This window comes from Urocampus carinirostris, chromosome 14 (assembly GCF_059441175.1).
Source record: "Urocampus carinirostris isolate Australia breed hairy pipefish chromosome 14, RoL_Ucar_1.0, whole genome shotgun sequence".
In the NCBI taxonomy this organism is placed as follows: Eukaryota; Metazoa; Chordata; class Actinopteri; order Syngnathiformes; family Syngnathidae; genus Urocampus; species Urocampus carinirostris.
This window is the reverse complement of record NC_142362.1, coordinates 18,452,716-18,581,358: the sequence shown is the minus strand read 5'-3', so window position 1 is coordinate 18,581,358 and position 128,643 is coordinate 18,452,716. Positions and strand designations below refer to the sequence as shown.

General features: G+C 42.1%; 7 protein-coding genes, 1 non-coding gene and 1 pseudogene across 9 annotated transcripts in view; 5 read left to right on the top strand and 4 right to left on the bottom strand.

Moving 5' to 3' along the window:
- Positions 1–6,995: 6,995 nt before the first annotated feature.
- itga4 (integrin alpha 4) lies at positions 6,996–27,892 on the top strand. Of its 2 annotated transcripts, XM_088352603.1 has the most exons (29): positions 6,996–7,092; positions 8,188–8,431; positions 8,501–8,610; positions 8,683–8,792; positions 9,587–9,719; positions 9,796–9,863; positions 12,023–12,152; positions 12,230–12,315; positions 12,384–12,446; positions 13,894–14,034; positions 14,094–14,202; positions 14,301–14,395; positions 14,587–14,677; positions 15,221–15,266; positions 15,341–15,462; positions 16,969–17,123; positions 17,806–17,973; positions 20,113–20,189; positions 20,262–20,406; positions 20,470–20,571; positions 22,015–22,091; positions 22,182–22,271; positions 22,339–22,426; positions 24,441–24,548; positions 24,790–24,915; positions 26,683–26,808; positions 26,875–26,973; positions 27,216–27,335; positions 27,410–27,892. In XM_088352603.1, the coding sequence occupies exons 2-29, from the start codon at positions 8,262–8,264 to the stop codon at positions 27,521–27,523; spliced, it is 3,069 nt and encodes a 1,022-aa protein (XP_088208729.1). In that variant the 5' UTR covers positions 6,996–7,092; positions 8,188–8,261; the 3' UTR covers positions 27,524–27,892. The 2 variants fall into 2 exon arrangements, with proteins under 2 accessions (XP_088208729.1, XP_088208728.1); XM_088352602.1 differs by lacking the exons at positions 17,806–17,973; positions 27,410–27,892 and having other exon boundaries at positions 26,875–27,254.
- Positions 27,893–28,799: 907 nt separating this feature from the next.
- Positions 28,800–52,366, bottom strand: cerkl (CERK like autophagy regulator). The gene is made up of 14 exons (XM_088352604.1): positions 52,142–52,366; positions 50,546–50,655; positions 43,665–43,898; positions 40,626–40,757; positions 39,100–39,163; positions 37,629–37,759; positions 37,484–37,558; positions 34,026–34,203; positions 33,919–33,963; positions 33,805–33,836; positions 31,672–31,807; positions 31,506–31,602; positions 29,294–29,517; positions 28,800–29,227 (listed from the first exon to the last, which is right to left on the bottom strand). The coding sequence occupies exons 1-14, from the start codon at positions 52,270–52,272 to the stop codon at positions 29,149–29,151; spliced, it is 1,668 nt and encodes a 555-aa protein (XP_088208730.1). The 5' UTR covers positions 52,273–52,366; the 3' UTR covers positions 28,800–29,148.
- A 1,651-nt stretch (positions 52,367–54,017) lies between these two features.
- On the bottom strand, positions 54,018–62,625 carry neurod1 (neuronal differentiation 1). Its single transcript, XM_088352881.1, has 4 exons — positions 62,559–62,625; positions 60,130–60,442; positions 57,453–57,682; positions 54,018–56,851 (listed from the first exon to the last, which is right to left on the bottom strand). Exons 2-4 carry the CDS (start codon positions 60,348–60,350, stop codon positions 56,397–56,399), a joined length of 906 nt encoding a protein of 301 aa, XP_088209007.1. The 5' UTR covers positions 60,351–60,442; positions 62,559–62,625; the 3' UTR covers positions 54,018–56,396.
- A 4,667-nt stretch (positions 62,626–67,292) lies between these two features.
- Positions 67,293–67,412, top strand: LOC148352858 (U2 spliceosomal RNA; annotated as a pseudogene).
- Positions 67,413–76,180: 8,768 nt separating this feature from the next.
- itprid2 (ITPR interacting domain containing 2) lies at positions 76,181–95,839 on the top strand. The gene is given in 20 exon segments (XM_088353507.1): positions 76,181–76,223; positions 76,313–76,513; positions 77,221–77,263; positions 79,269–79,318; positions 79,386–79,439; positions 80,795–80,834; positions 80,904–80,999; positions 81,074–81,221; positions 81,287–81,347; positions 84,522–84,635; positions 84,702–84,975; positions 86,023–86,476; positions 86,719–86,770; positions 86,906–87,000; positions 88,338–89,699; positions 89,823–89,876; positions 90,537–90,661; positions 90,736–90,964; positions 93,320–93,592; positions 94,506–95,839. Coding segments are annotated over 20 exon segments (3,849 nt in total). The 3' UTR covers positions 94,587–95,839.
- A 2,084-nt stretch (positions 95,840–97,923) lies between these two features.
- On the top strand, positions 97,924–103,001 carry hpxa (hemopexin a). Its single transcript, XM_088352631.1, has 9 exons — positions 97,924–98,076; positions 98,302–98,318; positions 99,434–99,669; positions 99,748–99,901; positions 100,345–100,557; positions 100,632–100,727; positions 102,251–102,381; positions 102,455–102,602; positions 102,676–103,001. The coding sequence occupies exons 1-9, from the start codon at positions 98,018–98,020 to the stop codon at positions 102,906–102,908; spliced, it is 1,287 nt and encodes a 428-aa protein (XP_088208757.1). The 5' UTR covers positions 97,924–98,017; the 3' UTR covers positions 102,909–103,001.
- A 6,728-nt stretch (positions 103,002–109,729) lies between these two features.
- trnag-gcc (transfer RNA glycine (anticodon GCC)) lies at positions 109,730–109,800 on the top strand. The gene has a single exon. It is a non-coding gene; the product is annotated as a tRNA-Gly (tRNA).
- Positions 109,801–117,099: 7,299 nt separating this feature from the next.
- On the bottom strand, positions 117,100–118,441 carry olig1 (oligodendrocyte transcription factor 1). Its single transcript, XM_088352971.1, has one exon. It carries the CDS (start codon positions 118,379–118,381, stop codon positions 117,743–117,745), a length of 639 nt encoding a protein of 212 aa, XP_088209097.1. The 5' UTR covers positions 118,382–118,441; the 3' UTR covers positions 117,100–117,742.
- A 7,962-nt stretch (positions 118,442–126,403) lies between these two features.
- olig2 (oligodendrocyte lineage transcription factor 2) overlaps positions 126,404–128,643 on the bottom strand; it is a 3,993-nt gene continuing 1,753 nt past the window's right edge. The window contains exon 2 of the mRNA XM_088352796.1: positions 126,404–127,553. Within this exon, the coding sequence (XP_088208922.1) occupies positions 126,762–127,532 (771 nt within the window). The 5' untranslated portion in view covers positions 127,533–127,553 and the 3' untranslated portion in view covers positions 126,404–126,761. The remainder of the gene's footprint in view (positions 127,554–128,643) is intronic.

Below are 128,643 nucleotides of genomic sequence, written 5' to 3'. Positions count from 1 at the left end.
GCGAGCTACGAGGTCGCCACGCTGATTACCAAGCACTTTAAACCTTTCACGGAGGGTGAATTTCTTAAGGACTGTTTAAAGAATGAATAGTCGACCCTCGCACATTTTCGGCTTACCAAATCTGGCCCACTTTCTGAAAAGTTTGGACACCCATGTTTTAAAGTCTTAAAAGTTGTAAAAGTTTGCCACTTCTGCTTTCAAACAAAAACATTTTGTTTGTTTTCTTAATATCCTGCTGACGGATTCGGTTTCACGCGTAATACCTATAGCTTTTTAATGTCAAAAGATTGGCATGTATACCAACAGACCATCACCTTGATGAGGGGAAGTGGAATTTCAAAATAAAAGCAAACGGCACAAACCTAAACAAGGACACACACAGCAAAATATAAATAGCCGTTTTGCATTTTAATGAATATTCCCTGCAGACTGTGTGGAGGTAACTTTCAAAATAAACTTCAGAAACTTTTAAAGTGAAACTATCTTGTGTCTTGAAGTCATGAAGTTACATTTGCCGAACAGTTCCACAAACTGTGTGGAATTTACTTTCAAAATAAACTCCAGGAGTATTTCTGTCATGATTCAGCTGTGATTCAGCTGTGATTCAGCTGTGCCCGCTCCTTTTGGCGCCAACTGCCACGGGTTCTGTATTTCTACCCAGTCCCGTCTGTCCCCTTTTGTCAGTCCGTCTGTGAACCTCAGTAAACTCTAGGCAAGCTTCTTTTGACTCTGACTCCCACCTGTCCCGTTTTTTTGCTCTTGTCTGTCCCCGGCTTCGACCAGTTTTTTGATCCTGACCTCGTCTGCTCTCCTATTCTGGCTTACGACTCGGTTACGACCCCGGCACGTTTTTTTGCTCTCCTGTCCCAGCTACAGCCCCGCGTTTTCCGTCCCCGACACCGCTATCGCTCGCTACGAAAGATCCACTTCCGCGTTCGGAGCACAATCCGAGTATCAGAGCGACTTGCTTCCCGCGTCCAGTGAACACCGGATCGTAGGCGCAACCCTTTCTCCTTCTTCCAATAAAACTTGTGAGAAACGAAACGCAAGTGGGTCCTGTCTTCGTTCTGGTCCTGACAATTTCAAAACATGACTAAGATCAATGTATTATTTCAGTCCAGATTTGGACACGGGAATGGCATTCGTGCCGAACCTTTCGACATAAAAAAGCACTAGATGTTATTGCGTGTTCTATTTTTATGCGTGAAACACAATCTGTCCCCAGAATCTTAAATAAAAAACAAACATGTGCTTGTTTAAAAAGCGGAAGTGGAAAACTTTTGCCAAAAATGAAAATAAAACGGGCTTGTTGTAGTACTTTTTTCACATACAAAGACTTACTCTTCCTTTAAAATAAAGCAGTCATAGACTCAAATACTAGCCTTGAGCATACCTGACAACACTACAGCTTTATACGCTTTTTCTAATGGTGCCAGCTGCTGCTCGTTGCCTGATTGGCTTCCCTCCTATTTAAACTCTGTGCTCTTCTGGTCAGTCCGTCAACGAACCTCTGCACTTGCAAGACCTGTATTTTGACTCTATCCGGTATCCTGCTTGTGTATAGGATCCGGTCTTGATCCCGCCTGTCTCGTCCTGTCCGGTATCTTGCTCCAGTATTGATCCCGTCTTCTCGTCCTGTCCGGTATCTTGCTCCAGTTTCCGGTATCGATCCCGTCTGTCTTGTCCTGTACGGTATCTTGATCCAGTCTCCAGTATCCTGTATCGATCCCGTCTGTCTCGTCCTGTCCGGTATCTTGCTCCAGTCTCCAGTATCTGGTATTGATCTGCCCGTCTCATCCTGTCCGGTATCTTGCCCCAGTCTCCAGTATCGATCCCACCTGTCCTGTATCTTGCTCCAGTATCCGGTATCAATCCCGTCTGTCTCGTCCTGTGAGGCATTGATCCCGTCTGTCCTGCCCTGTCCGGTATCTTGCTCCAGTATCGATCCCGTCTGTCCCGCCCTGTCCAGTATTTGCCCGTGTATCCTGTATCTGGTATCGATACCGTCTGTCCTGTCTGGTTTCGTTATTTTCTGCCCAGTGACGGCGGCGTTTGTGTTCCCGCACATGACTGCCACTTTCCTGTAAAATAAAGCTTGTGTGAAAACGTTACGTGTCTAGGTCCACCGTCTGTTCGGGTTCTGACAGTAGTTTGAGGTGTCTTTAATAAATTTAAAATAAGTATTTTCTCTATCATCTAAGTGTTAACAATGCTCAACTGCGTTCAAAGAGCCTTTATGTATTATTTCCGCCGCTACAATCTGCTTTTTTCTTCAGCGAGTTAGACCGGACAAAAGGAGGCACAGATTGGGGGAGGGGGCAAAGAGTAGTGTGACGTGCGTGCTGGCGATTTTCATTTATTCGAAGATGAAAATGGTGAAAGTAAGAAAAGGACTGTTTCAAATACAGTCCAAATGCCAACCCCAAAAAGATTTTAAGAATTATAGGTAGCTTGACGGAGGCTGCAATGATGATTTCAACCAGAAGATGGCATTAGTAAGTATAATATTTTGAGGTTACGCACACCACCTTCAAACAACACTAACAAAGTGCTTGACTAGAGACTAGTATCTAAGGCCCAATCCCATTTCTCTCACTCGGCCCTGAGGACCCTCCAGTGAGGTCCCTCGAAGAGGAGTGCCCTCCGCGAGTGAAGTGCAAAGCGGAGATGGTTTGGACAAGACTTGCAAGGTTCCACCCCTGTCCAGGAGATGGCGGTAATATTAATTGGCTGTAGACCTCAGTGACGTATTGGTCTACGTCACATGTAAACAACTCGAGTCTCAACCTGTGGTGTGTCAGTTGGAGAGTTCGTGCAACGTTAAAAATGCCCGCTACAGCTGTGTTATTACCGATTGCCTGAAAGCTCATCATCTTTTCCGTGTCTCCAATCAACGGAGGAGAAATGTGCTATACTGAAGACAGCTTCGGCGCTATGTAGTGCTGATTCATCTTTACAAGGTACGTACACTCATTAAAAAAAATGACCCGTTCGGTCAAATACAGTAGAAGTTAACATACAATGCACGTTCACATAATACCTTATGTTTGTGTACATAAATGTACATAAATGGCAATCTACTTATTAGTATCTTAATGCCATTTTATGACATATAGTAGGGGTCTTTAGTGTGTGACATGATGAAAAGTAAACAAACACAAGAACAGTCCACCTGACCCTTAAGCTGACATAATATCGTCACCAAACTTCCCTGTACGACCCAAAAACCTTAGTTCATAAGGAATTTAATTCAAAAGAGTTGTCATTGGATATAAAAAAGGTCATTTCAACATTTTTTCATGATGCTTACATCACAGTTAAAGCGGTCTTTTTCTTTTCTATGCCCACATTTATGTCTAAATTGTTTGTTATCTATTGTGTTCCAGAGTGGCTGTCCCATAAGCGTGGACAGGTTGGACAGGAATGTTCCCATCCTGTGCTTATGTGGAGTCAGAACTCATTCAGGACTTAAGGTTGAGCAAGAAGGTTATGTGGGCCCTGCAGAAGCTGCTAAAGAGGGAACAGGGCCGTGGCTGGAGGTCCTGATCTACGTGTACTGGCTGGCCCACGCTCTGTCCTACCGTGTGGTGTCACGGGTCTTCAGGGTTCCCAGGTCCACCGTACAAAGAATTGTCCACAGTTAATATGGAATAAATTGCCCAAAAGCCATATTTTAGGCTCTTTAAGTCAGACCCACATTTGCATTATGTGCTTTTCTGCATTACTATTCAATAAACATCTTCATTTTGAGTAACACCTTGGTGGTTTATTTCATAATGATGTGAGATACTGTGTGTGAACTATGTGACTGTTGGACAGAAAACAACTACAAATCACTCCAGCTTAAATAATAGTTTACTTTCAGAAAAACAAACTCACATTGGGCCAAAATACATAATAGTAAATAAATAATGTGTCACAAATTTTAACAAAAATATACCAATACTTCCATGAAGCTGCAAAACACAAACTGGAACTTCATTGAGTTCTTAATAAAAAAAAAATATTTTCCTTTTATAAAACAAAGGGAAACATTGCAGAGATGTCACTGTTCTGGAAATTTGTCCACGAGCTTCCCAAAAAGGACAGGAACCGCTCAGTTTTGGCCACAGTTTCTTCGAGCCTTTTCCTCACTCCGGCAGACTCCACTTTCAAAAAGTCAAGGAGTGTATCGTGCTTCCTTTTTTTTCTGGGTGATTTGGGGTTTGGCGCCGGATTAGAAGGTACCAACGACGTGCCCGGTGGTGTGGATGGCGTGGTAGCTGTGATGGTGACCAGCTCTTCCACGGGACGTTCTACAATGGCCTTTAGGTTGGGTGGAAAAAACAAGAATTACTTAATGCTGATGTATTGTACAAAAACAACTGTGTATAGGATGCTCAACAAGTTGATGTGATACAGGAAATTATAGGATGTGTTCTGGATAATTATTTGATAGTGAATAGATACACAAAATTGACATGTTATTCTTATGGCTGTATGAGCCTTCTATTGGCCAGCATCACATATGCTTTAGAATTGTCTCCACATTTGGACAACATTTTGAGAAGGTAATTAGTTTACTTAATATGTGTTTACAGAGAAGGCAGTGGACTATGTGATAGTAGTTTGTTTCATTTGTATTTCCACGTGAAATTCGGAGACATTACTCATAATGCATGATGAAAACTAATGCATTCTGATCTCACATGAAAGAATCATATTGTAAATAAAACACGACACCCGAAATTGTGTGCAGTAAACAAGCGCTTATGTCCAGAACGGTATTCTGACTATGCTCCTTTAGCGACTGGGCATGTACAGTATATGTAAAAGCACGACTCGTTTAAGATAAAAACAGGGATGGGCTGAACCGTGATTTTCTGCACAGTTATCCTACTTTACAGTTTGTAGCGTGAAGATTTTTTTTTTTTGCCAGCTCCCTTGGTAGATTAGTGCACTTCGTAAAGTAGCGATTTTGCTAAGTCTCTGGCTGTTTTATTTTGGAGAAAGACTAAGTCTATGCACATGACTAAACACTCCAATGATTAGACTTTTATTATGGTAAAAGTTTGCCACTTCTGCTTTTAAGCAAGAATTTTTTTTTCTTTTTCTTATTATTCTGGAGACAGATTGTGTTTCACGCATACAATAAAGTGCGCGATAAAATACACCACGTTTTAATGTCAAACGTTTGGCATTTATGCCAACAGACTATGACCTTGATGAGGTAGTTAGAGGTGAAGTGGAGTTTCAGAATAAAAGCTATAGCACATAAACAAAATGATGACCCAGAGAAGACAATCCCTAAAATGATGTTTTATATAAGTTTAAAGCCAGAGTGTGTAATAGTTGGACCCTAAATGGCACTGTGTTGTCAGATGTGAGCGAGGGCCAGTGCCACAGAGCGTAGCAGCAAGTTAATAGACAAACATGGCGGCGACTTCAGTAGGGATTCCACTATGTAAAAAAATACAAATTTATCAACCTGTTTTTTTTTTTATGAGTTTCAAAATAAAAGCAAACGGTACAGAACTAAACGAGGGGAAGTGAACAGGAACATGTTACCACATAGTCGTTAGCATCTACTCATTAGCATGTAGTCGTTTGCATGTACTGTAGTCCTTTGAGTTTACCCGTTAGCGTCTTCTCATTTAGCGACTGCCTTAGCGTCTACTCGTTGGCACGTAGTCATTACCATCTACTCTTAGCATTTACTTGTTAGCATGTAGTCGCTGGCATCTAATCGCTAACAAAATCTTGTCAGTATAAACCCATTAGCGACTGCCTTAGGTTGTACTCTCTAGTGTCTACTCTTTGGCACATAGTCGTTAGCATCTACTCTTACCATCAACTTGTTAGCATGTAGTCGCTGGCGTCTACTCACTAGCAAAAACTCGTTAGCGAATGCCTTAGCGTCTACTCACTAGCGTCTACTCTTCGTAATGTAGTCGTTAGCAAGCAGTTGTCAGCATCTACTCATTAGCATCTACTCGTTAGCATGTAGTCATCGGCGTCTACTCACTAGCAAAAACTCGTTAGCATAAACTCATTGGTGACTGCCTTAGGTTCTACTCCTTAGCGTCTACTCTTTGGCATGTAGTCGTTAGCATTAGTTTTTAGCATTTACTCATTAGCATGTAGCCATTGGCCTCTAGTCACTAGCGAAAACTCGTTAGCATGAACTCATTAGCGTCTACTCTTTGGCATGTAATGGTTAACAAATAGTTGTTAGCATATCCTCGTTAGCATCTATTCGTTAGCATGTAGCCATTGGCCTCTACTCACTAGCAGAAACTTGTTAGCATGAATCATTAGCGAGTGCCTTAGCGTCTCCTCGCTAGCGTCTACTCTTTGACATGTAATCGTTAACAAGTAGTTGATAGCATATACTTGTTAGCATCTACTCGTTAGCATTTAGCCATTGGCCTCTACTCACTAGCAAAAATTCTTTAGCATGAACTTATTAGCGAGTGCCTTAGCGTCCACTCGCTAACGTCAATTCTTTGGCATGTAGTCGTTAACAAGTAGTTGTTAGCATATACTGTTAGCATCTACTCGTTAGCATGTAGCCATTGGCCTCTACTCGCTAGCAAAAACTCGTTAGCATGAACTCATTAGCGAGTGCCTCAGCGTCTACTCGCTAGCGTTTACTCTTTGGCATGTAGTCGTCAGCAAGTAGTTGTTAGCATCTATGAATGAAAAGTGAAATGAAAATGAAAAGTGCAAATATCTTGTGTCTTGATGACATAAAGGCTACATTCGCTGAACTTTATGCAAGTCGCTTTCAAAATAAACTCCAGAAACATTTCAAAAGATGATTTAAATCGATTTCTTTTGACTGTCCGGAATAGAATCTGAAACATTCCAATGCCGTCGGCTGCCATCAAGTAATCAGATTACATGGTAACTGTCGCTCCCCTCCTCGTGACGGGGGCGGGGAGAGGAAACGCCGTTATGCTCGTGCACGCGCACTGGAAGGGCGGGAGCCTCCCTCGGGCATGCGCTCGCGCTCTCGTGCACGCGCTTAGCGGAGGTTCGTTCGAGTCCGGCAAAAAGCAGGAGAACTTTTTGGGGGAGCACAACAATAAATTGAAAAGGGACTAAGGAGAGGTAAGCCACGCGCATGCGCACACGCACGAGGGATATTAGGGACAATTTCACCGATGATTTTTTTTTTTTATTATTATTACTTTTTGAAGCGGTGACCTCCGCCAATGAAAAGAATGATCGCTACACGTGGGGGCAGGTGCGTGACGTCAGCAAAAGAAAGGAAAATGTCGTTTTTCAAGCTATTAAATGAGATTATTTTTCTTCACATGATTCTTTTCATTCAATGAGTCGTAAAAGTTTTTTTTTCTTGAAATCTTGTGACATCTTCTGACTGGCCGGCAGCCATGTGAGCAATAAAGTAACATTTGTTAAAGGGACAGTGTGTGCTATTTAGCGCCCGCGCGGCGTGAAATTGGTTAAAAACGAAACAATATTGATTTTAATAAGAAGAATTTGCTTTCGTTTTTATGAAATCGTAATAAGATTAGCCTCCCCCTAGACTGAGTTGATGTCATTGGCAGCCATTTTGCCGCTATTGGGTACCCCCAAAAAAAGCTGAAAACCTGTCTTTTTTTCCCATTACTTTTTACCTTTTTTTCTGTTTTTACACTTTATTTTGTATTTCTTTTTTAGTTCCTTTTTATATTTTGTTCTTCCTTCTTCTTTCTTTCTTATTTTCCAATTTTCATTTTTTTTTCTTCCCTTTTTCTTGCTTTTATCTCCTGTCCTCATTTTTCATTACTTTTTTATTCTCTTTACCATCACTTTCTGTTTGGGTTTTTCTGTTTTTCTTCTCTTTTTTTTATTCATTTTTGTCGTCTTTTTTTTTCTTTTTCTTTTTTTCATTTTCTTTGTTCGCTTTCATTTGTAAGAGGCTCGCCAAAAAGGTGAGAAAAAACTGTTGCAAATTGGTCCTTTTGAGTCTCCGTAGTTTGTATACTTCCTTTTGGTCTTTAGCACTCATTTTTTTGTTGCACTGCATGATACGGCAGCATCTAGTGGTCCAATATTAAACACTGTTCCTTTAAGCACAATGTAACTTTTACGTTTTGACTTTTCTTGCCATCGTGACAAAATTTTGGTCAACTTACAGGCGGGTTTTCCGACTAACTGAACTTGACTCGGTTCTTTTGGGCCGTCTTCTTTTATTCGTAGGCAGAACCTGCAGCCACTGTGGCAGAAAATCCGCCCCCAAGATTGAGGAGCGCCATCCACTCCGCCTGTGAGAGATGAGCGTGATCCCGGTGGGGCTTCTGGTCCTGGTCCTGGTTCTGGTCTGGGTCCAAAGGCCGGCCTGTGGCTACACGCTGGACGTGGAGCAAGCAATGCGATTGGCTGGAGCACCGGCGTCCATGTTTGGATACTCCGTGCTGCTACACCAGCACGGCAAGGACAAATGGTGGGGGCTCGGTCTTAAAAGGGGCACGGTCTCAGGTTTTCGGGGTCTCACCTGGGACTTGGGTTTCAGGTTGGTGGTTGGCGCCCCGGTAGACAACGCATCATCTTCGTGGTCGGGCGCCGTTTACCGATGCGCCGTCAACACGGAGCTTCAGGAATGCAAGCCGATGCCCGTCCCAGGTGATCTGGGGTTTTCCTCGTAGTCCTTGTTTTTGGTCCAAGCAGGATTCTAGTTTGAGTTTTTGCCGGCAGACGTGGAGCATTGCGGCAAGACGTGCCAGGGAGAGAGCGCCCACCAGTGGTTGGGGGTCAGCCTGTCGCGGCAAGCGGGCACATCTGGTACTACAGGAGGACACGTCCTGGTTGGTAAAATCAGCTTATTCTGAACCAAACTGCTGCTTGAGGACCATTGGAGGCCTGGCTTATTTTCGGAGATCCTTGCTGCTTTTTCTTGGGGACCCAACCGTCAGGTCCTAACAACCCATTTTGAGGGCTTCAGCTCCCTGTTTTCAGCAGTCAAGTTGCTTATTTTCAAGGGCCCGTCTGCCTGTTTTTAGCAGCCTGGCAGTCTGAATTCAGGGGACTGGACACCTGTTTACAAAGACCCGGACGCCCGGTTTAGGTGTACCGGCTGCCCATTTTTGGAGGCTCAGCCTCGCATTTTCAGCAACTTGGCCCTGGCCGCCGGTTTTGAGGGGTCTGGTTGCCTGCTTTCAGGGGCCTGGCCACCTGTTTTCAGAGGCCCAGTTGCCCATTTTCGAAGACAGAGCCACCCGTTTTTGAATGCCATGTCGCCCGTTTTCAGCAACCCTTGTTTTCAGAGGCCTGGCCCCCTGTTTTTAGAGCCCTGGCCATCTGTTCCCGGCGGCCCAGGCTACTGTTTTCAAGTGCTTGGTCACCTGCCCATGAAAGCCCGGCCATCTTTTTACAAAGACCGGGGAACACGTTTTTTGAGGCCCAGCATCTATTTTCCAAAAACCCAATGAACTGTTTTCAGGGGCCTGGCCTCCTGTTTTCAGGGACCCAAATGTCTGTTTTCAGGGACCTGGCCACCTGGTTTTAAGGGCTTTGCCGCCCGTTTTTTAGGGACCCAGCTGCTTGTTGACAGGGGACCGGCCATTGGTTTTCAGCTTCCCGCCCTTTTTTTTGCACGCAGGCGTGTGCCCACCGCTGGAAAAACGTTTTCTACTCCAAGGCGGACGGACACAACAACAAACTTCCGCATGGTGTTTGCTATCGCTATGACCACGGCCTGGGACACGCACAAGCCATCATTCCCTGCTACCGGGGTACGCACACCAGACCGCAACTTCCAGGCCAATCAGACCTTCAAAATAAAAGCACATATATTTATATGTGTTGCAGACCACCAGAGAAAGTTTGGCGAGGAGTACGGATCCTGCCAGGCCGGAATGTCCAACCAGCTCGCACAGGTGACGCCACTTCAGATAGCTTCCGCCGGCCAGCTTGCAGCATGTCATATGTCCCAAAACAGAGCATACAAAAAAAACTTGTTTGGGGTGGGCGAGGCGGACCCGAATGTAGACATCATTTTGGCGCACTAAGTTTCATGGGCAGTGGGAATAACCAAAAACAAAAACTCAGTCCGAAACAGTCACGGCTGACAATCCAAAGCAAGGTCGGTTGATGGCAAGATCCAAGGTGAGGGAAATAGTCCAGCTGTACACAATCAATCCATACCCCTCTAGTGGGAGGTGGCTAAACTCAAAAACACATTCACATTGTGCAAACATTTATTCTCCTTCGCTCTTCCCAACATTAAACCAACACCGCAACAAGAGGTGAGTTGCTGTGCCATGCAACACTTCATCAGCAGAGAGGCCTGAGAGCATGGATAGATAGATAGACAGATAGATATTTTATTCATCCCCATAGGGAAATTCAGACTTCCAGCAGTCTCATTTGTTGTTTATTAACAGATTAACAGGATGCCCTCGGGGTGCTTTGTTGTAGTTTAGCCACAGCGGAGTCGATGACGTCACACGCGAGTCCAAAAGTTCGACGTCCCTGCGGCAGATGGAAATCTTTGTTGTCAGGGTTACACCACCTCGTCTTCACGTAGATAGCGAGTCCACCTCCTCTCCGCTTCCCGCAGGCTTTCGTGTCTCTGTCTAACAGCGCTGAAGCCGGGTAGCTCCGGATAGCTACGGTAGCTCCGGGTAGCTGCACGTTAGCATCCAGAATTCTAGACGTAAGCCACGTTTCCGTGAAACACAGCAAACTGCACTCCCTGTGTGCTTTGATGTTTTCCACCAGAACAGCCAGTTCATCGGTCTTATTTGGTAGAAAGTTCACATTTACCATGATTACGGGCGGTACCGAAGACTTATAACGCCGCTAGCCGCTAAGCTAGCTCCGGCTCTCCATCCACGATTTCTTCAGGGCAATGAGGTGATTCCTCGAATAAAGGCATTTTTGTGCGTTAAAACCCATAACGATAGGATAGAAAGTAATCCAAAGTGTAGTTGTCAAACGGGACAAAAAACACCGAAGATAGAAGCAGACACTTAAAACAATAAATCACAAAAAGTGCGAAATGACACAGAGCTGCCGGAAAGGCTGCCGCTTGCGGCGGCGCCGCTTTGATCTTATACTGGTTTACCCCCTCTGCATCATATGCGTCGATATCAGTCATTCCTAATTATCCTTCACCACTCACGTCTATCCCTTACACACACCCTTGCATCTATTAAATTAACCAACCTCACATCCTGAGCACGTTTCATACTCTCTTCGTCAAACAGCCTTTATCTATTTTCTCCATCTGTTCAAACCGTCTCAGAACATTATCATCAACCCTCTCAGCAAGCTCTCTCACCACACCAGTTCTTCTCTTTACTTTCTCATTCCTTAACCGATCCAGACGTGTCACTCGACACATAGTACGCAAACATCTTATTTCAAAGACATTTAATCTATTACGCTCATTTACTCTGAAAACTATGTCTCTGATCCTTACATCACTGCATGGAAAAACAGTCCGACAACCTGTGGTGTCGTGACCAGGCACGATAAGGATCTGGATAAAATGGTACAATTATGGAGAGTATTGAGGTGGGTGCCCTCCAGCCACCCCAAACAGGGTGGCACCCTATGGAGGATAATGGTCTGACAAAAAAAAATCAAAGAAAATTTCAGGAAAAAGGAACAGAAGCGTTTGGATCGGCGGACAAATACTAAAAGTCCCTAATGCAAATGTTTTGCGTTCCCAGGACCCATTGGTGTGGGGGACCATAGGGAGGTTGTCCTGAAAGTCCAAATGTCCTGGTTTTGCGTCCCTAGAAGGTGATAACCTGGACAGGTGTCTTTAATCCTGGGAAAAAAACACTAAACCAATTCAGGATATAAAAACGCTTCTAAAAATTGACAACTAAAAAACCCTCAAAGTCCGAAGGTTTTGCGTCCCCTGAACCTACTGATGATGGGGACCTGGTGACATCGTACTGGATGGGTGTTTTAGATCCTGACAAAACACTTAAAAAGCAGTTCAGGATCCAATATCAGAAACGTTTCAATCGGTAGAAAAAGCCAATATCCTGAAAGTCCAAATGTCTGTGTTTTGCGCCCCCAGGACCTGATTGTGATGGGAGCCCCAGGGACATCATACTGGACGGGTTCGGTTCTGGTCTTCAACACATCGAGTGGCGTCATGTCGGTCTACCTGGACGACGATGGCTTGGTTGGCTTCGGGAGCTACCTGGGTCAGAACTAGATCAGAACCAGTTCCTGGCCCGAAACCAAATTGACTAAAGACAGTCTTGTCGGTTTTTACCTTCAGGCTACTCGGTAGATACGGGACACTTCCTGAACGCCGCTAGCTTGGAGGTGGTTGGAGGTGCGCCGCAATATAACCAAAAGGGAAAAGTAAGTGCGTGATCGGCCGTTCCAAAACATGAAAACCACAAAGACTGACGTTTTGTGTGTGCTCCCAGGTATTTCTCTTCTCCGTGGACGGCAACATGCTACATGTGCTAGCCCACGTCTCCGGAACGCAGGTGAGCGAGCACTCTCCTTTTTGTTTAAAACCAACCTTAAAACCCACTAGCACTCATGCTAATTAGTAAAAGGCTTGAGAATGACTACAACGGCTAACGTTATGCACTCCTTGTATGTGTGTGGTGTGTATGGTACATATATGGTATATCTATACATATATATCTGAGCCATATTCCCCTAGTGGGAGGTGGCTAGAGTCCTTACTTTTTCTGGGAGATTGATACCTTCGCTCAACCCAACTGATGTGTTAGTAGTCATTAGGTGACCAAAACCCCCTATTTCAATGCCTAATGCCGAGCGCTAAGCAGGGAGGCAATGAGTACCAATGTTGTAAGTCTTGGTATGACTCGGCCGAGGCTTGAACCAGCAACCCGCCCAGTCTCGGAGCGGGCGCCCTACCCCCAAGGCCACCGAGCTGGTCAAGGTACACAATTTAGCAGCAGTTTAACTCCTCTCAAAATTCTGATTGTCCAAGCTCCACTTTCATCCAAAACAGAGTAAAACTGAAACATACAATGACAATAACGTGAGTCTGACACTCGCCACTAACGATCAGCAAAAACAATTAGCGATTTCAGTGCAATACATCAAAAATATCGATTGACAAAAGAATATGACACGGACGATAAGTCGAGTCAAGATTAGTGTCAAAGGTCCACTTTCATCCAAAAAAGAGTAATAAGACAATGGGGCAAGGCACAACAACAGAAGCAAATGTGTAAATAAAAACAGTTAAATAGACTCACCAATGACATCACTTGTCTAAGTGACTCTTTCAAATGCGAATATTTTTTGTATATGTACTTTTGTGGATTTTAGACGTATCTTTGTTATTTCCATGGATGTATCCTTTTTATAATGTATGTCTTGGTATTTCTGGAGCTTTTCTTTAGATATATTTTTATAGTATTCTATAGATGTATTTCTGAAGTGTGACATCAATTGCTGTCTGAGAGAGTCAAACTAGGTAACCTTTTCCTGGGGGGCAGAACAGCTAATGCTAATACGGCACGATGCTAACCAGGCTACCGAGTTTTGTGCGTTGTTGGACTCGCATTTTGGCGCTTGCATGCTAGCGCTCGACCTGAACCGGGACAGCAGCTAATGCTTGTAAAAATGCTAACAAGCGTACTAAATTTTGTGCATAGTTGGGCTTGTACTTAGCGCTAGCATGAGAGCGTTAGACCTGAACGGCAACAGCAGCTAATGGTAATACGAATGCTAAAGAACGTCCTAAATTTACTGCGTAGTTGGGCTTGTGCTTTGCAGCTAGCATACAAAAGTATGACCTGATTAGTGACGACAGCTAATGCTCATACGACTGCTGAAGAGCATACTAAATTTTGAGTGTAGTTGGACTCGTACTTTAGCGCTTGCGTGCGACATTAGCTAATGCAAATTTGTCATGAATGCTAACAAGTGAAGCGATACTTGTGGTTTATGTAGTTGGGCTCGTACTTTGGCTCGAGCGTACGAGCGCTGGACCTGAACGGGGACGGCCTATCGGATTTGTTGGTGGGCGCTCCCATGACGACGGGTACCAATCGGGAGGAAGGACGCGTTCATGTCTTCCTCAACCGGGGACAGGTGAGACGTTTCTCGACAACCATTTTGTTTCGCATCGCATCACGCTAAAGCTAATGTAGGCCAAGCTAGTGGAGGCTAGCTTCCAGCTGAGCGGGGGCCGGGCCTACGCCGGACGATTCGGAGAGACCATGGCCGACTTGGGAGATCTGGACGACGACGGTTTCCCGGGTGAGGGACTAGTTTGTTCTGCTAACGCGGTGACGGGGCTAATGAGCAAAGCGGTTTGTCGCGCTAACGAGCCATTTTGTCTGTGGTGTTCGGCGTAGAAGTGGCGGTTGGTGCTCCGCACGAGGATGAACTACGAGGTGCCGTCTACATATACAATTGTCGCAAGGACGGAATTTCACCGACACCGTCGCAAGTAAGCTAACCACGTTTTGTCAAGTATTTTGTTGTTTTGTTTTTTTTATCATATATTTATTTCTTTTTAGAAATTTGGTCATGTATTTTGTCATGTTTTTTTTCGTATACTAAACTAAATTTTGCCGCCTTCGCAGGTGTGCTATCTGTGTGTTTTTGAACGCTAACCGCTAACAATGACTGCATTGGCAGAGGATCAGCGGGGCGGAGCTGGGGCAGGACCTGCGTTTTTTCGGCCAATCGCTGAGCTCGGGTGTGGATGTTGACGACAACGGTTACCATGGTAAGGTTGCCATCTTCTCTCGCTGCCATCTTGTATCATCACCATTTTGTCCCGCTCACATTTGTCTCGCCGTTTTGTTGTCTCACTGTCATCTTGTGATGCAGCCAACGTGTCTTATCGCCATTTTGTCTCGCTACCATTTTGTCTCATCGCCATCTTGTCTCGTCGCCATCTCGTTTCATCGCCATTTTCTCTTTTAACCATCTTGTCCCATTACCATCTCGTGTGACCACCATCTTCTGTTACTCCCGTCTTTTCTCGCCGCCATCTTGTGTTGTAGACAAGTTTTCTGGCCGCCATCTTGTCTCGTAACCACCTTATCTCGCAGCCATCCTGTGTGGCTATCTTGTCTCGTTGACATCTTGTGTTGCTGCCATCTTTTATTACCAAAAACCTGTCTCTCTGCCATTTTGTTTCGTCGCCATCTTGTCTTGTCGCCATCTTGTGTTGCTGCCAACTTATCTCACCGCCATCTTCTCTCGTTGCCATTTGGTCATGCTGACATCTTGTTTCATCGCCATCTTACGCCATCTTGTTTTTCAGACGTGGCAGTGGGGGCGTTCCTCTCAGACGCCGCCCTCATTCTCAGGTGAGCAATAAACGAGACGCTAGCTGAGGCTCAAAATGGATATTTCTGATTTTTTATGTCTTATGTGGCCACAGGTCTCGTCCCGTCCTGCGGGTGGCAGCGTCCCTCATTCTACCTGACAACATCCAACCGGCGGCCTCCATCAACGTTAGCGTCTGCTTCAGGGTCTCGTCCAGACGCTACAAAGGAGCAGTCGGTGGGTTTGCTTAGCATTAACCACGCTCACCTCAAAAATAAACAACACCATGACATTAGCATCCGCTAGCTTTGTTAAGAAGTCTAAGTGGGCCCTGGGAAAATGCTAGTTGAAGGGCTAACTTAAGAATCTATCATCAGGACACCAAGACTAGATGCTAACAAGTTATTCTAACCTGCCATGTTAGAAGCAAAGCTATCAAGCCATCAATGAAAAGACACAGAGGCTGAGTTTAAAATCCAAGGTCATATTTGGCCTTCTTATCTTTGGACCACCAGCTGGATTATGGAACTTGCGGCTTGTAAAGGCTAATAAATGCGCTAGTGGCTAATAACAGTTCTGCAGTCAGTGATGATCTGTGCAAGCATCTGCTAACATGGAAAGCTAACGCCACTAATTCAGCCATGACACTTCCTGGATGCTTGCGTTATTGCTGATCCACCATGTTAGAATAGACTAGAATAGTCTGGAGATCAAAGTTGTAAAACATAGTATGTAATGAGATTAGACATGGCACTCCAAAATAAAAATGCTATGAAGGGTTTTAAGAGAAAAAAGAGAAAAAAACTATTAGAATAAAAAATATTTACAACGAAGTGCTAAGAAAAACTTGCCTCATTTGTAATTATAATGCAATAAAAAAGAATAGTGCACTGTAACAATAGTGCTAAAAATTAATAGCGGAAATTTAAAAAAAATAGATATATATATAATTCACAAGGTATACATTTTCATATATAGTTTTGTACAATAATATTTATTTTTTCAGTTTCACTTAGCAATAACAAAAAGAGAAAAAATCCAAAATAAGTCACAAGACATGTTTTAACAGTTTGTGTGTTTGTTTTTGGGTTGCCATGGCCCCGGGGAAGAAATCATTAAGTCGGGCTAGTCGGGCTTCTCTCTCTCTTTTTGTTATTTTTTCCCCCATCATGGCGGATCTACACAGCATGCACTTACTTTTACTCAAGTAATTATTTAGATAAAGAAAATGCTTCCCAAACTAACAGAAATTTTCATCCTCAGTGTTGAGAGGCGCGGATTCCTCCTTCCACCTCCCTCACGTCAAACGTCATGTCTGCTTCTTACCAATAGCTTACAAGTTTTACAAACTTTCTTTCTGCTTTTTGGCCAAATCTTTCACCATTTGCAGCTTGTAAACCGCATAAAATGATTTTCTTTTCGATGCAGTTTTGTTCAGTTTTACTTTCACTTCATTCGCTGCACGTCACTATAGTGTGCATTAGAACCCTAAGTAAGTGGAGTCCCTGATGGGGCCTAGCCCGCCACAACCCCGGTGTTGGTAGACCAGGAGAAGTTGTTGGAGATGTGCTCTTGCAGGAGTTTGAAGGAGTGGAAACTCTACCAAACTAGCATTGAGAAGGGTTGGCAAGTGACGCCTAGCAATGTCTTGCTGCCAGAAATGTGGACAGTGACTCCAAGCTAGCATAACCGGGAACAGTGCCATCACGGTTAGCCATGCTAAGCTAACACTTTTTTCATCAGATCTCGAGTACCACCTGACCTCGGACCTCCTCCACCAGCCGTCCTTGCAGCACCGATTCTTCTTCCACGGCAACGGCACAGCCAATGGCACCAGGGCCAGCCTCCGCCTGCGACATAGCCAATGGCGGTGCAGATCCCACGTGGCGTACCAGAGGGTGAGCTCATACGCTATGCTAAGCTAGCAGGGCTACACTATGCTATGCCACGGTACGTTACGCTGAGCTACGCAATGCTACACTAAGATGCGCTACGCTAAGACAGATGCCCTATGCTAAGATATGCTATACTAGGCTATACTATGAGACATTGATTTAGTCTAAAATAAGCTATGCTAAACTTAGCTCTGCTGAACTAGGCTAAGATATGCTATACTAAGCCACACTATGCTGAGCTATGATAGGCTACACTAAATTAATCTAAACTATATGCGATGCCAAGCTAGGTTAATATATGCTCCGCTAAACTATGATAAGCTATACTTTGATAAACTACATTAAAATAAGCTGTGCTACACTAAATTAAGCCACACTACGCTATACAATGTTATGCTATGCTATGATACGCTACACTAAACTAAGCTACACTAAGCTTGCTAAACTAGGCTAAGATATGCTATGCTAAGCTATGCTAAGCTATGCTAAGCTATGCTAAGCTATGCTATGCTAAACTATGCTATGATACACTACACTAAGCCAAACTGTGCTATACTAAGCTTGGCTAAATTACGCTATGTCATGCTAGATACACTATACGCTATACTAACCTATGCTATGCTATGCTAAGCTACATTATGTTAAGCTATCTTAGCCTTGTGACCGAGACACGTTGTGTTCACAGAGAGACGTTCGTGACATTTTCACGCCGGTGCGTTTTGAGGTTTCCTACTGGCTTCGCCAGGGCCACGCCCCCAAAGGCCACGCCCCCAAACGCAACAAAAGAGGCTTTGCTGCGCTCAAGCCCGTCTTGCAGGGGTCGGCGGGGAGTCGCCACATCCTCGGCAACCAGGTGGGGGCAGCGTTTACAAAATGTTAAAGGATAACGTGCATGAAAGTGGGCGGGACACAGGCCCCACACTAAATATCTGCATTTCATTGATATGTTTGCCATCACTTTCGAGGGGCATCATTCAACCAATCAGATGAAGTTCAGATTTCAAACCAAAAGGCAGGGGTGGGCAAGCGTTTTGATTGGTTAGCCACCTAAGAGTAAAGATTTGGCAGGGAGGCAGGGCCAAAAGAAAAACACGCCTCATTATTTCTTTCTGGATCCAATGAAAAAACAGACCCAATTTTTCTCATATTTATGGATAGATACACATACAGACATCTGCATATAGTACTGTATTTGATTATGTTTTCGAATGGACCATTTCTTCAAATTGGTTCTAAAACACAATTAAGGCAAATCCTTTAAGGAAAAGAAAAGAGAGAAACAGAAAGCAAAAAGGAAATAAACGAAAAAGAAAAAAAAAGGAATGAAAAATGGTCAAAGAGAAAATAAGAAGAAATGAAGAAAACATAAGAAAAATGGTAAAAACAGAAAAAAGAACGAAAAAAGGAACAGAAAATGCAAGAAAACCAAAGAGAAAAGAGGGAGAAAAAAATCAAGAAAAAAGAAAGAAAATGGGGAAAAAGAAGTGAAGATAATGACAAGGGTAAAGAAAAAACAGGAAACAGGAAAAGAGGGGGAAAAGATGAAAAAAAGAAAGAAAAAGGGAAAACAAACAGGGAAATAAAGAAAAAACATAATATAGAGGGAAAAAGGAAGAAAAAGCAAGAAAATTGAAGATAAATGAAAGCAAAGCTTAAGAAAAAAAACAAAAACGTAAGGGAGAAGAGTGCAAATATTAAAAAAAGAAAAGAAAAAAGGATAAGAAAAGACGGAATTAAAAGATAAGACAACAGGAAAGTAGGGAAAAAACAAGAAAAAAGAAAAAGAAATATGGTAAAAGAGAGTAAAAATAAGACAAAGCGAGAAAAAAAAACTGAAGAAAGAGGCTGAGAAAAAAATCAACAAGGGGAAAATGTAGGAGAAACGGAAAATAAGTAAAAAAGCAAAAAGCAAGAATAAAATAGAGTCAAAGAAGGGAAAAAAGAAAATACTGTATGTAAAAACAAAAACAAGGGAAAAAAAGATAAAAGAGCTGTAGTTAAAAAGATAAAAAACTGTAGAATACTACTATTGAAATAGTGCAAAATACAACCACAGAAATACGACAAAACGACTCCAAAAATAAAACTACATGAATACTACAAAAAACTAGAAAACTACTAAAATGAAACTACAGTGACACTACGATAATACTACAAAGTATTGACAGCAGAAATACTACCAAAGAAATACAACAACAGTAATCTACAAAATTCAAATGAAGTGTTTAAAACAGGGACCTAATACATCAATTTGCTTTGACTAGTAGCTTCATAACCAATTTGGCGAAACTAAATGATTTAAAAACAAATGTAAATAACTATAACTCGTAAATATCTACATTTTGCACCAAATGTATAATTGCACAAACCCTTACGATACCAACTGTATTACGATACCAAACTGTATGTAACATCCTACATGCTGACATTTCTTGTGTAAATATTGTGTAAATTATAACTATAACCTTATCTTCTCTGTTCCTTTATCTTCTTGGCTTTTTTTACCTCACTGTGAATGTGTGAAACTGGAGTGTCATGCCCAATTTCGTTGTCACAATATGTTAACCCATTTTGTATACCGGTCAACCTGTACATTTTTGCCGTACAAAATACGTGTTTTTTGCATTTTAAGACTAGTACGACGTACAAGAAAATCTGTACGGGAAAACGCAAATTTGTCATTGATGGTTACCATCCGGTATACACCGACTATCACGAAACGGCAAATCAATCAAGTCTAACGAGTTCGCCGCGGTAGCCTCTATTTCTGTATCGTTTTTTTTCCGTTGCAAACGAAGCGAGCGGTTTGATGCTACTGTGAGCATGCGTCTGGCGCCTTGGGATTTCCCATCATGCATCATTCAAAAAAAATAATATATGGTGTAAGATTATTTTGTATTTTGTACGGGAAAATACGACAGTTTGTACGGGCATGCAGCCCTGGAGAACGACAGGTATGCATTAATAGTTATTTGTACTTGTTTGTTTCTAGACGCGGTTTTCCCGCCACTGCCGACTTGCTAACTGCTCCACCGACCTTCGCCTGGATGCCCGCTTGGTCCTGCCCGGGTCGGTAAAAGCCCGCTTCCCATTGGACGACTGGCGAGATTCAATTATCATAAAAATTGTCCCCGCTTGCAGGGGCGGAACCTATCTGGCACTGGGAGCGGGCACTAGCTTGATGCTAAACGTTAGCCTGGCGGTGGTCGGAGATGCCGCCTTCATGCCCACCCTGGCCTTGCGATTCCCAAAACATTTGCACTACGTCAACGTCATCCACAGCAAGGTCGGTTTCTCATGGGTTGATTGGTTGATTCGTGACGGTGACGTACGTGCGGTCGGTTTTTAGGACGAGACGGCGGTGCAGTGCCATCTGGTGGACGACGGCGGCAGTGCAACGTTTCAAGTCAACTGCGGATTTTCAGAACTGGTTCTGCAAACCGGATCACTGGTAATCTAACGGCCTGCATAAATAGGACACCATAACAGTGACCCTTTTTTGTAAATATTTAGAGAAAAAAAAGATACAAATGTAGTCAAAATCTGCAAAGTAGAAACCCTTAATTATTTTATCCATCTAATGTAAATCAAAATGTAATTTAAACCTAAATCAATTCAAAATCTAATCAGAATCTAATCTAAATAAAATGTAATTCAAATCTAAATCTAATGTAAATCTAATGTAAATCTAATATAAATCTAATCTAAATCCAATCTAAATAAAAATGTAATTCAAATCTAAATCTAATTTCATTCTAACCAAAATCTGAACAAAATCTAATCTAAATAAAATTTTAATTCAAATCTAAATCTAATTGTAATCTAATCGACATGTAATTGAAATCTAATCCAAATCTAATCTAAATCCAATCCAGATCTAATCTAAATCTAATCTAAATCTAATTCCAAATCTAATCTTAATCTAAATCTAATCTAAATCTAATCTAAATCTAATCTAAATCAAAATGTAATTTAAATCTAAATCAAATCAATAAAAAATGTAACCTTAATCAAAATGTAATGCAAATCTAAATCTAATCTTAATCTAATCGTAAACCAATCGAAATCAAAATATAATTTAAATCAAAATCTAAAAATCAAATCAAAATCAAAATGTAATGGAAACGTAATTTAAATCTAAATGTAATCTAAATCAAAATGCAATTCAAATCTGATCTAAATCTAATCTAAATCAAATCAAAATCTAAAAATCTAATGTAAATCAAATTGTAATCAAAACATAATTTATATCTAAATCTAATTTAAATCAAAAACAAAATCTAATCTAAATCAAAATGTAATTCAAATCTAAATCTAATTTAATCTCAACCTAATCTCAATCTAAATCAAAATCTAATCTATCCATCTAAATCCATCTAATTTATCTAGATCAATCTAATTCTAAACTTGTAATCTAATCCATCTCTAAACTTCTATTTTATCCATCTAATTCTAAACATCAAATCCATCTATCTAAAGTTATTAATCCCGATTTGTGTGTGTGTGAGTTCATATGTGACGTATTGACACCGAAACGGCTGAATCGATTTTCGTGAAAATGTACACAGTTGTACTTTACGGCTCTGGGAATGTCTTTACTACGTTTTTGTGTCGAGACCCCCCCCAAAATTGAGGTCCAGCATTGCCAGGCATTCTACTTGGGAGGTGTGGTTTGCTGGAACATATGTGTTACAATCGGCCATTGCACCAATCCAGGGCGGAGCAACTGTTTAGCCAATCAGAGTGCAGAACACAATGTAATGAAAACACAAAAAGTTTGGGATTACTGTAAACGGCCCCGGCATCTCAAAGGCCTCAGTGTCTCACTGCCATTTTGTTCTCTATTTAGTCTGCAAAATACTTGCCAATTTGTCGGCCATTTTGTGGGTCTCAGGTGAACGTGAGCTTCGTGTTGGACGCGAACCGCAACGCCACGCCCGGCGACACGCTCATCGTGGCCGAGGCTAGCAGGTGAGCATAAGCTTTGTGCCGATGCCCCGCCCCCTCCGAAATGCTCCGCCCCCTGAGATGACACGCCTCCCATTTGCCCCGCCCCCTCAGCCACAACCTGGAACATTCGGAGTATCTCCACGACAACACGGCGGCCGTGTCCCTGCCGCTCAAGTACAGCGTCCACATGGACGTCCACGGGTGAGCCGAGGCTGATTCATCCGTTCATCAAATACAAATTGTTCACACGTTCATCTCACCCGACTAGTTTTGTGAGCCCGACGTCGTTCGAGTTTGGAGACGAGGACGCCACGCCCGTCCAGTGCTACCGACACACCTTCAACTACACCTACAAGGTCTTGTGGCACCTCCTGGAAATTCACTCATTCATCCTCCCTTATATTCATGTCAAAAGAGCATGCATCTACTCATGAATGCAGGAAATGACTTCACAATTTCATGTGTCCCCAAAACATTGACGTCTCACACGGTCATTGATTGCCAAAGTGGCCACCATTTTTTCTGTTCATTCATTCATCCAGGAACTCAACATCAGTAGTCAGCCATTCATCAAGCCTTTTATACCTTTCGCTTGACAGTCATCTGGACATACAACCACTTTTTCATGTATACACCTATTGGTCATTTTCTTCACGCTGTTAGATTTTAAAGTTAAAATGTACCGTTTACCAAATTGTTCGAATGACCAAACACAACCTACATTCTCGGACTGGCTGGCAACCAGTTCAGGGTGTCCCCTGCCCACTGCCCAGAGATGGCTGGGATGGGCTCCAGCATCCCCGCGACCCTAATGAGGATAAGCGGTGCAGATAATGGATGGATGGATGGAACCTACATTCTCCTAACAATGCGCGCTCGTTTCTTGATGGACAAGAATAGCAGACATTTTCACACGGGGGCAGATTTAATTTCTTAAACAATTTAGCTAAGTCTACTCCATCAAATATATGGCCAAATTAGCCGAATTAGTGTGGCTCGACTCTCCGTCAAGCCTCCTCTCTCGATCTTCTGCTTCCTTCCTCTCCCCACGCTTTCTCCGCAAGCTGGTGTGCCGGCTCCTCCCATGGGCATGCCAGGAAAACCCCCACGTGGGGTCCACCCCCTCGCCTCGATGTCTGAAAAACTCATAACAGCAGAGCACTTATCAAAACAATGCCTGACGTCCTTCGTCAGAGTCCTGTTATCAAAATTCCCCAGCCAAAACATTCCAAATTTGGAACAGCGTGACCTGAAGCTCACTCAGTGAAAATCTTCATTGCACTCGATAAATGTAACTTGTATTTAATCGTATAAAATCCTTTATAGTAAAATGTAAAATATCCTTCAATGCTCAGCTTTCTAGCATCTTTCTATCGCACAATCATTCACTCATTCATCCTTCCTTATATTAATGTCAAAAGAGGACCCATTCAGCCGTTCATCACAACTATCGAACCTTGAACTTCATTGATGGTCATCAGGACGTCCAACCTCTTGGCTGCACATTCACTCATTTGTCATGTTATTGCCACCAGTCTTTTAAGCCACGGAATCGAATTTCATTCACTCATTCATCCTCCCTTATATTTGTGTCAGAAGAGTACTTATCCATTCATCATTAGCTGTTAATCATTCATCATGACTTTCAAACCTTTTACTAATGGACCATAACATGGACGTCCAACCACTTTGCTGTGAATTCACCTGTTCCTCAACTTCTTGACACTCTATAGCAGGGGTGTCAAACAGGCGGCCCGTGGGCCGGATCAGGCCCGCTAAGGGATTGATCCGGCCCGCGAGACAACGCTGAGGGAAGCGCAAGAGAAAAACGAGCTGCAGGTTGAAATATGCCCGCTTGATGTTGTCAAAGCCAGGTGCCTCTCACAAACGTTGTACTTGTATTTCTTTCTCTCTCGCTCTTCCTCGCTATCGCTCTCTTTCACTCTCTCTGTCTCTCTTTTTCTCTTACTTTGCTCCTCTTTGTCTCTCTCTGTCTTTTTACCTTCTTTTGCTCTCTTCTTTTTTTCTCTCTCTCTCTTGCTTTTCCCTTCTCTCCTCTTTTCTCTCACTTTTGATTTCTTTCTTTATCTTTCTTTCCCCCTCTCTCACAATATCTTTTGTTCCTCACATTCTCTCTCTCTCCCTCTCTCTCTCTTTGCTCCACCCTTCTCTTTTTTTCTCCCTCTCTTTCTCTTATTTCTTTCCCTCCCTTCTTCTTTCTCTCCAATCTACTAGTCCGGCCCCCAAGACAATGTTCGTTTTATCGTGCAGCCCTCGAGTTGAAATGAGTTTGACACCCCTGCTCTAGTCTTTCCTCACATTCCACATATTCCCTCACTCATTCATTCATTGACCTCCATGTTTTTGCAGGTTTCAAATTCTGGTCCCAGCAGGTCGACAGACACGTGGGTGGAGATCACGCTGCCCAAACTGTTAGCACCGTACCCACACCGCTTGCTGCAAGTGCTCGGCTGGCAGGTAGCTAACGCTAACGGGCTCGGTAGTTAGTATGCTGCTAGCTGGCATATGCCAGCTGGTGAAGGTGCCATGTTGTGTTTTCAGGCCTCACAAGTAGCTAGCGCTAAAGCTAACAACAGCTTGGTGGCTAGCGAATGGCTGCTGGCTGGTATATGATAGCTGGTGGCGAGCAACCTTTTGTGTTTTCAAGCCTCACAAGTAGCTAGCGTTAACGCTAAGGACGTTTTTTTTGTGTTTTCAGTCTTCACAAGGTTCTTGCGAGCTCAGCGACGCCACCGCTATCGTAGAGGACGACTGCCAGGTTCCGCGAGCGTCTGCCATCAAACAAATCATCTTCTTCTTCTCTGCCACTTCCTCGCGCCACATGGTATCGTACGGAAACTATTATTTTGATAAGATACTTTGAAGCTTTCAGAACTGAACCAAAATAACTTGTAACAAGCAGAATTCAAGCTTCAATTGAGCCCCATGATGGTTGCCCTTTCCTATATGTTTAGCGTAGTTTCAAATTAAAAGACTAAATAGCCACCAATTACTTTTAGAAGAAATGTCAAAATAAGACCATAGCTTTAATTCACCTGGCAATTAGAAAATCAGGTCACTACACTAAAAACAAAAATCCCCCTTCCCATACCAACAACATGAGAAGCTAATTTTAATAGCCAACTCAGAAAGCTAGCGCTGCTAAGTCACACCTGTCATTTCCTGTATTTCAAAAAAAAAATGTCTGAAGCTAGCGTTGAAGTAATCCTGAGAAATAAAACACTGAAAGGTAACTTGAGAATTTTATATCAGGACGCTAACCCCAGATGCTAATGGTAACCAGCCATGCTGATTCTCTAAGAAAAGCTACTAAACTAGCTTTGAATAGCAACACAGGGCTAAGTTTGGACTTCAAGGTCACATGCAATGATGTGGGCAGGCCTTTAGCCGGATTGTGGTATTTGTGGGTAATAAACATGCTTGCAGCTATTATCATTCGGCGACCATCCTAGTGAGCATCTGCTAACGCTGCTGAATCACGTGTAACACTTCATGCCTTTCAGAAGTGAATGTTTGAATCTAACTTTGAAGCTAACCTTGTAAAATAACACTAAAAAGTCAATCGAAGAGCTAACGACACAGGACGCTAACGCCAGCAAATCATGCTAACGTAATCACGTGCCATGTTAGAAGAAAAGCTACAAAGCTAGCATTAAAATGCAACAGAGAGGTTAAATATGGAATTCAAGGTCAGATTTGGCCGTCTTGACTTTGTGCTGTAAGCTGGATCATGAACTTTGTGGCTAATAAACACACCAGCAACTAATATGTTGATAAGTCAAGTTTGTCAGAATGAAATGTCTGAAGTTTGCTTTAAAGCTACTGTTAGGAATTAAAATATAAAAAAATCTACTGTTTACCAAATTGTTCGAATTAGTTATCTGACTCCATTAACCAAACACCACCTAACAATGCGCACTCGTTTCTTCTTGGGAAAAGATGGACAAGAATTGCCGACATTTTCACACGGGTGCAGATTTAATTTCGTGAACAAATTAACTAAGTGAACTCCATCGAATTAGCCGAATTAGTGTCGGTCGAGTCTTTGTTGAGCCTTCTCTCTCGTTCTCCCTCTATCTTCCCTTTCTCTGCCCACGCCTTTCTCCCAAGCTGGCGTGTCAGCTCCTCCCATGGGCAGGCCAGAGAAAAGCCCCCACCATCTCGGAGAAGAGCGTCGCGATGTCTGTTCTTGTGCGTCTGGCCCTCTGCGCCAGAGTCCTGTTATCAACAGAACTAAATAAAACATTCGCATTCGGAACGGCGTGACCTGAAGCTCACTCAGTGAAAATCTTCATTGCACTCGATAAATGTAATTTGTATTTGATCGTACAAAATCCCTTCTAGTCAAATGTATAAAATCCTTCACTACCCTAAGAAAATATCACTCTTTGGAAGGGTTAGCATATCAGGGCATTGATACAGGATGCTAATGCTAACAATCATACTGACCTGCCATGTTAGAAGCAAAGCTAATATCGAATTGCAACCAACAAACTAAGTTTGGACTTTAAGATTAGACCTGGAGTAGCTGTATTGTGGAATTTGTGGCTAGAAACACGCTAGCGGCTAATGTTGTTTTGTGTTCCGGCAGTTCTGCGGGCTCGGCGACCATCTTTGTGAGCGTCTGCTGTGCCGGCTGGGCACGGTGGAGGCGGGCACTGAGGCTAGCGTGCAACTGCAAGCACAACTCAACCCTGACGTCCTGCTGCAGGCGCCCGTAAGTGCTACTAGCATTAGTATTGACGCCAAAGTTAGCAACGGCGCTTACCAGGGTCTGTTTCAGGGTCGCCATGGTACAGTCAAGCTGGAGAGCCTTGCCCTGTTGACTTCTCCTAAGAATGACCGACACACCGTTGTGGCGCGGGAGCGGCCGCTTGCTCAGGTAAGTGCCGCCGGGGGGGTACTAGGTTGTCACCAGCGTCACCTGGTTGTCACCACCGGTACCTGGGTGTCACTGGCACCACCTGGGTGGATTTGGTGACACCTGGGCGTGAACGACGGCAACTGGGCTTCACAGGTGGCACTTGGGCATCACAGGTGGCACCTGCAACTCACCAGTGGCACCTGGGCATCACAAGCACCATCTAGGTGTCACCTGGGCATAACCTTGTCCCTTGGGTGCAGGTGTGGGTGGAGGCCCGCTTCAGCCAGAGAGCGCCAACGGCTGTCAAGGTCCTGATCGTGGTCCTGAGTCTCCTCCTAGGTCTCCTGATCCTGGCGGCAATCGTGGGCTGCTTGTGGAAGGTAAAAACCGAACCACAGACGGTCTTTTGGGCTTGGCTCCGCCCACTGAAGGTTCTTGCACATTTTGGGTGCAGGCGGGATTCTTCAAGCGGGACTTGCGCAAGGAGGGGGAGGACCAGGACCGGGACTTCAAGCGCCAGAGCTGGGACTATGTTCCTAAAGGCAGTGTCAGGGAGAGCATGTCCTGACCCGGGGCCAAGGGGACGGAATCCTCCAGAATTTCCAAGACGAGGAAGAACACCTGAGGACCAGGATGAGCACGAGCTGTCCTGTTTGGCCAGAGAGCCGGCGCCACTTCTTGCCAAAGCGTCCCACTTCCTGCCGCATTTCTTGCTTCCTCATTGGTTGCCTTTAAAGTTTTGTCCCATGTTTGCCATCACATAAATTTGGACTTCTGGGAAAGATAACCACGTGACTCTTGCCAATTTTGGGGCTTTATTTTTCCACATTTGCAGCTGACAATCGTGAGCTCCTTCTCCATGGCGAGATTCGGTAACGCAAAACCTTTTCAAAATAAAATGATACCAACAAGGGCAAAGCCTCTTGTTTTAAGGAGACACCTTCTTTCTCTTTGTTATTTTGCTGGGTTTTTTGGGTTAGCTGCTTTTTTATTTCTGTTTCTTTACTTCATTTTCTATGTCTTTCCTTTGTTCTTTTTCCCTTTTATTTTCTCTTTTTTATTCACAAAAAGATGGACAAAAAAATAAAGGGGAAAAAATGGTGAATTTTGGTCACTTTTACTTCCGATAAGTTGTATTCTGCCGTGTTTAGAAGCACTTGTTTTCAGTTTCACAATTAAATCCAGCACATGAGTTCTTAAATATTACATACTTTCCCTTCAATATGTGGAATGAAACGTTTTTCGACATTTGTTCGCGGCACACGACTAATATTATTGACTATTATTTATTTATTTATTAATTCTGTTTTCTCTTTATTTATTTTTCACTCCCCTTAGCTTTTTACTTCAATTTCCCCGCTTTTTGTCTTACTATATTTGTTTCTCCATTTTCCTTTTATCATATTCTTTTTTTCTCCTTTGGTTTCTTTCTTTCCTAGTTTTTTCTTCTTCTCTTCATGTATCCTTTTTGACCCCAGATCTTTTCTAATGTATTATAATTTTATTAGGGCAGCACAGCGGTGCAGAGGTTAGCGTGTGTACGGCACAGTTCTAAGGTCTTAAGAACCTCCTGTGTGGGTTTAAATCCAGCTACCGGCCTTACTGTGCAGAAACTGCCCACTGCCCGATGATTGCTGGGATGGGCTCCAGCACCTCCGCGACCCTACTGAGGATAAGCGGTGCAGCTAATGAGATGAGATAATTTTCTTATTTTTTCAATATCTCAGGAGGTAGAGTGCTCGTCTCAGGACTGAGAAGATGCAGGTTCGAGTCCCAGCTCCTATGAATGAATTGTTGAAGTGTCCTTGGGCAAGACACTTAACCCCGAATGCCTGCACTAAGCGCCTTGCATGGCTGACGCCGCTGTGTGTGTGTTTGGGCACTGACCACCCCTGGGAAACTCCGAAATGTCCGCATGCTGCTTTATCTGCAAGCAACACTAGAGGGAGTCATTTTATTGGACGAAAACGCCACGAAGTGAAGAATTGACGTTAGAAAACGGCTCAGTGGATTTGGCGGGTACGTCACTTCCGGTCACACGTGAAACTTTTTGTCGGCGTCAAACTGCAATATATTGTTCGTATTTCCAATAAAAAGAATTTAAATTTCAAAGTATAAAAATAAGAGCTCAAGATGGCGTATGGGAAGCGGTCGGGGTGTTTGCTCAGGGGGCAGGCAGACGTCGGCGTCTGTTCAAAGGCACCCACAAGACACCGCCTCTTCCACCTCATCCACTTCCTCCCCGTACAAGGCAATAAGCTGCCCGTGGACCCTGAAAGCATCACGGACACGCGCGTCACATGCACTTTCTCGTACACGCGCATGTGCCTCTGCATACCTGATCAGGACTTGTCCCGGGAAGTTGATCAACTCGCCGTCCACGTTCCAGGGAAAGTCGGCCTGGGTGGGCGCGGCCTCTGCCTCCAAGGAGGCTGCAGGCGCGTCCTGGGCACGGATAATGGGCGTGGCTTCCTCGCTCTCGTCCTCTGAGGAGGTGGGAGGGGCGCGGGGGCGGAGTTTCACCGCCTTCACCTGGTGCGTCTCCACGAATGACAAGTCAGACTGCACGCACAAATAAAATAGTGATTGAACAGGAGTCTTTAAGCCCCGCCCCAGATGAAAAACATCTTTCCGTTATTCTTTAGAATGTATTTATACATATATACATACACATATATATATACATACATATATATACATACACATATATATATATACATACATATATACATAAATCCATCCATTATCTACACTGCTTATCCTCAGTAGGGTCGCGGGGGTGCTGGAGACCATTCCAGCTATCTTCGGGCAGTGGGCAGGGGACACCCTGAACTGGTTGCCAGCCAGCTGCACCGACAAGTCACTCGCTCAGTCACACCTAGGGACAATTTGGACCGGCCGATTAACCTGACAAGCATGTTTTTGGAATGTGGAAGGAAACCGGAGTGGGCGGAGGAGACCCAGGAAGGCACGGGGAGAACATGCAAACTCCACACAGGAGGTTCGATCTCAGAACTGTGCCGCACACGCGCTAACCACTGTTCCGGCGTGCTGCCCATACATATATACACATACATACATATATACATATCCATATATATATATACATATAATGTGTGTGTGGCTATATGTATATATAATACATATTATCTGTAATGAAATAAAATTCTTGTGTCAAACCACATGAATCGTTTCTTGTACATGATTCAATTGTTTGTTTGTTTGTAAATGATTCAAATTGAATCGTTTCTCCGGCGCCGTCACGAATGGCAGCCACTCCAGCAGCTCCCGTGTTATTTTCGATTGTTCTCAGTTATTTTCGATTGTTCTCAGCTTAGGGATGCTGCTGGAAAAGTGAATTTCCCTTCGGGGATGAATAAAGTATCTATCTATCTATCTATCTATCTATGTCAAATTTTGGTGATGACATCAAGGCAGCAGCAGCAGCAGCGCCTCTTTAAAACGCCACTAGGGGGCAGCAAAAACAGCAAAAACTTTAGCTTAATTAATCTAATTATACATTCATGTAAAAAAGCCTTCGTTTCAGCTACATTTTTTTTCTTATGCGAATTTTAAAATGGAAATCAACTTCCCAAGAATTGTACGACTTAAATTCTATTTTTTTCAGATTTCGAGATCGATATTTATTATTTTTTTATATTTTTTTAAATTAATTTCAAGTGAGGTCATTCATTTGAAAAGCTACTTTTTTGTGACTGATAAGTATTCCAGAAATAACTTATGGTATTACCGTTATTACTAAGTGGTCATTTTTAATGGGTTTAGTCAACCAGTAAATATCTGCCTTTTGTTAGGCCACTTAGTCATTTAGATATGTAAATAATTAACTAATTGGAAAACGAATTTTGGAAGAATTAACCATGAAAACCCCTTTTCTAATTTAGAGATGGTGATCAGTGTGTTCTCCATGGTTAAAGCCACTGATCAGGTCAATGTTTTCTGATGTTGTTTCGAAATCAAACATCTTAGAAAATTACAATATGACCAGTCTCTAATGAGCAATTTCCATAAGAACAAAAAGAAAGACAAAGATTAGAAAGTGAGAAATTCGTTTTCCTAGAAAATTCCAATGAGCTATCATCAGGGGATGTTGTCATCGTGACGTGTGCAGCCCCTTGAACGTTGTTCTGACCAAGAAATGGAACTTAACTTGACCCTGGTGAGTGATTTTCAGAACTGTTCTGCGGGAGACACCAGGTGTTCTTACGGGGCCACCTGCTGCCCGCGGGCACCACATTGGTCACCCTATTTTATTCGTTCCTGTATATATTCAGGTTGAGGTAACATCCGCAATTCTGCTTTCAGACCATCAAGTAAGGCATGTGGAGCCCACGTGGCCGCCATCTTAGGGGGGGGATTGTGTCATGACTGTCAAAACCAGTAGGGAAAGTTGCTTAGCGTCCTAGTTGACCCGCTAGGAAGTGGGTCAGTCGGTCGGCATGCCAGCAAACTTGCCAGGAAGTGTCCATTTTTAGCCACTGCCCTATTTACAAAGTAGGTTAGCGGGCTAATGGGCTTAACAAGCTCACCTGTCTAGCAGAGGTTCCGTAGCGCTTCAGGTGCTTGATGAACTCCGCCCTGGAAGCTGGCCCCACCGCCACCAGGGCGGCACTACCGTCCACTAGCCTTAAACAAACAAAAAGTCGGATCCGGGTTTGGTTCCCATCACCACAGTAATGTGTGGGCGTGGCTTACCCAGTGTGGGGGGCCAAGCCTTTGGGGGTGTGGGGACTCAGGTAGGGGATAGCCATCACACCCACACTCATAAAGGGGCCGGCAGCGCTTGTCCAAGACTCCGCCTCCTCCATGCTGATCTGTGACTCCGCCCCTTCTGTGCACACACCGAATTCGGCCATTTTGATGACATGAGGGACTTTAAATTACCGTATTTTCTGCACTATATGGCGCACCGGGTTATAGGGCGCACCCCCAAAAAATAGTTTTTGGTCCTATATCTTCCATAGATAAGGCGCACCGGATTATAAGGCGCTACAATGGGAACGTCGACAAAACAGTCAGATGATTCAGTCAAACTGATTACCCCCTTAACATTCCCAAAGCTTGCAAAGAAGCAAAGACGTGTCGTAGACACGTGCGGATGCGGTGTCCGTACGATGTCACTCAAATGCATCATTTCAAATATCATTCGGAAGGTTAAAGTCTTCAAGAAAATGCCAAACATTCCATAGTTTCTATTTTCTTTTTCGCTCGCAACTTTACTGTGCATATGACAATAAACACTTTAATTCACTCAACTCAACTCATGACAGCAACATCAAGATCGTTCTAAAACAAGATACCGGGAAAATATAAAGCCGCATAACTCACCTAAGTTCTTACGTTCAATAATGATACGCAATCATGGTCTTCTTACAACCGTGAGTGAAGTAAATCCAGGAGAGTAAAATATCTACAGATACAGATGAATGAAACATGTTTCTTTATGGCGTTGTTTAGCGAGCTGGCTGTGTTTTGCTGCTGTTGGTGTCAGTGGATTTGTTCAGACCGAGGACAATCGACTTTGGCCTGGACGGATCTATTGACACTAACAAAGATGTTATATAATGAAATTGTGAATATGTTTGATTTTCGAGAAGGTTTGTTCAAACCTCACTTTGTGTTTGCTGTTAAAAACGTAATATTGGAATATAATATTGTGAATGTGCTTAATTGCTGTTGAGATTGTCATGATTGTTTTCTGTTTTTAGTGTCAATAAATTTGTTCAAACCAAAAAAGTCATCTTTTTCGGCCAATTGCAGGGTTTGTTTCGGCCCTCTAGCCAATCCAAGGCTCCGAATAACTTTAGCCAATAGCGATCGATTCAAATGATGATTGACACATTGGTTAACCAATGAAACGCCGGTATATAAATCCCAGCATACACCGCGGACTACTCCACGTTCGGGGGAAAATCGAGTCGGCGGCTGCAAGTTAGTTGGAAAACTTTGCAGTTTTAAAATTGATCCATAAATAAGGCGCACTGTATTATAAGGCGCATGGTCAGCTTTTGAAAAAAATTAAGACTTTTAGGTGCGCCTTATAGTGCGGAAAATACAGTACTACGATTTTACGGGTTAAGACAACATTGACTTTCATCCCATCCCAGGTTCCTCGAAGACTAATCGAATCCCACTCCCCATTCCGATGGAGAAGCTATATTCACGAGCGAACAAAAAAAATTGCACTGCCAAAAAATGCCTGACACTCTTGTGTATGTATGAAGTTAGCTTATAAACTAGCCTGGGAAACTAACACAGTAACGTCACTTGGATAGTTAGTTTAAGAATCTTATACCTGGACGCTAACACTGGACGCTAATGCTAACAAGTCACGTTAGAGGCTAAGCTGATAAGCTAGCATTGAAAAGTAACACAGCAATACCATTACCAGTTTGACACTACTATGAACTTGGCTGCTTTTGGGAACACCCTTGCTAGTTTGATGCTTACTAGAAGATCGGAAGCATTTAGGAACTTCCTTGCATGCTTGATGTTAGCTTGAACATAGCTGAAAGAGTCTTTCTTGGTAATCCCCTTTTAAGTTTAAAACCAATACGAACATAGCCATCATTATCCATTGCCCTTTCTAGCTGAATGCTAACGCGAACGTGGCTAAAATTTTGAAACTGCTATGCTACGACGATACATAAACCTGGCCACCATTTGGCATAGCTAGCTTGATGCTAACATGAATGTGGCCTCCATTTTAAATGGCTTCGATAGCTTGAAAGTGATATGAACCTTTTTGCCATTTTGGAACTCCCTTGCTATCGTAATACTCATAATAAAGCTAGAAACTAGCTAAAAACTCAGAAGTTAGATGTTTACCTGAATTTCCATCTTGAGGCTCCGCCTTCTCCCTGACAAAGACACGCCCATTTTAGTTGCTGTGTGTGTGTCAGTGTGTGTCTGTGTGTGCGTGTGCATGTGGGCGTGACTTACTGAGCGTGGTCACTCTTGACAAAAGACAGCGTGCAGTCCTCGGACCTGTGGGACACCCAATCAGTGACGGCAGGGAGGCGGGGCTCGGTCAAGTGAGAACTACCCACCTTAATCGCGCCAGCGTCTTGAGAATGGCCCAATCACGTCGCGGCGCTGGCGGCATCCATCGTCGCTTTTCGGCCCTCGCCAGACAGCGCCCGCCAAAGCCGAACATTGCGCCAAAAGCGAAGCGTTGCGTACCGTTAGCCGAACACAAGCTAACCATGTCCACACACTGCACGTGACCTGGGGGCGAGGCCACAACATTAAAGAGGCAGGGTTTCTTTTTTTACAGAATTTTTCAATAACGCAGTTCCGCCAAAAGCGGAGCGCGGCGGACGGCTTTGCTGAATACAAGCTAATCATGTCCTGAGCATTGATAATACAGTTTTCCTTTCGCATGATTTTTTTAAACACTAGGAGGTTTGGCTTCTTTTTTGCACAGCTTTTCTGTCACGGTTGCCATGGCGCCCAATTGGCTCCGCCCGCGTGACGCCAGCTGCGGCCCGTTGACGGATTGGCTTCCCTTCTATTTTAGCTCAGTGCTCTCACTCACCCTTTGTCGGTCCGTCAACGAATGTCTGCACCCGCAAGACGTGGGTTTTGCCTCTGTCCGGTTTCCCGCTTCCGTTTCCTGTCCGGTAATGTTCCCGTCTATTTAGTCCTGTTTAATATCGATCTTCAGTTTTGTTGCCGTCTAGTTTGTCCTGTTTAATTTCGTTATTCAGTTTTGATATCAATCCTGCCTCTTCCGTCCTGTCCGGTATCGACCCCCATCTGTCCGATATCTGGTCGTGCAATTGGTATCGATCTAGTCAGCCTCTGGCTTCCTGTCATTCCACGCCAGACTGCTGCCTTACGTCTTCTGCCCAACGATCGCCGAATCACTGGCGTTTGGGTTAACGTGCGTGACTGCCCCATTTCCCGTAAAATAAAAGCTTGTGTGAGAAATGTCACGCATTTGGGTTCTCCTACTGCTCCGGTTCTTGACGTTTTCAACAATACAGTTTCATCGAAGGTGAGGCGCGGCAGACCGCTAGCCGCACACAAGCTAAGCATTTCTACCTGCTGCATGCAACCTGGGGGAGGGGCCAGAGGACACTGATAGGCGGGGCTAGGACATTTATAGGCGGATGCTTCTATTTTGCTGAGATTTTTGATGATGTTGTTTTTCTTTTGTAAAACAAGGTGGGCTGCTAATCCAGTGCAAGCTAACCATATCAGCATGCAGCATGTGACCTGGAGGCTAGGAGAATCTAAGAGGCGGGGCCCGGACATTTGGAGGTGGAGCTTCTTTATTTGCAGAGCTTTTCCATAATGCAGTTCTCCTTTTGTATGCATTAAAAAAAAAGTTGAGTAGGGAGAACAGATACTGCCGTATGTAGAAATAAAATGAGTAATAAATGAATAGCTACAAATGTATTCCGTAGGAAAAAAATCAACATGAATAAATAAAAAATATATATACATAAAACCTAAATACATGACAACAATGCAATTTAGCAATTTGTTTATGCACTTTTGTCATTTTATTTCAGTATGTACTGTATTTCTCGTGTATTTTGTCATGAACTTTGTCACTACTGTTATTGAAATGGGGGGGCGGGTCAAACTGTCTGAACTCTTCACCTATTGGTCATTCAATAACCAATAGGTGAAAAACTCAGCCAGTTTGACCCGCACCCTCATTCAAACAACATTCGGTTGTTACAAAAAAACAAAACAAAATACGCAACATAATGATTTACGAAAATAGATAAAGGACCAAACCAAAGAACATTTATGACGAATAAGTGAAAAAATAATGACAAAATAAATTGCATTGATGTGATATTGTTAGTTATTACATTGATATTATTGACGTGTTATTTTTTTATAGCATATATTTGTAGCTATTTATTTATCTCTACATGTTGTAGCACACATCCGCCCAAAAAGATTTTTTTGTAATTTATAAATAAAAGTTATTCCTAAACGATGAGATATAAACATGCGCCGCCGCAGTTGCCATGGCGACGGCTCCAGGTATGCAGCGGCGACACCTGTCGTTCTTACTTCCTGTTTTCTTTGTCGTCTTTGCGGCCATCTGTCCGCTCAAAGGCGATTGGCTGCAACGGAGGCGGGGGCGGGGCCAAAGCTCGTGTGACCCGCAGAGATTTCTGCTGAAAGTGATCCTGCTAGCAGACATCTGCTAATGGCGAAACCCCCCCCCCATATAAACCCCCCCACCATCACCACAGCCGCCACACACCTCGTCTGCCGCCAGCCAATGACCCAAGAGAACAAGGATCTCAAACGCGTGGCCTGGGATGCCAATTGCAACACTGGAGGGTAGTTTGAGGCACCCGCATTAATATGAAAGCTTAAAGGGACAGTGTATATTATTTAGCGCTTACCAGTAGAAGAAAAAAAACATTCATTGAAAAGAAATACCAGGATTTATTTAAAAATAAAAAAACTATAAAGAAACAATAATTAAAAAATAATTTCATTTTATATAATTTTTCCATATGCATTAAAAAATGCATCTATTTTGAAGCTCACCTCGAGGGAACTGATATCATTGTCGGCCATCTTGCTGCTACGGGTACCCAAAAAAGAAAAACAACTTTGCGAATGGTTGCGAAAAAGATTTGATGAGATACTTTACAGTTTTGTCCTTTGAGTATTTGTAGTTTATATTCTTCCTTGGCGTTTTAGTTTTTTAATTTTTGTTCTTGTTTTGTTCTTTTCTTTTTCTCCTTTTCCCCTCATTTGTTTTTCCTTAATTTACAGTTTGTTTTCCTCTTTACTTTCTTTCCCCCCTTTTTTATTTTCCTTATTCATTTCCCCTTTTTCTTCTTTTGTTCATATTTTCCTCTTTCTTTTGGTCTTCTTTATCTTATTTTTTCTTTTTTTTCTCGTTTTCATCCTTTTTTCTTTTCTTTTTTTCCTGTTTCTTTTTCTTCCTTTTATCTTTTAATCCTTTTCTATTTTTTTCATTTTTTTCCTCATTCTTTCACAAAAGCCTTGACAAAAACAAGACAAAAACACTGTGCTTCTTGGTCACTTTGAGTCTCCATAGTTTGTATTCTTGTGATTTTTAGCACTTGTTTTTGGTTGCACAACACAATACAGCGACATCTAGCGGTCAAGGTCAAACATTGCGCACCTTCCCCTTAAGATGTGGAATCAAATGCTTTTCAACCCCTCTTTATGGAAATTTCCCCACTATAGAACACCAACAAATAATTATTTGCATGGCCAAAAACGTGGGAATTTCTAACTTTTTGGTGTACATACACCATCTCCACCCCATCTGCATCCACCTGCTAACTCCACTCTACCAGCTCAAGTCAAATCAAGTGCAGCCCACGCTAAATATGGATTTATTTGTTACTGGCGGATTCTTTTCATATTAATTCTTGCAGTTTTTTATTTTAAAATCTTATTTTGTGCAGCACAAAAGCTATTTGAGAAGAGTGGTATCCTTTTAATCAGAACTTTCTTGTGGAAAACTTGAGAAACCAAAATGTCTCCAACGTACCGAGGACGACATGCAAGGCGGCCGTGACAGGATCCCGGACTCCGTGAACCGAACAAGAAACCGCATCCGTTGAGCCTGAAAATGGCACACTACGTTTGCAATGTGCTAACATTTCAAAAAACACAAAAAATAAAAGTTATTTGACCTGCCGGGATGATTCCCACAGGAAGCCCCGCTTTCACGGGAACGTCGGGGCAGCCGGCATCCAATTGGGCACGCAGGACTAGGGCGTGGCACACCTCCGCCACAAAACCGTCTCCGCCCACACACACCACACTAGCATGCACAGCGCTATTAATCAATAGCTAGCTTAATGCTAACACAAACCAGACCATCATTTTGGAATATACTTGCTAGTTTGATGCTAACATGTACATTGCTGTCATTTTGGAACACCTGAACTGATTGTGCCCACCGTTTTAGAATGTCATTGCTTGGGGGTTGCTAATGAGAATTTGGCCGCTGTTTTGGAATATCCTTGCTAACGTGCGTGAAGCTAACGTTATCGTGTCAGACATTTTGAATTGCTTTGCTAGCTTAATACCAATTAAATGTGGGCATTTTTTGGAATACACTTGCTGGCTTGAAACTAACATAAACATTGGTGCCATTTTGGGAAAGCCCTTGCCAGAAGTTAATAGGTATTTTTGAATTTTTTAATATCTTTGCTAGCTTGGTGCTAACATGATTGTGGCCACCATTTCAATATACCCTAGCTAGATTATTACTAACATTAGCATCACAGCCATTTTGCTAAACCCATCTACCTTGATATTTACAAAATAGGTTGGCCATTTTGTAACACCCTTGCTAGCTTGAAGCAAACACGGATGCTGCCTCCATTTTGGAACGCCATTGCTAACCTATAGCTGACATGAGTTACCAGCTATTTTAGAACGCCTTGTTAGCTTGATGATAAAATGAATATGGCTGCCATTTTGGAATCTTGGAACTTAGCTCAATGACATTTTGCAACACCCTTACTATCTTCAAGCTAATACGAACATGGCCACCATTTTAAAACACCTTTGCTAGCTTGATGCTAACATAAACATGCCCTTCATTTTGAAAGCCCTCGCTTGCTTGAAGCTAACATTAATGTGGCTGCCAATTTACAACATTCTGCTAGAATGAGGTCAACTTGGATGTGGCCAACATTTTGCAACATCCTTGCTATCTTGAGGCTAACATGTACATGACTACCATTTTGTTACAGCCTTGCACTTGCTGGCCTTTTTAGAAATGTAGTACATTCTGACGGTAACATGAACGTAATAGGTATTTTGCTAGCCTTGCGGTAGCAAACACAAGCACAGTCGATGGCTGTACAAAAACAGGTAACTGGAGATTACCTTTCACGGTTAGCATTTTAGCATGTTGTTAGCAAGCCCCGCCCCTTGCATTGCCTGCATGAACTTTTCTAATTGGTCGAAGTACATTTCCAGGAAAAACCTTAAGCAAAGCCTTTATTTACGTTATAAGCCTCTAAAGCAATTAGGTATAAGCGTGGCCCAGTTTCTTCTTCTCTTTATTTAATAATCGATTTAAAACCAGGTCAGCCGGCTGGCCAATCAAAAAAAAGGGCTGCTAACATTAGAAAAAAATAAAAAACTGACCCATCAAAGTCGTCAAACTTGAGCTCCTTGATGACTTCCAGGGCGTGTCCTCGCCGCTCGGTGACTGGACGAACAGATGGGGATGGGTGCGTGGGGGGGATATCAGGACAGATGGAGGAAAGTGAGGAGAGTCGGCTCATTGGTCCAAAAAAAAAGAGAAGTGAAAACAGATACAGTCACATCTGTTCAAAACATACAAGGGGACTACAACAAAATGGACAAATATGTGGCCGCTATTTTGGAATGCTTTTGCTAGTTTGATGCTAATAAGAATGTGGCCACTAATTTGGGATGCCCTTGCTTGATGCTAACATGAACACTACTGCCATTTTGGAAAAGCCCTTGCTAGCTTAATGCTAAAAATAATGTGGCCACTATTTTGGGATAGTATTGCTAGCGTCACACTAATAAGAATGAGGACTCTATTTACAAAGGAGATTGCTAGTTTGATACTGGTAAGAATGTGGCCACTTTTGGGATGTCCTTGCAAATTCAATGCTCAAATGAACTTGGTGGCCATTTTTTAATGCCCTTTTCTAGATTGAAGCTAACTAATATGTAGCCACCAATTTAGAAAAACCTGGCGAGCTTGATGCTAATATAAACGTGTCCACCCTTTTGCTATGCGCAGGCTATCTTGATGCTTACATAAACTTGAAGGTTATTTTTGAATGCTATAGAGAGCTTCACTATTTTGAGATGCCATTGCAAGCTTGATGCTAAAAAGAAAATGGCTGCCATTATGGGAAAGCCCTTGCTAAATTCATGCTAACTGAACTTGACTGCCATTTTGAAATGTTATTGGTGTTTGCTGCTAAACAGAATGTGACCAGTTTTGAGATGCCCTTGCAAGATTGATGCTAACATAAACATCGCTGCCAAGTTGGAAAAGCCCTTGCTAGCTGGATGCTACAATGAACGTGGTTGCTATTGTGTTATGCCCCATGCTAAGCCAAAACGAACATGGTCATCATTGATAGCTTACAATCCGGATTGATGCCAATATGATTGTGGCTGTCTCTATGGAATGCTACTGCTAGCTTGATGCTGACAAAAAATGTTTGAGAAGATGCAGGAGGACCACAACACGCTGCCTAAATATTTGGGCTGCCTTAACTGACCACCATTTTGAAATGCTAATGCTAGCTTAATGCTAATAAGCATCTGGCCACCATTTTAAAATACTATTGGGAGCTTTATGATAATAAATATATCGAAAAGGTGCAAAAGGACCCCACTACACGTTTGCTAAATATTTGGGCCACTGTTTTAAAATGCCCATGCTAGCTTGATGCCAACATGAACTTTGTTGCCATTTTGGGAAAGCCATTGCTAACTTGATACAAATAAGAAGGTGGCCACGATTTTGGGGAAGCCTTTGCTCGCTTAAGGCTACCATAAACACTGCCACTATTTTGTTACATGCCCGCTAGATTGATGCTTACATGAACTTGAAAGCTAACAGTTTTAACAACAGACGGAGTGTAAGCTACGTCCCCAACATCACGTTCCGACTGACGACTGACCGGTGATATGTGTGTGGACATCGGCCATTTTGAAAATGGGGGCCACGTGGCGTCTGTAGATTAGGACCGCTTCCTTTTTGTGGCTGCTGGGATTGATCAGGACCTTCAGGCGCTTGGGGCGACTGCGCACGCCTGTTCAAAAACACAACACGCGTTAGCTAGCAAAGGTGGCATTAGCTGTCCCGGTGGAATAGCCGGAATCGATACGAAGCCTAATCTCCGACCCCCAAGGCCTAGGCCACACCCACTTCCTGACCTTTCTCACGCTAACCAGCCTCCGTTTCAAATTAAGTCACGATTTGAATTGGTTGATTCTTTCATTCAGAAAGAAGATCCATTTAAAGGGACAGCGTGTATTATTTAGCACCTCCTAGTGGAAAAAATATATATATTTGAATCAAAAATACATCAATTATCATATAAAGGTAATTTTTTTCCGATAAATTTGTATTTAGTTCTTACTTTTACCTTTTTTTCTGTTCTTTCTATTTTCCTTTATTTCTTTTTTTCTCCTCTGTTCTTTTTCCTTTCCTTTTTTTCCGTTGTGAGAAAAAAAAGAGTCTCCATAGTTTTCATTTCTATGGTTGTCTTTGGCCATCTATTGGTCGATCTTTTAAAGTGGGTTTCAAGCCTTTTATTTGTGTTGTTTAGTTGTCTAATGGTTGTTTTGTTTTTTCCAATGTTTTGAGTCATTTTTGGGTAGTATTTCGGTCATTTTGGGGTGTTTTTCTTTTCTTTGGACATCTTTTGCTCTCTTTTTTAGAGTCGTTTTTTTTAGTATTTTTGTCCTTTCATTGAGCTTTTCTGGTGGGTTTTTCAAAAGGGTTTTTGGATCATGTTTTAGGTCCGGTTTTGGTTGTTTTCGGGTGGGAGTTTATTTTTGTTTTTCTGGCTAGTTTGTATCTGCCTTGTGCTTTTTAGCACTCATTTTTAGGTGGCAAAACACAATACAGCGACATCTAGTAGTCAAATACTACACACTGTTCCTTCAAAGGCAAAAAATGGGAAATAGAAATATTGCGGCTCAGTCACTTTAGTCCCTATAGTTTTCATGTCAAGGGTTGTGTTTTCGGTCGTTTTTGATTGATTGTTGACCGTTTTTGTTTGTTTGTTTTTTTGGTTTGTTTTTCTAGCCATTTTTGGTCTTGTTTTTGATCAGCTATTTTGGCTTCTTATCTTATCCGTCGCCTATGGTCACTTTTTGGGCCGTGTTTTAGGTTTTGACTGGGTCGTTTTTGTGTCATTTTTTTGTTATTTTTTGGCCCGAGGGTTGTAAATTTGTTTCTGCCTTGTGCTTTTTAGTACAATACATCAACATCTAGTGGTCAAACAATATACACTGTCCCTCTAAGACATGTAATCAAATGCTTTTCGACCCGACTTCATGGCATTTACCCCACTGTATGAGACAACAAATTATTTTGCATAGTCATCTAGTGGTCAAAATTTCCAAACTGCCCCTTTAAAATCATGTGTGAAGGCGTTTGACTGCCATTTTACAAAGGTGGCGTTGGACGACCATCTTGAGGTTTACAATGATGTTTTGGGGATCAGGTTTCCCACCAACTGTCCCGTCGCCACGGAGAAGCGGCGTTGCCTTGGTAAACAATCCGCTGACTTTGATTTGGAGTTAGGAAAGCCGACGTCCCCCAAACACCTCACCTGGCCCCAGGAAAAAAAAAAGCTTTGCTATCGAGTTAAGTGCTTCATTATTCAGTCGACTTTTTTTTTAGAGATCAGTTCAGTTTTTTTCCATAGTCGTGGCTAATCACTCGCTCAGACGGGATTGGACGAACGGCAAGATTAGCAGATTAGCTCGTCTGCAGAGGGATTGTCATTGCAATTCCCGAACTATGTTGTTCTCCAGCTTACATCATTTTACAGTCATCCATACACGGAAATACAGTAGCCCCCGGGATGCTACGTTTCACTTTACGGCGTGAGGTTGGATGTTTTTTTTTTTAAATCCCTATTTACGGCATTTACCCAACTATACAAAGGCAACAATAACAAATTAGTTCGCTTTCCCAAAATAACCCAAAAAACTATCAAAAAACAACCGCAACACAATCCAAATCTACGAAAAAAAAGGCCAAAATATGAACAAAATCAAACCCCCCAAAAAACAGACAAAAACGGCCGAAAAAACACCAAAACACGACCCAAAAAGCGGAAAAAAAACCCTAATAAAAAACAACCAAATTCAACACAAACACGACCAAATCACGAAACACAAAATTCAGAAAAACGACTAGAAGCCGACTAAATATGACCCAAAACACAACCTAAAACCTGAACCAAAAACATGAAACAACCCAAAAAAACAACAAAAAACACCTATTAAAGGGCAAAAGATGACTAAAAAATAGCTAAGAACCAAACACGACCCAAAAATGACCATAACATAACCCAAAACGACCCAAGAATGATTAACAGACTACCAAAAAAACTGACAAAAAAATGACGAGACACGACCGACAATTGAAAAAAAACCTGACCCCCCAAAAAAATCATAAAACAAAAACAAAACACACCTAAAAAACGATCAAAACACAACGTAAAACGACTAAAAGATGACCAGAAAAAGGAAAACAGAGAAAACAGGACCCAAAAAAGTCAGAAAAATCGACAAAAACACGACCAAAACACGACCCAAAAGTCAGAAAAACGACCAAAACACGACCAAATACACAACCAAAAACAACCAATTAAAGGCCCAAAAAAAACAACAACGAAAATATCAAAAATACGGCCACTGAATGGCCCAAAACGATCAGAGACACCCAATTTCTCTTCGCAATCCCGACCTGAGAACACATTTATGTTGTATCCCAGGGGTCTACTGTATTTTATTGCCATGAGAACACGTTGCAAATAAAAACATTGTACACATTTTCCTTATCGGTGGCCTTAAAAAGATGGCCACGGGGATGCTAATGCTAAGTAAACAGGAGAAGTTTGAGATTTTGCAACTAGGATGCTGCTGAGATGCTAAGCTAACAGGAAAAGTTTGCGATTTTATGCAAAAGTGGGTGTTACCGGCGAGGGCGCAGTCCAGGGTGTGGCACCATTGGCGCGTGTGTTGGGAGGATGCGTTGTGCAGGTGTAGCTCCTCCTCCTCCAGCCGCCGTCCAACCCGCTTGCAAAAGAACAAGGCCACGCCCAAAACAGCCCCGCCTGAGCGTTGGCCCGCCGCCCGCCGCCTTTTCAGCTTGACCGCTAGCACGTCGCGCAGCAACAGAACGCCCGGTGCCGCAGACACTGCCACTTCACCTGCCAGGCGACAAATTGTGGCTAACGTGGCTACGTACTAATGAAACAAAATGGCCGACGCTGCTATGCGCCGACTATCGACATGATAAATTCTGAAAAAGACCCACCTCAGCAGACATTTTCTAGGTTGACGCTCGCATTAGTACAATCTTAGGAAAGCCCGTTGCTAGCTAGTTGTTAGCATAATTGTGGCTTTCATCTTAGAGTACTATTACTAACTTGATACTATAAAAATATAGCCACTATTTTGTGATACCCTTGCAAGCTTGATGTGAACATGGTTGTGGCAGACAATTTGGAACGCTATTGCAAAATTGACGCTATAATAATATACTATATTGGAATGCTATTGCAAAAATTATGCTAATAAGAATATGGCCACTATTTTGGGATGCCCTTGCAAGCTTAATTCTAACATGAGCATTGCTGCCATTTTGGGAAAGCCTTTGCTAAATTGATGCTATTAGGATTGCTGCTGCCATTTGGGAATGACAATGCCAGCTTAATGCTAACACAAGCTCTGCCCCCATTTTGAACTGCCTTCCGAGCTTAAAGCTAAAAGAACGTGGCCACCATTTAAAAACTTCCTTTCTAGCTTGATGCTAACATGAACATGGCCACAGTTTTTAAATGCCCCTGATAACTTAATGCTAACATGAACCCAGCCCCGGTTTGTAACACACTAGGTAGCTTGAAGCTAACCAGAACATGGCCAGCATTTGCAAACTCCCTTTTTAGCTTGATGCTACGTGTCTATCATTTTGCAATGTGGGATGCCTACATAAACTTGACGGCCATTTTAGAACGCTATCTCTAGCTTGAGGCTAATAAGAATGTGGCATTTATTTTGGCATTATTTTGCAAGCTTGATGTTGACATAAACTTGGGTGCCATTTTTGAATGCCCGTACTAGCGCGATGCTAACTTGAATGTGGCAACGATTTCAGAACACGATTTGATACTTTAATGTTACACTGAACATGACCACTGGCCACTTTTGTGTTACGCCCCGGCGAGTTGGATGCTACATTGACTTGACGGACATTTTGGAAAGATACTGCTAGCAAGATGCTTATAAAATGTGGCCACTATTTTTGGGATGCTCTTGCAAGCCTAAAATGAACACATTGCCTTCATTACCTTGATGCTAACTCGAACGCAGCCACCATTTAGAAATTCCTGTTATAGTTTGGTTCTAACTCTAATGTAGCCACCGTTTAGGAACCCTTTTGCTACCATAAAGCTAACAAGAACATGGCCACCATCTGCAAACTCTATTTCTAGCTTGATGCTAACAGGAACATGGCCACCATTTTGGAACAGCCCTGCGGGGCTAAAACTAACGCAAACACTGCTTCCTTTTTCAAACACAATTGCTTGCTCGAAGCTAACAAGAAAATAGCCACAATTTGCAAACTCCCTGTCTAGCTTAGCGAGTTTCATCAAAACGCAAAGCAGCCCGCCAAGATGCCAGATTCTCCAATCACGCGAGGCGATCGGATGCGACAGCCCGCAAACGCATGCCGTTAGCGTGTTAGCGTGTCCAGATGGACGACCATCTTGTCTACACACACACATTTGGAAAACATTCACATTTCTTATGATGTCATCATGAAGCTAATGACAAAACTTGAAAAACTAATTAATCACTTCAATAACATAGCAAAGTACTAAATTAGGGGCGAAGAAAAGCTATCGTTAGCTAAATGATAACTCCACTCCGGCTAGAATTGATTTAAGCTTATTAAGGCCATTTCCACATTTTATTATTTTAAATGTAATCAATCATAGTATTGCAACATATCCTATGTGTTCCCCCTTTTATGTTTGGTTCAGTTAGACCAGGGGTGTCAAACTCATTTTAACTCGGGGGCCACACAAAAGAACAAACATTCTGTCGGGGGCCGGACTAGTAGATTAGAGTGAAAGAAAAAAGAGACAAAGAATTGAGAGAAAGAGAAGGAGAGAAAAGTAGAGGGTGGGACAAAGAAAGAGAGAAAGGGACAAAGAAAGATAGAAAAAGGAGAAAGGGAGAGAGAGCATGAGAAACAAAATAGATAAGAAAAGAGATAATGAGAAAGGGAGAAAGAAAGAGAGAAAGAAAGAAATCCAAAGAGAAATAGAACAAGAGAAAGAGGGAAGGAGAGAAAAGAGAAGGAAAGAAAGAGAGAAGGGGAGAAAGAGAGAAGAGGAAAGCAATGGAGAAAGAGGGAGAAAAGGAAAAAACACTGAAAGAGAGGTAGATAGCGAGTGAGAGGAAAAGGAGAGTGAGAGAGATAAAAAAGAAAGAAATACAAGTACAGCATTTGTGAGAGGCACCTGCCTTTGGCAAGTGCATATTTTTCAACCTGCAGCTCATTTTTCTCTTCCGCTTCTCCGAGCATTGTCCCGTGGGCCGGATTGCATCCCTTAGCGGGCCTGATCTGGCCTGCGGGCCGCATGTTTGACACCCCTGAGTTAGACCAAGTCAGTGTTCGAACATATTCTGTAGTTATCCTTCCGTGTTTTGGTTCAGTTAAAGCTAGCTACTGAGCCTGCATTGTATTTCTTTAGAGAGTGTTTCTTGTGATGTCTTCCTTTCACGTTTTGTACAATCAGAGCTAGTCAGTGTTCCAACATATTCAACACAGTCTTTCTTTCATGTTCTTATTCAATTTTATTTATTATACTCTCATCGAATTCCGTTTGGGAACGTTTCTTGTGTAGTGTTCTTTCACGTTTTGTTTTGTTAGAGCCTGTTAGTATTGGGAAATGATTGAGCTGTTTTATACACGCGTAGAGTGCCTGCATCACGCTGTATTTTGATTGGGAAAGTTTTCTTGTGTCGTCTGACTTTTATGTTGTGTTCAGTTAAAACTGGTAAGTGTTCAGACATATTCTGTACAGTCTTTTTTATGTTCTTGTTCAGTTACAGCTAGTTAGTGTTCCTGCATTCTACATTACAGTCTCGTTGTCATGGCCTCTTGTTGTTCTCTCTACGTTTGTGAATGCTTCTTGTGTCATCTTCCTTTCATGTTTTGTCCTGTTAAATATGGTTAGAGTTGGAACTTGATGTCATTGTTCTATCCACGTGGAGCTGTGTTCCGTGCATCCTCCCCTTTTCATGTTTTGTTCGGTTAGAAGTAGTTTGTTTAGCCATCTCCTGTGTCTTCCACATTCATATTTTGTTCAGTTAAAGAGTGTTAGAACAACTACATTCTGGTCCAACACTATCAACAGGCGGGTGTGTTCCATTTATCCTCCTTTTTTCATTTTTTCTATGGTTAGTGTTTCAACTTTGGCATTAGCTCCCTTCATATTTTGTTCCTTTAGATCCAATAAGTGTTTCAACATGATGTAGGAGGGATGCCTTGATGAGCCTTTGTTGGAGTAGCTTCAAGGTTTTTGAATTCTGGAGAGCCGAGTAAATTATCTTTATTTCTGTACTCTGATACCATCCATCCATTATCTGCACCGCTTATCCTCAGTAGGGTTGCAGGGGTGCTGGAGCCCATCTCAGCTATATTTGGGCAGTGGGCACGAGACACCCTGAACCTGTTGCCAGCCAGTCACAGGGCAAACAGAGACAGACAACTCACTCACTCATTCACACCTAGGGACAATTTGGACAGGCCAATTCACCTGACATGCATGTTTTTGGAATGTGGAAGGAAACCCACGCAAGCACAGAGAGAACATGCAAACTCCACACAGGAAGGTTTGATCCCATGACCTCAGAACTGTGCCTTACACGCGTGAACCACTGCGCTGACGTGCAGCCCTATCTGATACCTTTTCTGTAAAATTATTTTGTGTTTATATTTATGGGATCACGACACCCTTAAGTATTATTATTGAAGAGTTGTTATAAGTATGTATCAATCTGTCAATACAAAACATATCATTGATTTTTGGGAAGATGTTGAAGGAGCCCCAAAAGTGTCGGAAAGCTCCCGGCGGGTCGACAGGAAGAACTTCTTGTAAGTAGCAGCTGATCTGTTCGTGCACGCGCAGGCTAATCTGCCGCGCAAGCTAATCTGCTCACACTGAGCCAATATCGTCACCCCTAACCAACCCCTGCAGGCTTGGCCAACTGGGCCAACTGCTGCCAAGCGAGCAGACGTTTTCTCCAAACGTAGGGCGGCAACCATCAGTTGATATTTTCGACAAAATAGATTGCAAATTTAGCAGATGATGAATTCCATTGTCGATGTTGCCGCCAGAAACGTTTTTCCAACAGAGAGAGGCATCTGTACATGATTACAATCTCTGCTGAGTGTCTCATGCACTTTTAACATAAGGTCAACATCAAGTACAGTCATTTGCAGAGTTTGGGAGCATTTTAGCCTGGATAAAATAAAAAAAAAACACTTGACAATTTGCACTACAGATCTTGAGATCATGGCAGTACCTCAGTGATGCACCAACATATAAAGGAACTCGAACAAAACAGAGTCTGACTTGCCTTGGTAAGATTCAAAAGACATTCAAAGAAAGATGTTTTAGATTACATGCATTGCACATTTTATACTTGTATATGGCTAAAAAAGAGAGCTTGAGCGATATGTCAGACTGTACCTGAGAAAACATATTTGAAACGGAATGCATGCAGTCCCAGAAACAAACGCAAGTCGTCAAAACATTAAAAAAGACAAACATCTTTTGTCAAAAGCATTTGATTTCAAACTGTTGAGAATAGTTAAGATCTTTGGTTCCAGACTTTCCAGTTGACCACTGAAAGTACTGCAATCTCTGGACGATAAGGAGTACAAAAAAAAAAGAGTAATTCTAAGATATGCCTTCTAATCTTAGGTACCTTATAGACTGGAAATACAGTAAATACAATTTCAAATGGATAATTACAATGAATTGTTACTACGTACAGTAACCATTGATGAATGAAAGAACTCAATTCAGTTGTGAAAGCAGATTTCCTAATATTTATATTCTATAAATTATTTTTTTTCGGATGTTATTTAATGCAACCCTAGCTCTTACTGTAGTTTTAATTTAATGTGCCTTATCCAGGGTTCGTACATTTTTTTCATGGTCAAATTAAAACACGTTTTAAGGACCTTTTTAAGCAAGCTTTTCAATTTCTCCAGTATCATTCAAAGAAGAAACTAAACATTATAATATTGTTAATAACACTGAGTATTGATTGTCATTTTCTTCATTATTGATACAAGGTCCATAATGTGACATCCCTGTAGAGTTCTTTAAAACACTTCTATTCTATAGCATATGAATAACCTACATTCTATGTTGACAATATCTGTTTGATATTTGTTATTGCCACATCCATTGCAGCCTGGTCATCCTGGAAGGTGGATTATCTCATGTGCAGTCCCTTCTCAAGGTTTCTTTATTTTCGGCATGTTGAGGTTTTTGAGTTTTGCCTTGCCCTCATGTAGGTTTTAGATCAGGGGATAGTGTAATAATAGACTGTGGTTTGCAATAATATGTGGTCTTTGCAGCCCTTTGAGACTCTTTGTGATTAAGGGCCAAACAAATAAACTGACTCGACATGTAGTCAGGCGAGGCTGTGCCTCTCCCTTTCATAATGGAAATATCAAATTAAATATTAACTGGTTGTATTGATTCAGTGGTAAAGTTCTTCGTGGTTTAACTTTTACATTTTTTTCAAGTTAGCTGAATTTTTACATTGTGTTATGCATATGAATACAATTAGTATGTAATGTATTACTGTGCATATGTCCCCTGCCCACTGCCCGATGATTGCTGGGATGGGCTCCAGCACCCCTGCGACCCTACTGAGGATAAGCGGTGTAGCTAATGAGATGAGAGATGAGAGATGATACGCAAACGATGTATTCAATTCTTCTAAAAATGAACTTAAGCTACTGTAATTATGAACTGGTTATTTGAGCCACCATTTTCGTCTATTTAACTTGCTGGCATGAAAAAGTATTTTAATGGTTACTTTGTACTCATGAAAAGCAAAGCCACCAGAGAGCAGTGTCAGCATCATTTTTAAGCAATTTTTTAAATGTCTTTTTCATTAATTGAGTCAACTTGCCAAGAAACATGGCAACAATTGTAAGTATTTACAAGCACTTCACTAAAATTCGAGCAGGATACAAACCTTGAAAACACAAAATTAATATCTAAGCATGTACGAATCCTGCTTACAATGCATATGAAACAGATAGCCCACAGGAGTATTTTGAGGGTGTGACTTATAATCAGGTGGGCTCTCTAGTCCGTGAAATGCGTCAAAATGCTCACTATATTTTTTTATTTATTGTTCTACTGCTGCTAATGAGCCTGTTCTTGGTTTACATGGATAAAAAATGTTTACTTGAATTCAATATTTATTTCCCTGTCCCTAAAAAAAATGGACAGCTGTTCGTTTATGGATTGATGTGTCTAGTGACCGAGCACTTTGCCTAACTGGCTTTAATGCTTTTACATAGAATTGTTTTGTGCAAATCCACAGTATTTTCAATAAAAGATGTTTTTCATTACCCATTTTTTATTTATAATCATGTTTTACATCATTAAATCAAGTTCATGCTAAGAAAAAATGAATAGTGATCTTATGACAGGACTAATAGTTTCAGTAGTGAGTGACTAGCGAACTATCAAAGTAGTTTTAAGTTGCAGGCCTAGTGCAAAGGAAGGCAAAAGACGGTCCCGTTTCTTACCTGGGGGGCCCTCCGGCAGGACGGGGCTCCAAGTGAGTTGGGTGGGTGTCAGCAGGACATCGTGACTCTTTTTGCCCACCTTAAAGATCCCGCGCAGCAAAACACGATCGCTTGGAAACACAGACAAAAAGGGTTACAAAAACCAGCAAGCATTATTTAAGGAATGGTAATTGAAAAAGAAATGTGGCAATGAATATGAATTGCCCTGAAAAAACCCACATATAACATAAAATGGTTGCATTGTTGTAGTATATCATCATTACTCACCCCTTTGTCTACCCCCCTTCCTCAATGAATAATGATGCACTTTAACATTGATTTATGATGCTGTTAAGTTTTTATGGTACCATGTTTGCACTTTCAATGTTTACCTTGGGTCGTTTATGGGTTTTGGGGTACTTATGGAAATCCATTCTGGATATTAATTCTGTGAATGTTGTATTTTCTGTTAATTATTGGATGAACAGACTTTTTTACAATAACATGAATATTTGGAATCTGAATCATTAAGTGTCCTCAAAAGTCTTTTATGATGTAATAACTAGCTAACAAGCTAACAAAATGTCTTTGAAAACCAAGAATTGAGAAGAAAAGCAAAAGGAGAAAGATGAGCAAGAATATCTGGAAAAATGAAAGGTTTAAACAATAAGTGATAGAATAAGAGCTAGAAGAAGAAAAAGAAAAACGACAAGAGGAAGTGGTAAAAGAAGAGCATGACAAATAAAATGGAAGACAAAATAGCTAGAAGAAGAAGAGGAGCAAGAAGAGATAGAAGAATAAAACAGAAGCAGAAAAGGCTAGGGGAAGAGGAGCAGAAGCAAGAAGAGCAAGAAGAAGAAGAAGAAGAAGAAAAACAAAACTTACAATAGCTAGAAGGGCACGAAGAAGAAAAACAAAAAACAAAATAAATGTTATAAGAAGAGCAACAAGAAGAAAAAAGGTAAAGAAAGTAAGGGCTAACAGAAGAAGTGGAGACAAAAGAGCTAGAAGTAGAAAAAGAAAGAAAAAGTAGAATACACAGAGATAGAAGAGGAAAAAAGAAGGAAAAACTAATATACAAAGAGCTAGAAGAAGGAAAAATGGAAAATAGACAGCTAAACAAAGAAGGGCAAGAGAAGAGCTACTATAAGAAAAAGAGGAGGAAGCCCAAGGAGAAGAGGAAACATGGAAGCTATAGAAGATATAGAAATTAAAAAGACCTATGAGAAGAAGAACCACAAGAAGAAAAGAAAAAAAAAAAACTTAACAAAAAAAACTAAAAATAAAAGGGACGGCTAGAAATAGAGCAAAAAGTTGAGCTAAAAGTAGAAGAGTAAGAAGAAGCGCTAGAAAATAAAATATAGAAAAAGGAACCGCTAGAAAAGCGAAAACAAAAGCATATGAACATGAAGAAGAACAAAACTAAAAGAGAACAAGAACAAAATTAAAACCTAAAAGGAAGAGCTAGAAGAAGCGCTAGGAGAAAAAGAAGGAACAACTTGAAAATAACGAGCTAGAATAAAAAAAGATGTGACATTTTTTGAAGGCGTTCTCAATTTGTTCTAAGATATGATGATCCGTCAATCTGTGACGTCATCGACCTTCCCTCGCACTCACCTGTTGCCGATTTCCGGCTTGTGCTCCTCCTCACTTTTCTCCTCCTCCTTCTTCTTCTTCTCCTCCCTTCTTTTCCTCCTCGCATCGTCTTTCTCTTTTTTGTTTTCTTTGTCCTCCTCGCACGACGACATTTTAAATAAAAAGAAAAGAAAGCGGAGGTGCACTTTGGCGCTCTCTTGCACAGCGCCTATTTAGCGCTCAGCTAAGCCGATCCAGGCATTTCCGGGTTTTGGTTGTCTTGGACACCAGGAGGCTGGCGCATGCGCACGCGGATGGAGGGAAAGAGGCGCACATTTTACCTACAGTATTCAACTTTTCACGACTTAATTTTGTCAAAAAGCCACAAAAGATGACGTAAAAGAGGATATGAATAATAATAAAAATAATAATAATAATAACAGTGATTATAAAAAAATAGTATTAAAAAAATTTTGTAAAATGAAATTGAAAGAATTCATTGCGGCTCCTGTGCCAACCTAACTAAATGCTAACTTCCAATATCCAAACAAAGGTTTCATCGGTAACATTGCTAACAGGTATTCAAAATCGTTGACTCTTACTAGCGTTGCCAAATGCTAACTTTAACATTAATTTTACCAACCAAAAAAAAAAAACTCAGGTAGCATTGTAGAGTTAGCTCCAAGTTAAAGTAAAATCACTAGTTTCACTGTTAGCTTGGCAAAAGTTCAAAATTGCAGCTTCGGTGCTGACCTGGCTAGCTAAACCCATTGAATACTAGTGGGCGGCAGTAGCTCAGGAGGTAGAGCGCTCGTCTTGGGATCAAGGGATCCCAGTTTGAATCCCATCTCGTCCGTATTACATGTCGAAGTGTCCTTGGGTAAGACACTGAACCCCTAATACCCCCAATAAGCAGGTTAGCGCCTTACATGGCTGCAAGGCTGCTATTGGGAAATGTGGAGCACATTGTAAAGCGCTTTGGGAAGTCATTGACTTGAAAAGCGCTATATAAATGCAGATCATTTCATTTTTCATTTCATTTCACGTTGCCAAAAGCTAACTATTTAATTTATTTTGCTAAACAGGCTACAAAATACATTGAAAATTACAAAATAACCAAAGAGAAACTCATAAGTAGCATCCTTGAATTTGCTAAAAGCTAAAAAAAAGGGAAAAAAAAGAATCACTGCTTACACTGCTAGCTTGGCTCAAGCTAAATAGGAATTAATTATAGGATCAGTGCTACCCTATATAAATACTAACTTCCAAAATCCGGACAAAGGTTTCATTTTTAACATTGCTAACAGCTAGCTAAACCTATCGACTCGTTAGATAACCTTGCTGAATCCTAACTGTTTCATTTCCCAAACAGACACTACAAATCAAATCCATAGTTCGTAGCTTAGCTGAACGCTTAAACAAGCACTTCAGTCTTGGCTCAAGCTAATAGGATTTCATTACAGCTTTAGTGCTACCTTAGCAAAATGCTTACCTCTAAAATCCAAACAAAGGCTTCATCACTAAATTTGCTAACAGCTAAATCGTGTCATTCATTTTGATAAACAGACATTACAAATCATATCCAAAGTTCGAAAATAATCACAAGTGCCACCACTAGCTTAGCTAAACGCTAAAAGGAGAACTTCTATCTTGGCTCAAGCAAAATAGGATTTAATTAAAGCTTCAGTGCTACCTTAGCGAAATGCTAACTTCAAAAATCCAAACATAGGCTCTGTCGCTCACTTTGCTAACAGCTAAAGTCGTGTCTGCTAAACAGGCACAACAAAACCTATCCAAAGTTCCAAAAAGAGGAAATGTTAGCTTAGCCAAATCCTAAAATAAGCTTTGATTTTTTGGCTCAAGCTAAACTTGATGGACGCTAATGTGTATGCATGAAGGACGGACTCGTATGTCGATATTTGCAGGCACGAATTTTTTTTATTTTTTAATAAACAAAAGAATTTTTGATGTATGACTACAATACAGACAGACAAACATACAAAACTTTTGTTTGAAAATAAAACTTTAAAAACACACAAAGATTCTTTATTCAATTTTTAAGAGTTTGTTTTCAAACCAGGACGGACACTTTTTTCCTTCAACTCAAATTTCAACACTTATTAATTTCGGAAAGGGATGGTGAACATTATTTAGCACCTCCTGGTCGTTACAAAAAACTTTGATTCATAAAAATACAATAACCAATGAACTGTCATATAAACGTGCATATTTATTTATCATTTTGTTTAATACTCATAGGTCAAGAAATTAGCATTTTCCCACATAACATTTTAGTCGATTTTACTGCCAAAAATAAGAAGAGAACTCCAGATCCTCAAAGTGACAGACATTAAAAATTTTACTTTCGGGGCAGTAGTAGCTCGGAAGGTAAAGCGCTCGTCTTGGAATCAAGAGAATCGGAGGTTTGATTCCCGGCTCCTCCGACTTATATGTCGAAGTGTCCTTGGGCAAGACACTGAATCGATGAGCAGGGAGTTGCCTTGCATAGCTGACCCTGCTATCAGTTAGTTAGTGTGTGTAAAAGGGAAAGTGTGAAGCACATTGTAAAGCGCTTTGGGAGGTCTTCATTGTCTTGAAAAGCGCTTTATAAATGGAGAACATTTACATCTTTTTTCCAAAAAGGAAGAATAAAAGAAAAGAGAAGAAGGGAAAAGGAAACAAGAAAATACTAAAGGAAAAGAGAAAAAGCAAACAAAAGAAAAAAGGCAAAATAAGAAAGAAGGAAAAAGAAAAGAAACGAAAAAAAAAAAAAACATTGACAAAAGTATTTTTTAAAACAAACTACAAAATAGGGAGAGAAAAAAGGGGGGGATGCGCTAAAAAGCACAAGGAAAAATACAAATAACTAAACAAACAAAACCTGAATGGAAAATGTCAATAAAATCAAACAAATCCGGGTCTTTTCGAACCAAAATGCTTGGATGACTGGCAGAGTTCGAGAAGAGAGGCGTTAGGGTTGCTCAGTCGGACTATGGGAGAAGGATTGAGGATCACTGTACCGCAATGACCCAAGGAGGATCTAATAAGGACCATTGCATAGCTGACCATTCCACCCTGCCTCAAGCCCTTCAAAATTCTCCCCATCCCAAAAAAGTAATCAGTGGTCGGCCTAAGTGACGACAGGCTTGTCGCACTTTCGCCTGTGATCATGAAGTGCTTCGAGAGGTTTCCTACCCCCCAAACTGAACCTTTATAAGTTTGCCTACAGGACAAACCTCTCCATCCACGACACTATAAGCACCACTCTTCATGCTGCAAAGAACTATTTAGAGAAATACAGAAGCTGTGTCAGAATACTTTTCCTGGACTTCAGCTCTGCGTTCAACACCATTCTCTCGGAGATTCTAGTGGAGAAACTCTCCCAAGTAAGGCTCTCCTTCATCTGTGACTGGATTATCACAGCGGTGAACGAGAAAAGCATACAAAGGTTTATCAACACAGCCCAAAAGATCATCAGCTGCTCCCTGCCCAGTCAAGAGGACATTGCCGGCTTACGATACCGAAGCACAGTCATTGACATTATAATAGACAATTCCCACCCCCGCCACCACCTCTTTGACCTGTTGCACTCTGGTAGGTGCTACAGGTCCCATAAGACTGGGACAAACAAACTCAAAAACAGCTTCTTCCCACGGGGCCGTCCCCACCCTAAACTGAAAACCTTTCCTGCAACTTATTTTGTGTTTTTCTTTTTTTAACATTGCTGAATGAAACTGATAATATATATGATTGCACGACACTGAAAAGATATACCTCGTGAATTAGATTGAGTTGTAAAAAAATGCTTCTAAATGTCATTGCACTTCTTTTCATTGCACTATTGTTACGATGCACATTCTTTTTTTATTGCATCAATATTATTATTACTTGGGCCATTTTCTAAGATTTTACATTTTTTGACCTGCGAGTATTTTTAAAAAAATGCATGTTTAAATGGTAATCAATGTATTTTTGGTTGTTGTCTAAATCAATAGATTTTTTTATGAATTAAGTTTTCTTACCACTAGGGGGGGCTAAATAATACACACTGTTCCTTTCCGGATCTTATCAGGCACAGGCGATGTGTAATTTCCAGTTATTACGACTCCGTCTTAGAAATAAAATGAAAAACAAGAGATTGTAATTAAAGGGAAAACAAACTGCAATCATTTTATGAAAAGATGCAGTTGTTGATACAAAAACATGACTTCAAAATACTTTTTTTTTCTATTCTTTGGCGCCACCGCCTTGGCATAGTCCGCGGTGGGCATTGCTTAGACCTCTTGGTGGGCGCGGCTTAGGCTTCGTGGAAGATGGCGTTCATGAGCATGTGGTCAGCCTGGGGGTAGTGGGCGTGGCCCCCGGCACCGCCTCCCCCGCCGCCCCCGTAGTACGCGTAGCCCTTGTCGTAGTCAGCCGTTTCGTGTTTGAATGACGCAAAGGCGCCGTTGACGCTGAGAGGCGGGCTTAGGGGCGGGTCAAAGGCTGGGCTTTCCTCCATGTAAGCTTCGGGGGCATCGCCGTAGACCGCCGCAGGCACCTTCAGGTGCGCCAGGATGTGAGCGGGGTCTGCCACGCCATAGGGGGGGCTGGGCAGGCCCGGGGCAGGGTAACAGAAGTGGGCGTAGGACGCAGAGCCTGGAGGGGGCGGGGCCAGGTGCAGCGGGAGCTCGGCCAATTGCTCGGGCAGGAAGGTGCGAGGGTTTAGCTGCATGCACCCTGCCACCAGGTTGCTGGTGGGCTGGGATAAACCTGGAACGTGGAAAATATCAGCATCAATGACGTAAAAAACAGGCATCGATGGCATTAAACATGGATATGGTTGGCATCAAAGACTGGCATCACTGGGGTTCAAGACAGGCCTAAATGGCATCAAAGAGGGGCATGGATACAACAAACACCACATCAATGGCATCAAAGACAGGCATTCAGGGTGTCGAAGACTGGCATCAATTATGTCAAAAACGAGCACCGATGGCATCAAAGATTGGCATCGATGGCATCAAATATTAGCATGGATGGCATAAAATACAGCATCAGTGATGTCAAAGATCAATGTCGTCTATAACCTGCAAATATGGCATTAAAGATGGGTGTGGATGGCGCCAAAGACCAGCATCAATGATGTCAAAGACTGAAATCAATGGCATCAAAGACAGGTATGGATATCATCAAAGATCAACATCGTTGGTGTAAAATTTAGAAATCAAAGTCAGGCATGGATAGTTTCAAAGACCGGCATTGATGGCGTCAAACACTGGCATGAATAGTGTCACAAACCGGCATCCTTGACGTTATAGACTTGCTAAAATGGCATCAAAGACGAAAATCAAAGGCATCAAAGACTGTTTACCTTTGCAGAGCGCCTGCACAAAGCTGAGGAGGTCGGGTGCCTTCCCAGATCTGAGGATCTCGCCGAGGGTCCAGATGTAGTTCTTGGCCAATCGCAGGGTCTCGATCTTGGAGAGTTTTTGGGTCTTTGAGTAGCAGGGCACCACCTTGCGCAGACTCTCCAAAGCGTCGTTGAGGCCGTGCATGCGGTTGCGCTCGCGAGCATTGGCTTTCATGCGCCGCACTTTGAACCTTTGCCCAAAAACAAAATCCCAAATCAAGCCACGCCTTGTCTCAAATCATCAATTGTAATTTGGATTGTTAACACTTAAAGTGTCCATGCCAGACTCCCCAAACAAAAACAAAAAACAAAAAAACAATTGGTCCCAAAAAAGCCAAGGAAACAATATGGTCGCATTCATAACCCAAAAAAAAAAAAAAGGACGAGTCCGTTTAAGCCTAAAGAGATTACAAACAAGGGTGGATGTTCAACACTCGTGGGAAGACAGGTGCAACATTGTCCCATTTGGAAACATTTGCTTTCCAGGGCCTTCCTGTGTATTCATGGAGATCAGACGACTGCCTATTTCTTTTTTACAATTTTGACCCATTTTTGCACCTCAATCGAGTCCCTTTTTTAAGCATACAACAAAGAAGAAAGCAGTGAAATATAAGCGACCTGATTTTTTTCCTAGATTGGTTAAAAAGACAGTTATTTAGCACACCCTCCTGGGGAAAAAAAACTTCAATTAATAAATAACAAAATATCGATTTGCATAACAAGCAAAAATTGTCATGATAACCAATGTGAATCACCTGTGCCCGCTCATTTGGCTCCGATTGGCTCACTGTCCCAATTTAAACCCATGCCTGTCACTCTCCGGATATCAGACAATCTGCAAACCTCTGTAGATACAAGGCAAGCCTTGACCCTGACTCCCGCCTGTCCCGTTTTTTTCTCCCGTTTTTCTGCGGCTACGACCTGTTTTGATACCGACCACGTCTGCTCCCCCGTCCTGGCTAACAATCCATTTTTGATCCCAACTACGTCTACTCTCCCGTCCTGGCTTAAGACTCGTTTCCGACTCCGACCACGTTTTTGCTCTCCCAGTCCCGGCTATCGACCAGTTTCTCCATCCCTGACACCGCTATCGCTCGCTACGGAAGATCCACCTCCATGTTCAGATCACAGTCGAATCCGTGAGCGAGTTGCTTCCCGCATCCAGCGAACACCGGATCGTGGGCGAAGCCCTTACTCTTTCTTTCAATAAAACTTGTGGTAAACGTCAAGCAATTGTGTCATGTTTCTGTTCTGGTCCGGACAGTGAAAAAAGCTACTGGACTGAAGTACGAAAATGGTTTTCGAGTGTCCGATCTCGCCTAGCAACATGGCATTGCAAAGTCAACAATTTTGACTTTTAAAAAACATAAAGAAGCGATAAAGAAAGCTGATGTGGCAAAAGGAGTGAAAGCGGTTACCAGGCAAAAGCCTCAGATAATCGAAGAAATGGAAAAGTGTCTTCTAATCTTTATCAAGGACAAGGAGTTGGCGGGGGATAGAATTAGTAAAGCTTTTATTTGCAAAAAAGCGCTTACCACTTACGATGACCTACTGAAAAGAAGTGCTAGTACAAGTGTTGGTGTAAGTGATACTTCCTTCACTTTTAAAGCAAGTCAGGGTTGGTTTGAAAGATTCAAACATATGTTATCACACTACTGTTCAAAGGTATTTAACTGATACAAAATAGTTTATATTTCTTCTTTTTTATGTTTATTAAATATTATGTACATATTTATGGTCTTTAATTTTGTTTAGATACACGTTTTCTTAATATTATAGGTATCTTTTTAATGGGTGGAACGGATTAAAATACTTACCATTGTTTCCTATGGGAAAAACGATTTCAGTACTCAACCAAATTGGTACTCAACCAACAACAAGGAACGCATTATGGTTGAGGACTGCGGTACCACTGTATTTTAAAATACTTGTAGAAATTTGCACTTATTATTAAATGAGGCTCACTTCGATGGAGCTGACATAATGGTCAGCCATCTTAATGCCAAGGGTATCCCAAAAAACAAAAACCTGATTTGGGCACTTTGAGTCGCTATCATTTTCATCTTTGGTTGTGTCTTTGGTCATTTTTGTCTATTTATTGGTGTGTTGGTTTTATGGTTTTCGGCCGTTTTCTTGATCATTTCTGGGGTTGTTTTATGCCTTTTATGTTTTATGGGGTTTTTGTCTCTTGGTGGTTGTTTTTGTTCTTTTTTTTGGGCGGGGGGGGGGGGGTATCGTGTCTAGGGCTGTGTTTTGGGTGGTTTATGGTGACTTTGAATCTACGTAGTTTGTAATCTTCTTTGTGCCCTGTAGCACTCGTTTTTTTCTTGCACAACACAAGACAGCAACATCTTGCCATAAAACATTAGACACTGTCCCTTTGAGGGTCCCAATGGCACCAAAAAGTCATTTGAAGTGATTGTCAAGAGCACAAGTGTTAAAAAAAAGATTTTGAGAGTTCTCTAAATTGACTGCGTTCTTTATTATTTTTTTGTTGCCAGGATGCTTTCTTCTGAGATGTAGAAGTTGTGCACCAGCAGGTGGCGCCACGCAATATTGCAAACTCAATAGTTGGATTTCCCCGTTTTCCTGTTCTTTGAATGGCTGTGGAGCGTAGGTCAATGGTAGTCGGTCTCACCTTTGCAAGCGAGCCTTAGTCATCTTCTTCTTCTTTGGTCCTCGTCTTTTGGGTTTGCCGTCGTCCTGGTCTTCCTCCATCTCGTCCTGTTCCAGGTCTAGGTCTTGGTCTTCGTCCTCGTCGCCCTCTAGTGGACGGAACTCGTCCTCGTCGTCATCGTTGGGGACGGGGCTTTCTCGACGGACGTCCTCGTCCACAAAATTCTGCTCCGATCTCGTCATGCCGTCAATGTTGACCACTTTTTTTTGTTTAACTCGGGGGAAAAAATGAAGTGAGGAAATATTTCTCCCGACAGTGATGACTTTGAAGAATTCTGAAAAAAATAAGGTCGCATATAAAAAGTGCTGAAAAACTTGGAAATGTCATTTTTTTTAAATTTAATTTAAATAACACACTCTTAAATTAGATACAGTCAATTTTGACATTAGGATTTCGTTGTATTGTGCAGTGGAAGCAAATATGCGTGCTAAAAAAACTGTAAGAGACCAAACTGCGACATTTTTTCCTTTGTTTGCTGTTCACAGGGTTTGGGGTTTTTTGGGGTACCCGTAGCAGCAAAATGTCCAAATACATGTGAAATAAAGCAAAAGGAAAAGAAAAAATGAGAACAATTAAAAATGGAGAAAAAAGAAAAAAAAAAGAATGAGAAAATAAAAACAACAAAAGAAGATGAAAATAACGAGATGTGGAAAATAAGAAAGAGAAAAGGATAAAGAAATTAAGTTGTAAAGAAAAATGAAAGAAGAAAAATGAAAAAAATAAGGCAAAAAAGAATAAAGGAAAATAAGATTAAAAAAGAACAAAAAAGGACAAAAGAGAAAAAGAAAAAAAGGGAAATAAGAAAAAGAAAAGAACCGAAAGAAATAATAAGGAAACTAAGGAAAATAAGGAAAAGAAAGAAAGGGGGATAGAAGAAAGGAAGTAAGAAAATAGAATACAGGAGAAGAAAAAAGAAAGAAAATGAAAAGGGAAGGTAAAGGAGAAAAAAAGAAAAGAAAAAAAAAAGAAACAAATTTCATAAAAACGATGTAACCCTTTTGTAAATACAAATTTCTCGACTCGTGAGTAAAAAATGAACGTTTATATGATAGTTCATGTGTTTTTGTTTATTGTCTAAATCATCATCGTTATTTTAATTAATGATTTTTTTTAACAACTGGTACATGCTAAATATTACACACTGTTCCTTTAAGTATATCATGCATATTTTTTACAATGGTATTGTTTATGGCATTTGAAAATTATACCCCCAAAAAACCATTTTTTTGATAACATTTTGAAAAGGAGACACGTTTTAATAAGAAAAAGAACTGGTGCATAAAACATTTGGTCATACAGAAAATTAGACTTACCGATCTTTTAGAGACTGGCCTAAGTTGGAAGTGATTCAAACTAATAGTGCAGTGGCATATTTCCAAAATAAAAGTAATATAAAACAGAAATATACATTTTTCTATTTGAGGATAAGTAAGCCATGAAAAAATTCAAACAAATGCATCAATTTTTTCAATTAGACCATTTTTGTAGTTCTGAAAGAAATCCTATTTTTACTGTTATCTTTTAAACTGAAATTATTTTTAATTATCTACTATATATTTATATTAATCGTTGGCAGTCTAGCGCACACGCATGCGCACGTCCTTAGGGGACGCAACCACCAGAGGACAATCTTTTTTAATCATAATCAATTTTACTAAATTGTAGAATTAAGCTTGCGTCCAAAATTAAAATTAAATTAAAATGTAATTTTTTTACATCACATTACAATTTTGTTTGTTTAAAACGGGAGCCCTCTTCTTCTGACCCTTTCAAAATAAAACGAAGTCCAAATTAAAGGATGTTGATACTATTTAAAAATAGTGTTTCTATTTCTCTTTTCTTAAGTATCATTTACCAACATAAATCAAAACCTGTAAAACGAATCTAGGTTGTTTGATTTTAGTGACTCCCTTGGAACATCTCAAAATAAAAGCCCAACTAAAAGTATCACGGGGGAAAAATAATTGTGAATACTAAACGAAACGTTTTTTTTCTTATCTTGAATTTAAATTACTGAAGTAAATCAATAAAACCAATCTAGGTTGTTTAAATTTGGAGCCCTCCTTGGGACATTTCAAAATAAAACCATGACCAAATTAAAAAAAGAAGATTGTGAAAAGTCAACAAAACGTGCTCAGTCTTTTTTCTTTTGTGAATTTAAATGACCAAATTAAATAAGTAAAACGAATCAACTTTTAAAATGAGATTATTATTTGAAAAAAAAAATCTTTTTTTTTCACTCGAACAAAAGACAAAAACATCAACGAAATAATCCTTCGAGTTTTTCTTCAGAAAAATCAAGTGTGATGCACCTTTTTTGATGGATGACGTAATTACCGAGATAATTTACCCCCCAAAATAAAAATACATCAAATTAATACAAAACTCACCTGCCGCTTTTCAGACGTAGTGCATCCCGCGTGCACGCGCGTAGCTCTCATTGCGCGCGTACGTGACGGGGCGCGCTTTTATAGCACACGCGCTCCAGGGGCCGAGGCCACGCCCACTCGCCATATGGCACCCACGTCAGGCCCCCGGGGATCACGTGACACGGCTTCCGGAAAGGCCCATCTGCCGCCGCCGCTGCAAGCGCGCACGCGAGCATGATAAGAAAATCAAACCTAAATCAAAGCATAAAATTTTTGTCTTTTTGTTTCTATCTTTATTCTATTTTTGTTAACGAACCTTTACTAAATTGCCAGTAGCCAGATGAGGAGGTTGCCATGGCAACGAGAAGTTTGCCGACTGGTTACCGGGCAACTTGCGAGCACCTTGCCGATTAATCGTTAACCTGAGTCCATTTCACGCGTACACATGCACACTACGCACATCAAACACAGTAAACTAAAGTTTTTTTTTTCTTTCAATGTGAGAGGACAAAAAATGAATAAACTTTTGAGATGATTTGTGGTGCTGATGGCGAGCTTGTAAGCATCTGCGCATGCGCGCATCCGGCCCTGGAAGATGAAGGGGATTTTCTTTGCATCGTTACAAAAAACGGCATGAAAGTAAAAACAATTCAAAGTTAACCATTTTTGAGGGAACAGAAAGATACAGGGAAAACCAAAAAACAATAAAGTAAAGAACAATCATATTTCTCATCTCATCTCATTAGCTACACCGCTTATCCTCAGTAGGGTCGCGGGGGTGCTGGAGCCCATCCCAGCAATCATCGGGCAGTGGGCAATCATATTTGTGACAAATTAAACTCAACAAAAGAGGGAGATTAATAAAAATATTATATATGACTTGCATATCAACCAAAAAAAAAACAAGTTTGTTGACAAAAAGTGGGTTCACTTTTTTTACATTTTTTTGTGTGTCCCTAAAAATGTCACTATAAGTAAAATGAGATTTGCTTTGCACACAAGTGACCTAACCACTTGACAACAGTAAATCGTAGTAAACAATGGAATTAGGCCAATAAACAGTAAACAACAACAACAACAACAAAGCTATACTATTCAACACCATTAGCAATGACTAGTCTTAAAAATATTGTGCAGCTGTATCATGAGATGGCTCACCTTGTTGGAAAGCACAAAGAGCGGTAATAAGAGAAACTGAGGATAGCATTAGCAGGGCTAACTACCGACCCATACTGTCCTTCTCTTGACATACTCATGGATCAAATCGTCCAATCTGCCTGACTTCAGTCCACGCGATCTGTACCACTATATTTTAAATGGAGTGTCCCCATACACCTGTGCTGATCCAAAGGCTTATAAAAGTCTGGATGCTTACCAGTTCTTCGTAGCTGTTACGCCTTGCTGCACTTCATTTAAATGCCCCCCGGCGTAAAACGTTCTTCCTTGCGCAGATATTACTAAAACGACTTTGTATCTAAATTCAATAGAACAGTAAAGCAAGGGGCATTTGCATCTTGTATAGAAATCACTTTTGAGCATGTTGAAAATATGTATTTTGGCAAAATGATGTTTTATCTTTTGAATATTTGTCTCCCGTTTTATCCATTGATAATTTGATAGTTCATTTCGCTGTAACAAGCTTTATGGTGGAGCACCTAAAAGTGTCATGATTGCTAACTCTGGTCACCTGGAGCAATCATGTGGGCGCCTTCTGATTGGCTGACGCTTCGTTCTGTAGCGCGCTGCGCCCAGACTTTGTCAGAGTATTACGATTGTAACTCTGTGTGACTCTCCTTATTGCCCGTTTCGTCTAGAACTCTGTTTACCTGTTTCTGCCTGCCTCCGACCCAACCTGCTTCCGTCCCACGCTAAGATCTTCTCTCCAGTCCCGGTAAACTCGACCTGCTTGTCTTCCGCCCTCCAATTGGCCACCCGATCAGAAGCCTTCTTTCTGGCTCCGCTGCTGACGTCTGACAGCCATCACGTCTCCCGCAAGCCCTGAACGCTATCTTAAATAAAGAACTGTAACCAATGCTCTGGGGTTTCCTGGTCTGTTCTGGTCTCCCGATAAAAACGTTTTTAATACATTTGATATTCAGAAGATTACAGTATGCATCACTCGTTATTCTCAATAAAAGTAATCAAAATAAATGTAATAAAAAGTGGTAAGGACGAGACTTTAACATTAGCTAGTTACTAGCTAACTTGGTAGCTATAGTGAGTGTCTTTGACGTGACTCGTACCTACTTAACATCAATTTACTCAGGAATACATCAACATTACCTTGTCAAAAATGCTCACTGCAAATCTTGAAGGCTGCCAGTGCCTCAGTTTGATTTCAGACAAACATTGCCATCTGCTATCTTCAGCTAAAGGCATGGGACAAAAGGCAAAAACGGGTTTAGAACCTTACCAGTTCGCACAGCTCACCACACAGTAAAGAATCAACTTCGTAAAAAGTTGTAGTTCTATTCTTCTGTCGTGGTTATTGATATTTGTTTCAAGTTAAATGCTCATTCAAGTGTTGGCCGCTAGGGTGCTTCTTGCTGTCAGTCGTGGCTCTCAGGGTCAATTGCTCTTGAATCGTTCTTGTTTTGTGTGATCAGTCCAAATGTAAAATTATATCTGGACAGGACAATGAAGCAGATGGCGATGAGTTGCACGGTGAATATCTTCATCTGGATGGAGGTCACAAACATCATTCTGTAGTTAGGGGGTGGGGGGTGGATTTGGGGGTTAACATCCCTGACCAAACGTTTGAAAACAAAACATTTTCATCCTTCCTTTTGTGTTTGCCCGAAAGATGGACAAAGTTCATTCGGGCTCGGAAAATTAGCACCACCAGTTGCAATTTTACACCTTTCACTTGGCAACCCATTAAAGAGGTCTTTTACACATTGAATGTTACGATTTACAAGTGGACCCCAACGCAGGAAGCATGGCATAGTGCTGAAAAATAATGGTATTTAATCACAAAATACTCAACAAAGTAACACATGGTCAAAAAGAATAAAACTGAACCAGAAAACAAAACCTCTTAAAATAGGATAAAACTGGAAAAGGGTGACGGTTGTACAGATGTAGTCTTGCTGATTGAAAAATGGATATGAAAAATGAAAATGACTCAACAATAGGTGCTGTCCAATATGTCCTTTTAAAAGCTTGTAATAATTAAGGACAGATGATTGGACACACCTGTCCCAATTTCAAACTTAAGAGGCGCCCTCTGGTGGAAGGCAGTACACCAGACACCCCACATTGAATTTTAGGCTAAATCTGCTCGGTACAGTTTCAGACACGATTTAGCCTACACGAAAAATAGACTTCTAAAATTGCTCAAGTGTTTATCCCATTCACAGGGAACCAATTCAACCCAAAGGTTGTTGTTGTTAGTTCCAAATTTTCCCCTTAAAAATCTTTTTTTTCAATATCGTGAAAAACACTGTCCCCATCTTTTACTTTTCAACTTGTTGAAGACGTCATTTGGACGTTGAATATGAGGCTAAATCTGCTCCAGGCTATTTTATTCACAATTTAGACCAAACATGGATGTCTCGAATTGCTTTGTGTTTATCTCATTCAACGTGGACCAAATTGACTCCCAAAATAGTCGTTGTTGGTCCAAGTTTAGACCCAAATTAGATATCTAAAATCCAGTTATTTTTAGCCCATTGAACGTGGACCAAGTAGAATCTAAAATAGTCGCTGTTGTTCCAAATTCAGCCCCGAAAATCATTATTTTAACATCTTTAAAAATATGTTTTTTATCTTAAACTCATCAACTATTAAAGACAGACATACTTGGACGTTGAATTCGGGGCTAAATCTCTGAACAATTTCAGATACGGTTTTCACCGAAAATAGATGTTTGAAATTGCATTCAACATGGACCAAATTTAGTCCAAAATCAGTCATTGTTGGTCCAAATATAACCCCTAAAAAGTCAAGTTTTCAACGTCTTGAATAAGAAGGGTTTCATCATTGAATTTTTAACCCATTAAAGATGCCTTTTGGACATTAAATTTGATGCTTAATCTGTCCAGGTCCGTTTTCTGACATAATGGATGGACGTCTGAAATCAAGTTGTGTTTATCCAATTGACTGTGTTCCAAATTTAGCTCCCCAAAAAGTCGTCTTTTCAATGTTTCCCAAAAGACAAGTTCGACGTATTTTCAACGGGCAGCTTAATGTTATGCGGTGGTGTGCTAAGATAAATTATTATTGTAATGATTACATACAATGGTTACATATAATGATTACATATTTGATTATATATGGGGGCGGCAGGAGGTAGAGAGCTCGTCTTGGGATCAAGAGATCGCAAGTTCGATTCCCGGCTCCTCCGTGTTACATGTCGAAGTGTCCTTGGGTAAGACACTGAACCCCTAATACCCCCAATAAGCAGATTAGCGCCTTACATGGCTGCACGGCCGCTATTGGGAATTGTGAAGCACACTGTAAAGCGTTTTGGAAAGTCTTGACTTGAAAAGCGCTATATAAATGCAGATCATTTGATTTCATTTCATTTCATATGATTACATATATTAGTAGTAGTAGTAGTAGTAGTAATAGTAGTAGTATCGTTGTTGAAGTAGTGACAGGATCTATGAATGAAAGCGTTAGTTCATCCCACTGACTGAGGCTTTTTGACGCCAAGCAACGCTTTATTGCTAGGACCTTAACTTGGCCTTTGATGCTAGGTCCTTAGCTTGGCCTTGTTGTTTTTGGACTGTGGCTTTGATGCTATGTCAGTCCTTAGCTTGGCCTTTGCCATGATCTTTGATTTTTGCAATCCGGAGATGGAATAAGAGCTTGCTCTGTCCACTCCACGCATCGGCCCGGTATTGCAGTACCTCCGGGAACGGTGCATTCGCAATGATCGCAGCAAGGCTTTAGGGCTAGGACCTTAGCTTGGCCTTTTGGCTGAGAGTAAGTGTCCCGGCTCCTAGGCTTTGTAGCGTATTATGAACTGACCGATAACGGATAATGGATAATGAATAACGAAGATAGAACAATAACCCTTAAAAACCCCCCTTTTGGTAAAACACTTGAATGACAGGAACCCTCCAAAACAAACTATATGTTATTTTCATTTATTTAGGAAGGTGCTATTTCCAACTTTGCTGTTAGAAAGACTGGGCGTCCTACCACACAACTTTACATTTCCAATAGAAAAATTCTGAAACAGTATTCTGGCGGATATTTAAAAAAAACGAGAACCTGTAATGGAGCAGCGGCTGCTATTTTCCCCATTAGCAAAGCAGGATAACGAGGGAGTTTTCCTTACTTTATTAAAAGGACATTGTGTATTATTGTTAAGTAGACATTGTGTATTATTGTTAAGAAGAAACCCGGAGAGAAGTCTTCAGATAAGAGAATTCCATTCGAGGTTATGACACCCTCCTTTGGGTTTCAACATATATTTAATTGGTAACCCAAAATACACAAATAGCCCTTGTCAAACTGAGGTAGTTAAAGGGTCAAGGGACCAGCTCAGTAGCCTAGATGGTAGTGTGCCCGCTTTGAGACTGGGAGGTCGCTGGTTCGCGCCTCGGCCGAGTCATACCTAATTGGTAAAATGGCGGCGCCCTCTGTTGGCTGCGGCTGCATCGGCTCGCTACAACGGGTCAGGTGTATCGACATTTCGTTCTGTGTACATTGTTACAAAGAATGACAATACAAAGGAAATTATTATTATTATATATATACTGTATATATATATATATATATATATATATATATATATATATATATATATATATATATATATATATATATATATATATATGCAGCCTGGTCATCCTGGAAGGGGATTACCTCACTTGCACTCCCTTCTCAGAGTTTCTTCTATTTCTTCATGTTGAGATTTTTTGAGTTTTTCCTTGCCCTCATGTAGGTTTTAGATCAGGGGATGTTGTAATATTAGTCCGTGGTTTGCAATAATCTGTGGTCTGTGTAGCCCTTTGAGCTTCCTTGTGATTAAGGACTATACAAATAAACATGACTTGACTTGAAACTGTTTTGTCTGGTGCGATCGAGGGGCAGTGCCAGAGAGCATGGCGCAGTGGCAGGATGCCAGACAAACATGGCGGTGACTTAATTAAAGAAATACAAATTTCTCGACGTATGATTTTCTTTTTTTCATAAAAACTACCATTGGTATGATAGTTCATGTATTCTTGATGTAAAACAATGTTTTTGTTTTTTTGTTTTTACTGAATTAAACTTTTTAGCACCACTAGGACGCATACAATATTAAAACACTGTCCCTTCAAACTGAGAGCGAATAGAACGAGAGGCTGTAGTTCCTTTGTACGCCACTAGATGGTGCTACTTCCCCTCCGAACTGGCGGCAGGCGTCAATGAGGAAGCGGAAGAGGGAACTTGGGACTGGACCGGAGCCGAACCGCAACGACGACGACAAAGGAAGGAGGAGAAAAAGAAAAAGAAAAAGGGAGGAGAAAAAGGAGGAGGAAGTGGACGACAAGTCCACTTTTGGAAGCTTTTTGCTCTTCTGTGCTGCCCAAAGACACCAAGAACGCCTGTTCAACATGGAAAAGGTGAGGCAAAACACAAAAACTTTTGCTCAAACTTTTTTCTAGTGACACCCAGACGACTCCATTTTGACGTCTTTCGGGAAGGGACGTCAAATATGTGACGTTGTTTTAAGCTGGACTTTGCATTAAGCGAGCTCCAACCTGTTTAAGACTTTATCTTCAGCTCTGGGTTCGGTCTTAGGTCTTTTTGTGATCTTGGTCTTGGTCCTGGTTCTGGTTTGGGTTTTGTTATAGTCTTTGTCCTGTTCCGGCTTTGTCCACTTTTTCACAAACTTGTGTAGGTATGACAATGACGTCACAGTGTATGTCAGTGCACTTTATTTAAATGTGCACTTAAAAGTGTGACAACTCGGACATTTCCGAATATATTTAGTCTTCCAACCACTCAAAATGTTCATTGGCGTCACACCTATCCATGAACATGTCGTTTATCTACTAGTTACTTCAACATCTGCAAAAAGCTCCTGAAAATATTCTATGAGACAGTAGTGGCAAGCGCCCTCTTCTATGCGGCAGCGTGTTGGGGAGGCAGCGTCAAGAAGAAGGATGCCTCTCGTCTCAATAAACTGGCTAGGAAAGCGAGCTCTGTTGTGGGCAAAGAGCTGGACGGCCTAACAACAGTAGCTGAGAGACGAGCACTGAAAAAGCTGAGGTCAATCATGGACAATCCATCGCATCCACTACACAGCATTATCTCCAGACAGAAGAGCAGTTTCAGCGACAGACTGCTGTCACTGTCTTGTACCACGGACAGACTGAAGAGATCTTTTCTTCCTCATGCCATGAGGCTCTTTATCTCCACCCAGCAGAGTAAAGGCCCACATTAAACCACACCACCTACATTGGATATTACCGAATCTTACTGCAATATGTATTCTGTGTAGCACTATTTAGTTACTCTATATAACACGCTACAGTGGGCATTTGCACGTCACACTGGGTATTTGTATATTGTATTCTTTTGGCTTTATTATTGTACTGTTCTCAGCTCAGGGATGCTGCTGGAAATGTGAATTTCCCTTCGGGGATGAATAAAGTATCTATCTATCTATCTATCTATCATTATAGGACCTTGTAATATTTATTGCACCTCACCAGCAATAGATTTATCCTACACTTTAAGTGCAACAAATAAAAGCAGTAAATAATATCAAAAACACAATCCGCAATAAACAATATGAAGTGAGTTTTATAGAATAAATGTGAAAAATAGAACAACAAAAAGAAAAATGAGAAATAAAAGAACAAACGTTATATTTTTATAGAAACACATTAACACTGAAAAAGACGGAAAATAGAATTAAGATATTTATAAATCTACAAAAACAGATTAAATACAAAACAATTTTATCATTTTTATGCTCAACACATTTTTAAGTCCACAACACAAAAATGCCAATTGACCAATCACAAGAGAAAACGGCATCTTGGAGGGAATACTCTGTTGATTGGTGGGAAGCAGGCTCCCTATCTATTACTTGCTCGTGGAGGCGTTTCATTCGTGAGTGACATGGGTCTGCTACTTTCGCATATAGGGCTCACATTTTTTTGCAACTCAAGCCCTCATTCACCTTTTCTTTCGATGCATTAGTAAATACGATATTCGTGATCGCTACCTAACTATATGGTAGTGTCTACTTTGAATGATCCGAAAAGATGCGACGTAAACAACTCGAAGGAGAGCAGGAAAACCGCAACGATGAAAACGGCGTCAGGTTTGTGGGGAACTTGCCCCCGTTGGCGTTCTGCAGCCAAAGTAATGCACCACTTTTGACTGTAAGTAACAGTGATGCTGAAAAAAATAATCAGTTGAATATAAACAGTGAGTTTACGTCGTTATTGAAAAATGAATGCCGTTACGTAGCAGTGTTATAAATAACCGCGTTTTTCTCAACACTGATAATATACGTGTTGTACACAATTTCTATGTTAATATTGCATATGGCCTAATTAGAGCTTTGAATTAGTCAAAAGAGGTTATGACAACAAACTGTTTCAACACATGCCTTTTTGGACAAGAGCTGTTTCCTCTAAAAGCTCACAAATATTGTGTCAGTGTACATTTGGATGTGAACTTGAATTTGATAACTCTGTCATTATGAATGTTTCTTTCCTTCCAACCCCTCAAAATGTTTGGTGCCATCAGACCTATCCATACATGTATAGTTTTAATTGATTTACTTCCCCTTAGGACAGGATAAAAGCGACTCTAGAGAAAACTAACTGAATTGTATATACATCAATCCATCGATTAATTTTCTGCACCGCTTATCCTCACTAGGGTCGTGGGGGTCCTGGAGCCCATCCCAGCTATCTTCGGGCAGTGGGCAGGGGATACCCTGAACTGGTTGCCAGTCAGTCGCAGAGCACACTGAGACAGACAACCATTTACACGCTCACTCACACCTAGGACTGGCCAATTAACCTTCCTCGCATGTTTTGGGACTGTGGAAGGAAACTGGAGTGCCCGGTGGAAACCCACACAGGCACAGGGAAAACATCCAAACTCCGCACAGGAAGGCTGGTAGCTGGATTTGAACCCATGACTTCAGAACTGTGTCGCGGATGCGCTAACCACTGATCCGCCGTGCCGCCCTATACATTCATATACATAAGAATTTTAGGTGAATATTTCATATAGCCTAATTAGAGCATTAAATAAGTCAAAAGGTGGTGGATTTTTTTTTTTCAATAACTCATATCATTCATGTCGTGCACATTTTGCCTGGAAAATATTTGGGCTTTGGCGCCACCAGCTGGTGTAATGGTGTGAATACTCAACAAAAATTGTGCTTTGCACTGAAGAGAAAAATACAATACAAAGAAATGCATTGAAATACTGTACATCAGGTTTATAAAATATCAAAGATGATGATTTGTAGTAGGTTTCTATTCGCTGAAATTATGTCCAGTACATGGCATGTTTAGGATAAAAAATGTGGTTTGCTCTCAAATGCAATGATGTACCGTATTTTCCGCACTATAAGGCGCACCTAAAAGTCTTGATTTTTTTCAAAAGCTGACCATGCGCCTTATAATACAGTGCGCCTTATATAAGGCTCAATATTAAATCGCAAGGTCTCGCAAGTTGCGCAACAGCCGCCGACTCGATTTTCCCCCGAACGTGGAGTAGTCCGCGGTGTATGCTGGGATTTATATACCGGCGTTTCATTGGCTAACCAATGTGTCAATCATCATTTGAATCGATCGCTATTGGCTAAAGTTATTCGGCGCCTCGGATAGGCTAGAGGGCCGAAACAAACCCTGCAATTGGCCGAAAAAGATGTGTCAATCATCAGTCAAATCGATCACTATTGGCTGAAGTTATTCGGAGCCTCGGATTGGCTAGAGGGCCGAAACAAACCCTGCAATTGGCCGAAAAAGATGTGTCAATCATCAGTCAAATCGATCACTATTGGCTGAAGTTATTCGGAGCCTCGGATTGGCTAGAGGGCCGAAACAAACCCTGCAATTGGCCGAAAAAGATGTGTCAATCATCAGTCAAATCGATCACTATTGGCTGAAGTTATTCGGAGCCTCGGATAGGCTAGAGGGCTAAAACAGACCCTGCAATTGGCCGAAAAAGATGACTGAATAGCAAGCTTGCTAAACTACGCCATAAAGAAACATGTTTTATTAGTCTATATTTGTAAACATTTTACTCTCCTGGATTTACTACACTCATGGTTGTAAGAAGACCATGATTGCGTATCATTATTGAACGTGAGAACTTATATTTTCCCGGTATCTTGTTTTAGAACAATCTTGATGTTGCTGTGATGAGTTGAGTTGAGTGAATTAAAGTGTTTATTGTCATATGCACAGTAAAGTTGCGAGCGAAAAAGAAAATAGAAACTAAGGAATGGTTGGCATTTCTTGAATCTCAAGACTTTAACCTTCCGAATGATATTTGAAATGATGCATTTGAGTGACATCGTACGGACACCGCATCCGCACGTGTCTACGACACGTATTTGCTTCTTTGCAAGCTTTGGGAATATTAAGGGGGTAATCAGTTTGACTGAATCATCTGACTGTTTTGTTGACGTTCCCATTGTAGCGCCTTATAATCCGGTGCGCCTTATCTATGGAAGATATAGGACCAAAAACTATTTTTGGGGGGTGCGCCCTATAACCCGGTGCGCCCTATAGTGCGGAAAATACGGTACAACTCACTGCACAATTTTCAACATTACGTGTTTTCAAGGGCTACCAAGTGTTTACTTTTCAATGCTCTCTTTGATTGAAAATACAAAAAGAATGTAAATGTACATAATATGTACCTGTATGCCAAGAGGGGTTAATGATTCCAGCCTCGGTTTTGAAAATCTTCAAAAAAAAATATCCTCATAGCGACCTGTCACTTTTTAAAAAAAATTTATGACAATTATTTCTAAAGGTCGCCAGAGACGGAAGTATCTTCATCATCTTAATCATCGTCTGTGTCCTTGATTGCTTTCTGATGATTTAATTAAAATTATATCTGATGGCGCCGACTTGTTGGTTGACTCTGAGTGCCAAGTCAAGTGTGTTCACGAAAGATGCCCTTCAGGACATTTCTCCTTGTACGTTTTTTGTGTTTGTTTTTTACAAGATAGTCACCAGATTTTAAAGGGACAATGTGCAATATTTGACCACTAGATGTCACTGTATTGTACTTTGCAACTGATAAAAGAGTGCAAAAAAATGCACGCGGAAGAATAAAAAATATGGAAAATCAAGTGGCCAAAAAAGCACAATTTTTTTCCTCTGTTTTTTTTCCCAGCCTTTTACATCGGCAAAGAGAGGGAAAGAAATAAGAGTAAAAAGGACAAAAAGCCAGACAACAGAAGGAAAAGAGAAAAAAGGGGGGAGAAGAAGATAAGAAAAGGGGTAAATCAAAGAAAAAAAAGGCAGAAAAAGAAAACAAGGAAAAATGGACAAAAAAGGGGAGACAAGCTATAAAAAAGGAAGAGAACAAAAGAAAAAAATCCAAGGAGAAACATTAGAAAGAAGGGACAAAAAGAAAATGGAAGCAAAAGAAGGTAAAAAAGAGAAATGGCAAACAAAAGAAGAAAAAGGAAATAAGGGGGGTAACCTGTACCAGTAAAATGGCTGCCAATTATGTCAGCTCCCTTGAGGTTAGCCTCATTTTATGGCAAACACCATCTTATTGAACTTATTGTAGCACTTGTTTTTGGTTGCACAACATAATACAGCTTGTTGCCAAATATTACACACTGTCCCTTTAAATGCTCCTATGAGAAAAACTTCCGAATCGAAAAACTTTTTCTCCATTCTAAAAAAGTATTTTCAATGTTTGGCACTTTGGCAGCTCGGTGATGTTATAAACAAACTGTAGTCTTTCCTGATTGGCTCTCTATTATTTTATTGGCGTAATAAAATATGTCTATTTTTATTTATTATTTTTTTCCCACAAAAGCTTCACGAGTCGAATTTTGTTGTTGTTGATCCTTGAAGGGAATCGTCCAATTGGTCATGGCGAGCTTCTGCACAATTGTCCACATTGGATTTGTTTATGGAAATAGAAGGTTTTTCTGCCCAGCACTACAGACAGGAAGTTGTAGTCCCATTGGCCTTAAACATTCGTTTCCTGCTTCACACGTCCTTGTCCTGGCTCGGCTATTTTGGGCCTTACGGTTTTCCTCGTTAGCATTCGTGTTGGACTTTTAGTTAGGTGCTAATGAGCCCAGTCTGGGTTTTTTGAGCATGTGGCCTTGCTAATTCTCGTCCAAATGGTTCTCCTGCTTTCAGTGATCCCCAAGGTTCCTCTGTCGGTGGTTCACAGGTCTTAGTGATCCCTGTCCCCTGACTGATTTTACAGTTTCAGCAGTTCTAATGATCCCAGTCTCAGTTTCAGATGACTTCCAAATATTCCAAGCTGTTCAATTGCTTTCAGTGATCCCGATGGTTCCTCATGGTTTTTCTGTTGTCTGTTGAAGGGTCTCAGAGCGTATGATTGGTTTCAGTGGTTCCTGTCACCTAAAAGATTTTAATGATCCCAGTCTTGGTTTTAGGGTAGCAGCAATTTTGATGATTTAAAGTGAGTTCCGATTAGTCCCAACAGTCCTGCTAATTAATCCCAGCAGTCTTGGTGCTTTCAGTGATCCCAATGGTTCCCCATGGCTTCTATGTCAGTGGTTCACAGGTGTTCACTATCACCTCCAGGATTTCACAGTCTCACTGATTTTAATAATCCCTGTCTTGATTTTGGGGCAATTCGATTAACTTCAAATGACTTCTCAAGAGTGACAGCAGATACGGTTCTTCTGTTGATAATTTACGGGCCCTGGTGGGTATGTTTAGTTCCAGTGGTCCCTCTTACATCCAGGATTTCACAGTTTCAATGGGTCTAATGATCCTCGTCTAGTGTTTTAGCAGTGATAGCAATTTGAGTAGCTTAATGGCTTAAAACAAAGGTCTCAGCAGTACTGGAAAGTAGCCTTAAGTAGCCAGACTATTATTTGTGGTTCCTGTCAGCGATATACAGGTGTCAGTGGTCCCTGACACCTACAATTTCACGGTCTCAGCGGTTCTAATGATTCCAGTGACTGTTTTTGGGTGGGAGCAATTCGTATAGCTTCTGTGGCTTCAGATGAGTTTCAAATAGTCATAGATGTTCTTGTGCTTTCAGTGATCCCAATTGTTTTCATGGTTTTTCTGTTGGTAGTTGACTGGTCTCAGTGGCTATGACTAGTTTCTGTGGTGCCTGTCACCTTAAGGATTTCACAATTTTAGTTGTTGTAATGATCCCTGTGATTATGGTGGTGGTAGTTGTCAGTTTTTGGAACAGTCCTAAATTCCAATGCTGCCGTCACAGATGTTCCGATATGGATTTTTTTGGGGGGTTAAAATAGTTCCTGTTATAGTCCTAATTGTTCCAGTGGTCTCCAAAAGTCCTGAAGTTCTGGTAGATGGAACGATTCCAGAAGGCTTAATTATTCAGTAATTTCTGCTGGATCTGCTGGTTTTAGGGTTAGAATTAACCCTAGTTCTCTGGGTTCTGTCCTCTGGTTTGAACAGTTTTCTCCTTGTGTTTGTTTTTTCACAGATATGTACGCAGCTGGGGATGTTGCCATAGCAACCATGGAGAGTCCTCCCACCATTGTGGACCCGGTCCCACCTACAGGTGCTTTTTTCCTACCTCTTGTTTCTTTGCTCCTTTCGTTTCTAGATTGTATATCAGGCGATGTGATGATTGTGACGCTTCCCCCACAGGACCAATAGATGGCAGCCCCGAGCCCACCTGCAGTCTTGCATCCCTACGACGGAAGGCCTGGGCCAACAAAAGTCGGGATTCTACTTGGTATGAGACGCAAAACGGCCAAACCTGCGAATCCCCACCCAGACTTCCGCCGGAACCAGTCCCAGACTCTGCCAAACCTAATGGGGACCCTCAGAGGACCTCTGAAGGAGCAGGTGAAACTCACATTTGGACACTGTGATCTTTGGCCACGCCTGTCTCAGCATGTTATCCATTCTGATCTTGTGAGGATCAGGTTCTTCGTTTTTGGCGGTTTTGGCAGTCCATTTTATCCTGTTGATTGATCTGCTTAATGGTTTATGGTTGCTCGATTTCACATCATGTCTTGAGAAGTATTATGGGTCCGTAATAAGCCTGTGATATACTTGTTCCTAGATATTAGCATGCATGTGGTCCTTTGGTCATGGTAACAAAGGTAGTTCAGGAATCTTTTCTTGTTCTCTGGACAATTTATAATAGCTCTGGTTATAGATTTGGGTCATGAATCAGACTGCCAGAATCTCTGTTCTTTGATTTTGAAGTTCAATGACTTTTTAGAACCTTATCCTGGAATATATATACTTGTGTACAGACCTACTTTCAGGACGAATTCAAGTGTTTGTGTTGCTGTCGCCTGAGGACTTTGTGTTTGCACATGTTAGCACGCCGCTCACTATTATGCTAAGCAAGGCTAATCATCTGCCAGTCATATATTTACCTGACGGCAATTACGGGCAGGAATATTTTCCTTTGTGTTCTTGTCCTAACACGCCTCTAGTTAACTTTTGTGACTCCTCCTCGCTACCGCTGATTTATTAACGAAGTAACAACAACAAAAAATATTAGATGCCGTCCTCATGTGTCTTCTGTATTTGTTTTCTAGGACTCCGTCCGGACAAAATCACCTGCTGGCTCCACCAATGCCGGTGAGTAGCGACCAAAAACCCCGCACCAAAAGCTAATGACACCTGCTTCGTTCTTTAGTATGCTAAAACAATTCAAACGTTTTCTATTGGATTCACTGAGCCTGGTAAATAGTGTTGAGAATTCTGGCTTTTTTCGAGAACCGGCCCTTTGTTGCCCGCCTCAATAAACAATTGTTTGTTTCATTTTTTCACTCTAAAGTAAACTTTTAACTCTCTTAAACTTTTTTATACCAAGAGACCTTAAAGTCAAGCAACACTGAATCGTTGAAAAACACACAGCAAAATGTAAATTACAACATTTACTATTCAGTGCAACAACAAATAAACTATTTAATACAAGAATAAACTTTTACTTTGTTGCATAAAAAAGATAATCGTAAAACTGATTATTCCAGAAAAACACAGGAAATATACATTTTTACATTTACAAAAATTAATCCTAAACTAGCCTAACAATTTTAAAAATGTATATATATTACGCAATTGACAAATTGCAAAAGAAAAAAAAGCTTACTGAACCAAGCTGGAGCTTGATTGGTGGGGAGTATTCTCCTGTTGTTCACTTTAAAAAGCCGTTATGTTTACCAATGACACATCACTATCCCGAAGAGATTGGAGGGGGGGCTGGCTCCTGCCGTTAACTTCAAAGAGTTGACTTATAGCCAATGACACGTCACTATCTCTTGTTGACTCCAAAGAGCTGGCTCACCCTTTACGTCTGCCAATGACACATCGCTAGCTCGAAGGGGAGCTGGCTCCCGTCATTCACTTCAAAGAGCTGACTCATAGCCAATGACACCTCACTATCTTGAAGGGAGCTGGCTCTTGATTGGTAGGGAGCTGGCTTCCATTATTAACTTAAAAGGGCTGACTGGACCCTTCTCATGTCGGTCACTTAGAAGAGCCAGCTCATCTTGCCGTTAAGTTCGCCAACAACACATCACTATCTACAAGGAAGCTGGCTCTTGACTGGGGAGCCAACTCCTGTCATACACTTCAAAAAACGCCATTACGTTCGCCAATGACGCATCATTAGTGTCAAGAGTGAACTATGTTGTTTTCCAACCTATAATGGGGAAAGTTTCCTAGTCGCCACCTGGTGGGAAAAAGGGCCAAGTGCACTTTATTCAAACAAAGGCGCGTTGAGGAAAAACTCTGATTGGCTTGGAGCCAAAGAGGAGTCCCACCCCCTGCGTTGGCCGCACGGTACATCCGCGCTAACACCGCCCAAACTTGTTTTATTTTCTTTGCAGCTTCAAGGTGTGTTTATTTTATGACACTCTCGTGCACGTCAGCGCTCAGGGCCACATACAAGCATGCTAGCGCTCATTTTATAAAGTCGTCAGGAAACACGCTAGCGCTGGAAAGTCAACAAAGGAGGAGTTGCTACCGAGTCAACACTCTTATCACACACACACAGGAGGAATCGCTATTTACGTTGCCGTGGTGACCAGTCTTTTGTGTTTTTGAGTTGCAAGTTGTTGTGAATGAGAAATTGTGTGTTGTTTTGTGTGCTCAAGTTAAAGCGGCGGCGTAGAACTCCTCCAAGGTAACTCACCTTAAAGTGTCACTCCAGGTAGCAACACATTCCGGCACGTTAGCGTCAAGTGTAGGTGTGTTTTGTGTCACTTTTTGTGTCACTCTTTCTGTGTTTCGGTGTGAAAGATGTGTGCGCTCATTTCCAGGATGCGTGCGTGTCCTTGTTAGCATGCGCTAGCTTAAAGTTTGTCCCATTGATAAGAGCGTCGTCTTGAGTAAGCGTGTTCGTCTGCCGCTAGCTCTTTCGCAAGCTAGCTTAGCTTAGCCTGGTTGGGACCGGTTGGGTTTGCTCTCCCTCCCCCAGCCAGGTGAGACATGTCTGGAGACAGCAAGTTTACGCGACAGATTTTTCCAGACAGGGGCTAACGATAGCAGCTAGCCTAGCCCATCCTGTTTTTCTAGTCACGCTGGCTAACATTTGTTTTTTTGTAACCTTGTGGACGTTTTTTTTTCTTTTTTAAATCAGGACGCCACTGGCCGTGTCGCTGGATGATCAGAGCACACCTGCCAGCAAAGGTAAAAGCCTCCCTCCCCTACCAAATAAAATAACTGGCTTACTGACATTGGTGTTTTTTTTATGCAGGAGTGGCGAGGAATGGTTGCAGTTTCGAAGATGACCTTTCCCTGGGAGCTGAAGGTCAGTCGACATCACATTCCGATGATGCCCAATCACCCATACTTAGAGCTAGGGATTGACCGATATGGGTTTTCAGGGATTCTTAGTATTGAGAGGAGGTCGATATTTGGAGGCAATTTTCATTTGCTGTAAAAGCTTGAAAATTAGCGTATTAAATTTTTAATAATTCAAAAAGAAACAAATATATTGTTTTGAATTTTAAAAAACTGTATTAGCTGTCTGAAACCTTCTACAGAAAATAAACACAACTTAAATGACTAATCTCTCCCTTAAACCAAAAACCAACAGTGCAGGGAATATAATTAGGCTTAGCAGCAACTCGTAAAAAGGTGCATAAAAACTTAAATACGCCCCCAAAACGTTTTACGGTAATTAAATTAGAATTTTAACACAACTAACTTGACTGATCTTTCAACTAAACCGAAGACTAATACAACAGGAAATAAAATTATGCTTAGCAGCAACTCGTAAAAAGCTACATAAAACCTTAAGTAGCTACCTGATTTTTTTCAGTCAATCGATGAATAAAAATGTCAATGCAACAAACATGAGTTAAATTACCCTAAAACAAAAACTGCTTTGAAATTTCATCATGTGTAAAAATAATTGCTTATTTTTCGACCAACAAGTATTTAAGAAAATTGCATTTTTATATGATAGTTCATGTATTTTACCAAATAGTTTAAATCAATATTGTTTTTTTAACGTGTGAAGTTTTTTAACACTGAGAGATGCCAAATAATACACACTGTTGCTCAAAAGCCGATGTTTAATTATGTTTGCTGTCCAAAGTCATCGATTTCTGACATTGTGTGGTTAAAAAATAAAATTCATTTTAAAAAAAACAATGTTAAAGGTTGTTACAGTTGGTTATACAGTTTGTCATATTTGAAAACTATGTATTTTGTAGCCCAAGCAAACATGAGAGTTCTAAAGCACAATGAAGAATACAAACTACAGTGACTCAAAGTGACCAAACAGCACAAATTTTGTTATTTTCTTTGCCCAGCCATTTTTTTTTTTGCATTTTTTCATACTTTATTCCCATTTTTTGGGTTTTTCCGACTTCTCTTCTTTCCCTTTTTTTCATTCTTTTCTTTTATTTCCTTTTTTTCTTTATTTTCTTTGCTTTGCCCCCCATTTTTCATTCTTTTTTTTCTTTTGTTTTGTATTTTCTTGCTTTTTTCAGTTTTTGATTCTGTTGTCTTTTTGTTCTTCTTTTTTTCTTTTTCTTTTCATGCTTTTTGTGTTCTTTTTTTCCATTTTTTGTTTTTATTCTCCCCTCAAAATTTGATACCAACAAGCTCCGCCCCTTTTGTGTACTGGTTGATCATTTTGCTCTCTTGCGGTTTTAGCCGACCATCTCCAGTCCACGGACGACAAGACCGGATCCCGGTGAGCTGTCTTTGGGTCTTGCTCTCTGGTCCTGCTAACGACGCTAATAAAGCTAACATGGCCTCCTAGTGGCAGTGTGGCCGCCGATCACAAGAGGAGCCATTTCAAAGAGAGAGTGCCGAGTATGAACTCCACCGGCTCCGGAAAGAGCAGCAATGTGTCTAGGTAGGCTGCTAGTGCATCCTGCTGCGGTGGAGTCTGCAGGAAGCGTGCTAGCTTGTGCGGTGATATGTCCGCAGCGTGTCGGAGCTGCTGGACCTGTACGAGGAGGACCCTGAGGAGATCCTTCTGAATTTGGGGTTCGGAAGGGACGAGCCGGACATGTCCTCCAAGATCCCGTCACGATTCTTCAGCACAGCATCGGCGGCGCGCGGCATCGACATCAAGGTTAGCCAAGACGCAGCCGGCTAGCGCTTCAGCAAGTCTTGCTAGCTTGACTTTTGTGCCCGCAGGTGTACCTTGGAGCTCAGCTGCAGCGCATGGAGGTGGAGAACCCCAACTACGCTCTCACAAGTCAGTGCTGTCTCGCGTTATCTATAGCGTTGGCGTAAGCTCGTGTAGGAGAACTGCAACTACACTCACTCTTATGTCAGAGTTTCCTCACATTAGCCGTCGAGTTAGCATTAGCTTAAGTTGGAGTACCACAACTACACTATCACTTACGTTAGCTGCAGGGGTTAGCATTGTCTTGTGTCGGAGTACCTTAATTTTTCTTACACAAGTCTGTGCAACCTCCTTTCAGCCATAGAATCAACTGTGCCCTCACAAGTTAGTGCAGTCTCATGTCAGCTATAGAATTAGCTTGTTTTAGATAACCCCGACTACGCTTTCACAAGTCAGTGCCACCTCACAATAGCCGCAGCGTCTGCTTACGTTGGAGAACCCCAACTACACTCTCACAATTCAGTGTTGCCTCAAGATACCTGTAGCATTAGCTCATGTTGGAACGCCCTAACTTTGCTATCACAAGTCACTAATGCCTTATGTTGGCTAAGCATTAGCTCGTATTGAAGAACTACGGTCTTTCATGTCAGGGTTGCTGTTGGGTTAGCTTGTGTCAGAAAACCTCATCTACGCACTCACAACTCGGTGCCGAGCCCGTGTTGTAAAACCCCAACTACAGCTCACATTAGCCATAGCGTGAGCTTGCGTTTCAGGACTGTTGTTGGTTGCCGGGACGATCAACATGAGTTTTTGTGCTTCTCACGTTTGCATGACACTCAAGTTTTGGCGCTTTCCCACTAACTTTCGCGCGTACTAACTCGAACTTTGAGTTTGTAAGTTCTGCTGCACTCTCACACAACTTATAAAACTCACAAACGTTCGCTAACTCATTTGACAAAGCACTTCCCCTCACTCGTTGACTTTCCTGCAGTGGATTTCTGCAAGCTCAGTTTGTTTCTCCTGGCCAACACCCCCCTTTCCTGTCAGCCCCTACCCTCCCTTCTGCTTCCAAGATGGCCAGCGTTATTTACATGAAAATGTCGAGGTCAATGAGAAAGTGCCGCTTTCGTCAAAGCATTCGGCCGTCCATCTTGGAGGACCTTCCGCTCCCTGGGACAATTATGTAACTGTCCCCCATCCCCTCTTCTCCTCTCTCCTCCTTATTTCCCCCCTAAAAGTTGAAGTGCAGTCCCATTAGTTGAAAAGAGTTGTTGTCTACTTGTCTCTGTTGTTTCCATAACAACAAACAAACCTTTCAAAAGGTACCTTTGTTATTTTTGTGAATTTATTTGAAATTATTTATATCTGGTTTTGAGTTTGTGAGTTGACTAGCATGCTTCCATAAATAGCGGAGGCGGCAGGGCAACGCAAGCGGCTTTTTTTCTTTTCTTTTTTTTAATAAGGCAGCTAGGTTCTCTTGACCCACAAAAATAATATATAGCTGATGCATAGCAGCAAAAGAACATTCCGTCCTTTCATTTTAATATCACACATTTAGGCTGTTATTCCATTTTAGGATTAGACTAGTTTGTCATTGTTGTTGTTATTTATAACAATGTAGTGCACATTGTTTGCAACAAGATTAGACCTGGCACTCCAGGAGAAACAAGTGATGAAGACTTAAAAAAAAAAACGATAAAAGAATGTCAGGATAAATATTAATGGTAGTGCTTGGAGACTAGCCTTAGTTGGAAGAGCAACTATAACTAAATTTATAACCATAGTGCAACGAAGATGATGATTTTTTTTTTTTTTTGGTTGGATTATTTGGTTGTTTTTTTTGGGGGGGGGGGGGGGGGTCATTTTATAGGTTGTATTTTTGGATAGTTTTTAGGTTTATGCTTATAGTTGTGTTTTTTTCTGGGTTATCTTGGTCTTTTGTCATTTTATTGAGCATTTTTTGGGTGTTTAAAGTCTTTTTTTTAATTTGTTGAGTCGTTTTGGGGTTTTTATTGGTTGTTTTTTGTGCGTTTTTTTACCTGTCTTGATTTTTTTTAAATTATCTTTTGGGCTTTTTGTCGCTATATGGTAGTTTTTTTTTTGGGACCTTTTTTGGTCTCAGTTTGTTTTTTGTTTTTTTGTGTTTTTAATTGTGTTAGTAATTGTTTTGGGGTGGCTTTTGGTCATTGTTATATTTATTCTGCCTTCTTTTTAATAATAATAATAATAATAATTTCCTTGTATTGTCATTCTGTGTAACAATGTACACAGAACGAAATGTCGATTGCACCTGACCCGTTGTAGCGAGCCGATGCAGCCGCAGCCAACAGAGGGCGCCGCCGACCACTTTTTAAGTCTTAGGAATGACTCGGCCGGGGCGCGAACCACCGACCTCCCAGTCTCAAAGCGGGCGCCTTACCATCTAGGCTACTGAGCTTAATCAACTTTTGATGTTTTTTTTCTTATTGTCCTTTGATCGTGGTTTTGGTCGTGTTCTGATTTAGGTTTTTTGGGGTGTTTTTCGGTCATTTTGGGGGACATTTTTCATTCTTTTTTTTTTTTTGTGGTTGTTTCGTCTTTTCTTTCTTTTTGCTCCTTTGATCTCAAGTTGCCTTATCACTCAGTTATTGACTGTACTGTGAACATTGTTTGCGGGGAGATTAGAGATGGCTCTCCAGGACAAACATGTCATAAAGACTTAAATGAGAAAAAACAAGATAATACATGGGGCAGCACGGCGGCGCAGTGGTTAGCGCTTGTGCGGCACAGTTCATGTCATGGGAACCTGTCATGGGTTCAAATCCAGCTCCAGACTTCCTGTGCGGAGTTTGTATGTTCTCCCCGTGCTTGCGTGGGTTTCCTCCGGGCACTCCGGTTTCCTCCCACATTCCAAAAACATGCATGTCAGGTGAATTGGCCGGTCCAAATTGTCCCTATGTGTGATTGAGCGAGTGAGTTGTCTGTCCCTGTGTGCCCTGCGATTGGCCGGCAACCAGTTCAGGTTGTCCCCTGCCCACTGCCCGATGATTGCTGGGATGGGCTCCAGCACCCCCGCGACCCTACTGAGGATAAGCGGTGTAGCTAATGAGATGAAGATAATACATTACAAGTTCTGCAAAAAAAAACTAGCTTCTGCGTCGTCATCATCTTGCTCAGTCCTTTGGGATTTTTTTGTTGCATTTCCATTTTATTTGGGGCTTTGGAACAACATATCTCTTGACTCGTTTTTCATTTTAAAACGTTTTGTTGCTTTTTGTGTCGTCACCATCGTGAGTGCGTTGTGTGCTTTGTCACCCTCTGCAGGTCGCTTCCGGCAAATTGAGGTCCTGACTACAGTGGCCAACCAGTTCATCCAACTTTACGGCCATGTGTCAGGTCAGGCTGTCAAAAACTTTGGTGGCAGCGGAAAAGAAACGGGTAAGTACCCCCACCGCAAAGAACGCCACCGCCATCTTAGCATTCTCTCTTTGTATTGGTCGTCAGGAGGCGAGGCAGCCAATGAAGCGCCAGCGGTTCTGCAGAGGAAAAAGTCTGCTCAGAACGTAGCCGAGCGCCTCAAGAAGAGCTTGAGCAAGCACAACTTGCTAAGCGCGGCCAGCGCCGTCACACCCGGCCCTGCCTCCACGCCCGGCCCTGCCTCCACGCCAGACCCCTCCCCCTCCAATGGCTCCGCCCCCACCGACAGCATCCGCAAGAAGGATGGCCTCTCATTGGCCACAGTTGCTGAAGAGAGTGGAGACAAGGAAATCACACCCAGGTAGTCACAGGAACTTTGGGTCTTTTTTTTAGAGAACCGGCTCTTTCAGTTCAGATTCATTAAAAAGAGATGACTGATTGGAATTCAGTCCCTTTTCCAAGAACCATTACTTTTGGCTAGGTTCACAGAAAATAAGCCAACTGATGGAAAATCCGTGTCCTTTCGGCTTGACTCACTTAAAAGAGTCAGCTCATTCGACTCCCAAATGCCTTTTCAGTGCCTTAAATAATCTATCAAAAACAAGAACTTTAAACCATTTTAAATTCACTTTAAACCAATTTAAACTGAAACAACACTGAACCCCTGGAAAACACACAAAAATATGAATGAAAATGTGCAAAAGAAAAGGATCAGCAGTCTGTACTGAATATTTAGAAAGTAAATAATGTTTGACGGACTGATTCGGCTCATTTTCCTGCTTTGATTCATGTCATTTTGAATTGCTATCCTCTAGATTGCATTCTCAGAGACAGACCCACGCGTATTTAGCAATCTTCTGCACTGTTTAGAAAAATAAGCGACAGATAGAAAAAAGTGTTTCAAAGCTGTCGGGTTAGCATTAGTTAAGTTGGAGTACCACAACTACACCATCAGAAGTCAGTATAGTTGATTGGGTTGGAGCAGGTCAAAGAGTCTGCTCATAGAGACAACAAACCAAACGTCACTAGTATTGAAGCGAGAAGACTCCCATCATTCACTTCAAAGAGTCGGCTCATGGAACGGTTATGTTCTTGAACCACACATCATAAGTCTATAAAGGAGTGGACTCTTAGTATTTTAGGAAAACAACGTTGTTCACTTTGAAGAGTGAGCTCAGAGAGCCGTTACATTCGCCACCACACGTCACTAGTCATGAAGGGAGACGGCTCCCATCGTTCACTTTTAAGAATCTGCTAATAGAACTGTTATTTTCACAAACCACACATCAGTATCAAAAAAAGCAACCTAACATCTCATTTGGATGGCGTCTGTTGAAGGCAGGGCCAAAAAGCCAAGAGTTCATTGAGCAATGAGGATTTAATGTTAATGGGTCTTCTCCCCTCCTAGCCAAAAAGAAGATGGTAGCGAGACGGTTCGAGATGGGATCGAGACGGTTCAAGATGGAGGCGAGGCGGTTCGAGATGGGGGCGAGACGGTTCAAGATGGGGGCGAGGCGCTTCAAGATGGCGGCGAGGCGGTTCAAGATGGCGGCGAGGCGGTTCAAGACGGCTGCGAGGCGGTTCAAATTGGAGGCGAGGCGGTTCAAATTGGTGGCGAGGCGGTTCAAATTGGAGGCGAGACGGTCCAAGATGGCGGCGAGACGGTCCAAGATGGCGGCGAGACGGTTCAAGATGGAGGCGAGACGGTTGAGACGCCAGAGGCCAATCAGAGTGCAGATAGCGCCCAGGCACCCAAAAAGGCGCTGTCTGTGGCCCGGGCCCTTGAGAAGTTGCCTACGGTAATACCGTCCTTCCTGGCACATTTGTGCACGGAAAGGGCGGACTCCTTCGACATGGAGGAGGTAGGTGGCACCAGTGTCAAATTCCTCTCTTTATTTCTGATGTGTCCCCATTCCAACACTTTTTAAAGCGACAGTGTGTATTATTTCGCTGGTCTTAGTGGTAAAAAAGTGTCAATCATTAAAGAAGACATATTGTTTTAAATAAAAAGCAAAAATAAAAATCACAAAATAAGTAGCTCTCGAATTCCAAAAAGTTGGTGACCCCTTATTTAAAAACATATTCTTCCTCCCCATTTGCTCAGATTCAGAGCACCGAAGACGAAGCTTTCTTGGCCAGGCCTTCCAGAAGCTCAGGTGAGATTCTGCTTTCTGTTTGTTGTCACTTTTTTGGCCCGGGAAGAAATTTGCAGCTGCCAGACATGTTACGTAAGCAGTCTGTCGGCATGATAAGTAACAGGCCTCCGTTAATGCTAACGCTAATACCGGCAGACCTACTGAGGACGGCCAGCCAGCAGTCGGACAGTAGCGGCTTCGCCGAAGAGACTTTGTCTGCGGACGCTGTTGCCACAACTGCCAACCTTGAGGTTTGAAACTCCAACATTACAAATATTACCTCCAAACTTGTTAGGGCTGCAACTAACCATTATTTTTAAAGGCCACTCGTCAGTCTATTGATACCATCAGATTTAGGACTACACATGATAGTGGCTTCCGTCTGGCGTAGAAAATCAGATATGTGTCGCTCAGACGGACTTTTACAGATCTATTGCAGATCACGTTTGTACAAAAAAAACATTTTTTCCTGCAGTGAGAACATCGCTTCCGTTGTACATGAAACCTAAGAGAGCTAGACCAACCTACATGACGTACGCACTAACCTTTTTTAATTTTGACTTTCTCTAATAGCCATCATGTCAACAAAATGCCCTGAACCCACAAAAGTCAGAGGAAAATGCTTTTATAGCACCCACAAACTTGTAATTTTCCACGTGCTAAAGGAAAGTAAAACCGTTTTTTTGTTTCCCAGTACTGTCCACATGATGTTGACAAAATATCACCTGAAGTAAAAAAGTCCTGAAATAACTTTCACCCTTATAGCAATACAGTATAGCAGCCAGATATTTTTTTTTAATTATAATGAAACAAGTTATTTGCAATTTTTTTTTATAAAGTACAGTACTTTTATTTGTTAAATAGACCTTCTTTTTCAAGATTTTTTCTTTCTCTTCCTTTTCTAGATGTTTTTCTTCTTGCACATCTTCTTTTAGATCTTCTTGTTCTTATTCAATGATTTCAGCTCGCTCTGGGTGAAATTTCTCGACCTATGAGTATTTCTCTCTCTCTCTCTCTCTCTCTCTCTCTCTCTTTTTTTCTCTCTTTTTCTCTCTTTTTCTCTTCTTTTTCTCTCTTTTTCTCTCTTTTTCTCTCTTTCTCTCTCTCTTTCTCTCTCTCTTTCTCTCTCTCTTTCTCTCTCTCTTTCTCTCTCTCTTTCTCTCTCTCTTTCTCTCTCTCTTTCTCTCTCTCTCTTTCTCTCTCTCTTCTCTCTCTCTCTTTCTCTCTCTCTCTCTCTCTCTCTCTCTCTCTCTCTCTCTCTCTCTCTCTCCCCCCCCCATTTTTTTTTTTTTTTATTTTTCTTCATGAATTACCTTTCTTACCATTAAGAGGCACTATATAATAAAGACGGTCCCTTTAAGAAAAATAATAAAGGACCTGCAATCGTCTAAATCTACAACATAGAAACTTTATTTATTAAATGGCCTATTGTACATTAAAACAAAAAAAACAAACCCTATTTGCAGGAATTAATTGTTGACTTTATTTCATTAGTATTTGTCAATAACGTCGACTAATGGTTGCAGCCCTACGCATCACAAATCTGAACCCCAATATTGAAACTGTCGTGTACGTGTGGCATATCCAGGTGCAAGAGAGCAGCGATAGCTGCGACAGCGAGACCACGTTGACGCCGCACCTCGAACCGGATGTCATTTGCCGGGAAGAGCTACTGCCGCGCCAGGAGGACCCGGAACCCCCTTTGCCAGTGCAGTACAAAGCGCACCAGCTACCTGAGAAGCCAGCGTGGATAGAAGACCCTGAGCCCCTGTTGACAGTCCCGGACGAGGGCCCAGATGAGCCACTGCCTACTGCTGTCTCAGACCCAGTGCCACAACATATTTCTTCTTCAGACCCCCTGCCACACTGTCCTTCCTCATTGGATTCAGAGCTAAAGTGTTCTTGGTCCTCAAAGCCGGAACCGCCCTCGTCCTCAGAGGCCCGCCCCACCAGTCCCCCTTACCTTTTCCCTACTGACAAATCCCCGGTCCTGAGCGCTCTAACTCGCGTCAAGCAGCGTCTGAGTGCTTCACGGCGCCGCCCTGGTGGTCTTCCCATGCAGCGGTCGTCCTCGCTCCCGTCCTCGCTTCTGTCGCCCTCCAGGGTGGTGTCATCCGTGGAGATCCAACTGGGGCCGGGGCAGGCCTGGTGCAGCCCGCCCCAATATGCTTTCCGCTACGTCCAGGAGGCGGAACCCGAGAACCAGCAACCTGCCTCTGACCCGATTCTCGAGTCAGGTGAGGTAGATGGCGCCCCGCCACCCCGCTCAGCCAGATGTGCCAGTCCCCCCATACAAAGGCCCTGGAGTACCCGCAGCGTCCCCGATCTTTCCTGCGCCAATGAGCTGTATGGGCCCTACACACCAGGAACAGATGCCGTCTTCTCCCCGGCCCCCAGCCCTCGAGTGGGGACCCCGTTTTGGGTCAACGCGTATCCGCGGTACCCCGCCACTTCACATCCGTACGCCAGCCTCCCCAACCTGCTTCCACCATTCGCCAATCAGCTGCCCATGGCCACGCCCCCCCATTACACCAGCTTGTGGAGCTTGCCTTCAGGAAGTCCTCTCGCAGGCCAGTACCCTCACCTGACATACCAGAGTCCCCCCTATCTGGGTCCCCATGGTTCTGACTTGAGCCACTTATCCAGAGACGGCGTGTCACATGGGAGTCTGAGCTTCTCCCCGGCTGGTGGTCATAGCCCCCATCGCGGGCTCCACCCGGGCTATCACGGGGGCCACGTCCCCCAGCGGGGGCACGACCACGGACACACCTCCTACCCAGGCGTGGGCCAGTGCCCCTACCATGGTCCTCACGAGGGTCATCCTGGTCTGGGCTCTCCCGCCGGTCTGGCCTACGGGTCACCAGCGGGCCCTCAGCTGTTGTCCGGTGCTGAGATGCAATTGAGGCGGGTTCTCCACGACATCAGGGGTACTGTTCACAGTCTCCAGCAGGTGGGTTCTTGTTTTTTCTTGGCTGAGGGCACCACCTTTTGGGTTCTGGATTGGACCCAAGGCCAAACGGACCACTTCTCTTCCATCTGCTCACTTTGCATGCATTATTTCTTTCTTTTGCAGCAGCGTCAGCACGACAACCGCCAAGAGACGACTCCGAAAGCCTTCTGCTGCCAAGTAAGTAGGGATGCAACTAACTAAAATACAGTAGGATATTTTAATATTTGACTAGTCACCAACTCTTGCAACCATTAGTTGAATCATCAGATAAATACTCGATTTTTTTCTTAAATCAAGCATTAAGTTAATTTACTGATGTGGCAAACAAAAATAAACACAAGAAAAATTAGGCCAATGAAAAATATTTCCTTTCTTGAACATACTGCAGATCTGTACAAAAATTAAATAAAACTGCCCCACAAAACCAATTAGGCACAGAGCTCGATCAGTAGACACAGAAATCCATTAATAAACCCTCACCCATTTTTAGGGACAAGCAACTAAATAATATTTAGAAATAAGCACTCTTTAGCAGCAGTAGAACAATAAATAAAACCAATAGGATTTGCGTTTTGTGTTGTTTTGTTACGCTTACATGATGTTGACGGTGTCATTTCTGTATATTAGCGCTTGAGAAACTATTCAAATGAGCAACTGTCAGTAGAGATCATGGTCATGTAGAGATGCCTCACTGTGTTGGAAAAATGTGTCTCGTGACATTAGTCTACAATGGTATTTATTTTTGACAATTTCTTTTATATATATATAATATATATATATATATATTTTTATTTTTTTTTTTTTTTTCTTTCTCTGAAATTTTTGTTTTCACCCCAGGCTCTGGACGAGCTGCGTCAGAGGCGTCGAGGACTGGCTACTTTCCGTGCCCAAATGAGCGAGCTGGAGCTGGACGTGGTCCGCCAACAGGTGCTGGTCTACCAACACTTAAGTCCTGCAGACAGGTAAGCTTCTTAAGCTAAGCTAGCTGTCCTCCTTCCAATCCAAGACAGACCCTGAGTCTTTATTTGATTTTCAGGCTCGAGATAGAGCACTTAGAGTGGCTTCGTTCGGCGGTCCGGGAAGAGCTGCTGCACTTGGAGCAGCAGCTGGAGGACAAACTTGCCGAGCTGACGCCGCACGCGCTCGAGCGCCAGGTAGAGCACACCTTAGCACGCCGCAGCGCTGTACCTCGATAAATGGAATCTATTCCCCTGTAGAACCTGGATGACGCCTCGGCCAGGTCGGCGCTTCAAGCTGTCCAGCCGGTCAGTTGCCATGCTAACACGCACCTTCTTGCATGTCGGTCAAAATGGGATAATGACGAGGGTTGGGCAAACTGCGCCTCGCGGGCGACATATGCAGGGATTTTACAGGTGCACCTATATGGGGAGAAATTTGTCTCAAAGGCAAACATATTCGCCATTTACTCAAGATCTAAAAAATCATATTTCTTGATAAATGCACACACTAAATAAAAAAATTGGATGTGTAAAACGCAAACATATGTGTGGCTCTACAAAATTCATGATCCACACCGTATTTCTTTCTTTTCATTTTTGTTACTGGAGGCATTGCATAAGTCGCTTTGGAAGTCGTTAAAAGGTTCCTGAATTTGGCCATTAAAAAGGAGTAAAAACCATGAACAGGGTCAAAATATAATGATAATTTATCGTCACACTAATAGCGTTAGTGCATAACTGACTTTTTTGGACCAAACTTAGATTTTGGCCTGAATTGGCTTACCATAGAAAGCTGCACTATTTACCCAAGTCGCTTAACCAATCATATTGCGGATAGCAAAACTCTGATTCTTGACACGCTCTCTTAATTAAAGTAAGAATTTTTTCCGAGAAATCCTAAAAATGACTTTGGCAATCATGTTTTTAGTGTGACGACATGGACGAACAATTTGTTTTGGTGACACTCTTTTCCTTGATCTCCTTTAATGCCTCATAGGAATCCTAAGAACTTTCACTAAACCTGTTATTCTTTACCATGTATTTTGTTTATCAAGACGTGAACTAAATTTCATAAACTAAATATAACAGTTATGAGCTTGCCCTGATTTACTAATTTGTGTATTTCAATGTTAGTACTGGGGGTTAAAGTTTTAGTTAGTGTGAAGAGGTCAGGTTAGTGGGTGTTAGAGTTGGTGACGGACAGTTACGCCCACTTTGTAGCTGCGCACATGAACTCAATGCCTCCCATGCCTTGTGTGGATTTCCTAAATTTTACAAACATTTATCCAGTGAGTCAGGCCTGCAACCTTGTGCTTATCTTTGTTTCCAAACGAATGCTTCAGACTCTGATCCCGGCACCCAAAAAAGCGTCCAATCAAACACAAAACGCCCGCTGGCCTCAAATGTTGCTATCATTGCTACAGTGTTTCCTATACATGATAAAATTCTGGTGGACCGCTATGGTTCACTTGGTCCTGCCAGAGTCTCTTAAACTTGTGTAATTAAAGGGTATAATCACATTTTTGAACATTTATTAATGCAAAGTTAATCAAAATAACCTTTAGATTTTTCATTATATAAATGATTGCAAACACAATAGTGTGGATTTGTGCAATGTATTTCTGTTCCTGAGAAGGAATCTTGGACAGTCGGTTCCTCCCTCCGTAATGACATTTGGTTGTTGCGGTGTTTGTCTTTCTCTACCTGCCTTGTGGTTAGACAGTTGGGTAAAATGTGACAGCGACAAGCGTTGTGTTTTCCCCAAGTTGAACATTTTCAATTTTTGGTGACCAGAAACAAAGGTTTTAATGCTGAGCATTCCACAAAGAAAAACTGCCCAACTTGTCATTGTACTGCTGGTGTCTTCGTAGGAGCTTAAAAATGCAATTGGAAAAATTGTCTCAGAGCAGGAAAATGCTCTGGTGGACACGGGCTCCAACTGTAGCTTACAAGTTGTGAGTAACAATAACCTCCTCGACACCATTGAAGAAGAACCAGCATCCTGTTATTGCAGCAATAACAAAAGTAATCGTACTAATATTCAATACTGTCATCACCCATATGAGTATTACATTTAATTAAATTTTAGAAGTAATTGGTGATTTGTTTTGTTTCCTTGTCCATATGTTAGCTTAAATTAATACAGTATCAGAACAACACTAGTTAATTTTGGTGTAATTAGATGATTCAAGAGTTTACAAGGGCACACACGTTCATCATGGATCTAGATCAGGAGTGGGGAACAAGTTTGACACAAAGAGCCAAAATTTTTATCTGTGAGAGTCAAAGAGACACACCACGCACTGACCTGCCATGACAGACAGACACACACAATTAAAAACATATTATTTTCCATAACACACTCCTCTTCTTCTAATACAACAAGTATTGTTCTTGTGTTGGTTTCAAGGAAAGTGTCCACCCTCAATACACAAAAAAAAACCTAAACATAGATCAAGGTAAAGGGCCACAATACATCGAAAATATGATGAGGCAAAGAGCCGCATGCGGCTCAAGAGCCATGTGTTCGCCACCCCTGATTTTGCTCTAGAAATGAACCTGATTGATACATTTGAATTAAAAAGATACAAAATGTTCTTCTGGGGGACCCCAGACCCCTTTGGACTAAATTCTATGGGAAACACTGTGCTAACGCTTTAGGTGGGCGACCTCCTGAAAGAGCAGTTCCTCCTTCGGTCAGAATTATGCCGTGACTCCGCCTCCTCCTCAACGCCATCATCCGCTCCCCCGTCGCCTCCCCGCCCGCCCCCTGTGTATCGGGCCTCCATTAACATCACCCCAGCTCCGCCCCCTCGCCCCGACGCCCGTCAGGAATTGACTCCTGGCAGAGAGGGGGCGGAGACTTTGGAGGAGACGCCCTTAGAGGAGGCGGGACTTAGTGCCAACGTCGACCTCTGCCAGCTCATGATGGAGGTAAGATATCACAAGTTGGTTTTCACCTGGGCCTCAAAAGATTCATTTTTCTTTTTTCCTCTAGACTTGCGCATTTCTTGATAAAAACCTAACGAAAAATACCGTGAATTTCGGACTACACAGCACACCAGAGTAAAAGCTGCATGCACACATTTAGGGAACAAAGTCTACTTTGTTATTAAACGAGCCGCATCGAATTTTAAGCCACAAGGCTAAAAATGAACTCCTTCGCGTCCTTTCTTACATTTTTAACAATCAGCAGGGAAATGTCTAGTACAGAAAAGTAACATTGTGCCTTGATAAAGACACTCGACTATTCAGCTTTCAATCTTAATCGATTAACACTGCAAGCAATATTCATTATTTCATTCAAAGGCGTTTCTTTCAAATGGGAAGTCTGGGTTCGGGCCAAATACTTTGCATTTTGACTAATTTTTGAAGGCCTACCAAAAAATTTAGTTTTGCATTTATACAGGCATAGGATATATCAAAATAAAGCTTCGACCCACCTCTTTCAAAAGTATGTTTTAAGCGGTTACCATTGTTTAGTAAATGCCAGTTGAACATTGCGCAGTTTCTTAAAAATTCTCGTTTCCAAGGAAATCTTTGAGAAAAACGTCTCTTTGTGAAAGAATGCATTTCAAGCAGAACTTTCACTCTGTGCTTTTCTTTTGCATTTTTTATACCTCCAATATCTAAACAATGCCTTCCACAAACATAAGGGCACTTCACTAGCAAAATAACATTTTGTTGCAAGACCACTGATTTTTGTAAAAACATTTAGCACCCAATGTTGCCGGTAGTGCTGCAGGATTTTGGAAACCTAATTGGGCATAGTGCACAAACTCTGCCCAGCCAAATTGTTTGAATTTAAGCTAAAGGTTTTGCGTGCTTTTGAATTGTTGTGCTGCAGATCAGAGAGAGCGTGACGCAGGAAGTGCGGCAGGAGATCATCAAGGGGCTCCTGGGGGCCACAGGGGCCCCGCCGCTGTAAACTCAGGCCCAAAACCCCGCCCATTGGCCACGCCCACTGCCTGTCAGCAACACTGAATGTCTTGGACACTGGACTGCAAGTAAAGCGCCTTTGCACTTTTTCTTTGCCTCACTTTTGGGGGGTTGTGAACTACCCGGGCGTGGCCCCCTCCATCGCCCAGGATCAGGACCGGGGTCAGCTAGCTGTTCTCAAGACAACCCGCAAGCAGAACTCCTTGCAGTCAACGAGCCCGACACAGACTTAACAACTCCATCAGACATCGAGCCAGAAAAAAACAACTGCCTTATGAGTTCTGTCACCAGATTGAGGACCCGATCTCCAGGCAAGACCAGTTGGGTCTTCCATAGACCCTCAAAGACTGTAGACCAGTAATCTAAAAGCACTTTTATTCCTACACTGGCGCATCACGTGAAGGTGGTAGCTTAAATTGAACCAGGTGTTAGCATTTTAGCTTTCAGCCACAGTATCACAACCGTGTGAAATTTTTTGACTTACTCGCGGACGCACGCCACAGTCACACTTTAGCGCCAGAAAAGATTACAACAAAAAAAGTTCCTAGCCACGTTGACATGAGTTGTTCTTCTTATACCTTTGTGGATTTTGTACTCACAGTAGTCCAACTACAGCAGCTTAGTAAATTAAGCTAAGGAGCTGTTTATACACAACTAAAAAAAAATACTTCATTCATTGGCTAATGTGGGTGCTAGGTAGCAACATGCTAACTGTAGCTAACTCACAGCTGACAAGACCCTTAATGGTCATCAGTTCATGTTAAAGATAATTTGAAAAATTGAGACGCCTTGCTAAACTATTAACATCTTTTCAACACCAAATCTGGCACCTAATTGTCATTGTTCACAAAGTTAGCACGGATGCAAAATAGCGATGTCGCAAGCTATGAACAAATACGGCAGCTTTGGTTTAAAAGGAATAAAAGGGACATTGAAGTGACAAGTTAGCGTAGCAGGCGTGTGCAAGTTGTCAAGGCAACCATAATGCAAGGGAAGCTAACGTTCGCGGATGTCACTCGAAACATGAAACCGCGCCTCGATTTACGAAAAATAAAACCTGGGAGATTTAGGGAAGTTGACTTGTTTTGATGACATCATTGCTTTGTTTTCCTTTTTTGTGAGCCTTTCTTGCTTTTTTTGCCAACTCATTTTTTTAGTATCGATATTGTGTGAATGCAGGGAGGTTTTACTTGCTAGAAAGAAAAATAATAAAAGAGATTTATTTATTTTCATTACAAGTGACTTCTGACTCTTTTTGTTCTTAGCATACGGGTTGCGCAATTTTTTAAAAACGCTAGCGTCATTGTAACTAGCAACAAGCGAGACTTATAAAATTAGCCTAGCAACACAGCTCCAACTCCCACCCTGGCTTCAGCCCTAACCCCTAGGTCCAATCTTAACCAGAGCTCTAACCATAACCCCTAGCTTCAACCCGAGCTAGAATCCTAACCCCTAGCTCCAACTCCAGCCGTAGGTCCAACTTTAACCAGAACCAAATCTCTAACCGTATCTGGAACACTAGCTCCTACTTTAACCCTAACCTGGGGGTCGGCAACCTGCTGTTCTGGAGCCGCATGCTACTCTTGAGCACTGCCTAGTGGCTCCAGGGAACTTTTTCCAAAAAATGTTTACATATTAAACAAGTTTGAGAATAGAAATATATTTTGGTAAAAACAAGAGACACAGGTGCTGGCCTCGAGTGCAGCAAAGTCATATATTTTGATGTGAAGTGGTGGTTCTCATAGAGAACTTACCTGCAATGCAAATTCAGGAGCATCTCTCCTCTGGCTGTATTTATCTTTCTCACATGTCCTCTGTTTAAGGCGGAGCTGTGCAGGGCCAAGCTCCACCTCTTAAAGTGGCAGTATCCCGGTGTAACGCAGCCTCTCGCTACACCCCTAATTGTAACACATCTTTCAACAAAGATTTGCAAAGAGAAAGAAGATGCGACTGCGTTTTACCAATGCACTGACTTGACATTTGCACAGAAATCAAACTTAAATATAATTAATTTAGTTTTTTTAAAGGTTGCTGTTTTGTTTTTAAAAATGCATGCCACGTTTTTTTGTTCCCCAGATAAGCGGCACATTACGCACGTTCAATTTTGTTATTTTTGCATTTCTTACATTTTGTTTAACCATACTGTCATTCATTTATGTTGCAATGAAGTTAAACTTGAGTCTGTATCCAACAACAGAGTTGTCATGTAGTGCGTCATTCTCCATAACTTAGTCATTTTAATAGTAGACTAATATAGATACAAACAGCATGTGTTGCATTCATAATAAGGCTTATTTTTTGTGGCTGTAGTCGTTTTTGTTTTTTTGGGGGTGGTCCGACGGGGCTCTTTCAACATTTTGGGTTGCTGACCCCTGCTCTGACCCTTGGTCTTACCCAAATGCTTGCTTCAACCTAAGCAAGAGTTTGAGAACAATCCTTGTTGTTTGAATCACTTGTCTTGGAGTAGAGATAGTCCAAAAACTGCCTCCAGAACTGAGTTTACTCACCATGGACCCTGAAGCGGTCGCCAGCCAAGTCCTGGCATGAATTCCTGTTACATGACCACCTGGCAAACACCCAAGAGACGTTTGGATAATTGGTTCCAAGTCCATGCAAGGCTGAACTGGGATTACACCAGCAGAGTCCGCGGTCCACCTCACGTAAGGACAAGCCTCATGAACTCTGCTTAAAAAAAAGGGGACGTTGAAGTTAGTGTAGCAGACGTGTGCATGGTGTTAGGGTAACCGCAATGGAAGGGAGGCTAACACAAACATGTTAGCATTCGTTACTTGAAACATTAAACTTGGTGTCTGTGCTCAAAATTCAAAACTCTTGGGGTTGGTGCTTATGTTATGTTTACAGCTAGGGTTGTTCAACTGGGTCAAAATCGAAACTCCGCTTATTCAGGGATACTTGCTAGGCCTACTTAAGCCCAAAGCTGTTGGTGCATGGGAGGAGCCGTTCAGCAAGAAGTTCCTGTGAACCCCCCACCCAACCAGATTTGTACCCCCTCCAAGGTTGGCAGCCTGTTGGACCCATCAAAGTCAGATTTCTGTTAATGTTCACTACTGGTGTGTGCACGACCTACCTGCACTCCCGGTTAGTTACCTCTTGTCGTAAACCCTGCGGAAACTTCTGGACCTGATTTGAACCTGGTCCAGGTCTATCCATAGAGGGAAGAGAAGTGACCTCAGGACATAGCGGTGAAAAAAAATAAGCGTGGTGAACAATGCTGCAAAGGACGTCAGGGACCATGTGTGCTCGGCCGTATTGATTTGTTCCGATTGCGCGATTCCACCAGGGTGTATCTTGGGACTCGATCGAACGGGTCCGTCTCGCCCACGCTGCCAGGGCGCTCCTATAAATGGCACAACGCCGGCGGATGAGCCAGTCGGGTCCTTCTCGCTCTCGTTGGCAACCATGAAGATCCTGCTCTCTGCCGTCCTGTGCCTTTGCCTGTCCTCGGCCTGGGCCCACCAGTAAGTCTTGTCTTTTTATTAGTAATTGGCATTGTTTTAATGGGAACCTTCTAGGCTCCTTTTTAAAAACTTGAGGCACATTTCAACCCTTAGCCATTAGCACAGAGCAGCATGCCATCCACAAATGTGGCCTTAGTTTTGCAAACTTTCTAAACCAATGTGGTTTTACACGTGTGTTCGTTCCTAACGTAAGAGTTTGACAAGTCCTTTTTTTTCCTCCCATAGCCATGAACACCATTCAGGTAAGTCAGCCTCCAACACCTCATCATCAATGAATCCTCTTGCAGCTAGTCCAAACCTGGACAGTTTGGCCTTAGACTTGAGTCAGTGGAGTCCAAACATCTGAGGCTCAAGCAAAACGCTGGCTGGGTCTTGACTTTCTGGTCTTTGGTCTACAGCCAATTCGTATTACGGCCATCTACTGGACTGGGGTGGAACCTTGCAAGTGTCGTCCAATTTCTTAGGGGACAATCTCCACTTTGCACTCCACTCACCGAGGGCACTTCCCTATGGAGGGACCTCACTGGAGGGTTCTCAGGGCCAAGTGAGAGGAATGGGATTGGGCCTTAGATTCCCCAACCCGGGTTGTGAATCACTGACTTTCCGCCGCGACGAGATTATCATGTGCTATCAGTCAAATTATAAGTCTGGACTGTGTCTGATCCTGACTGTGCCGAGAGTCCAAACCCCAGAACCATCTGGCCTTAGTCTTGAGCCAAAATCCAAGCGCCAGGGGTTCAGGCAAAACACTGGTAGAGTCTTGACTTTCTGGTCCTGGGTTCCCCGACCAGGATTGTGAATCACTGACTTTCCACCAAGTCAAGATTTTCATCTGCTATGGGTAAAACGTCCAGTTTAACCAGCAGCCCTACGGAGAACAGCAACATGGGCCGGCCCTTTGATTTGAAAAGTCTCATGCTGATTGGCTCAGCCCATAATCATGAACCGAAACGACATTTAGAAGCATACAATCTTGAATTCAAGGATGTTTTGAGGCCCTTAAAAAAGTTTCGGATCTGAGAAAATCGAAACAGTTTTCTTCATCCTTTCATCTAAATCTTATATGACCAAAACAAATGAAAGCACAAACAGGCACCTGACCACCAGAGGTTGCTAGAGCTGCACAAAGGAAAATCAGGCCGTAGAGAAATCCCCAGATTGTCCAAGTATTGATTGCCCCTGGTAGCTCAGATTAAGAAATCAAACAATTTTCAAGTTTCCCTGATAGACCAAATTCCAAAAACGTCCACAAGGGGACCCCCGAAAGCCGGCATACCAAAGTAGCCACGTCTGGATATTTGCTCTATTTTGTGGTCTTCCTGGGTTGTTTCTGGTCTCAGGTCTAAGTATTTTGCAGAAGTTCCGGACCGCTGTCTGGGCCTGGAGATGGACGCGGTGACAGTCAGCGAAGAGGGAATGCCTTTCTTCTTCAAGGGCCACTACCTCTTCAAGGGTTTCCACGGCAAAGCCGAGCACATCAACGGCTCCTTCCCAGAACTGGACGACGCCGCTCATCCTCTGGACCACCTGGACGCCGCCTTCCGGATGCACTACGAGAACGCCTCCGACCACGACCACGTCTACTTCTTCATCGTAAGCGCGAAAAAGATGATCCAAATTGACAGATTTATGACCCAAGCTGAGCCTTATCAATGTTTTGTGTCCCTCCAGAACGACAAAGTGTTTGCCTACTACAAGCACAAGTTGGAGGAAGGCTTCCCTAAGCCCATCTCTGAGGTCTTCCCGGGCATTCCGGACCACCTGGACGCCGCCGTGGTGTGTCCCAAGCCGGACTGCGAGGAAGATGAAGTCATCTTCTTCAAAGGTGGGCTCTTGAAGAGTTTATTTTCCGGATCGGTTCTGTTTATCCCAGTCACGTTCGTGCGCTCCTGAGAATCTGTAGGTTCCCTCTTCCCTCCTCACAGCTGCGTCACTTCTCTGAGCTCCCTCCTATCACAACTCTCCCTCTTCACTTTATAAAACGATGTCCCCTTTGGTTTCTTGCTAGTTTTTATCTTCCTTGTTACATTCGAAGCACTTATGTGTTTGCCCTTTTTTTTTAAATCACGGTACAGAACCCTTGCCTGCCCTTCCGGATCACGAGTCTCGCCTGACAAACTCTTTGACCGTGTAATTTGCTCATTGAGTTTACCAGACCACCGACCCCTCATCTTGTACCACAATTGTTGCCTCGCTATCTGAGTTCCCATCAACTAAACCCTGTCCTAACAAAGACTTGCCTTACTTACACAAATCTGTTTTTCGCAGAGCATGAGATCTACCACTTCCACGTGGGCAACAAAGCTGTTGAACACCGCGAGTTCAAGACCATGGCCAACTGCACCTCTGCCTTCCGATACATGGAGCACTACTACTGCTTCCACGGACACCAGTTCTCCAAGTTCGATCCCAAGACTGGCGAGGTCCATGGCAGGTACCCCAAAGAAGCCCGTGACTTCTTCATGAGGTGCTCCAACTACAGTAAGTCTGAGAGAATCGAGAGGCTTCCGAAAAGTGTCCGGGACATAACGTTCTTTGGTTCGATTCCGTCGCAGGCGAGGAAACTGACATGGTGGAGCGCGAGAGGTGCAGCCACGTTCACCTCGACGCCATCACCTCAGACGATCACGGGAACTTGTACGCTTTCCGAGGTGAGCGGTGGACAAGCTAGTGTAGCAGGCGTGCGCACGTTGTCATGGCAACTCCAATGAAAGTGAGGCTAACGGGTTAGCAATCGTCACTCGAAACATGAAAGTTGGTGTCTGTGCTCAAACTAAAAAAACTCTTAAGTTTGGTGTTAGAGCAGGGGTCAGGAACCTTTTTGACCCAAAAAGCAATAAAAGGCAAAAAAATGTTTTTAAAAGAAATTGAGAGAGCCACATCATATAGTTTCAGACAAAATTAAAAAAAAAACTGCCAAACACGCTCTCTAGACAAAAGCTAATTCTTCAGCACATTTTATTTCACTGTGAGTCATTTTATGATTTAATCAAATGTATGAAAGGATAATAAGGCCAAATCCTGTGTCCCAAATCAATGTAAACATGCCATTTACAATCTGTCTTCCACTTTAAGTTAAGAGTGTTGAGGCAATTTTTTTCTGTGAAATTTGTCCCTAATAACTGTTTCAAAACAATGTGCATGCAAAGTTCTTTAGTAGAAATGTCACAAATTACTGCAAACAATAGGCATATCGTAATATTCACTTTCGGTGGAGACTGCGCTGAGCGAGAGAGAAAGAGGGAAGTGCCTTGCGCTGTGTGCAGGGATCCGCCCACCTGCACTGCTCACCCAATCAAAGTCGTTTGCCAGCGTTTTTATTCATCAGTTTAAATGGTTTCTTATCGAACTTCTGCATGAAGTTGCTTCGGCTTTATATGGACCAATATAGGGATGAAATCACTTGACTTTGGAACGCCACAGAGAGATGTGCAATAGTTACATTTTATTTCGGAGCCATACGTACTCATGAAAAGAGCCATATATGGCTCCCGAGCCATAGGTTCCCTACCCCTGTGTTAGAGCAAGGGTTAGGGTTGGAGTTAGATGTGGAACTAGGGTTTGAGCTAGGTTTAAAAATGGAGCTAGGGTTAGGGTCATGGGTGTGACCAGCCTGTTTTTTGGGTGTTCAAGCATCCCCAAAAATTATAACATTTTTGAAACTATTTTTCTTAATAAAGGACAAATGGGCAAAAATATGGTGAGAAACGCAACAAAAAAACAAACAAAAAGGAAAACAAAAATGTGAACACACACCATCGAAGATGCCCCACTGCCTTGAAATGGTTCAATCCACTTGATTCTTAGCACCGCTCTCATACCCCTCCCCGCTTCTCTTTTGCTCGATTAGTATCACTTGCGGCATAGCGGCAGAGTCTGTGGAGTCTCCGGTGTATTACAGTGAGAGTATACAAATGGGAAGTGAAACTTCTGAACCGTGTTGATTGATCCTTAATCACTTTAAGTGAAACGAAAAACAGCTTTTTCACCAGTCAGACTCTGAGTGCTCAGCACCCCCAAAGCTCTGAACCTAAAATAGCCCTTGGTAAGGGTTGAAGTTCGGGTTGGGGCTAGGCTAAATGTTGGATCAAGGGCTAGGGTAACAGCTAGAATCCAATAGGGGACGTTGCGGTCTCAGTTTTGACTTTGGTGTCTACCGTCCTTCTGGTTCCAGGGCATCATTTCCTGCAGCGAGACGGCAACAATGACACAGTGAAGGCCAACACCATCGAGGCTTCCTTCAAAGAACTGCACAGCGAAGTGGACGCCGTCCTATCCTATAAGGACAGCCTATACATGATGAAGGTGTGTTTGGTTCACCGGTTTTCGGTGTCCTTGGTGATGAATTTTGAACGCGTGGTGGCGGTTCTGTCGGCAGGACAACGACCTGTACATCTACAAAGTTAGCGAGCCTCACATTCTGGAGAAGGACTACCCTAAGAGCGTAAAGGACGAACTGGGTGTGGAGGGACCCATCGACGCCGCTTTCGTCTGCCAGGACGGACACATCGCTCATGTCATCAAAGGTCAGCCATTTTGAAAAAGGCCCGTTGTACATGGTCCAATTTCTGGTTGATCCTGAGGTTTTTCCCTTCTCAGGGGACCACATCTATGACGTGGAGCTGACGTCGGAGCCCCCTCGCGTGGCCACCAATGAGCGCCCCCTTTCGCTGATCAAGAAGGTGGACGCTGCCATGTGCGACCCCCACGGGGTCCGTGTCATTGTGGGGAACCACTTCTACCACTTTGACAGCCTGCATCTCTTCGTGGCCGGAAAGGCCATCCCCGAACAGCACCGGGTCTCCATGGACTTGTTTGGCTGCGACCACTAAAGGGCAAAGACCTCAGCAGAACCCCCAACCCCAGCTTGACCCCTCTTTTGATTTTCTACACTGATGTTGTCAATAAAAGTGAGCAGAAGCACACTTGCCTTGCTCTCCTTCCTTTTGGCCGCTAGAGGGCGTTATGACCCAAAACAATAATGATGGGAATTCCGTCTCTATTTCGAGAAGCGGCTGTTTTGGCTTGGCTCACTAAAATGAGCGGTTCTTTCGGTTCCCAAAGGGCTCTTCAGATTTTTTTTTGGCTTTTATCCATAGATTACCTACTATTGTGTACCATAATGCATGAAATTACTTCAAAGGGGGTCAAAATAGAGCAAAAAGACAAAAAAATAAAATGATAATAGGGAAATAGATAAATAAAAGAAAAGAAACTTGGGTGGAAGTACAATAAAATAAAAGATAAAAAAGAATGAATGAATGAATGAATAAAAACTTGATTTCCAACATTATAAAATAAAAACAGGACAAAAACAATGACTCAACAACAAAAATAATGTTAACATAACATGTTCCCTACCCCATCATCTTATTTATTACATTTCACAGATAGCTCCTCTTTTGTGTCTGAATATAACAAAACCTCACAGACATACATATTACATAAGTTGGAAATTGTTAGGAATTAAACTATATTTACAACTGTAGCGTTTACCAAATTGTTCGGATTAGTTATCTGACTCCATTAACCAAACACAAACTTTATTCTCCTAACAATGCATGCTCGTTTTCTTAATTTTAGGGAAACATGAGACAGGCTTTTCCACACGAGGACAGATTATTTTTCTTAATTTATTCTTAAGTAAATTCTATCGAATTTTGACGAATTAGTCTAATTAGTCTTGTCGAGCTTCACATCTCTCGTTCTCCGATCTGATCCCCTGTCTGTCTTTCTTTTTGACACGTCCGGGCATCGGCCACCCCCCATGGGGCGTGCTGACTCCTCCTCCCATGGGCGCACCACCGCCTCCTCGCCAAAAGACGCCGCCATGTCTGAAGGACTCACAACAAGAAAGCTTATCAGAAACCTTGTCTCCTTTTTCCGCGTCAACCCTTGTCCTTGTTTTTCTGTAAACATAATTCTTGTCCAGGCCACACTGACGCCAAGCCTTCCCCGTGAAAAATCCCCACTGCATTCACCAAAATTTAATTTGTATTATATTAAATCCCTTATAGTCAATTAAATAAAAATTCCTTCAATATTAATAACTATAATAATAAAAATAGTCACATGTGTCATATACTAATCATCGTAGTACCCATCTATTAACGTTATAATGCTACTAGTCACTAAATATCATTGTGACACCAATGATAATAACAACAATAGCAATAATAACAGTTATATTATAGTAATAATAACAATAACAACAAGGTTAACTATAGTTGTAAACGCAATATTTCCAATCTCTCGTATCACTCATACCCCATTTTCTTCATCTCTGTATTCTCCTGGTAATGTTTCTTTGTATTTAAATTTGAACACGTGAATAATTGGACATTGTTTGATCTCGTCTTGTAAATTTTTCCAAAGTTTGACTCCACATACAGACACACACATACTTTTCCTGGTGGTTCTCACCTTTGGGGTTTTGAATTAACTACAGCCCCCTAAGTTATAACTTCCTTTTTTCCAAGTGAATAATTTTTGGATGTTTTCTGGCACTATGTTTTGTTGACCTTAAATAGCAGTTGTGAAGAGAAAAATGTTACTTAATCCACTTTTAATGATTTGGACTGCAGGAATAAAATATTAGTATGATCCCAGCATCCCTGCGACCCTACTGAGGATAAGCGGTGCAGATAATAGATGGATGGATGTTACGGCTATGCTATCAGGAATAGCGACTTAAGAGTAGCTCGCTGTTGTTTCAGCCGCCCTGTTTGCTCCACGTGTGATACATTGATACCATAACTATGGTGGGTGTGGCTTAGCGCTCTCAGTCGGATCTTTTAATTGGGTACTTGGGTCCCGATAAACATCTGTTTAGATGTTTATGTATTTATTGAAATTGTATTGAACTGCACATTAAGGAGTATCGCTTTGATGAATCTACCTTAAGAGGGATGGGCGCAGCCAGGCTGTATTTTCCCAAGACACAACACAGAAAGTGGTACCCCTAACAACCCTAAGCAAACGGTGAACTGTGAAATGTTCTTGTACCATCAGGATGGCACTTTTAAATCTTCTTGTGCATTTGACAAATCATTTTTTTAGCAACAACACCGTTGTTGTTTTTTTTTTAAGACAGACTTGTTGCAATTTGGTTACAAAGTTGGTGTTACTATTTTGGGTGGACCCAAATGCAGAGAAACATAAGCAGAGGCTGGGGTGCTCGAAAAAAGGAGGATGTTTGATTAAAAAAAAACAGAGAAACAAAGAAACAAACAAGCAATCATCTAAATAGACATAATATTGTCTGAACTCAAAACAAAAACCAAACCTCACGTAGTAGTGGGAAACCAGGTTGGAACTAGAAAACGGGGTAGTATAGTATAGTATAGTATAGTGATAATGACCCGACACAGAATGTTGTTTAAGCAGTCCTTATAAAAGGTGGGGGTACTCAAAACCAGTTGTGGAGAGATTAAGAACAGTCCGTCACACTCCACAGCCGGTTGGGTGTCCTCTGAGGAAAGCTGGCGGGACATATTCTGACAGTTGCGGTTGTCTGATATTGTGAGGCCATCCTGGAGTCACCCGACAGACAGGATTGTTGTGTGATGTCATTCTTGTTGCCCCCCTCGTGCCCCTCTGTGCCCGCCAAACTGGTGCCAGTCAGCCCGTCCAGATGCGCCACAGCCAGGCACAAAGCCGCTGTTGTGCTGCCGAAATGCCGTCAGTGCCCGTAAGAGACAGCCTTTTTTCCTTACAAAAAGCAATGGCAACAGCTGGGGATTGTGCGGGCATGGTCAGGGGGGGTTTCGTCTTGCTTTTCAGCGCCACGTTGGCATGTGTCAGGTGACCTTGCATATGTGGCGTTGTGCCCCCCCAGTGGAAATCCTGAACCCCGGGACGCCCGACCTGCACCTGATGAGGTCTCAGGAGTTTGGGCCCTTCTCATTAGCAAATCTTTTTAATGGCTTTGTTAACTGTGTTTCTTTTCTACGCCAGCTGAAACCCCCTTACCCACCTCAGAACTCCTCACCCCACCCACTCCCTAACAGCCACTAATTGTCATCATAAGGAAAAGAGAACTGTCACAACTGGAGAACAGACTGCCGTGTGGGGCCACTTCAACCACCAGGGACTGCAAGAGTTGCGAGGAAAATACGTGGGGGCCCCAAGAGGACACCAGGACACGCGCCACTGTTGCTGATAAGACCCGAGAAACAGGACACCTAAGAGTAAGCGTCCTGAGGGTACAGGGGCAGTCTTCTCTGAAACAATAATGCCGCCAAAGTTGACGCAGGTCCATAAATCATCAGGATAAAGTACTACATCGTTACAATTAGTAAGTTGACAGGAACTGAGGTTTCAAAGCAAAAACCAAATTAACAAACCGACGAAAACAATTAAGTGGTCTCAAAATTTCAATATAAGGAGCTGGAACAATGAACTTTAGGTTTGTTGAGTCATTAGGTGCAGGTGGGCGTGCTCCAGCCACTCCATCCAGGTTGGTTCCCTCTGGGGGCGGCAGTAGCTCAGGAGGTAGAGCGCTCTTCTTGGGATCAAGGGAGCCCAGTTCGAATCCCGGCTTGTCCGTGTTGCATGTCGAAGTGTCCTTGGGTAAGACCCTGGACCCCTAATACCCCCAATAAGCAGGTTAGCGTCTTACATGGCTGCAATACAAGGCCGCTATTGGGAAATGTGAAGCACACTGTAAAGCGCTTTGGGAAGTCATTGACTTGAAAAGCGCTATATAAATGCAGATCATTTCATTTCATCATTTCTAAAGTTGAAAATGGTCGGACAGATCTTGACATTCACAAAGGAACAGAAAAGATACTGGACAAGACTCGATAGACCGATTAAAACTCTGGCAAACAATGTTAACACAAGGGACCTTATCGGACCTTGCATCCACTGGGACCAGGCCAAACTAGAGCAGTCGGTCACCACAAAGCCATGTGGTCAAATCTTGATAAAAGAGCGTTTTGCTCCGTCAACAGCTTTTAAATTCTTTTCTTGGCTCCAAAGACTTTTTAGACATCTGCTGGGCATCTTGCCATGAGTGTTTGGTTGTTATGTCGGCCCGATAGGCTGCAAGGTCAACTGGACTTATTTTCGGAGCCAAGCTGCCATGTTTTCTCCTTCTATTTGGCACCTTCAACACAACGCTGGTGGTTCAGGTCCACCAGGACTCGCACACAAACACGCACAACAACAAAAAAACATCAGAAAGTCAAAGAAAAGTTAAAAAGAGGGAGACACAGGCTGATATTTTCTTGAGCTGTGTTCAGGCCACGATCTTGTTTATTGTTTGGTCCTGGTCAATCTCCAATGCCTGGTTTAAACCTCTTCCGTTTGCTCCCAGTCTTTCTTTTGGACCTGTGATTCTGCCGACTGTTCCAGGTTAGTTAGTGCAGCATTTTGGCCCATGTGATTCAAGTCAAGTCATGTATATCTGTATGGCCCTTAATCACAAGAAGTCTTCAAGGGCTGTACAGACTACAGACTATTATTAGACCATCCCTTGATCTAAAACTTACATAAGGGCAAGGAAAAACTCAAAAACCTCCGCATGAAGAAATTAAGAAACCTTAAGAAGGGGCGGCACATGATGTAATCCCCCTTCCAGGATGACCAGGATAAAATAGATGTGCAGGGGCTGGTAAATGAGGAGCTATCAAAATGACTTTGTGTCTTCTTAAGTCAGTCACTGATCACCTTCTTCATTAGCATTATTTCGTGTCGGCCTTCTGTCTAGTGATTTAGCTTCTGGTAATTTTTGGAGGTCTGGTTCTTGGCCTTGTCTTGGCAGTGTTTGTCAGCTTCTATTGGATCTTTTCTTTACTTCTTACACTTCCTTAAGTCCTTGACTGGTCCTGTTTTCCGTCCTCCTACATGAGTTGCTCATTGTCTTGGTCAACGGAACTGCCCTAGACGGGTTTGTGATACGAGTACGGGTTAAAATCCTGTTTTTGGCCTTAAGACGTGTCACATTTGCTTCTTGTCCTCTGATTTTGGTCAATGTCCAATCCCTGGTTTGCTTCTGGTGGAAGTCCTTCAACTTGCTCACGACCTTTTTTTACAGCCCTGTGGTTCTTCTGACTGGTCCAGTTCCTGATGAGATTTCTGTCGCTGATTTTGGCACACTTTTTTTAGACACGGAGACCCCTTGCTACTTCACGCTTCGGTTATTGCTGGTTTACTCCTTCGCAGTGACCCCTAAGAAAAAGAAATCCTAATCACCAGTGATTGCTCCATTGTTTGTTATCGCGTCATGGAATTGATGAGGTGGCGCCAGGAGAGAAAGATAGAGCAAGGCTGCAAGACTGGCCTAGTGCTACAGCTATGCTAACAAGTCTCTTAAGACACTTATGCAGAATCTGGCGAGTGACCTGATGCTAGTGTGCAGCTATCCAGCCGCACTCTGAAAGAAGAAGCCCTCCAATTTTATGCTGCATAATGACAATAAAAACAATTTATTTAACTGCAATTCTGTATTCGGTTTTTATTTTTAGAACTATAGTTGTCTTTTTGTTGGTGTTGTATTCTCTCAGTCAGTAAGAACTTCATCTTGAGGTAATTTGTCCCTTGGGGGCTTTTATAAAAGGCCAACGCTACTACGCGGATTTTCCCTTTTTGCTTTCATTCTGGTCCCCGTTAACCGCAATAATTGAGGGATCTCGATTGTGTTTGTGTTGCTCTCTGGAATTGGACGTATCCAAGTGCACACACAAGCAATTTTTGCAGGTAATGTTTGAGTCTGATTCCGAGGCAAGGTCAGGGATTGTGCTGGTTCCAGATTCTGCGAAGACGTTCTATTGTTTGTCAGTGCTGTCAAGTTGACGGGGGCTCCCGGGTCACGTCTTTTTTGGCGGTCACCGGGTCCGGAGGGGCGGCGGGCCGAGCCCATCTGCTCTCAAGTGCCCACATTTACCTGCCACGCTCTTGGCCACCGGCCACGCCGCACACAATGGCGGCTACGCCACACAGACCACAGGCGCACAGCAGATGTCCGTCAACATTCTTGTCTATGTAATTATGACACACAACACCAACACAATGACACACACTCTTTGATTTATGCTGGCGATTCCTTCAAATCAGAAACTCAGAATAGTAAAGTGCTGGGACCAGTGTTGGGAATAACGTAGTTATTTTTTCAGTAACGGGGTAATCTAACCAATTATTTTTTCCGCATTACAACGCCATTACAGTCACTTATGGTCAAAAGCCACGTGCTACTATATCATTACTAATGTTTGCATACAAGCAGTCCAAAAGTGACATTAGAACGCAGCAGCAGGTACATGTCAAGGAGTAGAAAATGCTTTACACTTGCACGATTTACGGATCCCATAACCGTCGAGACACCAAAAAAAGATAATATACCAAAGTGCTAAATAATAACTTAAGGATAATAGTATAAAATTAAATACATTAAAACCAAAAATGAAGATCTGAATCATCCACTGTCACTATTGCACCATCCCTTTCTCAAGTTCCATTGTCTTAGAATTATTCTTATGATGCACTTTGAGGCCGGACAACAAACACTACCTTTTAGATATAGCTATTCTAATTTCCCATTACGTCTTTTTTTATTTTTTATAATAATCCGAATGGAAAGGCAATATTTATCGCTAGTAGTCCTGTCATGTTACTCTGGACAATAATCTAATCCTGGGAGTAATGTCAATAGGCATTGGTGGTTCAGTGGTAGAATTCTCGCCTGCCACGCGGGAGGCCCGGGTTCGATTCCCGGCCAATGCAACTTCCTTTTGGTCACCCCTCTCGAGGGATATGACTAGGGTAGATTGCAGATAGTTAGTTTGACTACAAGTTTCCTACAGCAATCAAACACACAAGATTTTGATAGATACCTTATTCATCCCAGTAGGGAAATTCACACTTCCAGCAGTCTCCTTTGTTGTTTATTAACAGGATGGCCTCGGGGTGCTTTGTTGTAGTTTAGCCACAGCGGAGTGGATGACGTCACATGCTAGGCCAAAAGTTCGCCGTCCCTGCAGCAGATGGAAATCTTTGTGTCCAGGGTTACACCACCTTGTGTTAGCGAGTCCACCTCCTCTCCGCTTCCCGCAGGCTTTCATGACTCTGTCTAACAGCGCTGGAGCCTGGTAGCTCCGGGTAGCGCCACCTTAGCGTCCGGGATGCTAGACGTGAGCCACGTTTCCGTAAAACACAGCAAACTCTACTCCCTGTGTGCTTTGATGTTTTTCACCAGCACAGCCAGTTCGTCGGTCTTATTTGGTAGAGTTCACATTTACCATGATTACGGACGGTACCGAAGACTTATAACCGAGCTAGCCGCTTAGCTAGCTCCGGCTCTGTATCCACGATAGGGCCCCCTCATCACACCGGCACGAGAATTCTCCAGGGCAAGGAGTTGATTCCTCAAATAAACGCATTTTTGTGAGTTAAAACCCATATCGATAGGATAGAAAGTAATCCAAAGTGTAGTTGTCAAACAGGACGAAGAACACCGAAGATAAAAGCAGACATTTAAAACAATACATCACAAAAAGCACGAAATAACACGGAGCTGTGGAAAGGCTGCCGCTCGCGGCGGCGCCGCTTTGATCTTGATTTTATGAGTGACACGAATGATATTGTCCGTTAATTCGTTTCAAAAGTGAACTGCGGAAAGGATTTGCGTCATGATGAAGCTCGTGCTTCACCCTGTGTTAAGTTTAAAGTTTAGTAGACTCTCAAACTAAAGAGAGAACACATAAAAACAGGGGTGTCAAATTCATTTTAGCTCAGGGGCCGCAGATTAGGAAAGGAACTCTGACAGGGCTGGATTTATGGATTAAAGAGAAAAAGAGAACAAGTGAGAGAAAGAAAGAAAATAAGAAAGAGAGAAAGATAGATAGAAAATAAGAAAGAACGAGAGAGAACAGAGAGAGAGAGAACAGAGAGAGAGAGAGCAAAAGAGAGAGAGAAAAAAAGGAAAAAAGTCCGATTGAAAAGAGAGAAACATAACAAAGAAATAAATAGAAATAGAGGGATAGAGAGAGAGCAAAACATAAAAACGAGTGAGAATGCTTTTGACCAATCACGTGTTCCTTCCATAGAAAGAAGAAAGCAGAAAAGATAGATAGCTCATACAGCCACGTGAACGACACATCACTAAATGGAAGTCTTGCGGGGCGCTAGCTGTCGCTAATTGTGTGTAAATGTCAGTAGCAGACGAAAGGAACGCGTTCAGAAGGCCTCATTAAGGGACAGTGCGTCGAGAGGGCCTCCTCCCTCCAGTGGGAAATTAAAAGCATCCGTGCCAGGCCACGCCCACTCCCATCAGCCCCCGACACCCCTCATTTTGTGTGTTGACTAAATGCATCAAAGGTGACGCTAATTGATGCTAAACTGGCGTGCTAGCTAGCCGGTCCCCTCCCTCAGGCCTCACTGTCGAATGGCCGCCAAGACAAAGTGCACGTTTGTTGGGACAAAAAAGATGTCAGGCAACATTGACGCGTCTGTGTCGCGTTTTGTCAGGCGCACTAAAAGGACAAACAAGAAGAAGAAGAAAAAGCACGTGTTTAGCAAAACCAAATCGGGGTGGGGGGCGGGGCTTGCTCTCATGTGTCAAGAAAGAAAAGAACGCTTCCAATGCTGTTTGAAAGTTCCATTTGTGTAACGGACATCAGTAAGCTTGTATGTGAAACATACGGCCCGCGGGTTGGATAATTTCATCTGGCCCACCATATATTTCTGAGTATGTCAAAAAAATGAGTCTTTCGATCTTTTCTATGAAAAGTTGGGATTATTTTTTTAAATAAATGCAAACCAAATGCTCTTTTCAGCCGCTAGAGGGCAGCGTTGAGCTTGCATAGAGTGATGAGTTGGTTCAAGTGTAAAGTAGTTAACACATTCAAAACATGAAAATTCATTTCCCCATTGTTTGCCAGGTTCTGTTGCGGGCCGCTGCTGCCCGCTTACATAATTTTGGGTCCTTGCCCCTTTTTGTGGGTTTGCGCTTTGGGCTGCTATGCTAAGGAGGCCAACCATGACCTTCACATATGCGAGATTTGTCGATTTGCAACCTTGTGATGCAACGTTTCATTCGTGCGATGCTGAATGGCATGGAGGGCGGCACGACAGCTGGGTGATTAGTGGTTCAGGGTATAATTCCAGCTCCGCAACCTCTCCATGTAGAGTTTGCATGTTCTCCCCGTGCCTGCGTGGGATTCTTCCCACATTCCAAAAACATGCATGTCAGGTTAATTGGCTAGTCGAAATTCTGTCTAGGTGTGAATGAGTGAGTGAATTGTTTGTCACTGTTCAGGGTGTCCCCTGCCCACTGCCTGAAGATGATTGGGATGGGCTCCAAAACCCCCGCGACTGGAGTGAGGATGAGCGGCACAGATAATGGATGAATGGCATGGACACTCATTACAATTGAGTGAGAGGGTGAATCTGCCACTAAAATAATAAAATTGAAAATAATGATTCCAAAAAGAACCTGTGCTAGTCAAAAACTGTGAAGTAGAAACCTATATGTATTTATTAAATACTCTATTATACCAAAGAGCAAACCATATTTACAGGCTGAAGCATTTGTTTAACAAATAAAAGTACTGTAATTTCTAAACATTTGTTTTTTTACAAATAATTTCTGTACTGTCAAATTTTACTTTTAAAAACAATGTTGCCGCTATATTGCAAAATTGATTCCAAAAAAAGATGGAAATGATTTCAGGACACTATTAACTACTTTGCTTCAGATTATATTGTGGCGCCTTATGTGGACAATATTGGAAAACAAAAATATGGTATAAAAATGTGGAAAAAAACATTCCAAACAACAAATGAATGTACTGTGCTTTATAAAAGTTTTTATTTTTACAAATAACTTCTGTACTCTCAAATTATGATTTTGAAAATAATCTTGCCGCACAATTGACTCCAGAAAGGGGTGGAATTTATTTCAGGACACGATTCCCTTTTTTCTGATTATTTTTTTGTCGCCATCATGTGGACACTATTGGGAAAACAAAAATGTGGCGTGAAAATGATTTGAGCATCCTTTAGCATGCGGAGAAGTCCATGTTTGTGGGTGCCAGAAAGCATCTTCCTCTGCCTTTTGCTACTTTTGTGGGTGCAGATCATTTTGTTGACAAAATGGCTTTTAGCGAAACTGGAAATTGTGCGGACTTCATTTAGGTCCGGCAAGCTGTTTTACGCTTGTGTACAACTTGACTGGAACGTTGTTGACGAACGGGCAGAAAGTGGCGAGCGACTATTTAGCCAATGAGAACGAGAAGACAATGCACCGTGAAAATCCAACAAGTAGCGAAACCGTGAAAAGTAAACCGCGCTCAGCAAGGTAATACTCACCTGTGTTTTTATGTTCAATTACTATTGGATTGTGTTTTTAGTGATCAGGGTGATTTCTTTTATAGCTATTGAGGGTTAACTTGGATGCTTTGAAAGGCTGGGAACGGATTATTTGGTTCTCAGTTATTTCATGTTGGGGAAATTGGCTTGAGATACAAACACTTCTAGATACAAGCATGATCTGGGAACAAATTCATCCTGTATGTAGAGGTATGACTGTTTGTGACGAGTTTTGGTTGGTGTGCCGGTCTTTCATGACGCCATATGGACGCAGTCTCCTAATCCGTGTGGTGATGAAACACGGCGCGGCCAAATCTTTCCATTAGCATGCGGCGCGCTAGTGGGCCCAGTGTCGGCATGTCGCGCAGCAGGAACCCAACAAGACTCCCGGGACGCCGACACCAGATTGGTAAACACGCGGCTGTTGGCTCGGCGGGTGGGCGGCGGCCGGCATCTGGGCCACGGCGGCTGCAGGAGACCACAAATTGGCATTTGGTCGCTTCCTTTGGTGAATTGGTCTGACCGCTACATTTTGACCGTCTGAACACGTCTCTCATCAAGCTATCAGGTGCGAGGTCTTGAAACCCTGACAGTGTTTCCCATAAATAGGAGGATTCTGGCTGCCTGCTTGAGTTTAGTTGGTCCTGCCAGAGTCTCATACACTTGTATTATTAAAGAATATAATAGTATTTTTAGATATATGTATATAAATGCTAACGTTAATCAAGATCACTTTTTGTTTTCTCGTGATATCAATGATTACAAACACAATTGTGTGTTTTTGCGATATATATCCCTGTCGGTCAGAAGGAATCTTCTGGTTCAGTCAGCCTCTCTCCCTATTCTGAAGTGTGCACGCTTATTCGCTTGTTGCGGCGTGTGTCCCACCCCGCCTGCACTGTGATTAGATGGCTGGGTAAAATGTGATATTGATGCGCGTCGTGTTTTTCTCAAGTTGAAAAAAAGGGTTAGCGCCCGGCGTTCCGTACAGATAAGCTTTCATGCACCTCATCGCACTGCCGGCATTTTTAATAGATTGTATAAACGTGGCACTGCGATTGCAAGTAATTTGAAAAAATGACTCATAGCTGGAAAAGGCTTTGTTGAACATCGTCCTATCTGTAGCTCATAAGTTACGTTTCACAATAACCTCCTGTATACCATCAAAGAAGAAGCAATCACAAAAGCAGCGGTACTGATATATAATACCGTCATTTCCCAAAAAACAATCAAAGTATTAGCTTTAATGAAATTTAAAACTCATTTTGGTAATTTGGCTTGTTTATTCGCCAATACAATACCTTAAAGAAGTACAGCATCCAATGTAGTTAGAGTTTTCTTTTGCATGAAACTCGGTGTACCATGCTTTGTGGGTGTTACTTATATGCAGTGTCATAACTAGTGTTTTTATGATTCAATTGGGGCAGACATTCACTATAGATCTAGCTTCTTGGTTTTGCTCTAAAAATGCACCAGATTGATGAGTTTGAATTTTAAATGTCCCCCCCATTTTTTAAGGGGGGGGGCTTATGTCCCTTGCCCCCTAGACTGTCCACCTAAACTCACTAAATTCGATGGGAAACACTGCCAGAAAACAGGGGTTGTCCTAGATAGGTATGCATTGTCTACATGTTTCGGGAAGTTTCTCTGCTCCAATTTACGGATTCTGATCTCCAGGATTGTTAGAAAGCTCCTGCTAACCGTTTGGATCACCTGAATTGAAGGAGTAAATCCACAAAAAACATGCACCTCTCCAGGACTGGGTTGGGCCCTTCTGTTATCTAAAATTCCACAACTTGTCTGGATCACAGGATCAAGTTTGGACTTTCAAAATGTAAGTTTACATTTTGAGGAAGCCGAGACACGTCCGTTATACGTGTCGACCCGACGGGCCCCTTAGCACGTGCCAGCGGGCGGCGGGCCAGGAAGTGGACACATGCTAATGTATGCTAATCGAGAGCCGCCATGACACCTGCGCACGATGACATCACTCGTCCCGAACGTCCCTGTGTCTTAACCCGTCCTCCATGCAAATATACACACACCACGTCCTTGGTTTGACGTGTGGACTTTCTGTTGGTCAGCATAAGTGCTAGGGAACAAGTGTTTTGGCTAGCCATGTGTGTTTTTGGGCGCTAAGGGACGCACACACTGAAGTCTCGTGGCTTGCGTCCAGACCTGACACACATTTAAAAAAGGCTCGACAGTATGCGCATATTTCGACCTTGCCCTTTGCACCTGATGTGTTGGCAGATGGATGCTAATAAGGAAAAGTATGTGTGCACTATGTTGATGTGCAGACTCGCAAAAACCTCCAAATAATGCCGCACGTATGTGCAAAAACACACACAACTACCCACGTGCACACTCAGCTGTATATTCATGTATTTCTTTTGAAACCAACCCCACAAAACTGATAAATATAGATCTTGCGACTTTTTGGGGAATTTTTGTTGCCACTGAATATTATTGCACTACTTTTTATTCCTCAATCTTTTTTATTGCACTATTATTAAAACTTAGGCCAGTCTCTAAGCACTATCTTGTAAACATTTTTGCCTATTTATCCAGACAGATTTTATGTTATTTTTCTCTTTAGTCTTTCTTATGTGTTTTTCTTTAGTGTACCATGTCTCATTTTCACTACATTGATATCAATGACAAGAAAGAAGATTAAATTTATTTTGAATTTTTTTTTTTTTTTAAATGCTTGTACAGTAATCCTTCACTTGTCAGGGCGGACCAGAACAGAGCAGGAGACCCCAGAGCGTTCGTTACAAGTCTTTTATTTGGCGAAGCGTACAGGGTTAGCGGGAGACGCGATGACCGTTGAACGTCAGCAGCAACGTCGTGAAGACAACTTCGGAAGACGTAGCTAATCGTAGCGTGGGACGGAAACAGGTCGAGTTTACTGGGACTGAAGAGAAGATCGTAGCGTGGGACGGAAGCAGGTCGGATCGGAGGCAGGCAGGCAGAATCAGGTAAACAAGAAGGCACAGGTAATGGGGAGAGTCTTACGGGGTACAGAAGTAATCCTCCGACAAAGAGTTCTCCGCGTAACGCGTTTAAAAAGGGAGCATTAACCAATCAGGAAGCACATTCCAGCGCGCCACATGATTACCCCAGGTGGCTCCACTTGGGTAATCATGACATCACTATGGCGTGGTTTGCTTTCCATGGTTTGTCACGTATTGACTTGACTCTTTCTTCGCTGGGCAAATTGTGAATTCGGACCAAAAAAAAAAATCTATCAATTTGAAATATAAATGGTGTCCAAGGTTCGTGCTTGCAAAATCGGCCTCACGTGTACCATAATCAGAACGATCAGAAAATATTTGTACGAGTTCCATCTGATCTCTGAGCCACATGTAATCATGAAAAGAGCCATACATGGCTCGCGAACCATAGGTTTTAAACCCCTGCTATTGGTGAACCTCATTTTATGTAAAATAATTGCAATTTGTATGACCTAATGCAAGTTTACATGATAATTTTTGTATTTTTGCTTATTATTCAAATTAATATTTTTTATGAGGTTTTCACTTCTCGAAGGCGCTAGGTAATATTGGTTTTATTAAAACCTTTTTTTAATCGTAAATGACTTTCCCCCCAAAAAACAACTTTAAACATGTTTGGTAAACGGATTCTGTTTTTTATTAATAACATAAAAAAACAACAAAAACATGTTGAAACATTTTCAAGTCCTTTTGTTTTTCTGCACAAATAGATGTAATGTGCTCTGTTGTGGACATTTGGATATTTTACACATCCTTCTTTTTGTGTTCATTCAAGTCCAGCAAAGGACAAAGAGAAAGTGGACATGTGGAGACAGAGTCCTATGGCCATGCAGGACAAACAGGAATTAGCTTGCTAATCCGTTTCGAAGCAGCTTCATGCAAATGCAGAAGACAAGTTTTAGTGTCCGTCTTTGATGAGGCCCTGCCTCCTGGGTCCTCGTACGTCTTGATTGCAAGGAGCGACGCCTTTGTGCATCTCACGCTGGCGTTGGTCGCTCCTTTCATGGACCGCATAATCCTCACAAAGTACTTGCAGGCTTTAGGGGCCCAAGGGCTCTTTTCTGGCCTTTTCCAGGTTTTGGAAAACAATCACAAAGTGTAATTGCAGCTTGAAGCAACATTTGTTCCTTCGGGGCTGGGTTAGGGTAGGCGGGGGGTTGTAGGACTATCAATTTCTTTCCCGGGTTGGAGCAGACCATAAACCAAAATCTGACGGCTCACCAGTCCTTAATTTGCCCCACACTTTCAGCATCTTTGTTGGCAATCAAGTCAGCATTACTTCAAACTGGTTCCTTCATTCGCCGAATGTTGCAAAAACTGTGGGAGGTGTCTAGCCAGCATCACTTGGGAAACCTCGAGGCCGGCTGCCCAAACCTGGGCAGTCTGCAGGGGCTGCAGGTACACAGGGGTGAGTCCGGAACGGGGCCCAAGCCCCATTGAGCCGGGCTTGCAGGAACCTCTGACAACACGGGACACGCCAGGGCAGCCATCGGGGAAGATGAGTACGACGGGGCCGGGAAAGCCTCTTGGGGGAAGAGAAGCCGGCCGGGGCCAGGGACCAGAGGCCAGCCGCCCGCCAGCAGCAGCCGGGGCCCTTGTCCTGCCCCCAAATCGCCTAGGAGCCGCCGCATCTCCTGGAGGGATGTGCCAAGCAGCAGGATGTAATTGCGTGCCAGGACCAGCGTAGATATCTTAGAGAGGCGACGGCCAGCGGGGCCCCCACCGGGGTGGGCGGGGGCCGAGGCGGGGCCCGAGGAGACGTATGGGACCATGACCTCTCTCAGGGCATCCATGGCCACGTTAAGGTCCTGCATCCTCTTCCTTTCCCGGCTGTTGATCTTCCTCCTCAGTTCCTGCTGCTCCTTGGTGCTGAGTTCCCGGCCCGCCTTGAAGGGGCCTCGCCGGGCCGGGTCCCCAGCGGCGGGCCCCTGCTCGGCAGGCTGGGGGGGCTGCTGGAGGGCTCTGCTCACCACCTTCATCTTCAAGTGGAAATAGCGGTAGGTGGCATTACTCTAGCGTTTCGTGATGGTGCTCCCCAATGAGTGATTTGAAAGTGATACCGCCCGGGCTGCAAAGTCAGCTAAATGAGCGAACCCCCCGAAACCCCCCACCCTGCCAGTGACAGGTCCCCACATCACACCCACCGATCCCCCACCCACCCCATCACTACAGCTTCTGCCTGACAAATTCCCCACGCTGGAATCAACAAGAAAAACGCCTGCTGGAATCAACAAGAAAAATGCCTTGTTTGTCCAGACAAACTACTTGGGTGAAAAAAAGCATCTCTTTAATTGGGCAGTGTCGTGGATAACAATCATGTTTACATGATCTTTTTATGTGTTCCTTTATTTTGATTGCATATATTTTTTAGCTCCCTCCACCCTATTTAGGGTAAGTGGTGCAGAAATGGATGGATGGATATTTGTAGGTTTTTATTCTTTTTTTTTCTACATTTATTTATACATATGGCAGGATCGCTCCTCCATATACAGCGTGTCTCAAAAATCGTATATATATTTTAGCACCCGGTAACTCAATTATTTATTCCTTCTTTATAGACTGAACCAATTTACCTGAGCGATGACAACCAGACTTCACTTTGAAAAAAGGAAATTTATTCTAAAATTCGACTGAAAGCATAGACAATTTAGGGAGTTTATGGAAGGACCACCAACATGACTCAAGGTAGCTAATGGAACTGTTCAGGATGATCCCGTACATCGCCCAGCCCAACAAAAGAAGACAGATTACTGGGAATGTTTTAAAAAAGTCCAAGAAAGTTTTTGCAGCTAGCTAGTTGTGATGTAGACATTTCAGATTAATTTGTCCATCGCATCATTTTTAATGAAGAAGTTACATTCCTAGAATAATCCATGCTCTCAATGACAGTTGTCCAGACCGAAGTACAGAATTGTGAGTGGCACAATGTAATGAAGATGCACACTTTCTCACAAAGATTGTGTGGAGTTATGAGGCCAAATTGAAATTAAATGGTTCAAGTAACAGAAACAATTGCACCTATTAGAATTCATATTATGGTCGACCACCATGTTTATTTACCAGGAGTTAATAGCATTTTCATACTTCCAGTAGCGTTTTGGCCCAGACAAAAACTTTTCATCAAAGTCAAATCTGGATGCCGTCACTCAGTTTAATAGGTGCAGTCTATGAAGAAAAAATCAATACCGTACTGAGTTATCAGCTTCTAAAATGTGTATACATTTTTGGGGGGACACCCTGTAGTGCCAACCGTGGCCACCACTTCCACTTTCAGACTAACAAGAAGGGCACTGACACAACACCGGCTGGCTCCCTGAAACACACCGTGCGAGGGTCCCACGCGAGTAGCGGAAGGTGCCACCGCAAATCAACACAAGGCTGCTTGTTCTTAACAGAAGGATCAAGGCAGGAAGTTGGGACGGAGAAAGGGTCGCCACCTGTGGGCCCGGGGGGCCTACATCGGATGTGGCGACCGGGCAAAGAGGGGACACCTGCTCCGTCCCCAATAAAGAAGTTGCTGTCCCCGGTGGCATCCGCTGGCCCCTGTCATATCCGCCGTTCCTGTGGCAACAAGACTGGGGGCTTTATGCTTTTGAGAAGAGTTGGTACATCCTCGCTACGTACGCACCTGCATGCTAAAAGAAACCACTGTGCTCTCCTTTGCCGTCGTCCTCATTGCCAGGTCGAACTGTCCCCGGTCGCCGTGGTGACACGCCAGTGCAATTCTTTTGGCTTCTCACACATGCCCCCAAAAGGTTTCAAACCATGCAAACGCTTGTGCTGACCTTCAGGGACGTTCTGGAGGTTCTTGTCACCATCCACAACACAGGTCGGGAACCTAAGGCTCGGAAATAAAATTATGCTCATGAAAATCTTAACTATAGCGTTCCAATTCTTATATAAGTGGAGTCGAGTCTAGTGCGTGCATAGCCAATCCGACACTAGTAGAGGTTATGGTTTGGTCCAGTACATAAAGAAAATACTCCCCACTACAGTTTACGGTCAAGGATTCACACCAATAGACCCCGTTTTGGCTGTACATCGCAAAGGAATCTTTTATATTGAAGCTCATTACCCGCACAGAAGAATAAGTTAACACCCAGAAACTTCAGCCATCACAGAGGGCAATTTGATTGGGTGAGCAGTAAGGGTGGTCAGAGCTATGCACACAGCAACTTCTCTCTGCCTAGTACGTCTTCACCAAAGGTAAATACGTCGGTATCCTCATTTGCAGTATTTTGTGACATTTTTAAAAAGAACTCTTGTTGCACTTTATCTTGAAACCATTATTCATGAAAAAATGGGGGTCAAAATGAGCCTCAACAATCTTAAGTAATTGTGGGAGGGAGACAAGTTAAGTGGTCTATTTGTTAATATGAGACTCAGGCTCTATCATTCTTATTTCATGAAATGTATTAAATAATCTAATGTCAAACAGCGAAATAAAATGCACCGAAAATTTGGATTGGGTCTGGAGAGCGGATTTGGGGGTTTTGCTGAAATTTGTATTAAAATATATGTTATGGCTATCTTGAAAAAGAATCTAAATAATTTGCTAATATGACTTGCTATTTCGGCTTTTGGGGTCTAAAAGGTTCCTGACCTCTGACCCACAAGAAACATCAGACAAGGCGACCGCCGCAAATGTTTGTAAGGCATAGTCTGGCTTAACACTCAGGCTCTCTTTCATAGCCAAATATATGCATATAAAATGTACAATGCATGTCATCAAACGCGTATTGGCTTGAATGTTACCTGAATCTTACCAAGGCGAGTCAGACTCCGTTTCCTTCAACCGTCCGACGTGCTATTCCTGTAAATGTTTATCCATCACCAAGGTACTGCCACCATACATAAGGTCTGCTTTGCAAACTTTCCCAGTATTTTTTTGGGGCTGTATCAATGCTTAAATGCTCTCAAATATGACAAGTTTTGGTACTCAATGTTGACAAGTGGTCAACACACAGTCTTTTCACAACAGTCTGTTTAAACAAAAAACAAGTCTCTTGTGGTCCAACCCAAATCAGCAGGGTCGTGACTGAGCGACCAATGTTCTCTTGGAGGCGATCTTATACATTTCTCATATGTCAAAGATTTGGAAGTTATAGGAGATGTGCAAGATGGTCGTTTTCCGTTTTTTATTTTTTAATTAGTGATCTGTCCCTTGATCATTTTATTTAAGAACAGACAAAGCGACTACTTGCCAGCTTGACCGACTTTCGGGCTAGCTGGTTAAAGATATTTTGGGGATCCAATTGCTTTTAAAATATTATCAGCATATCAGGTGTTGTGCCTGTGGCTTTTAAGTCTGCTTTTTCTCAATGTTTCTTCACTTTACTCATGCTGAGGTTTTTGAGTTTTTCCTTGTCCTTATGTAGGTTTCAGATCGAGGGACTGTGTAATGGTTGTCTAACTTGTGTGGGGCCGGGCAAAAATGCTCCATTTGGACTAGAGACTACAGGCTTTGCTTCAAAAACTTGAAGTCTTGAAATAAACTTCACTGGTCCATAAGATTTAGTTTTCGCTTGGTCCTTTAAGATCTTTGACGGTGACGTGATGATGTGACCACATTTGGACGTCCATGTGATGTGTATCTGATGACAAATATCTCACAGCTTTATTTGTTTCCAATGAAATTAATACATGTATGATGAATATGTCACCCTGACCCGAATGACGTGGCCGCTTTCTTGTGTCTCGTTTCATCTGGAGGGACGAAAGCATGACCAACTTGGGTGCCCAGGTGCTCAACTTGTTCGGGTGTTTGGGCATTTGGGTTGGCCATTGTCCCAAAAAATTTTGTGTGTGTTTTTTGCTACTTATTCCCTTTTTTTCTTATCTTTGTTTTTGTATGTGTTTGTCTTGCTGTCGGTCACCCCTCTCGAGGGTTATGACCAGGGTAGATAGATAAATGATGAATATGTATGATCATGTCAGAAGCTCTGGAGCACCGGAAGGTACAGTCAGTATTCGTGGATAAAATGTCACTAACCTCCGTTTTGCTGATGATATTGCCGCATTGGCAGGAGACGAACAGGAACTCAGAGATCTGGTCAATCGCCTGGACAAAGCATCAAGCCAGTATGGGATGAAAATCAGAATAGAAAAAAACAAAAGTGATGACCAACAATCTACAAGGTATCACCACAAACATCACCATCAACCACAGAGAGCTAGAACCTGTCACCAAATTTTAAACGTCTTGGAGCTGTCATATCAAAGGAGGGGTCAGAACCAGAAATCATGGCCGGGATAACTCAAACCACAGCCGTTTTTGCCAGACTTTAACCCATATGGAAGGAAAAGAACATAGCAGTAAAATCAAAGATCAGACTCATGCAAGCGCTGGTTACTTCCATCTTCCTGAACGCTTGCGAAACATGGACACTCATAGCAAAACTGGAAAAGAAAATCCAGGCAATGGAGATGTGATTTTTCAGGAAACTTCTATGCATCAGTTATTTACCTTATGTGACAAACGAAACGGTGCGCAACACCATCAGAGGGCACAATGGACCCTTCGAAGAACAGTTGTCAACTGTGCGCAGACAGAAACTTCAGTGTTATAGTCACGTCACAAGATCATCAGGACTGACCAAGATCATTCTCCAGGGCTCAGTCCAAGGGGGCAGGAGGAGGGAGACCGAAAATGAACTTGTCCGACTACAATAAGGAACGAACCGGTGCCATCTTTTTCTCGAACCAATAACAGGCCGAGGACCGTCAACAGTGGAGAAGGCTGTCCAGAGTTGCGTCCTTATTGGTGCCCGAAGGGATCGTGAACCGTGAACCGTGATGATGAATAAATGTTACAGATTATGATTTGGCAAAGTCCTGAATGTGAGTGACTGTCCGTTCGGTCAATTAAGATCCACCTGTAAGTCCGCCCCTTTTTATTACAACTTGCCGATTGCAATACCGATTGTGTGTTTCTATATCACATGGGTACTTGCGCCAACGAACGGTGACTGGTGAAGTTGCCTTGCATGCCTTTTTATGGTAAATAGTAAATGGTCTGCATTTATATGGCGCTTTTCAAGTCAATGAAGACCTCCCAAACCGCTTTACAATGTGCTTCACACTTACCCATTCACACACACTCACACACCAATAGCGGCCATGCAACCATGCAAGGCGCTTTTCAATTGAATTAGTTTGGATTAACACTTATGAAAAGCTTTTACCCTTTCTTTGCGTTTTTTCTTTTGACTTTATTCTATGAGCACACAGTTAGGTTGGTGATTAAGCCTGAATCAGAAAAACGAATGCACAAGATTCATTACCACTAGTTATTCAATACAAAAAATCATATAGATTATTTATAAAATTTATTATGACTGTAAATGTGACCTTTGGGAGTGGGGGAGGGAGATTATATCGCCAAGACGTGCAAAACTGGCGAGCTTTTAGCAAAACAAATGAGGCCTTTTTTCTTTTTTATGGTTTGGACTGTCGAGTGAGGTTCCGTGTTTCAACAACATTAAAATAAACATTTTACATTTCTAGTTATATCAATGAACATTTTTTTCTAGGCCAGAAACATTTACAGTCTAATTTATCCTGCAATTTGGAAGCCACTTTCCGCCTTATCTTTTTCGAAACGTTTTCTTGACTTTATCCTCCGTTTTTTTTTTTTTAAAAAGCCCTCAAAAAGTACTCTTACTTCTCGTTTTCTGTGATTAGAAACGAATGCAAATCTTTTTTCATCGATGTAAATCAACATCTTGTTTAAAATATATCACCACTATAAAGATAATAATTTTAATGATATTTAACGCATATATTGTTAAGGCCAACAACGAAAACGATAAATTCGTTGTTGCGGGCCGCGCGCTATAATAATTTTAAATATATTTCTTGCTTTTGTTTCGTTCGATCATCATTTTTGCTCTAGATACCTTCTTTTTGGGTGAAATCAAATAGAAAGAAAAATGCAGTCCAGGTAATTTTACAATCGGATTTAAATGTTTCAACATAGAAATGTTTTTGTAGCAATCTTTCGATTGGCAAACGAATTTTGAAAAGGACTGTCGGTGATTTTTGGCCCTTATTTCTTTTTTGTTTTGTCATTTCTCTTTTTTAAATTGTGTGACTGCATGTTTGCAATAGACGAATAAAAATATCAAATACAATTAATTAATGAATAACAACATTAATACATTGATTTATTTAAATGTAAAGCTTTTTGGTTTCGAATTTCTGTGCACAAGCTCTTAAATAATTGCAATTCATTACGAAATAAGAGGACAAATGGCATATTGTTCACAATTTAATTCGTCAAAAGGGAAATCATTTTAATGAAGAATAACGAGCAAAAACACAAACCAAAAAAAAAATCAAAAAATGTAACCATCCAAATAAGGCTCAGAATAAAAAAGAACAATATGTACAAATGTATTTTATAATGCGGTCAACATTACTGGCGAGCCACATAGCTTACATTTTATGACAGAGACCAGTACAAATTTGATCACGGGCAGCAACTTGCCCCTTGGCCGGACTTTGGACATCCCTGGCTACATAGAAGTGTGAATAAAAATTACATTTGAAAGTCATAACATTTTAAATTAAATACAATTCAGGGGATTTTTTTAAAAATACATTTGATAAATATATTACCGATAAATGATCAAATAAATCATTAATCAATTAGAATGTAAATGTTTTATTCTGCGCACGAGCTCTTGAATGATAGCCATTCGAAAACCAAATAAAAGGACAATTAGCACGTTGTTCACAATTGAATTTGTCAAAAAATGAAATATTTTCAAGAAGAATAGACTAAAAAAAACAGCTGCCACACTAAGGCAATAATTATCGTCAATGCTGCAAAATGCTTGGACGAGAATGTGCAATAATGATTCGGTTCTTTATTTTGGGGGTGTTATTTTCATTTCATATGACCTATTTTGATACTATTACTCTCATTTTCTTAAACTGTTTTTGCACCATCAGGATGGCATAATTGAATTTCGTTGTGCGTTTTACTTGTTACAATGACAATGAATTATATTCTAATTTAGCAAAATGTAACAAAGTAATATCGAACCAAATGTTTTTTTATAATAATTAAATGCAAAGGAAAGAGGCTCTTGCAAACTCCATTAAAACAAATTAAGTAAACTTTCTGTGATTGTATCAAATTTTAGAAAGCTGTGTGTTTGTGGAGTTGGAGCCTATTTTTAATGCATTTTTTTGGAAAGTTTGCTGCAGTTTTGAGGCAAAATGAGAGAAAAATGACGCCATGTGATGTCGCTATATTGTATCCGATGCTATTCTATACTAATATTGTGGCTTGAAAAAAAGAAATCAAGATGATTTGCCATTTGTGGGACTTTATTTTTCCATTACTTGTCAAAATTAATTTCTTACAAAAATGTACTAAAGTGCCTGTGCTATAGACAAAGAGATGTTAAAGTGTTGTTTTGTTTTTATTTCATTCATCTTTTTTCATTTAATCATTTTAGCTTCGGGTTCAGCCTACTCCCTTTGCGCACATTGCAAAGATGATTTTGTGCTAACACTTTATTTTTCTTTCGTTAATTAATCATTCATGTTGCTAAATACAATTTAAATTTTAAAAATGTAATGTGATGACGCAAAATCAACTCATTTAACCCTCGAAATGAGTCTCGGAAAAAAGGAAAACAACACGAAATTATTGTCATTTGTGGGACTTCATTTCTCTGATGCTTGTCAATAAATATTCCTTGCAAAAATGTACAACAGCGTCTGTGCTAATTAAAATTACTATTTGCCCTCTTATTATTATTTCAATTTTGTGATTGCACGTTGCATTATATAGATTAATTCAATTACCCATCTTGTTTTCTTCATTTTAAAGGCCATCTTTATACTTTTTTGTACAACTGACATGGAAATGTGAATAGAAACTAATCCTTTTTCTACTGTTTGAAAAAGTCATCACATTTGAGTTTATTAAAATATTTGTCAGGGGTTTTATCTGGGTGTTTAACACATAGTGCTGCGTCATTTAGATCGGGAGGGTTATTAAATAAAATACATAAATCATTTATGATAAAATTAGAATTAGTAATGAAGTAAAAATGTGAAGATGTTGTATTTTGAAATTCCGTGCACGAGCTCTTGTAAATAAAAGCAAAAATAGCTCACAATTTGTCAAAAGTGTTTTTATTGATGGCTGATGATGCAAAATCTTGTTTTCAAATCTCTAAAATCAAGTGCGGAATAAAGGAAAACAACATGAATTATTGTCATTTTTGGGACTTTATTTCTCTGATACTTGACAATAAATATTCCTTACAAAAATGTACAAAGGCGCATGTGCTATTTACAAGGAAGGGTGCTAGGTTTTCTTTTTGTGTGTGTTTATTTTCTTCACTTGTTGGAGTCTGTTGCGTGCAATCTTGGCACGGTGCACAAGCTGCAGGGGCAGGGCATCCCCCCTCCGGTGACGACCCCCCAGTGCTGGAAGGGAGCCGGGGGGGCCTTGAGGAGTCCGTGCGGCGGAGGGGCCCTCACAGAGGCCTGTGGAGGAGGGGGCAGGAGCGGGTGATGCACGCCGTGCGGGGCTCCCAAGGCAGCGGCGGTGGTTGGGTGCGAATGCGCCGAATGCAACGCGTGGGCCGGGGGTCCCGCTGCAGCCGCTGCAGCCGCCCCTCCGTATACATCCGCCAGCAACCGCTTCATTTCATCCAATGACGAGCTTAGCATGAGGATGTAGTTCCTAGCTAAGAGTAAGGTGGCGATCTTGGACAGTTTTCTGACGCTTGGTCCGTGCGCGTACGGCATCACCTCGCGCAATCCGTCCATGGCCACGTTCAGATCGTGCATGCGCTTCCGCTCTCGGCTGTTGATCTTTAAGCGGATGGACTGCAGCTCGTGTTCCGATAAAAGTTTGCGCTCGGCCTTCTTGGAGGAGGACGCGGAAAGCGCGTGGGTGGCGCCTTCCGCGTCGTCGTCGTCGTCGTCTTCATAGCCGTGCAAGTAGTGTGGAGTGAGCGCATGCACGTGGTGATGGCGGTGGCGCGCGCCCGTGGGAGAGTCGCCCTGCGTGGAGGAAACGGCCCCCGGGAAGACGCGCGCCGTTCGTGCCGGGAAGGTGCCGTCCGCGTCCGGCGACGATACGCGGCTTGCGTCCGACTCCATCAGCTGCAACACGTCACGCTCCTGGACATAGAGAAAACCAAACCATATGACGTCATTTTTGGGTCAATTTGATGTAATTCTCTCAAAGCTGCATCAAACTTTCAAATTGGAAAACAACCCCATTGAAAATGGCCATCAACTTGATTTGTCCAATTGATTTTATAACACATAGATACCTGTAAATTGATACGTTTTCCTCATATTTTGTACCGTTTGTTTATCATTTCAAACTGTGTACACTGTATAACAATTGTTGTACTGGGGAAAAAAAACACATACTGCTGTATATAATACACTAAATTTACTGCAAGGGAAAGGATACTGAAAAATCTGTGTTGTTTACTTGGTAAACAAACTTGTTCACACATAAGCTTTATTTTGAATATACATGGTTTGTCTAGCAGTGAGTAAATAGGGGCAGTCTTGTGTTTAGGTTTATTATTACTTAATAAGGGGAATTACAGTCATTAATAAGTGGGTCAATTGGCTGATTTTGAGAGAAATACATGTAGTTTACCTGCATACTAACCAATACTACTGCTTTACGCTTTAGACTACCATTTTTCTCCCGTTAAAAATACTTACCAATTTTTTAAAAACACACACACACACACATACATATATATATACATATACATACATATATATATACATATATATATACATATACATATACATATATATATATATATATATACATATATATATATACATATATATACACACATATATATATACATATATACATATATACATATATACATATATACATATATATATATATATATATATATATATATATATATATATATATATATATATATATATATATACATATATATATATATACATATACATATATATATATATATACATATATATATATATATATATATATATATATATATATACATATATATATATATATATATATATATATATATATATATATATATATATATATATATATATATATATAGACTGCTAAAATCTTGACTGGCTACTAGTATTTTAGTCTGCAGCTGCGTTATCTTGAAGGGAGACTAAATCTATGTGAACGAATTAACTGCCCCAACGATTACATTAGACTTCAGTTTTGATAAAAGTTTGC

Coding starts and splice junctions, on each gene's coding strand:
- cerkl (XM_088352604.1), bottom strand. CDS start 52,272: ATGTCGTCGTGCGAGGAGGACAAAGAAAACAAAAAAGAGAAAGACGAT. Junction 37,559..37,628: donor TGTGGGAATCATCCCGGCAG/GTCAAATAACTT, acceptor TGCCATTTTCAG/GCTCAACGGATGCGGTTTCT. Junction 33,964..34,025: donor AAGACGCTGGCGCGATTAAG/GTGGGTAGTTCT, acceptor GGTGTCCCACAG/GTCCGAGGACTGCACGCTGT.
- olig1 (XM_088352971.1), bottom strand. CDS start 118,381: ATGAAGGTGGTGAGCAGAGCCCTCCAGCAGCCCCCCCAGCCTGCCGAG.
- itga4 (XM_088352603.1), top strand. CDS start 8,262: ATGAGCGTGATCCCGGTGGGGCTTCTGGTCCTGGTCCTGGTTCTGGTC. Junction 12,447..13,893: donor CCCACGTCTCCGGAACGCAG/GTGAGCGAGCAC, acceptor TGGTTTATGTAG/TTGGGCTCGTACTTTGGCTC. Junction 20,407..20,469: donor TCAACGTCATCCACAGCAAG/GTCGGTTTCTCA, acceptor GTCGGTTTTTAG/GACGAGACGGCGGTGCAGTG.
- neurod1 (XM_088352881.1), bottom strand. CDS start 60,350: ATGACGAGATCGGAGCAGAATTTTGTGGACGAGGACGTCCGTCGAGAA. Junction 57,683..60,129: donor ACTAAGGCTCGCTTGCAAAG/GTGAGACCGACT, acceptor TTTTGGGCAAAG/GTTCAAAGTGCGGCGCATGA. Junction 56,852..57,452: donor TGTGCAGGCGCTCTGCAAAG/GTAAACAGTCTT, acceptor TCCACGTTCCAG/GTTTATCCCAGCCCACCAGC.
- hpxa (XM_088352631.1), top strand. CDS start 98,018: ATGAAGATCCTGCTCTCTGCCGTCCTGTGCCTTTGCCTGTCCTCGGCC. Junction 100,558..100,631: donor CATGAGGTGCTCCAACTACA/GTAAGTCTGAGA, acceptor ATTCCGTCGCAG/GCGAGGAAACTGACATGGTG. Junction 100,728..102,250: donor GAACTTGTACGCTTTCCGAG/GTGAGCGGTGGA, acceptor TTCTGGTTCCAG/GGCATCATTTCCTGCAGCGA.